At 39.4% G+C, this 144179-nt stretch overlaps 1 protein-coding gene and 1 long non-coding RNA gene across 4 annotated transcripts; both read left to right on the plus strand.

Moving 5' to 3' along the window:
• Nucleotides 1-1171: 1171 nt before the first annotated feature.
• On the plus strand, nt 1172-87685 carry SUCLG2 (succinate-CoA ligase GDP-forming beta subunit). 2 transcript variants are annotated; one of them, XM_026052515.1, is made up of 11 exons: nt 1172-1228; nt 17450-17591; nt 38867-38966; nt 39088-39178; nt 43282-43434; nt 44112-44201; nt 45651-45747; nt 48243-48404; nt 49225-49367; nt 78533-78653; nt 85772-87685. In XM_026052515.1, the coding sequence occupies exons 2-11, from the start codon at nt 17510-17512 to the stop codon at nt 85885-85887; spliced, it is 1155 nt and encodes a 384-aa protein (XP_025908300.1). In that variant the 5' UTR covers nt 1172-1228; nt 17450-17509; the 3' UTR covers nt 85888-87685. The 2 variants fall into 2 exon arrangements, with proteins under 2 accessions (XP_025908300.1, XP_025908301.1); XM_026052516.1 differs by lacking the exons at nt 1172-1228; nt 17450-17591 and adding an exon at nt 38504-38552.
• A 41914-nt stretch (nt 87686-129599) lies between these two features.
• LOC112958677 lies at nt 129600-133187 on the plus strand. 2 transcript variants are annotated; one of them, XR_003251473.1, is made up of 3 exons: nt 129600-129650; nt 129771-129871; nt 130735-133187. It is a non-coding gene; the product is annotated as an uncharacterized LOC112958677 (long non-coding RNA). The 2 variants fall into 2 exon arrangements; XR_003251472.1 differs by lacking the exon at nt 129600-129650 and having other exon boundaries at nt 129742-129871.
• The last annotated feature ends 10992 nt before the right edge of the window (nt 133188-144179 follow it).

Genomic DNA, 144179 nt, shown 5'->3' on the forward strand with positions numbered 1-144179 from the left:
ACCCTGACCAGAAAAGGGCGATTTAAGCGTTTTGTTCCTCCTACTAATTAATCACAACACATCACATAATGAATGCTCTGCACAGCTCACACATGCATGCAGATAGCTAAACCTTTGCATGGTTACATGCCTACATATAGGTAAACTTAACAGAAACTCTTGTAAAACTGCAAGAGTACTTGTACTCTTGCTCAGTTTTTAGTGGTTATTTCAGGTTTTTCACTTTCAAACATGTTTTTTAATTGCCAAATTGTGTGAAATATTTAATTTGCACAGAGTGCCCTGGCCCACAGCTGCTCACGGATGGATTTTYGGGGCTGAACATTAACCTTGAGGAGACACAGAGCCTCATCCAGCTCTGCTGGGATGGTGTTTACTCAGCCCGGCCATTTGGCTCGCCCGCTGGCTTCAGGCTCCAGACACTATCCCAGGGCCCAGGCCAACCTGTAGTTTTTCCCACAYGGATGGCATGAGGGATTTTTATAGGTTTGGCTTTCAGGGCTGACTTCCATGAAAACACAGTTCAGCCAGGGAACTTTCCAAAGAGTATATTTTAAAGCCTTGTTGTGAGTCAGTAGCTATCAGCCCTCTGCTTTTAAGTGCTGCCCTGAAAGGCCAGAATCCACTAGCACAATTTTCATGCAGAAAAACTAGTTTTTCTGTTTTTTGTATCTCTGGTTTTGTTAATTTGTGGATGCAAAACAAGCTGAGACACTTGATGGAGTTCACATGTGGATTAAAGTCCCTGACCGGGGCCAGCTGGATCTCATCGTGGCTTATTGGCTGAGTTTACTAGATCGTAAATGAGAAACCAAAACGAAACGAAACCGCACCTTCCGGTCATAAGTAAAAAAAAATAAATAAATAAAAAAAAAATAAAAAAAAAATAATAAAAAAAAAACCAGGGAGTCCATATAAGTGATCCGGGGTGGGTCGCAGCTCCCATCACATGCAGCCCCCCGCGCGCCCGTCCTCGCGTTAAAATGGCCGTATCCTCCCCAGCCGTCCCGAGCTCCCACGCGGTCAAGGCCGCCCCGGGCCCGGCGTGGGCGCCCGGGGGCCGCGTTTCCGCACGGGGCAGGGCGGAGACGGCGGCAGGGAGGGCGGCCGGGAGAGCGAGCGAGGGGGCGGGCGGGCCGGCGGCGCGCGGAAGATGGCGGCTCCGCGGGTTGGGGCCGCGCTGCGGGAGCTGGCGCTGCGATCMGCCCGCCTGCGCGGCGCCTTCGCGGTGAGTGAGGCCGGCGCCGCGGCCGGGGCGCTGCGGGGGGGTCGGCACCGGCACCCGGCCCCGCCGCCTCGCCCCCGTCCTTCCCGCAGCCGGCGGTGCTTCCCCTCTCCTGTGTTTGTTTGTTTATTCCTTTGCTTTCCTGCATGGCTAGGCCTTGCAAACCTCGGCGGGTGTGTTAAACCAACAGGAGTATTTCAGCTTAGCTGTGGGAATATTAGTTAAATAATAAGACTTGAAATAATTTAACAAGTAATTTAAAATTATTTAAAACAGATGTAGGAAATGCTTGCTCTCTCACATCTGGCAGACTCCTCTGCCCTGGGCTCTGCTCCTCCTTGGGGCAGGTGAACCGGGGCTGAGACATGTGGGGTTTTTCTTCACCTCTACTTTTCTGTTTTTTGGAATCATAAAGGTATGGAGGGATAGAACGATTTGGCTCATAAAACCTTGATTTGGAAGCTCTTGCAGGTGCGACAGGAACTTCTAATCCAGCTTGACTGGGGAATAGGGTCCAACGTTAGAAAGTTAGAGGTTAAAATGAGATGTGTACATTTTAGATCTGGTGTCTTTGGCCTCATGCTCCTTTATTTTGACCTTTTTGTCTGTTTTGCAGCAGTACAGGGGGCTGCTTTGGTCCCTGCTTCCAAACATGAGTATTCTCCCAGAAGCAAAAGTTATGGAGGGAAAGAAACTCCTTCCCAGCCCGTTCTGGTGCCGGGACCTGGTACCTTTCGCAATTCAATGCAATTGATCGAATGTTCTAGTTTCATCTGTTTCACATACGTGTATGTCAGTGCGTATCCACACAGGTGTATGCACACCTTTGGATCAGTAATCCAGGCTGTCCCGACGGTGTGTTATAAAGTTGAAGTATTGTTCCTGCCATGTGAATTTGTGTGACCATAATTCCATGATAAGAACTTGAGAAAACCTTCCTGGTTTTGTGTGCTTGTTTATAGCCATTTGTACTCATAGGGTGTCTAATTTGTGTGTTTGAGTAGAGCTCGGAGTCTAGATTGAGCTATCTCAAAGGTGTGCAAGTTGCTTCCATTGATCTGTTTCCTCCGTCCTTAGGTATACCCTGTGGTGGCTCTTCATGGATAGAGGTGGAGGTTGAGCTGTCCGTGCCCTATCATGGGTGCAAGGACATGTGGAGCTACCCGCTAAGTTGCCCTGTTGAAAGCAGTGGGTATCAGCTCAGATTCTCAGGAGTATTCTTGAGATTTTAAGATAGTTTAGTTTTGTCTCTTGTGCTCTTTATGAGCTAGATATTGGATTTGTATTTTAAATCACACTTTATTATTATGTCTTATATCATATTTTATTGTTTTTTTCTGAATGCTGACAGATATTGAGAATACCTCCCAAGATTTATGCTTTCCAAATAACCTCTCTTCAAGATGATGTCAATACTACATATCAACAAATCAAGTTCTTAATTTCAAAGTATATAATTTCTATTTAAATCATCTTCTCATCTTCCACCATCTCAGACTGAACTGCAAGCCATACTGAAAGTGTACAAATGACTTTATCAGCCAGAGAGCTTGGATTTTTGTGTTATAGAGTAAGGCATCTGAGCAAGAGATTTCTTCCATTAAAGGAATTGTTCTCATTATATCAATTGCTGTGTTAATTCAGAGCATAAATTGCATTGATAAAATGGAGTGGGCTTTTCCTGTTGATGTGGTTTGCTTTTCTTTCCATAAACAGTATCTTGAAGACTCTGTGTACAAAGTCTTACCAGCTGTCTGGTGCAGCRAAAGCTGCTCTAAAAGCCTCTGTGCTCTTTCCATGTTGATCAGGGTCTTCCATACATAAAAAGTATTATCAAGAAATAAACTTTCAAGAGTATTCTGTGATTTTTATCATCTTTTCATGTGTTTGCTCCATGTGTTTGCAAACCTCCAGTCTTGTAACCAATAGCGTATTTGTTAAGCTTAGCAGTGAGTAATTCTGTTAGTTTTTTGGTACCAGGAGACAACCTTAAATTCTTTTTATATTTTTTTTTGAGGATCATAGAATATAGACTTTGATCCTAAAACAGAACCCTCTGTTTTGGTAACACTGCATGAGATTTAAAACCTTTCTTTGACTTATTAGGGAACTGATGTTTGTATCTGCCGCGAGACTTTTTAACCAGGTCATGCTGTTCACTACTGTACTGGAACAAAAATATTTTTGAGCCTAAAGTCACTATTAACCTAGAAGAACACCCATTCTTCAGTGTAACTTTAATGGTGTAACAAATGCCACTTGATCTTATCACATGAAACATTTTTATCCTCCTGCTTTTCCTTTGGCTCCCTACCTTTTGGAAATGGTTATTTTTTTAAATTTTATTCTTGATAGTTTTGTGTTGTTTTTGTTGTTTATTATTTGATGCTGTTGCAGTTTAAATCTGACTGTTTCGGGAAGGTAAAATATTTTGGTTATCCGTAGTGCACATGGACAAGCACATTGAGCCCCTCTTACTGGAGCAATGATAGTGGAGAGCTGTGACGGGTGCTCGGCTCCAGGAGCACTGTGCAGCAGAGCTCGATCTTGTTGGAGGGCAAATAGGCTCCATTAAAGGCTGTTTATTTGAATAGAAGTTGACCTGGGCTCTTTGGGAGAGTGCTGCGTTTTCAAAATGACCTCAGATACAATGGATTGCAGCAATGAATAAGGAATAATTAAAACAGAATCATAGCAAAATGCTTAGGATATATCTTGAGATTTCTAATTCAATGGGCTGGTATGGCTAGCCTGTTGTTTGTCCCTATCCTCGCCTTCAAAACTGTCCTTATTCCTGCTGCAGCACTACCACATTTCATGCATACTCAAAATATACCAAAAAGATGGGATGTGGCACAATCTCTGTTTAAAAAATCTGTTGATTGCCTGTATAGGTTTGAAATAGAGAACTATGCAAGGTTACCCACAGCACATAGAAATAAACTTTCATATCAGGTCACCAAAGCTGTGTTTTAGTGCCAGACTTTCCCATTCCCTTCTCCCCTTGCCCCTTTGCCTTTATGTTAGTATAGTAAAAGTTTTTTGAAGGGTCAGGCTATTTTCCACTTTGGCTTTTCCTAGTTGATAATTTTGCGGTAATTTTAAGGTTTTACGCTTTGGGGCGGGCAGTGCAAGGGCTTAGTAGTTTTCACAAACAGCTTCTTTAGAGGCTTCCAAACCAAATAACTGTCAAGCCCTCTCAAACTGCAGACTCCTCTAAATGTCAGAGTGGAGCAGATGTTTGGCTTGCTCCTTCTTGGCAGGTGCATTAGACATATTGTTAGCAGATCCGTCTGGGGGATGGGAGAAAGAAATCACCTAATTTTAATTTTTGTTGCTTTTAAATGGTAGTTTTGTACTAGTGGACCTAGTGCCTGGAGAGCAGGGTATTTCTAGGATATATATATATATATTCCCAGCTTTATGTATGAGTAATATTGTACTTTTATGCATTCATTCACAACCTGTTGAAGCATTGTGTGGGTTTATTTGGATATAGGCAAGGAAATCCAACCTTCATGAATATGATGTCAGATGGAGGATTACCTGGGACACCTAAGTAATTAMACCTGGCTGTGGATACGTAAACTCTCATGATCTTAAGTTCCATATGGTTTACGTCAAGATGTTTCTTATCTTGCTTGGACTTATTTAGGTATTTAGGATGAAGGAGTATTAGTTAAAAATGAGGATAGACACACAACATACTTTTTTTTTAGGGATATTTGGGCAGTTTTCTTTTTTCTTCCGTTTTCCTTTCTGTTCTTTTTTCTGGCATGTTTTTTGTGTTTCTGGCTTTATTAAACTTTTTTATTCTTGTTGATGGACTGACAWGAAGGACACCATGAGGACTGTGATAACATGTTGAGATTGTTCTGGGAATACAAAAAGATGAGTATTTACCGTCTATTGGAGTTTGAATATTTCTTAGAGGCAGATGTTTTTTTCCACTATATGTTTTCTTTGGAAGGTTCATGTTCAGCTTAAGTTAGTAGTTTATTTACTTTATTTTATAGCGTTTAGAGATGTCCTATCTATTTTTCATGACCTGGAGACTCTCATATATGCCTGTTTGGGATTGCTTAGGCCCTGCTTAGGTTTGTTTGTTTGTTTGGGTGTTTTCTTTTTGCTGTTGACCATCCCTTCAATAAGTATCTCAACTCGTTATTACTTCTAGCAGTCTGATTTTTCTGTGTAGCTTTGAGACTATATTCTGCGGCTTTGAGCATATTCTCGAAGGACTGACTCCAGAAAATTCTTTCTTTTTTAAATTTTAAATATTCTTCACAGAAGAAGCGAGTTTCCAGCCATCTGTGAATCCATTAGCTGTGTATTCATTTCCCTTTTCCTCCTTTCCTTGTAGCATTTTAATAACATCCTTTCTATGTCTACACACTTTATCTGTGTAGCTGATTATGACAGTAACTCTGGAACTGGTAATTAAACATTGATCCATAATTAATCACTAACTGTTGATCCTATTTTAACTAGATAAGACAGTAGGAGTAGGCATGAAGTTAAGCAGRGAAGTTAATGTTGAGTATTGTGAAAAATTCCTTGGTAGTGGACACGTGATGTACTGTCGAAGTCTCCATTGCTCTCATGGTATTTACAATGGATTCTTCTAGAGAGTAAACTGTAAGCCAAAGCCAAGCCAAAGCCATGCTTTAATGTCATAAAGCTAGTGGTGTTTTTGTGTGTGTGTGTGACTTTTATATATTATTTTTAATTTGTGACATGATGCTGGTGTTGACTTTTTTATGAATGAAAGAAATTGACAAGTTATTTACACTTATTTGCTAGAACAACTTTTAAAATTCTCAGTTTAAAGGTTTAAATAAAGGTTTGACTATCACCTTTATAAGGTGATGGTTTTGGGAGAAAATCTGCCCAAATATTTTTCTCTTGCTGGTCTCATAGGTATCCTACACTACAAGAATCTGTATCCTGATGTTAAACTACTTTTTGCTGTATTTCTGTGATTCCTGATATGACATAAGCATCAAAACTCGGATCTACCATTGTGAATTGTACCTGGAGCTTTACATGTGGATTGGGCTGTTTCACTTAATGCTTCACTGAAGCAAAGCACCTATTTAATATGTTGAGCTTCATTATTCTTCCTGTGAGTTCATTTACCTTGTACATTAATAGTGCTTGGTGACGGGACAATTTCAGTCCATCCTGTTGTTCTTTAATTTGTGCATCCTGCTTTATTGATTGGCCCTAGAGAGCAGAGTAGTGTAAATGTGTCTCTATCATTTCTGTCTTCATATAATTAATGGTTTGCATTTTGTTTTATTCATAGTAAAAAGGTATAGATTCCTGTTTGCAAGGGAAGGACCAAAGGTTATATGCAAGTCCTTATCAGCTAAATTAGTTTGTAGAAGAGACATTATAAATGTTGCAACTTTGCAGTGCAGCTTTCTGCTTTTGTAGTGTAAATATGTGACTTTTTATAAAATGGTTGGGCACTTTAATAAATCTGGGGATGTGTCCTAGGGAATGTGGAGCAGACAAAATGCTGACCTTTGGTATGCAATGGACATGAATTCAGTTTTGAAAAAATTAGATATTTACTTTTTTTTGTGCTTAAACTGTAAATGGAAGAGTTTTATTTGAGAATGGGTTCATGTTTTGAGAGTATCAGTAGCAGCAACTTTAAAACACCCATTTGTATGGTGTGCATTTAGAATTCTTCTGGGGCAATAAGCAAGCTCATGGGAACAGGAACTGGAAAGAAGAAAAATGACAAGGTATTCCAGGAGAAGATTGACTCTGAGGAGTATGAGCAATGAGCAGTAGTCTCAATTTGTGTCAGTAGGAGAGAGAACTGACTACCTGCTTGACCTCTGGTGTCTTAACTCTTGTTCACCTGAATTCTGTGGGAGACATGAAAGACTTGTATGAGTTGTCAGGAAAGGAGGATTAAGGGAGATCTTTGATCCTGTTTGGTAGGTTTGTTTACTTGCCTGGGACTTTCTGGTTGGGAAGCATGAAGCAGCGAATTAAAAAATAAGCACATTTTTTGGACGCTGCTTTGCTTTTTCTGCATGTTCCTCTGAGGGAAGCATGGGCAAAAGAATAGCCTAATTTGACATCTGCTAATTTAGTAGCAGCCAAGGAAGCAAGTTACTGCTTAGCACAAAGCCATTCATACATAATATGGGTATGAAAATATGTGGGAAACTTTAGTTATGGAAAGAATTGCCTATGCAAGTTGTAATAAAAGCTATAGATAAGAGGGGAAAAAGGTACATATCTATGAAAATTGTCAAAATGAAATTAAAAGGAGCAGAACCTTTTATTGTACAGACTCTGCGCTTAACACTTTTAAGTTCTGAAGATGTCATCAGAAATTAATTTTATTTCGCCTTAAATTTGCTGGGTGCTTCAAGTGTGCCACCCCGAAMACGTTGAGGATGGTGAATCTAATTGAATTCTTTCATGCAGCGTCTCAGTCTAGATTTGTTTTTCAGTTAAATGGCTCAGATTAAAATTGTCTGAAGTGAAGTTAGAAATGGAGTGGAGGAGCTGAYGTGCAATGCTTGCTTTAAACATGATACAAAAAGTTATGTGAGAGCAGCTGGAGGAGATGGAGCTCTAGAAAGCTGCCTTGCAGGAAGAGACCAGGAGGTCCCATTTGTTTTCCTTTCTGCTCCACTGTCCCTTTGTCTCCTGTCATAGGATTGCAATAAGGTCAGAGGTCTTTCAGGTCAGAGCCTTTGATGAGCAGATAATGCTGTTCCTAGTGTTCTAGGCAAGCGTAACTTGGGTTGGAGGATGGCAGCAGAGTGAATTTCCAGTTTGAGTAATGGAGAATTAGAAAAGTCACCCACAAAGGAAGGAAAGATCTTCTTAACCTTTGGTTTCCTATTGAAGACACTTTCTTCCATCATTCTGTGTCAGGTTCTGACTTCCCTGGGTCTCTGCCTGGGAGGTCATAAAGCTGCCGTCCTTTCTCGTGTGTGTTGCTTTGAGTTTGCTTCATCTTGATCTGAATCAACTGGTCTAATTAAAAACAAGACTTACTAACAGGAGGGAAAGCAGCTTTGATAAATAGAATCACTTGGATGGGCAATTTGGAAGCATTTCYGACTGGTCAAGATTGGCATTTCAAAAAAAAATCAGGAGGTTTAGTTAGTATGAAGCATGCAGAAAATTCATACCGGGCATACTCTGGGTACCATACACATCATGTCTCTTAGTTGATGGTAAAATAATTTAAGATCTTCTTTCTGGCTTATTTTATGTGTAAAGCATTTGTTCACAGCTTGCATAAAAGTGTAATTAATCTTCTAACGAAATCAGAATTAAACATTTTATAAGATGAGAGCAAAAAATATTAATTTTCTCTTCAAGATGTCTAAAATAAAAGAACATTTCTCATTTATGTGGTGAAGATGGCTCATTTTAATTTTTTGACTAAATAATGTGCGTCACCAGCAATCTTCCGTTGTTTGCAAAGGAAGAAAATGTATTAAAGAATCTTCTGCAACTGATTATCCGTTTGTATGTGGCAATGAATTTATTTTCATCAGATACTTCAAAGCTCTCAGGTTTTTTAGGTCAGGAAAGTATGCTTTTCTTAAAGCTTTGAAGTTTTAAATAAGCAAAATAGACATAATTTGACTAAAATTAATTGCTAATACAAAAAATTGCTATTGACAGCTAGCCCATTGACAAAAGAAGTTGAGTCTGAATTCAAGCTTTTGTTACTTTTTAACCAAGCAAAGGCTTATTTAGAACCTGGGAAAAACTGATTCTTGGAGTGTAGAGCTCTGAGCATCACTGCTTCTTGGGTGTAGGTGAATGCACAATGAATCACCCTTTTAAGTAGTATTAGTCTTAAATAGTAAATAGAATTTTGGGTGAAGAATATGAGAGAAACTGGTTTGCAAATGCTTTTCTGAAGTACGCAGATCACACATTCCTTAACCAAGCAGTCTTGTAGAATTGGTTGCCCCTTTGAATGGACTAGTGGCTTTGGTTTGGGGCAAGTTACTTTGACATCCTATTTGTTACATGGTCTTGGGAATGCTATTCAAACCAGGTAGCTCTCCTCGTTTTAGGCTTGGTTTTCAAAGGTGTTAATGATTGACTGCTTATGTGAACTTTGGGTTTTTGAGTATATCCAGCACTGCTTAGTTAGCCTTTAAAGTCCGAGCAGACTCATCGGAGAACTGCCTCTTACCTTGCATCCTTACATGTGTGCTGTTCCTCTTGTTTGTAGATAAACTGAAGTCTTGCTACCTTCCTGTCTTCTCACTGTAGTTGTCAAAAACATATCCATGGACACCGAGACATATTGGCCAGGTGGTAACGGCTCGAATCTGCCTAACAGGATGGCTTGGAAGTAGGCAGCAATTCTGCTTTTCTGAGATGATAAGGATGACAGAAGGAGATCACGTCTGACCCTGGGCATGTTGCTGGTAGTTTACAATGAAGGTTAGTGGGTGGGTGAGTGTATTTACAGAATAGCTGTCAAAGTCCCTGTGTGTAAGCAAGCTGTGTGCAAGTTTCAAAAGTATTATCATTACCAAAGATTTAAAATCACTGCTTTAGGTGACTTATTTCAACTTCATTTTTGGTCTTTGTGTGAGAAGTTGTGCAATTTTTCTTGAGCTAATGACCTCAATGAACCCTGTAGTGTGGGAACACCAAACTACACTTCCCTGTGTCCAGGGGAATGCAAAGGTGAAGCCTGGGATCAATCAGTTTGCAATCAGACTGATTATAGGAGAGGAAGGAGTGCAAGGTAAAATCAAAATAACATGGTAGGATGGAARGGTACTAAGAAAAATGTGCAGGTTTCTTTGAAATAAAAAATTTTCTTGTATCAGAGAGCTAGCGGGAACATTAAGGAGAGCTATTAGGGGAGACACTTTAGTTTTGTTAAAATAACAATTGAGGTTTTTCAGTTGCTGAGTACATACACTTAGAGACTGGCAGTGCCTAAATCTTGTCATTTTTGCCTGCAGTATTGTGAAATAGTCTAGACATAATTGAAATACTTCTCTAATTGAAATACTTCTCTAACTTTTGGGAAAGTTCCTGTTTCTCATGTGTGTATTGCTGTGACTTGGGGTTAAAGGGACAGTTTCCTCAGTAGATATTGTTCCCATTTGAATCKGATCTTTATAGCTTGGTAAATGAAACTTTCCCAACTGTGAGTAATATGCAAACTACTGAGTCATCTTATGTTTCTGTTGCACTTGATGCAGTGCAAGAGAAGGAGGAAAGAGAAATAAAATGGTAAGAGCCTCATGAGGCCCGGACCACTCTAGAGCTGATGGATGTTCTGATGTTGCCCCTTCCCAGCTGAGGATGCCAGCGTTGAGAGAGGGAAGAAAGTGCTGAAGCAAAAATCAAGAGTGTGTTGAAGTAACGTTACGTGTTTCTGAACAAAGAATGTGTTTATTACAGTTAAATATATTTTTACAAGATTTGTAATGCACTGACTCTGTATGTCAGAGCGCCCTGCTCCTGCACCATGTTCACAAGGATCAGAACTGGTGTGTGCAGGTGTTAAGTCTTCTGCTGCAACCATAAGTTTTTTAGGTTGATACAGATCTGAAAAGTTGTTCCTCTTCAGAGGACCAGACTTGAAAACTGTTCAGGCCCATGCTTTTAGTATTCCTTTAAATAGTGTACAACATATTCTATTTTAATTTGTTTGAAAACAAAGCAGTTACTTCATGATATTTTATGGTACTCATCAATACTGTCTATTTATCTGTCTAATGAAAGTTCAATAAATTAACATAATTGTTTAACAAATTCTCATTCTCCTGGTAATTGGTGACTGCCTGTTTCTCAAAAGCCCACTGATATCATGCTGTCTACAGGTTGTTAATCTGCTGTTTATACCCTTGATTTATTATGTTGCAGTAAAATGATCACTACTGTTTTGTGATTGGGGGGAACAAAGAAAGTGTTTTCCCTTGTATTTAGTCATCTTATCCTTTTAAATTACCTTCCCTAGCCCATCCATTAAAACATCTTCCTTTCCGAGAATTGACATGTTACTGGTTGAGGAAAGCACTTTTCCTTTATTTCTTTGATGTCTGTCACCATCTTGATGTTTCCTGCTGTGATGTGCTGTAATTCCTGCCTTCCTATCTCTGTTTTGCAGYGACTCCTACGGAAAAAAAACCCTTGCAACATGACAGGAGAAATTGGCTTTTCCTTGAACTCTGTGAAAGTCGTTGGGCGAAGATTTAACTAAGCTCTTGTTTTGTTTGTGTGAGCTAGCATTAAAATGGTGATACAAACACCAAATGTAATAATAATAAAACACTTAAAACGTTTTAAATTATAGATTTCAGAGCTGCAGCTATTCTGAAGTGTTGTTCTCCATAATGATTTCTGTAGTGAATCCGAGTAATTGATTTAGAAATCATTTGGCTTCTCTTTCAAGCAACACRAAGCGCTCTGCTGTTACAGAGGCTGTATAACATGGTGAGGATATTGCACCCAAAATGGGAGAATCCTGGCGAGGTTTCCAAACTTGCATCCGGTGCAAAGTCTCCAGCTCAGCACAACTCGTCAGCAGTTTTCCTGGATTTCAGGAATGTGCTGGGAGCGATGGCTCCATCCCTTGTGTGCTCTATCCAAAGGTCGCTGAACTACCTATGGATTGAGTTAGTTAAGCTTTTCCTCCTGTGCAAGCAGGACTTAAGGATGGATTCCTGCTCTTGAAGGCTGCAGGATACTCAGCCTTGGACAAGCTTATTGTGTCACTGAAAATCTTAAGGCAGCACTTGGTGAAGATTTTCCAAAAGTAGGATTTAATGTTAGACTTCACTAGCAGGATTTGTTCACTCCAAGTAATCCTTGGGAATAGTGACTTTAAGCAGAAGCAGTTGTCYGTTTCACTCTTTCAAAACTTTTCCAATTTGTTAAATTGAAACGTAGGCTTTTGAAACTCTTGGCTGTCCTCTAAACTGTGGGTAAMTTTTATAACAATTTTGGAACAGACTATCCTAGCAGTAATACTTTTAACTGTATTTGTGCTTCTTTGGTAATGAAACCTATAGCTTATTGTGTATTGAAAGAGAATAGCTTGAAAAAGATATGTATGTTAAATAGGTAAAGAGGCATATAGTTTGCTAATAATTACCCACATGAACAGCTGTCTGTAGCTTTATTTAAATAGCAATGTGATGCCTTTATTTTCTTTCCTACTCCCTTTTTTTTCTTTTTATTATTTGGAAGTTGAGTAACAAACTTTAACAATTGCAGCAGCAGATCTTACTCTGAAAAGTGAGTATAYGGTTCAGTAGCATAAAACAGTAAATTGCCCTTACAGTTTATTGATCAAAATGTTGTAGCTTTTAAAGAACTTTGAACTGCAATCTTCTTTTTTTCTCTCTCCTTTCTTATGAGACACACTGCATTTTATTGCACAAGATATCGTGTGCAGTATTTTAAGTAGTAAATTTGGAACCAAAGGGCCTGTAACTGTTAACTGGAGTCTTTTGTGTGTTGTCTTTGTTTTAATCCAGTTAAAATGAATTACTGATTATAGGAAAAAATAACACAACTCTTTTTAAGACTTCTTCCAAACTGCATGGAGAAGTCAGTTGTGTGGTGATTTCTGGCTGGTGTCTGTGCAGAAGTAGTGATAGAATTCAAGAGGGGAATAACCTGGGAATAGGAGATYAGAGTCAATAATAACCAGAAATTCTTTAAAAGTAGCTGCTACTTTAATTTCTCTTTTACTGGCTAATGAAATAATAAATAAAACAAATATAACAAATGTGTTTAGAGGGTTGAGAACTTCATTCAGCAAGAATTTTTCCAAATTCTTATACTTAATTGATTCTTTTTATTGCTGTCTCTCTTCTGTTTTTGTTTCTCTTTGGCTGGCTGCTTTTGAGTCTCACATATATATGTGAGTTCTGGGAATCGTCTGTTTGTTTGCATTTCTATCACCTTGTGGTCACTTTTGTATTTTTTGTTCTGTGACCCAAAATGTATATGCTTACAACTTGTTATTTTGTTTGTTTTTTTCATTTTCAAGATGATCTTAAAAGAGTAGTTGTCTTTGTGGATTCAAAGCTTGTGCTTTATTTCATCTCTTTTGTTACTGCTGTATTTTGCTGTCTCTCCTAGACATATGGTAGCTAGTCTTCAGGTGCTTTAAAGCAAGCTTTTCATGTTCTTTCTCTTCAGAGCTTTTAATATGAACTTTATCTCTGTTCATTTCTTCAGTGTATTAGATTCTGTGTGCTCTGGTAGGCTGTACCAATTCATTCTGCCGAGTTGTTTATTCACAATCAGGAGTTTGTATTTTGTGAAAAGTTGTGATTGAAAGTTTAAGTTGGTGTTCAGTGAGATTCTCTCTTAGAATCATATGATACGGAAAAGGAAAAAAATACATGCTTACCAGTGTTCCATTTGTAGTCTTTTCTGTGCCAGCATTTTTTGGCCACATCTATTTTGTCTCCCTTAGGATGACTCTGCCAGTTCTTTCAAATGAATTGTTSTCTCAAATCTGTGTTCCTCAAACCTGTCTCTTTCATGAATTGTAGAAAGAAGAATCTCATATTTTCTTAATACTGTTTTTCTAATACTTAGAGCAGCCCCCTATGTCTGTGTGTGTAGATAKATATACTGAGATGTTTGAATTATATAACCTATACATGCAGTAATGATTTTGGAATATTCTTGGGGAAGGTTTGGAGTAGTATCTGTCATACAACTGGAGAACACGTACCAAAAGCATGCAGGAGTATGGCTGTGGATGGGGTTTATTCCAGTTCTGTTTGAGCCATTATCTGGCTTTGTCTGAGAGCTGAGTGAGACCAGAAGTGGATGGTGGTCCCTGGAGGAGAAGGGACCACGTTCTCCAAGGAACAAGCAGAGCTGCTTCTGTTCTGCATGTCCCCTCCCCATGGCCATCATGTCYTGGGAGCTCAGGAGGTGGCTGCCCTTGGTGGCTGCTCTTCACGGCCCATCTTGTGTAAGAGTCTTCCAAAGGTTTTATCACTTGAGCATTGTTGGTTTGAACTCACACTGCGGACATCAGTCCACAAGACTTGTGCTGCACTGCAGGTCCTGTAGCTACTTAATCCTTCCCCAAACAAAAACTGGAAAACAAGTCACGCTGAAAGATTCTTTTGTTGTCGAGCAACAGAAGTCTGGCACTACTCCTGGCATTAAGAATGAGTTTGCTTGAATATTTTCCTTTTAGAATATTTGGTTTAGGTGAACTTGTTAACAAGTACATGCAAAACTGAGAATTATTGTTTGGAATGATTGGTAAAAGTCAAATTAACTAGTTTTCAAAACCTTGGTCACTGTGTTCGCTATTAGCTGATGTAGTGAATTGTAGATGCTTCTATATGAACTATTTGATTTTATATAAAAATGCATAAGAATTATGAGGTTTAACTGAGCTTTTTAATACAGCAATTTTTTTCTATGCAAAAGCAGCTTGACATGTGACTCAAATCAAGTGGTTTCCAGTAGATATAAAAGATTGCCTACTATAAAAATTAAAAATCAGAATCTATAATGTTTATGGATATTTGACAGATGGGCTAAGAATGCTACCAATCTTGGTGTAGACTTTTGATTCAAACCTGCTTTTTTGTTAACTAACAATTGAGAATTAACCTTTTTATTGAAGACAAAACAGGGCATTTGAGTACAATTGATTATTTAAATCAAGATTACTTACTTTCTGATTTGAACTATAATTGTTGATTTTGTTCATTTTGATCTAAGTCAAGCAAATTTGACTAAAGATCCAAGCTTATTTTTTTAACCTCAGTCAGATTTGTGAATTTCCTGTTGATAGAGAGAAATGGAAGGAGACACAGGCCTTACCAGGCAGATGARTATCTTGGATGTAGCTTTTAGCTAGAGCAGAATGGCTCCAAGTCAGCTAGTCTCATCAAGGTGTGCATTACTTTTTATTCCTTCCCCCTTTCCTTTTCCACAGTTGCTATTTTATAGTTGCTTTAGGCTTGTTCTTTTATCTGCTGCTCCTTGAAGCTGGAAGGTGGGCCTCTGAAAGTGGGTTTTAATCTTATAGCCGAGATAAAACAGCACGTTGGTAGACTGGGCTGTCTGCTCAGATCTATGAAGTGACAGTGTGTGCTCACTAGTGGCGCTTCTCTGCGGGATGCATGTGTGAGTTAATTGCATGGGCATTAAATGTTGTGAAATATAGCACTGCTACTTGTATATGCATGTGTCAGGGATGATATATTCAAAAGCCTTCATAATAATGTTAAGGTTTATGAGAGAGACTTTGGATAAGTGGTGAARGACAAGTGTTTATGAATGTAAAACTAATTTTTTCTCCAGTCATGATAAAAGCTGCTTTGTAGCTTGCTAGCCAAAAGCTCAGCCTACAGACCCAGTTTCCAAGTTCCCTGTCCYTGCTTTTCATCTGTGGTTTGCACTGGCCTTCAGGGTCCCTCCAGGTGYTAGTTCCCTTTGTGGGAATGACCATGAAGTAACAGTTTTTATAGTCTACCTGAGGTCTTATAATAAGAAAACAAATTAAATTCAGAGATTCAAAAATATGTTAGATTGTGATCCTAAATCTGAAGGCATTGCATAAAATGAATAATGTATTGCCTCTGAATACCTTTGAGAAATAAAAACATACTATGGAGCTGCAGTAGGAATGTCACGTACAATTGGAGGTGGTGTAATGTCAGGATGCCCTGTGGGTATTCTGTTCTTCGAGCGTGTTTTACCAGGTTACATTTAAAGGAATTTAAGATGCATCATGGTGAGCTTGTCACTGTTTTGTGGAGTTGCTTCATTAAGAAAATATGTGGCTCTATGCTGTACAGGAGGGTTTGTGTTGCTGTGACGCGTCCATCTTCTATGTTCTGTTTCAAAGCAAGTAGCAACAGGTAGAGCTTTCCTTTGGTATAATGGAAAATTGAAAACTAATATTGAGATTTGTGTTACTGAAAGCCTTTAGCTTGGAGGCTTTATGCTTTCAGTATAAAGCTGCCTTAGAATTCTTTTTTAATCATGCTGTTAGTAGTAGTCGAAGCAATATTATAGTAAATCCTCTTTCTCTGATGTTTTTACTTGTTTGGTGCTGGCTTGCATAYAGTATGTCTTCATGAGAAATCAATTTATTTTGGCTTCCTGCCAGTAGGATAGCAATTCATCTCTACATATGAGAATAATCTTTTGCCGGTGTAAGTTGTAACTGCCAGGAATCAGCAATACTTTCCAGAGTAATTTTTCAGTTTCTTGATTTCTGTGAGTGACTGTGTTCAGTCCTGAGTTGTTAGCACAGATACTACCCAATCTGAAAAGATGAGTAAAATGTGAACTAATTTATGTGTTAGGTCTATGCAAGCATAAACTTTTTGTCATAGAATACATAGCAATAGTATTTTCAGAGATTTGTGTTTGGCACTTTCAGAAAAAAGTGTCAAACAAAAAGTATTTTTTAAACARAATATTTATTTAAAATGAGTGGAAATGTCTTTGCAGAGCTGGTCCTAACATCTCTCCTGCAGTTTTTATTAATGTAAAAGCACCAATGCATTATGAAAGTTTGCATAATAACAACAGGGTGTTAACTTAGCAGCTACTTWATTTGTGCTTCTGTTGGTGTGGAGAGTGTGTCCTTCCTTTAAATTATTCAGTAATGAACTCATCCCTTCTGCAGYGCCAGTATGCAATATGTTTGCCTCCAAGACAGGTACATGCTGCACTTTTGTGTGTAAGGTTTCCCTATCTCTGTATCGATGAAATAAACATTGGCACCTGCAGGCATCTGACCTGGCTTGTTGGGAGAGGGACACAAGTTCTTCTCCAGCGGTGGCTGGGCTTGCGTGGCTGAAGGGGCTGTGTGGGATTCTCCAGCAAATATACCTAGAACTGCAGCCAGCTAAGCATAGGTAACGTTGCACTGAAATAATGCACACATTAGTATATAGTGTTTCTTAAAAGATGACACCAGTTCCATTTGAGTTGTTTTTCTTTTCAAATATGGAGAAATAAATGTAATATCCGTCTAAATTTTATGGGAGGAATAATGTAAAGTTTAGTGTAAATAAGGAACATTCAGTGTGAAAAATGCAGTTATATTTAAAAGAAGTAAATGGATATTTTACCTTTTCCTTGGAACAGTTATTTCTAACTGCTAATTTGAGATAACAATAAGGATGAAGAGCTCTGCTGACTGTTTTATAGACTGTTCATAATGAGTATTGTGTTTTTCCCCCTCTCTTTTAGGCTGTGCAATTAACCCCTAGACGATGGCTGAACCTGCAGGAGTACCAGAGTAAAAAACTAATGGCAGACCATGGGGTTACAGTTCAGAGGTTCTTTGTGGCTGATTCTGCAAATGATGCCCTCCAGGCTGCTCAGAGACTGAGTAAGTTGACTGATGATGGGAGGAAACTGCTTCACTAGATAGCAGTCTGGAAAAAAAAACACATTGCTTTCTAATAAATTGATGCTTATTGTCAAGGTTTGAGATATTGTCCAAACCACAAATACTTTTTTCATTTCRTATGTGAAGAACAGTTGATAACAACAATATTTTTCAGAGCTTTGTTTCTAAAATGTCTTGTAAAGCACCATGTAGCATGTCTTTATAGTCTTTAATTAACRTTATTTATGTCACTTTGGATGCTTCAGAGATGAGCGTTAAACTACAAATGGTTTCTTAGAAGATTTTTGTAGTGTTCTATATGCGATTATAATTTAAGATGAACTTGCCTGGAAAGATATTTTCAAATAAAGACTAGCTCTTTTAAAAGGCAAAGGAAGAGGAAGGTTGCAGAGTTTCCATCCTTGGAGGTATTAAAAAATAAAATAGAACAATAGATGTGGTCCTGGCTGCTGTAGCTGACCCCGCTTTGTGCGGGAGAGGATGGACTAGATAGTCTCCAGAGATCCCTTCCAACCTCAACAATTCTGTGAATCTAAGAAAGAATAAAATGTGTGAGGAAAACCAATTATGTATGCAGTGTGTTTATCCATATGGAGAGAGAGAGAGAGAGAGAGAGAGAGAGAAGGTGAGTTATTTACCATTACAAAAGGATTTGATAATGTGATTGGGAGGCAAGACCATGCTTCTGGAAGTTCTTGTAGGCTCTCTGATAGCTTGTTCCTTTTAGTCTGGTGTATATGTAAGATGAGAATTTGGACAGAAATTAATTTATGTAATACCTATTTTCCCAAAAGTTAACCACTTGTTTCTGACCATAAGCAGGGGGGAAGTTATCTTTTTAATTTATTAGTAGTATTTTGTTCAATTTCCTCCTTTCATCAAACTTTGTTACAGAAGTCAGAGGACAAATACCACTGTAATGTAATTGTGTAATAACAGTAAGGTTTTTTGGTTATGTCTTACATAATGCAGAAGTGACTTGGTTAAATGTGAGTAGCTGAATAGGATTAGCTTAATACCTTGTTACATCTCTGTAACTTCCGTAAGGTGATATGCTTTTCAATAATCAAAATGTTTTTATGTCARCTAGACTATTTGAGAAGATATTTCAAATAACGAAAACATAATTGCTATGCTTAACAAATGACCCTAATAGTAAACTGAAATATGCTGGCAAAAAGTGAAGTCATAAAACGAAGAAATGTGAATAAATGGTGATTTTTATATCCAGGTATGAAGAAACCCTGCAAAGATCTCAAGAAAAGCTGACTTAGGCTGTGACAGGTTTTTCACAAATTTTGCAGCACTTAAGCCCACTTGTTCATAACTGAACTTATAAATGGATTGGTTTGTCCAGTAGCTATTCTGGATCCCTATAGCTATTGCAGAAATAAATTATTCTGTAAAAGTCAGTGAATTTGTTGTCGTGTGATGCCAAACTTATTTTAAAATAACTCTGTACCTTGCTCATTTTGCACATCACAAAAATACTGGTATATAGTAAAACTGTTAAAAATGAGGAAAAAAATCAAGTAAAATACAAATTTTTGTAATGTTGGACTGACTTGTTTATACTTGGAAGCAAAAAAAAGTCTGGAGTAACTTGATTCATTGTGTATTGCTGCATTTGAGCATGGAGCATTACTGGGCGTTAAGGAATTATGCTTTGCAATGTGAAAGTGGTTTTGTGTTGAAATGATTGATGTACTCTGATACACAAAGTAATTAACATCATGCCTCTAACAAATGTTGTGCTGTCATTGTGCTCTGAAGGCTCAGCATCARGAACACAAGCTTTTTGATACTGTGGTCATTGTTTTTCAAAGAATTTTTTGGATGTATTCTCTTTATGATCCTGCAGGCTGCTAGGAGCGCTGTCCCTCAGTTTTCTGTGCAATATGCCATGTCTTTGGAATCAGAGAGGACCAAACTGCRAAGTAAAAAGCTGAGCAAGACAGAAGGATTTAAGCTACAGGAGACACAATATATTCCAAAAYAAAGTAACTAAAAAGACATCTTTGGGATGCTCTTGCTAAACAAGTCTTACTGGATAAGAGATGGTAAAAGAGTGGGTCAATGACTCTTGCTAAGTCTTATTCAAAAATAAGRTATTTTAGCTACTTTTGTGACACTRCAGCTCTTAACTTTCACTTGTGTAAATGAAAAAGATCTTTGCTGGTATATTTTTAAGGTAAAAATGGAAGATAGTCATCACAATTTGAAATTGAGATGGGTTCAGCATTTTTGTTGTGACAAGAAGTTCTTTAGGTAGATGTAGCAACCTGAATTCAGGAAAAGCAATATTTACTGAGGCAGTTTTACAGCATTATCRTGGACAAGAATCTGTATATGATAAAGGGGGACAGATGAAGGGATAGAATCTGCCTGGATATTGAAATCTGCACAAAGAGTTCACAGAATTCACATGATTTTGTACAGTCTCACCAAATGCTGCAGGCTGGAAAGAGCCCTGTGTCATACTGCAGTGCCTGGAGTCAGCAGTATTTCTGATGCTGGGTTTGCTGTGGATGAAGGGGAAAGAGGTGGCAATTCCTCCTGCTGGGTCGTAGATGCCAGGAGATTGGTATTGCATGTGATTTTGAAAAGGTTTACCTCTATCTGATATTTGTTTTTTGTTTTATTTGTTATTTCCACTACTGCTCTGTATTTAAGAGTACATAAATTGAATACACTGAATATTAATTTTCTCTGAAATATGCTTCAGAACTTATCAACGGTACAAAAGGCAGTCTAGGAGGAATTGTAAACTGAGCTAAAGGATTTTTTTTCTCCTTTAAGATAAGGCTGGCAGATGTTAAGAAAATTAAAATGACATCATGAGTATTGAATTCAAAAGAAATTGTGCATGGTAAGGAATACAGAATTAGGCCCCAAGGAATTCATAGCTTTTTACGTGCTAAGCAATTTTGAGGTGCAACTCTTGTAGAGAAGGCAATATTTATARAATACCAAGAAATTCAGTTACAAATGCTTTCAAGTTTCCTGTTAAAATTGGTAAATTTTTCAAAAGCAGAAGGATATTGTGCTGTTTTGCTACAACAGTCTGGTGTTGCTTGATCTGCCTTCAAAAGCAACACCCCTTGTAAACAAGCTCTTGCAGGTGTAGTTCTGTTCTTTAACAAAGAGTAAAGTGAAGTATCTGGTAGCGGTGAGAGATGATCTGTTTGTTCCTGTATGAATGCATGAATATTTCAGTCTGATTCTCACTTAATGTTGTGGTCCATCTGGTYCTGAGTTATCCAGAGAAGACACTTTTATTTTTCTTTCTTTTCTACATATTGYAGCACTAAAATAGCAGAAAAAGATATGCATAAACATACCTCTGCTGTTAGATGTGGACACTTTCATTGGTGATACTGGACATACGCAGGGTGCATCATTCCCTTGTATATTAGTCTTTGTGTGATATAGAAGTTATGGGATCCAACATTTTAAACCATATCAAGCAGGTGAACAAAGCTAAGAGGAGCTGCATTTATGCTTGTTCTCTGCTGTGATAGAAAACTAGRGAAGGTTAAAAATGCTCTATATTCTGAATGAATGTCAGGAGCTTCACGTGTGCTGCTTCCTCTGCTCTTTCACAGGAAGAGTAAAGAGCTGTCCATTGCTACTTAGGGTTTCATTACATTTAGGCAGTCATTCAGATGCAGTGTTCACACTCTATCAGAGAAATGCAATTGAATTGCTTSCAAGGCTTTTATTCACTCTTCTTTAAAAAATGTATAAGATATAGTCTCTGCATATCCTATTTCGATTGCCTTATGCATGACAGATCTCATGAAACTGCTCCCAACTAAAGGCATGTGTTTTCTATCACTCTGAAGAAGTTGACATGTATTTCATAAAGAACAAGAGGTTTATTTTAACTTCTTTCTATGAGGRCATTTACCTGTCACCTATTACTCATCTCTTTTTGTTTTTATTTTTTGTTAGTTTGAAACATTCTCAGGTGATCACTAGTCTCCCTCCTACTTCTCAGCATGCTGTGTTTTCTTTTTTTTTTTGCGTTGACTATGCTTGTTCTTGTATGGAAGAATGTTTTAGATCCCTTATATCAGAGATTAATTTTGAGATAAGTTAGAAAAATCATTTGAAAGCAGCATGTGTGTAGGAGAGATCAGAAGTTAGACTTTATCTTGGTAGTGTCCTTTTTTTGAGGAAATGCCRGTGGTAAAGTTCTCACTTTAATCTCATTTTTAATCTCATTTAATCTAATCTTTCATGTTAGGAAAAGTGAAAAAGATCCTTGAATTTGACATTTCTAAGGAAATTAGAGAAGTAAAATTAGGTTCTCTTTTATAATATCAGGAAGGGCTTTCCTGGGAAGGAATATCCTGTAAAAAGACCAGCCTTGTGTTGTTATCTCTAAGTAACTTATTCTATTTAAYRTTGAATTTTTGACCTTATTAGCTGCWTAGCTGATCTTTCTTACTGTTGTCATGTGCTTTACCTACATTATTCAATTTCTTTTCTTTCTCTGTAAGGATAGGTAGGAGGTGAATTGTCTCATTCTACCTCTGGACCTGGTAGAATTTTTTTCTTTGCTATTTAAGGTGTTGATGTCCCCACATGCCCCCAAATACAGTTTGTGTCTCTGTAGTCTCTGTGCATATTGAAGGTGCATGCAGTCCCGTATTCCCTTTGCCAGTCCCTCCAATAGGAATTTGTTTGTAGCAGGAGTTTGAACTTGGCTTCACCTACGCTGTGAAAGAGTGGAGGACAAAGTCCCAAGACTAGAGGGAACTCGCATTTTCATGTGACTTAAACTCCGCTTTCATTATGCATTTCAAAGCTCTACAAAACTCACCACTGTCACTAGTTTTAATCTCGTCGTAGTTTGTCCGTTTTCCAGTTTCCTATTCTTTGTTAGTCCTTTCCTCACTGTACCCATTTTGTGTTCTATCTCTTCCCAAAGACATCTTCCATCCTGTACTTTGTGATCGAGTCTTTTGTGCTAAACAGGCTGTTATTTCTTACCCTGCTTGCAGCTAATTACTGCAGGATTTTTATTCTGCTAAAACCCACTATATATATGCAGGCTCACACTCTTAGGCATTYTTTCCCTCTCAAGTGCTTTGCTTAGACCATCAGTTACTTGATCTAGAATCTTTAATTTCTTACTACTGTGTTTGCATCAGAAAATGGATAAGGATTGTTATCCCTTTTAATAACCTTTTTCTCTGCTGTATCTGCTTTGCAACTGTTTATTTTTAAAAAATCTTTCCAGTTATTTTTTTTGTTCGTAGTGTTAAATCTTCTGTCTGAAAATGGTGCAAAAAAAAATCAACTTGAGAGAATTATTAAAGGTAACACTCTGCATCTTACTGTTATTTATTTTTGAGAGCTTTCATAATATGTCACTAATCTGGCTTATATATGGCATCTGCTGGATGAAAAAAAGCAGTCGTGTAGACTTGGGGTTGGGGAAGGTGTTTGAGAGTGATTTTCACTGAACTCTGCTTTACTAAGAATTTTGTTCGAAAGCCATGGGGAATTTACTGTGATATAGCTAAAGTGCAAAGCTGGAGTATAGTAATTACTTTATACTAGGGCTTCTTGTGAATGTTCATTTGCTATAAGATGGCTTTTAGATGCTTTAGCCTAATCTGCTTTGGAAGCTAACCCACACAAAGGCAGGCACTATGGAGAGTTCAGGTTTCCAGGACCTTGGATATGTCTTAAAATACTTATTTCTTGTCTTCCTTTTTAATCCTGTAGTTCTTGCTTGTTCCTCTTCCTCTTCTCTCCTGTATCTTATACTAAAGTTTTRTTTCACAGAAGTAGATATTGCTGAGAAGTGGTGAAATTTTAAGCAGAGCAGCATTTAAGAAATGTGATATCTTTGGTAAACTCAGTATGGGGTCTCTCACATAGCTTTATGACATGCCAGATTCCTCCTCTTCAAGTAAGTAATGATTTTCCACATAAACCCTTGGCATATGTGAAAGATGGGCAGCTGATCTAACTGCACATGCATGTGTGGGTAATGGCCACATGTGTTGTGCCCCACATGCCAGAAAATTTGGAGAAAATGCTTGCAGTTTGCATAACTATGGTCTTGAGGTTTTATTTTTTTAGAAACAAAGTTAATAAAAGTTATTTTTTTCAAGGCTTATTGCTAGCTATTGTTTTGTTTCACATCCAAACTTTTAGTTTTCCAGTTAGGTTACGATTTTTTTGTTTTAGGAATTTTACATATGAAAAGTCTTTGAAGGAACCTGTGCCTCCTGAGGACTCGCAGAAATAATTTTAAATGCATGGTTAAGAAAAGCAAATCTGTTTTTGTTTTTCTCATCTGTTCTTTTTGCTGGAAAATTACAATGCTGAGTGTGAGTCAGTAGGTGTAAGCTACAGGCTGCTTGCAATAGTTGGGTATTTTATAACCATTCCTTGTCACCAGATGTCTTCATATTCAATAGATTTATAGTAATATGAGTAATGGCTGGGGGGCTAACAAATCAAAATCTCATTTCAGATGTTTGACACTAATGTTGTGCTGACTTATTGTTCTCTGTGTTGAATTTCTGATCAAATTACCAAAATAGCTACTTAGAAGTAACAACACAAAGGGAAAAAAATACTCCAGACATGAAGTACTGAATTTTATATCTTGTGTGCTACAGAGAGGGGTAATTTACCAATTTTTAGCTTTGTTAAGTGTATTAGTGGATTTTTTATAAAAGAAAGATATGGCAGAAGCTGTAGATTGATATGGGAATTCAAAAATTTATTAAARATGCAGCATATCACAAGGAGGATACAAAGTGACTGCATTTATTCCAGACTTATGATGCTGTATTTTGTATATCTTCAAGATAGTTTTGCAGCTGCAGAACAGTAACCAGATGCATAACTGAGAAGCAGCTGCATGAAACTTTCATTTTTTTTATGCCTAAAATCACAGTCATTAGGCACTTTATGTATAAGATAGGGAAAACTAAATAACACTTTCTCTGCAATCCTAGCAGCTGTGTAAAAGAGAAACATACTTTCTGTATTATTTAGATGGTTATGTGCTTTAAAATATTTGGGGGCTACTCATTGAAATAAAATGCATATTTTTGTCTGCTACTTTGGTTTGCTTAGGAAAGTGTGTGATAAAACGTTTTTAATTTGTAAAAAAAAATTAGTAAATTAGTTAAAACGTGATGCCAAATAATAATTTTTCAAATAATCTGTGTTTTGTCCTTAAAGTTCTGCCACCACTGACTGCACTGGTTTCAAGGTAGAACTGATATATATATTTTTCTTTCAATCTGCTGAGAGCTACAGCACTACAGGCAGAAATGCTAGCTAGTTTTTTGTCACCTGTTTATTTTAACAAACTGTATAGACAAAACAACGGTCATTGTCCAGAAGCCATGTGTAACTTTTGCTGTCGATGTCCTTTATTTATTTCCTATGAAACCTTTTTATTTATGAATTTTAATATAGAATTTCTCCCCAAGTTCAGATGCATGTTTTCAGTAGCCCGTGTTGTAGTTGAAGGCTGTATTGATGATAGTGAATATCAGTAGTGTTTGTCTTGGATGGTTTWGTCTGTATCAAACCTTTCTGGTTGCTCAAGTTCTCAAGTATGGAGTTGCTTCTGTGTAAGAAAGCCTGGTGTTTTACAAGGTTTGGTAGGACTTGCAGGAGCTTATTTTCTCTTTAAAGATGGGAGAAACTTGACAAGCTGGTACTCTGAAAACATCAGCAGTTGAAAAGTGTGATCATAAGAGACTGTATTTTTCTCCCCTTCTACTCCCCAATAATCTCTACCTAAGATGCAGAGCACTTTTTGAAGTTGAGGATGTTCTGACATTTTGTTAATCTGCTACTTCATATTTGAGAAAGTGCTGTGAATTTAAAATATGTTTATCTAYGTTACTTCAAATATTTGCAGTTTAAGAAAAGTAAAACATTTCAACACACTTATGAATGTGAAATGTGTCTTTATAACTCTGCTGGATTCAATTGGGAGATATTATCTAACTGCCTGTATCACTATATTTTAAATGAGTTTTTAACCCTCAAGTATGTCCTCAGCCAAAAACACTTACTGAGAACTATGTTCAGATTGGTTGCACAAGTTAGGTATGCTTTTATATAGGTTTTATTTGTGATGTTATTAAAGGTGTGACATTTGCCATATTACATATATGGGGTCTGTACCCTGTCCTATAATTGAAGTTGGCTGTTCTTTCTTGAGGTGTTGTGAAAGAAGGTGTTTTTCCAGCACCACCATTGGGCTGAGCTGAACATCTCACCTGCCTAAGACTGCGTAACGTCAGACTTTCAGGTCTAAATATTAGATATATTTGCTGTTCTGAATGCTTAAGAACAGTCCTAGAATTTTAGACAAAGTAACAGTCATGAAGAGTTTACAGAATAAATTGTAAAATGTGGAAATAGATGTAACGAAGAAGAGAGAGGAGGAGGGAGAGATGATGGACAGGAGGAAGGAGGAACTATGATTTGCATGCAAAGTTATTCTTCCAGAGAGAATCTCATTTTTTGGCTTGAAAAGAAAAACCTAMTTTGATTTGAGAAAGGTTCTGGATGTTTCAACAGAGCAGATTTTGGGTAGGAAAATAAACAAGCTCTCTCATGGTGGAAATATAGTTCAATAGCATCTTGGTTTTGACTAATCCTTTACGTACAGGAATGAGCTGTTTAAACTCTTTTGTGTCATAGTGAATGTGATGTTTCTGCTATTTGACTCTATACTCTTTTAAAGTACCTCTAGATTTTTAGGGAGTGAAGATACTGCAATTCACTCTGATTCTTTATCCATGATTTGTCCRTGAAGCTTCACCTGGAGGCCTGCCCTGGGCTTCCTTCCACTCCCTGCCAAGACTTATTCTTTCATACCTCCAGCTCGTTATCTGTGTATTTTTATTAATATCTTTCCTAATCTCATTATGTGCAAAGTGTGTGAGCATTGTGGTGCCCTGGAGAGAAGTGTCATAATAATCCTGGCACTGTGGCTGCATGTCCAACATTCCCTGTTGTTCTTGTAACTACAGATCAAAAATTTTACACAGGTTTTTATTTTAACTCGTTAAAGCTCCATTGTGGTTGGCTTTGTTCTGTTCTGTTTTTGCTGGAGGCCTTCCACAATTTACCTTCAGTATAGTGCAGCGTTTGTTTCGTATATGTTGGGATAACAGTGGAACAAGAGAGACTGGTAGTTAAATGTGTAGTAATCTTAGGAAAAATCTTTATTATAAAATCTTTTAACCAATAATTATAGGTTTGTCTTATGCCTTAGAGTAAGTTGTACTTGAAATATGGTAATTAAATTAATTTTTAAGAGCTGGACTCAAATATAATTTAACTGGAGTTATGTATCACCAAGTTGACAGTGTCAGGTGTAATCACACAGTTTTGCAGAAAGGACAATAATTAGTGTAGTGAACAGCAGGTAAAGTTTATCTTGTATATTCTTGTCTCTGTTAATTGTTTTAGCTATTTAGATGCATATTCTTTTGCATCTCCTTGGGTAACTTAYACTTGGTGCCAAATGTGACTATTATTTACACATATAATTTATATCACCCAAGATACAAATTCTTGATTTGTGAGAAGATTGAAGTGGAACTGTATGAACAAAACATCATGCAGAAACTTTGCCTCACAGAGAAAAAGGGACCTATTCGATACCTGACACTTCAGTGAAGTCTAATGCTCTTCTCAGCACTGTAGAGAAAACTAATAATACCCTGTAGCCTTTTTTCTGCAGTTACCTCTTCCAATTTGTAAATGAAGGAGATGCAATTAAGTGACTTCACATGAGCTGAAAAGTAGTTTTTTGCCAGTGTAGTAAAGCAACTTGCTGACCTTAGTTAAAATAATAACCAGTTTTTAGTAGTTGTTGAGATGTCAGGGAGAGCATCTGTTCTTGAGGATTCATAGCAGATGCCTTTGGGGTGATGCTTAGGTCACATTTGTCACTTAAACAGCAAAATAGCTAAACTTAGAAACTCTTATTTGGACTGTGGTCAGCTGCCCTACAGATGTGATAGTCTGGAACTGACAGGTTTGACACAGATTTGGTTCTGTGCACAAGAAGCTGAGCTGCCTGGTGCATGGAGAGCATGGACAGATGAGATCTACCTGCTCAGCAGGTATGTCAGATCCTCTGTGGGTTCAACACAGGTTCAAAACGCTTAAATCAGCTGCACATGCTTTATGCAAAAAAGTGTACTTGTTTAAGATCTTGATCTACAAATCTACAAAATTTTCTTTAATGCATAATTAATTGAGACTGTTACGAATTCCATGGACCTGAATTTGCTCACTCATTGGGATGTGTAGACTGTGGTTTTATTAAAAACCTATAAAATATAGGTTCCAAGCAAGGTCCCCATAGAGCTCATCTTGCAGTTAAACTTTAATGAAACTGAGCTTTGCTGATGTCAGCATCATATTGAGATGCATSTTTATCTGTAAATGCTGACTGCCAAGCCAAAAGCCAACACCGCTGTATTTCTTTTGCATTTGTTGTGTGTTAGATCAGTGCTATGAAACATAAAAAAAAAACTAGATCTGATTTAACATACGTATCTGCCACTGAGGTAGGGATTGAAGCTTGTGGTGTAAATGCTAAATAGTTAAAAGTGCTGAACAGGACAACTGAGTTCCTGCAGAGCATGGGAAGGGCCTGTGCAGGATGAGATATTGTATAAAAAGGTTGTATAGTCTTATAAATAACCACTTTAGCACTACTAGTTTTTGAGGGTTATAAATGTGCCTACTGTATGTAGAGCTATGTATTTTAAACAATTAAAACATGCTTTTTTAGATGCCTGAATTTAACTGTGTTATATGTTCTATTTGCAATGTATAGGAAGGTAATCTTGTATGTTAAGGAGAGTCGCAGTTTGGTTGTTTTGAGTTCATTTTCTGAATGTTCAGTTTACTCTGAAACTGTAAATGTTACTTGCAAGCAAGGTTTATGCGAACATGTAGCAAGGTATGACTGCTGCTACCTTGAAACTCCTTTTCTTCGACTCTGGAAGTTTTGGGAGGGATATGGTGTGTGTATGTGTGCTGCTCTGCAGGAGGTCTATAGTTGAGGCTTTCATCTCCCTCCAAGCCGCCTTTTTTTCTAATTTTGTTTTGAAATCGCTGTCAGGTTCAGTCATCGAGAGCATTCCCCACTTGAAAATATCTTTTTCACACGAACAAAAAGACAGTTTCTTTTGTATATAAATAAAGAAATAGGCTTGTGTGAGAGAATGAATGATCTTATATAAAACATTGTCCTTTTTCTACTTCAGTTCAACTGGGAAAATCAATTTTTGGTTCTTCAACTGCAAAGAAAGATCAAAAGGAAAAACTGACAACCTAAACAAAGGGCAAGGTGATCGGGTTGCTTGCTCCCCTCTTCCCTGGGGAGCTTCAAACAGGCACTTTTCCAAGCCGAATACAGTTGCAGAGGAATTGAGCTTTTTTATTTTTATTTTTCTATGAATCAACAATGTTGGGAATAAAACAGAACTAAATGTAAAATTGAAAAAGTTGCATTAATTTTGTGAAGTTCTTGGGTGCTGATATAGGCGACTGTTCTTAGATGTGTTAGACCCTTTTTTGCAGAATGTTTATCTTTTAAAGAATTGCCCTTGATTTGAATTTTCTAGGAGTAGTCAAAGTAGTTTCTTGAGCCCATTTTGTAAAGCAAGAAGATGAACATTACCATGTAAAGTTAAGAATTTGCTATTCTTTCTCAAGTGCTTTGCAGGCTGTATATTTGAATCAGCTTAGAAAATATTTTAGGCTCTGTGAAGGAAAAGTTTGTGGATTTTTTGTTTGCGTTGTATTTTGCCTTTAATGCAAGTTTTTGTTTAATGCGTGTTCAACAACAGCCCAAAAAGGAAAAAACAGCAGTTATGATCTTTATCAACTGTATTCATTCTATGTTGCATAAATGTAGAAAACAAACAAAAAAGARGAGTGAGGAGTAGGTTAGTAAACTTTCTTTTTACTCAACATAGAAGTTTTAAAAATGATTTTTATGTACTGCAAAATGCTTTTGTACATCCTTTGAATATATTTTGCATGTAAATGGGTCTGATGGTATAATTGGGCCCTCTGACTTTAGGACCTTGATTATGGAGACACTTTTGTAAACACCCTGTGCTAGCTTGTAGGTTATTWAAAATAAGCAGCCTGCTTCTGACTTTAGGTACATCTTTGTCAGAAATGCTATTTCTGCATGTTTGGATCTTTTGATGCACAACCATAATGTCTGTACATTTGGGCCTCTGTACTTTGGTGTGTCTTGGCATAGTGAAGATGCAAACAGCTATCTACAGGATGCTCATTTCAAATACGGATGGTCTAGATTTTTCAAAAACGGTTAGCAATTTTAGCTGGCAGCTCTGGGATATTTTAGAGTCTGATGTTCTTCAGGGGAGGGCACTTTGCCCTGTAACTTTTGCAAAATCAATCTTATGCAAAATGTTTCCAGCATGCTGGTAACTTTAAAAGTTTAGGCCTATGATTTCTGATCCAGACTTCTTAAGTGTTGACAAGTTCCTTATTCTTCTTATCAAGTCAAATGTGACCTTTGATAGCAAGTTAATTCATTTTTGGACCTTAAATCAATTTGCTACAGACTTAAATCTTAATTTCTGATCCCAGGCAGTATTCTAAATTAGGTGAATGGTAAGAAACCACTTAAAATGATGATTTTTTTTAGTAATTAAATGCACTAACCACTTGCAAGATTTTTCTTTGTTTGCTGTCTTGATTGTGAAACAGGGTAGTTGTCTGGAGATGTCTTCAGAAATCTGTCAACTCCATGTGYTCAGGTTGCAATGTCAACGAAGTGAGGAAGTGACATTGTGATACTTTCTTGCTTTGCCTCTCAGAAGAGTAGAACTTGCTGTGAGAGTATCACACTCTTAATTTCCTGCTTTGTTTGTTGCGTTATTTCTTCTTTCATTAGCCCAGAACAGGTGAGTGCTCTATGAAATGTTCTTTGTATGTAGCACACATCACTAGTGTTGGTGGCCAAGGTCAGAGCCTCTTGTATCTTGTTCTATCAACACCTTTTCTCCGTTCCTGCCTAAACCTTTTCTCTAGAGCCCCGCTATGCAGAGCTATGAAACCTCTTGCTCCTGGGGGAAATTACTTCATTTCACAAGGTGGTTCAGGTTCATCACGCTGACGCTCCTCTCCTGCCACCTCTGTGGTCCCTCTGCAGTTTTCCCAGGCTGCAGGCACGGAGCGCTTTGCTCGCGGGACAGGGCACCTCTGGCCTGGTCTGAATTAGCCTGTTAAGGTTTGATACAGCCCACCCTGCACAGCACAGCATTTTGTTTTACCTGAGACTTTGTGTGGCACCCTGAACAGGGCTTCTACTCATTTTCTAGTGATGTGTCCTACGCTTTAAAGCACAAATTTGGTGATATTCCAGCTTTGTCACAGGCTGCAAGCAGGACTCACCCTCACTCTGGTTGCTGCTGCTTGGGTTTCTCTGAGAGCTGCAGAACTTATGCAGGAGACAGCTGGGCTAAAATTAGAGGAAAAAAAATATTTAGTATTAGTCAATTGAAAGAGAAGATGTGTGGTTGTAGATGTTCAGGTTCAGATCAGTAGTAATAAAGTAAAGCAGAACTGCTGTGGGTGTTATCTGATTTAATTTCGCATGAATGTGTTATGATAGGCTTAAAACCCCAGTCCAGAGGCTGTGTATCCGATTTGCTTTGAAGAAGCATCTATAGATATCAAAATAGCTGTGTTTGTGATAAAATTGAAAAGTAGATCTGCCGAGGGAAGCAATAGGAATTTGGGTATAAAAAGGAGACAAAGAAAAGAAAATGCCGAGAAAGAAAATAAGAAAAAAGTTTAGACTTTTGAGGGGGTTTTTAGGACACATACTGGAACTACATTTCTTGGGAAAATTTTGAAAAAATTGATACGATCAATAATTACTTTTCAGACCTGRAATCAATGATTACTCTTTAAAATGCCACTTTTGGATAAGTGACTGTACACCAAGCCATACAATTTTAGTAGTAGAGTTTTGCCACTAATGTAGCAGATCTACTGTTTTTTCAGGAGTAGCAGTGGGAGCTGGAATACTGATGTTTCTAATATGTCATTGATATACAACAAATAATTTATCCTCGGGCACCTTTTAGTAAATATCTGTCTATTTTTAAAGTAGAACCATTTTTGTTTTCATTGTGAAATAGTTAAAATCAGCTACAAGAYTGTATTACTCTTTATGGCTGAGGTCTTATAATAAACTAAAAGCATGTACTGATTTAGACTCAATGCTGTAAGCTGTCAGTACAGAACATGATTTCCCATTTCCTCTCTGTCCTCAGTCAGTTAACTCATTAGTGTGGGCACTGTTGCTTCTTTATATTTCTCTATTTAGCTAATTAGATATGGGCATCCTTAATGATCTTCAGGAGAGATTTGAAGCCATCCCGTTGGTTGCTGACAATGTCTTATTGTGTGGGATAACTTAGATGTCTGAAATGTGATGTTTTAGTTTAAAGCCTTGGAGAACTTTTAAAATGAATTCTGAAAAGAAAAATGAACAAAGAGTCATAGAYTTTATGTTTAGGGATTAGCTCCTGCTGAATGGTTATAGCTGCTTTTTTATATATATATTTTTTTTGCACTGTTGTGTCCTAACTTGAATGGTATCAGTGAGGCTGTGCTGCAGGTGGTTGAAAATGTAAATCAAATGCAAGAATGGCACAAACATCTAGCTGAATACCGAGGAAATAAAGCGTGGGCAGTGGACCATGTAAATGGACTCACTGCCGCATACTGAGGTACAATTCGGACCTGTCAGCTGCTCTGTGTTTCTCTCCAAGGAAAAAAAAATCTTTTTTTCAGGGTTACTTTTCTACATCTACAATAATGTAKGTGCCTGCAAGAGCAGAAGTCTATRGCTTGTATTAGTGTTTTGCTCCAGATTGTTGTAAATACAGAATTTCAGACAAAAATAAAGTTATACATCACTCTTAATTAGAGGAACACTCCATTTCTTTCRCTGCTTTAGTGCTGACCAGATATATCTATGAGGTTGTGCCTGGACAATTAGATACAGCATTTACTGGATGCGCTTCGCTGCTGAAATCCGTCCCCAGGTAAGGAAGACAAGTGTTTGGAACTATCAGAGTGTTTCTTGGAGTTTTATTTAGACTCTTGTTCTTTTTCTAAATGCTCACAGTGAGAAACTGTTCCCTGATATATAGACCATGGAATGGGGCACGAAGGACACTAGCTTTTTCCATGAAGCAAAGTTTGCYACCTCAAAGTAAACAGCAGTTGGATATAGCTCACACGTGGTAGGTGTTTTGCTCAATGCAAGTTTGATGAGATAGATTTAACCTATTAATCTGTAATATTTTGCGGAAGTGCAGTTTTTGTGAAAAAGATCATTATAATGGCAAGCAATATTCTTGAGCATTCCTTTGTCCTTTAATAGCTGAATTAATGTTGTTTGTAGTRTATATTTATAGTCAGCCTTCTGAAGTTCTTGAGAAGGTTTTTCTCTTGCCAAGTACATTTCTRTTAGCATTTACTGAGGTTACAAGCCTAATATAGTTAATATTTTTGTATTTATACAARCCAGTTAAACTGAGCTTATTTTTTAGTAAAATAGACAAAAGAGCAATTTCTTTTATGTTCACTTTTCATCCCTTTGCTCACCATAACTTTTATGCTGAATACTTCACAAGCTTAAAATGGACTGCTCATGCTTGGTATTAATGAAATTCATATGTTGGTTTATATTATGTATGTATGTGTATATATGAACATATATTTAAAAGTATTTTGGTAAGGAAAAAAGAAGAGTTTGAAAGTGATTGGATTTTCTTCTCTTCAACTTATCTTGAGTGTAGCCTCAAAGTATCTTCTTGTAAAAGATGAATTTGACAAAATAGCACTCTTGAGAATTGACAGCAATCATAGTATACTGTATTTTTTGAATGCAGGAATTTAGCAGATTTTAAAAYAAGAATATTTAGAAAGGTGTCCATATAGACATTTAGAATAGTGTCCATGACTGTAAAATAATCCATTGATGTAGAGGCTTATAGTATGTTTTCCTTCCGCTGCTTTTTGGTTAACAAAATCTCTTCTTTGTATGATCCCTGAGAGTTTCTGGAATGATTCATTTATATTATGAGTGAAAGTTTTCATGTCTGACAGTGCTAGTGGTGGAGATACTGCTTTGTAAGCAGCCAGTGCCTGTTTGCACATCATCTTATCACCTACATAAGAGAATAAAGTGTCTCTGTACATTAGTTTGACTTCTCATAATCACAGTAGTAAAGGCCAGTTATCCAGGATGTGAATAAGGAAGATGTATTTGTTCCTGCTTTATGTATGTTTATACCCAACAAGTCCAAAAAGGCAGGCAGCACTGTTTTTTATTTTTTTTTCTCTCAGTACTCTGTCAATTGGAGTTGCACACCTATGTTGGATAGTGTGAATTTTCACTCTAGTAGAATAACAAGGTCCTATAACAGCTTTGCAAGCTCCCASGTGCAGTGAGTTCTGGGACAGCTTCACTAACTTGAGTAAGTTTGCTAGCAAATTGATGCAGTAGGCTAAATTAAAGAGTGTCAAAGTCTTGACACGAGTTGTTTTACATAGATCTTCCTCTAAGTTGAACTGCATGACTGTGAAACTCTGACTTCAGTAGAACAATCTTAATTATGATCTTTGGGGCACATGCTGTGTTTAATCATAAAACAAGGGATAACATGARCTGGAAATGTATAAACAGGAGAGAGTGTGCGGAGCTTCCTGGTCGTCTGCAGTCATTTCCGAGCTTCATTTTCTTCACATCATTGAAACCGTATGTATTTTTATGGGGCTTTTTCAGCACATAAAGATTAGAAAATAACTTTTAATTGTTACTTATGAGACACCATATGGCTCTCTGTAATTCTGGCTTTGCTAGGAATGTGGGAATTGAAATTAATTGGAAATCACACTCAAAAATCTATTATTAAGTTAATAGAGTTAACAGCTTGCCCAGTATCCTCATACAGAGCATGGTGTAACTGTGTATAATAAAAAGAAACTCTTTATAAATCCATAAAGAAAATTAAAGGAGGCCGACAGTGGCCGAGTAGATTGGTAGGGTGCATGATCATGTATATTGGTTTAGCTGATGGCCAGAATTAAGGACATTCGTGCCTTTTTTTCTCAACTGCTTTACTGTGCCCTACATCAGCAATATTTTCTTTCCTATGTTATACTAACCAGGTAGAAACTTGCTTGGTGTATATAGTTGTTGGAAGCTACTGGTGCTGATGCTGTGGCTTAGCTACAAAGAGTGGTGGAGGGAGGATTTAAACCTTGAAGTTTTTTCCCTTCACTCTTCCTAATATGTAGTGACTTTTCTGAGCTGAATGTGTAGAGTTTGRATTATCTTGTTTCCAGCAAGCAAATGTAAACTGAAGAGCTTTAATATTATTTTAAAAAGAAATCACCAAGATGAAAAGGAAATTTTCACCATTCATACTGTGGCARTTTTTTGTTTATCTGATATATTCCCTAAGTTGGCTGTGTATAGCCAAGTAGCCTCAGATGTTTTTCTCCATTCTTTGAAAGAAGAAGAAAGGCAACAGTAATTTTAAATGTCTTTATGCATGTTTTGACATGGGAAAATGTATTTAATATGGTTTACAGATTATTTAGTTTCAGAAAGCTGAAAACAGCAAAGACTGAAAGATCTGAAGGAAATTTCTTAGATGTTTAATATAGACAGCTATTGGGAATGCATTTTGGTTAGTTTTGTGTTGAATCTCTTACTATATACCCATGAAGGAACTGTATAGATTGGTTAACTTTATGGAGCTGTAGAGAGGACGTGGTTCCGATAATAAACTTTGACATTTGATCTTCTAAACAATATTTTAGGCATAGAATGTAAAGTCACCAGTGTAGTCTGTTAAACAGTGTATGATCACTAAGATGTCCCTTTTATGAGACTATTGAGTCTGAAATATTGAATTAAATATTAATGCGTTCATAGTTTTGTTCTCCTTTTAGCCTTTTTCCAATATTGGATTATTTTGGTCATTGATTCTGATTCACATATGTGAGGAGTAAATGAAAACAAGAGGTTGATGATAGAACATCCTTTCCCATGATAGTGTTAATAACTTTTTCRTTGGTATAAGTTGTGCTTCTCACAAAGGTAGCATCATCTCCTTACAGTAGCTAATATTTACCAATCAACAGAGCAGGCAGGTATCTTTTTGAAGCATTTCAAGCTTGAGGATTTTTTTCCTTCCTCTTCTCTGTAGATTTGAGGTTTTAGAACATCTGGGAAGTGATTTTTGTCCTGCCCCAGCATTGGGAAAAGTGTCAAAAACCTCTACAGAGATGGGAGCTGAAGCTGTCCCACCCTCAGAGCTCCTGCTCAGCAGTGGCCTGTTTCTCRTCCTGGCCCAGGCTGTGGGTTTGTGCACAGCTGCTGTTGCGTGACACCACCTACATTTGCTTTAACTCCTTTTTAATGCTTATARTTTAAGGATCTTGCAGGGCAGAGCTGCCCTGTACGTAATGACTGTGCTTGGGAAAGGACTAAGGACTCTSGTGTTGAATTGGTTGGCTTGCCATAGGTGTTAAACTATGAATTTCTTACAGCTTAGATAATGGTGGTAATGTCACTCTTGACTTTCTTCTCTTGCATACTGCTTTTCTTTTTTTCTTTACTGTGTGTAATGCCTGGTTTTTTTTTTGAATTCTTGTAGTTTCTGCTCCATACCTGAAAAAGACTTTATACTATGACAACTTTCTTGTCTTTACAAGCAAATTATGAAAAAACTAATACTGGTTCCCCAATTCTTAAATCCCCTGCACTAAATTCAGATTTCTCAGAACCCTCCTGCAATAAGTAATGCCTAAAAGATTCAGAATATGTCTTAAAAGACTTTTTTTTTGTAGCTTGAGTGCCTCACATCATCACAAAGAGTGAAATTCTGGAAGCGTTTCAGGAAAACAGGTGTGTGGATTGTTGCTGCTCTGGGCGCGGGTGGCGATTGTGCCTAATGACTGCTTGACTTCAGCACTACAGATTGCATGAAACCTGTTCCCTGAATTGCATCAAAACAAATGCTGGTGTGGTGTTCAGTCAAGAATTTAGGGCTTGGTTGAACTGCCTGAGTCTGCTTACTTTAAAATACATTTCATATTGAGGGGGAGAAGAATATTTGCAGGATATTTTGGCAGGGAAATCTTGCAAATCTTAAGCTTTAATAGGTAGAACTGCCAAGAAGGCTGGCAAATATATACATCTCTCTAACTTTTTTTATAGTTTAGGGAAAGGGATGAGAGGAATGACTTTCTAAAAACCTGATCAAATGTCTCTTTCCCCCCATTCCCCACCCAGTGTTTAARGAAGCAGGTTTTTTGATGTATCTGTGTATTATTAGGTATATAATAATTATTAGATATATAGCTAAATTCCAAGTTTGTACCTGGTGAGTAAGCCAGGTTATCCAAAGGTTTTATAATCACTGGAGATACCTGATCTGAATCCTTACTATTTTGCATATGTAAATTTCTAATGGATCTAATGCATTGTCCATAGTAAGAGGTTAGTCTGTGACACTTTTTTGAGCTTTTTAATTTAGTATAACCTTAATGTGTACATGTCTTTTCATGTGTTAGATTGGTACTGCTGGTTCTACTGAGTCTCCATTCACTTTTTGAGTAATTTATCAGGTTTAAGTTAAATGTTGGGAGCGTGAATACTTGAGTCCTTTGAGCAGGTTTAAGAGCGCAATATTAAGAGCGAGCTTTACCTTAGTTGATTTTATCTAGCTTTAAAACTTTTATTACCRATGAAGTGTGTGGTAATGGTTATGAAAGCAATTAATAACAGCAGTGGCAGAATCAAGAGATTAACTAATTTATCATTATAGATTTTAATGAGGCTTATAATCAAGTAATAAATATACTGTACATTCAAAAGGATGGAGTCATAAAAAGGATGATTTATTAAACTYTAATTCTAAACTAGTCTGAAAACTGCACGTTTGTAGGCAGGGCAAGAAAATTCTTTTTGGTGCTCTGAAGCAGAAGAATATAAATAACAAAGAGGAGGGGAATTTAAGTTAGAGGGAATAACAAACACAAATCAATTGTTGAGCTTAGTTCTGTAGACCTTTCATCATACCTGCCATGTTGGAGGTGTGGGAGGTGCCAGTATGAACAGTTTTGTTTGCCATCCCAATATGCTGCCTTGGCAGAGCCCAGGAAAACTGTGCTCCTGCATCCCTGGGATGCTCGGAAGATGGGCTTCTTCCCTGGGAAGAGCTGTCTCGCATTGCAGATTATGTGAAATGCAAGATTATTTCTTTGAGTCCTGTATATGAAATGTTAGTGGGCAACTTTAATAGTGTGTGTTCAATTTGGAAATTACATTTTACTACTGTTTTTTACCCTACTATTGTTTTTACACCCTACTGTGTGTGGGGGAAAAAGAGAAGGCAGGAGGAGAAGTTTCAAGTCTGAGATATTCATGTATTCAAGTTGGAATTAGTTAAGATGACAYACTGTTAACAGGGGGGGAAAAAGTCATAACCTGCATGGAGCAATTTGGAACTAGTTATTGCTAAWTAAGTGACAATCTGCACATGCTTAAGGAGATTGATTGTTTTAAGTATTTTCTTCTCTAGCACTGGTTGAGGATCTGATATGTGCAAGTTCATTTTACTGCTCTGGCATGAATCCGGCATGGAAGATACCAAAAAAGCCATTAGGTTTTTAAAAAAACTTTCTAGAGTATATTAACAGCCACCAAAAAGAGGGCTATTGGGTTAATTGTATATTAYTGCTTCTTATGATCTTTAGGACCTGTATTATCTTGCAAGTGAACGTGATGCAGAGCAAAACATTGGGCTGTCTCCCAGGATCAGGATATCTTTGCTTCAAAAGAAGGTCAGGGGAGCTGATGTGAGGTTGTTAGTCCTCTCTGTATGGGATACAGTGTGTGACCTTTTCTGCCACTGCAAGCTAAAGATCTCAGGAGCCCTGAGTGGTGTTTCTTGCATTGCTTATTTGCTGTATTTAATAGAAAAGGATTGGAATTTGCCTGGCTTTTCCTTTATTCTACCTGGTCAGTGGAGGGAAGAGGCAGATGTTAACGATGAAGATCTCCTATGTACTCACAAGTCTTTAAATTCCACTGCCTTCTTTCTATCTAATGGATATTTTTTACCTTTTATCCTTTTAACTTTTTTTTTCTTTTACAGAGGCAAAGGAGATTGTTCTGAAGGCTCAGATTCTAGCTGGAGGACGAGGAAAAGGTGTTTTCAATAGTGGATTGAAAGGAGGAGTTCATTTAACAAAAGAGTAAGGCTTTTAAGAAAAGAAGCAACMTAAATTCATTTTGTTGTAGTTGAAGCTATTTACAGTTATTGGTGACTGTTTCTTTTAATATCTGTTATCACACCACTCTTTCCTTTGCTTGTAGTCCTAAGGTTGTGGAACAACTTGCCAAGCAGATGATTGGGTACAACYTGTCAACAAAGCAAACTCCAAAGGACGGCGTGACGGTTAAAAAGGTAAGATTTGGGCTCTTTAGTTCATTGCAGTGTTCACTGCAATTCTGCATTACTGTGCTAGAGTGTATGCCATAGATTTTTCTGCTCCTTTTCCAGTGTCTGACTGATGCATCTGATTGAGGGAAGTAATGTTGGGTTTTTTGTATATATCTGTTTTTGCCTATCAGTAAAGATTGTGTCACAGAGGAATAAATTCCATCCTGTTACCTGTGATGAAGTGAGTCCTTTATCATAGCTTCATCCTTTGTCAAATACTAAATGCTAGGATAAGTATATTATTACTTCATGCTTTATTGATGGTCTGTTTAGAAAAGAGAATRTGTATTATGCACTAACTCCACACTGTTATGTTTCATTCACCACCAACTTTGAGCAACTGTTATTAATAAGAACAGATGACTTGAGAATGACCTCAACTTCAAACATCTTCTGACCATTTTTAACTTGTTGCAGATGCAGAGTGAAAAATAGTCTTGGTGGTGGTTCATCAGATTTATTTTTATACACACACACATATGTATATATGTGTATCTTAGGTCATTTGCCTATGATTGTYCATACTGTAATTATGTGAAAGGTTCACTTTAAACCATTTTTATGCAGTGGCCTAAGTAAGAGAAACAGTCTTCCCTTCCACAAGGTACTCTTAAACATTAAGTAAAGCTCTGCTAGCATTCAAGAAATCCTACTATTCATCTACCTGCTATATGCATCTTATTTCTTGCTTTGTGGGCCTTAGGAAGTATCTTCAGTCAGGTGTGTAGACAAGAGCCATGTGATGTATTTGATGCCAGGAGATAATTTGGCATGAGCTGGAAAGAAATGCAGTTTACTTTTTAATTTGTTGTGAACAGCTTGGCATTAGCATAGGAGGGGAGCACCTGTCTGGAAGGATGCTGCCTAACGAGGGCTGGCAGAAGGGGATGGGGTGGTGGTTCTGYGGGAGAGCAAGGAGGGCAGGTTTTCCTTGTTCCGAAGAGCTGTTGTTCAAAAGAAATACTAAATTTTTAAAAGAAGAAAGTATTGTCATTAAGGCCTGCCCGTCAGAGAGGGTGATAATGCTAAGGATATTAAAAAAAAAAATGGATACTTATTCCAGATTGTAATTTTCTGTTTTGAGAAACGTGTGTTGTAAAAGTGACTTTCTTTTAGAAATTACATGCTCAGGTCTGATTTTTTTATATATTGATAGAAGTGAAAAATAYGGATTTTTCTTTTAATGGTTTAAGTGTTTTTTATGTTCACATCTCTCTTGTACTGTATTTAGGGTAGCTATAGAAGGTATAACGTATTTTATTTATTTTGCTGCTATAGGAAGATATATATAGCCTTAATAGAATATGTACATTTTTCCTTTGTTATTGAGATACTTTGAGGAAGTGTTGTCCAGAAAAAGTAAGATTTTCTTTTCTGAAGTTAGCTCATGCTAGGGTCTTTAAAGTAGTAAGTTATGGGGTTGAATTTTTCAGATCTGCAGTATCAACACTATGATGCTAAACACTGAAATTTTATTTGAAAGGGACATCTACAAAAAAGAAGGAAAACTGTTTTTTGTTCTATTTCCAGGTATATGATCTCTATGTGTATGTAAGATTTATCTTTTACTGATACTTAAAGGAAATGACAGTACACTAGGAAAATAAAGAGCATATTTTTAGGTGTGTTTAATTTGTTAGTGGTGTTTTAATTTGTGCTATTCTGGAAAGTTTGAGTGAATTTTGTATTTTAAAAAATTTAGGTRTTTATCATTTTCTTCAGAAAGAAAATAACTATTACTTTGTAGAAGGTGAACAAGTTTTAGTGTTAAGTTAGGGAGTGGAACTCATGCGTGTCACTTCTACTCATAAGGAAGTCATAAAAGATAGACATTTTCCATAATTATTCTGGTTGCAGGGCAGAAAACGGAGTCTTCAATTTTGTTTCACCATTAGCACTTTCTAAAGCATTTAAAACATGTTTCCAGTCATTCAGAGTGATGTTTCTTAAGTAAGTTGCCTCGGTTCCRTCATAACTTGGAAGCTGTTTTGTGAGTTTGCTTAGAATCCTCTCATGGCACTTTGCAATTTAGAGAGTCTGGTTATCTGAGAAGACAGGCTTCTCTTGTGACACCCTGAGAATTTGCTACCTGTGTTTTCTCTCCAAGCAGGAAGAGAATTAAGATTTTGAATATTTAATTCRTTATGCAAGAGCTCTTACAGGATATCCTCATGAAATTAGACATAGCTTAAACCTTTAGGTAAAGATTTGTGTTTAAGATGGAAAACCTGAAGTTATTAGGAAGTTTTGAAGAAAAGTCTGTTTTTCCCCCAGGACGTCTTAAATACAAAGCTGATGTGATAAACAGGATAATGAGAGTCATAAAACAGACAAAATGATAGTCTAGTCMAGAGTACAGAAAAGTCAATTGCACTAGTCTTAAGTGTTTATTGATGGGTTTTTGTTATTTTGTTATTGTGTAAATGATAGGTAGATCCTAGAAAAAAATACTTGGAAGTCCCTGAATGCCAATTTATCTATTCATGCTTTGCATCAGTCAGGTAAGATGGTGAAAGAAAGTTGGTTCTCTTTGAGAAAAATGAGAGACGTTACAGAAGACTACAGTTTTTACTGTACAACAAGCTTGCCTACTGCAAAGTAAATGGAATTGCAATAATTTTGGGGAGTAAGAGTTGAATTTGGCAATATTAACAATCGTGAGGACAATTTTTCAAATTTGAAATAAAGATGCCTGGTGTAAGATCCACCTGCAGTGTTTGCACATATATTGTTCAAGACTAGGTGAGGTGATTCTCTGTCTGAAATCTGGCCCTGATCCTGAGCGTGCTGGGAACGGTCTGAACAACTCAGACAAGTTCCAGTAAGACCAGGTGGTTTTCTTTGACCCATGTCTAAAGCAATTGACTCMCATTTTTCAGATACACTGAKGAGAGCACAATGTGTGAGATGGTGAAAGCATGTCTTCAGGTAAAAAAACCTAATTGTAACAAGCCAAGGATGCTTTCTGCACCTTTGCTTGTTAATTTAACATATAGTGGTAGGTAGCTGAGCTGTGTTTCTGAAGCTGGCTTTTATAGCATTCCTTTTAAGCTAGCCTTAAATTGAGAAATTCTCTTAAGATGTACAGTAGTTTTCCAGATTGTTAGTTAGCTRTTTCCTTTCCCCTAGTTTTCTTCAGTTTGCTTTTTGACAGTTGCTTATTTAAGCTATTTCTTTATATCACCCTRTGTCTTTTGAGGAAAGCAGAAGAAAGCAAAATTATGGTAAAAAGAAATTTCTTCCCAGGCAATTAACCATAAATAAATAGCATCCTTCCATTCTAATGAGGGGTTTTTATTTAATTCCTTATCTTTCCTCATTCTTGTGCTCTGTGAAGACATACGGCTTGACATAAGGTAAGTACATTCCTTCTCATACACTCAATAGCAGAGTGTCAAAAAGCAACTTGGATGAAAGTATGGTGCACATTGCCTGTTTCTAGTCCTGGAACTGTGAAAACACATCATTGCTTCTTTGAGGAACGCATCTTGCCAGGTGGGCAGAGATTTTAAAGCTACAGATGTGTATTTGGCTCTCCAGTCTAAGTTTAAACTTAGACTTTGTTTCAACACATAGTATGTATTTGACCTAATGTTTCATGCAGAGTTACAACTTTTGCCTACAATTATCATTTATAGCACACATTAGAAGGGCATTGTCAATTATTCCTTTTTAAATATACTGATTTTAGAGAAATGATTTTCTTGGTTTCTTCTGCTTTCACTGAAAGGTAAGTAGTAATAACCCTGCTAAGGAAGAACGTAGTTGGCCACTGGATCATACTGTCTTGCAGAAGCAATGAAGCCAAAGGTACTGTTCAGGAGAATGGGTATCACACTGCTGCTTTTTAAGGCAGTGAAGAAAATGTGAACCACAGTGTTGTCTGGTCACAGCAGAGGGAAATTCTGTCCTTGCTTCTGTTAATTCATAATTACATTTTATCTTGCAAAAGATTTTAGGACCTTGACTACTCTGACACAGCAGGAAAGAAATGCTGTGTTAGACTAACTATCCCCAGCTGGATGGTCCAGTCAGTGTTGCTCTTTCTTCCCCGTGTTCATTTTCAGGTGATGGTTGCAGAAGCACTGAATATTTCCAGGGAAACATACTTTGCAATTCTGATGGACAGAGCCTGTAATGGACCTGTTATGGTCGGGAGCCCACGTGGTGGTGTTGACATTGAAGAAGTGGCTGTTACTAACCCAGAGCTTATATTTAAGGTATTGAAATAGTAACCTTTTATGTTCAAGATCTTCTGTATCTGTTTAACCCTTTTCTAATTTTTTTTGCTTTCCAGTTGATAACGTTATTGTTTATTTTTTTAGTAACCTGTATCTCAAATATTGACTGTTGTGATTTTTGACAATTATTGCCTTCTTTATGCTAACTGTTACATTTAAGTTTTTTTAATGCTACTGTGGTATGATAATGAGTAGACAGGCTATTCACCTGGTAAAATAATTGATACAAACAAGTATAATTATGCAAAAAAATGGAAAATATTTAATGTGCATTTTAAAATTATATAAACCTCATAGTGTTACTGGGCAGTGACACTGTTGCTTTGAAAATATTCCAGAAGATGTCATAAAAATTAACAAACTAAATATTCGTCAACGCCATCTGTACAGTAATTAAAAGTGAAAACTGGTGTCAGATTGTCTTGTCAGCATGCCACCCTGAAGAATTATGTATTTTTTGGAAGGACTGTTTCATAGATGGTGTGGTAATTATAACATACCCTATAGGCAGCTGCTATAGCCTCACTCCTAGGGAACTTTGGCAAACAGCCATACTTTAATTACTAATTTGCAAATATATACGAAGTGTTTTTCTCTTGAAGTTATGAATCTCAATTTAAATTGAATATTTATATTTATGCATGTTATTGTTACAGGAGGAAATAGATATTTTTGAAGGCATAAAGGATCATCAAGCACTGCGCATGGCAGAAAATTTGGGTTTCAGAGGAACTTTGCAGCAGCAGGTAACTGAGTTTTGATTGAAGATGTTCTAGCTCAGCTACATCCGAAGTGCTTCCCAGATAGATACGAGAGGGTAAATGTCCACTAGATCAGACACATTCTGATGTTTTAAATACTACATTGTACCCATAAAATTGTGAATTGATCTTACTACTGATCTGAATAGTATCCTTATTACTCCAGGAATGAAAGTCCCTGGTCTTTGGACCAATCCATGAGAAGGTTCTGTTAATGYCAAATTTCCTTGGGATTCTGTTGGAGCGTGGTGAATGACAAGGGTAAATCCTTTCTGGAGACACTTTTCCTTGTTACAAGGACAAGTTAACATTGTATCTTTTTCTGTCTAATTGCAGTGTTTTTTGTTCTTGCTTCAGCTTAAAACTTGAAGTCTGCCAATTTGTTGCCTTTTCAATATCTCATTTCTTTTTTTATTGGATTCCATGTTGTACACAAATGTTGAAGTTATTTTGTCTTTATGAATCATTTTATGGATAAGAAAAGGCTTATTTAGGTTAACATTAATAGCTGAAATGACAAATRCAGTATTAAGCTACTTGCCTTTTTTAGCATAGTACCAAACTGTCATTTTTATAGAACTCTTTTATTTTTAATTCAGCAGTTTCAATTATTTTCTGTCCTGACTGTGCAATTAACAAATGCATAATCATTAAGTTGATTAACACACATTTGAAGATTTAGCAGTGTATTTAATRAGGATGAATGATTACGTAGAACCTTTCAACCCTTGAGGAGTTCTGGTACTTAATAATTAACACTCATACACACACTTTTTCAACAATACATTTGAATAATGCTGCAGTGTGTGTATTTTTCCCTTGTGCTATCAGCTCCTGCCTGGAATTCACTGAAGCACAAGGACATCATTTTTACTCAGACCAATCTATACTGTTGCTGACAACCAGTCAGAGCAGGATAGATTGCAAGGAGCAATGAGGAGCAAGCAAAAGTACCTTCTAAGAAGTAAGCAAGCATGTCTAAGTCATAATTTCTTCAAGAAAGCAGAGTGATGTAGGAAGAAGTGTACRGTTTTACCGAAGTCACTCATGTGCACTTACTGCTCTATAGGTTTTGAATTTTGACTGATCAACATCACTATAATTTAGATCTCGACACACTGAGGAATGTGTCATTATGAACTGCTAAGCCATTTTCCAATTAAGCTCATATTAATAATTTTTATACGTTATAGGAAATCTCCAATTCATGTGGTCTTTAAATGGAAGCTTCATGAAGATTATGCAGTGTCATAAATGTAGCTTTTTTAGMTGGTATATGACTATGACTGAAAAAGGGAGATAAAAGCAGTAATCATCCAGAGCTAATGTGCGATTCAATACTTTTAAAATAATCAAAAATRTTTTACATTTTGCTTTGTAGAAAGTAACTTGTATTTTTCTCTATGGTAATTATAAATCTCTTGATCAATTTAGGCAGCAGATCAAATTAAGAAGCTGTATAATCTTTTCTTGAAAATTGATGCCACTCAGGTTGAAGTGAATCCCTTTGGTGAAACTCCAGAAGGGCAAGGTGAGAAATTAAAGGAAACAAATGAATTCATTATAATTCTTTATTTATGCAAACTATAAATTAAATTGCATGGAAGATGGTAGCAGCAGCTTTGCATTAATTTTATTCTGTAATGTAATTTTAAGCAGTATTCGTAAGTGTTCCCATGGCAGATTTTACATTTCAATACCTTTTGTTATTTTGYCCAAATACTGGGAGAGTATCCGTTTTTATAGATTATGCTTGTTGAGAAAGAGCAACATACTCCTCTTTATGTACAAAAGAGGCATTTTGTTTTGCTAATGCTGTCRGAATTAACAGGATTGTGGAAGAGACTTATTATCTTGGTTGCTTAAGTATATAGATAAGTTATGATCTTAAGTATGTGACTCTGCAGCCTGTTAGATCACAAGAAAAATCCAACTGGAATTGTCCCCGACCATATACTTGGGGAAAGGAAAGGGTGATTGATTTGCTTTCACCAGGCATATAGGTGTAAGAAAGTTTAGGGTAAGAAAAAAAGGAAAAAGCTGATTTATCTTGTTATCTTCTATCCTTCTGGTAGTTGGATTTTCAACTGACACCCTCCCAATTGTCATTCCTGTCCAATTCACTTGTGTGAGATGGAAAGATCTCTAATCCCTTGTTCAGTGATTGTTATTCTTACTCCTGGCATCCTCTGTCCAGAGAACTAGAGTTTACATTTGCAAACAATTTCTGCTGCATGCTAACTATTTTTTAACTTTTGATTTGCTTTATGCAAAAGCTTAACTTTTTTTTTAACTTTTAGCGTAATGCAGAAGCTTAATCATTATTCTAATGATAAAACATAGCTCTACATATGAATACCCATATTTCTGTTGAAGTAATGGCTAGGATGGATTTATTTCTTGCTGTATTTTTTCACTTCTGTGAATTTCCATTAGAAAATGAATTGTTTTATGTATTTGTTTTGTTTAATTTTGTAGCAAATTCTTTTTGTTAACACTCCTGGCTCAAGGCCCTGAGAGACAGACAATATTTCTTTGGATTTTTTTGTTTAGTTTTATTTGTTCTCAGTGTAAGCTGTTGAATTGGCAGATGAGAAAAASTGTACATGGCTAACAAAAACAATAGGAATACTCTGAATATAAGTATTAGAGCTTTCTTTGATATTTGTTTAGAAAGAAAATTCATTTGTATAATCTATCATGCATGTAATAATATGCTTTTGATGGTGAAAATTGTTTGATAAATATTAATAAGTGTTTTTCCCCTTCCTTATACAGCCTGGCCCTTGTAAAAGATGAATGTTTTATAGAAATGAGGYTTTACTGATGTGACATTGAAGTTATTCATGTCTAAGGAAAACCTAGAGCTCCAAAGCTGCCCTTTTACTTTAGCTCCAAGTTGTGTTTGCAATTGAAATAATGGAAAACTTGTAAAGGAAAAATGATCCAGGACTTAGTTCATGAGTAACAAAAAATAAAATAGTTATTAAAGCAGCAGTATTACAGCAAGTACTTCTCCTTTTGGCAGATTCTCAGCTGATCTCTTACAGAGTAAGATCAGGGAAATCTACTATGTATGAACACTTATGAATATTTTTCTAAATATTGAAACTGGATTTGGTGCTGTCTTCCTGTCTGTTATTCTTTGATATCAGAGACAAGTGCAATGCTYAGTAGATGTGCATATAGATATATTCCAATGACAATATGAATSCAAACTGTTTTAAGAACAGTCATAAACAGTATTAGATTTTTGGGGGCTCTGGTATTTATATCTGACATGCTTGCTTTGAGAGATGAATTATACTTTATTCTGTCATTATCTCCTCAAAATTATATACCGATGTTACTTAAGATTATCAATATATAGTCTTCTGTGTACTTATAACATTTTAATCTAATGAAGTGCTTGCCTGTGCAAATCCATAAAAATGGTGAGTTAGTAAATAGGCAAATAATCAGTTTTCACTATATGCATTTTTATTACCACTTATTTTTATCTGAATATTATGTCTACTAGCTAGTCTCTGACTATTATTTATTATCAGCTATAGATACTTTTAAATTTGTTTTAATAACCATGGGGGATGTTGATGTTGAAGAAAGCTTTTGTATTTACTCTTTCCTTTTTTTCTATTTTAAAAAATATGCATTGATCATTCTTAATATATAAAGGCTTAAAGATGTTTTAATTCATATTGCCAGGGAAAGAATGTGTGTGTACAGTTAAATACTTTAAAATTAAACTGTAGCTCAGGGAAGTGTTGTGTAGTGTTCAGCTATAAATAAGAGAGGATGTTACCAAGCACTGTTTTGGGTCACTGGCTTGCTATAATATTTTTGAATGCCTTCCTGAATGCTGAAATTTGACACAAAGTTTTGAAAGTACAGTCCAAATCACCTGCCCCYATGACTTAAGGGCACTTTATTTAAAGTAAATGCAGAAGATAAACTGTTTTGTTACCTCCTATTGTGTGGCAAATGACTGTGTAKTGTGGAATGTCCCCATGTTGTTTTTTTCTTTAGTTGTTTGCTTTGATGCCAAGATAAACTTTGATGATAATGCAGAATTCAGGCAAAAAGAAATATTTGCCATGGATGACAAGTCTGAAAATGAGCCTATAGAAAACGAAGCTGCCAAATATGACCTGAAGTATATAGGACTGGATGGAAATATTGCTTGCTTTGGTAAGAAAAAATAAATCCAAAAGACATCTTGAAGATGAATTCATATGGGTTCACTGTGTAGACTTTGCTTACATTTTGGCATTCAGTGCCCCTCTGACAATATTTCAGTTGATTTTGCTGAGGTTGTCTGTCGTTCCTCAAGTTCTTGCAGGACTGAACTTCCTCTGCTGAAGCTTCAGTAGAGCAGCCAGCAGAGTCAGGTCGCATGTGGTGCCAGAGAGACGGCAGAYTAACATGGGCAGTCTGCTTTTTTGTGATTATTTTGTTTGTTCTGAATTCTTAAGCTRATACAATTGATTTTTCCAGTAATTTAAACAAGACAGACATGTAAATTTGATCACTAATTTTCAGAAATTAGACTGTTGAAAAGGTGCTGCTACAGCGTATGTGTAAAATCTTTCCCCAAAATTAAGTATCTGGTTTACCATGATGACATAGTATCATTTAATGCTRTGAGAATGATGGTAGGAGAACCCAAGGAGGTAGTGTGTCCTCACAGAAAATTATCTGTTCTGTATGTTTGCTTTAGCACCATAAGTATTAGCATGTACATTATYTCACACATATGTAATGGAAGGTGCACAAGTCCTGGAAACTGATACTGTTGTAAAAAATGTAAACGTGGGTTTGTATACACCTCATTTTGAATATTTTCTTTTATTGGACATCCTTGAATAGATTCTGACCTATTTAAAAATAAGCATTTCTGTGAAGCTTCGGGGCTTGTTTTCATGGTTGTATCGAYATGCTGTCTTGAACCTTTATCGCAAATCTTCCATTGCCTATGGGAAATATAAGCACTTAACATTTGCAATTACAGTGAATGGAGCTGGCCTGGCAATGGCAACTTGTGATATAATATCCCTGAATGGGGGGAGACCAGCCAACTTCCTGGACCTTGGTGGAGGGGTCAAAGAAGCCCAGGTCTACCAAGCCTTCAAGCTGCTGACTGCTGACCCAAAGGTAAAAATCCCTGCACTGTTTTCTGGCAGAAAGCTTTCCAGCTCAACGAGACAATGCTACTCTAGATGTCATCCAAGCATAGTGCTCAATATATAGGTAATGAGCTAGTAATGGAGTGCCACGAAGATGACTTTGCTGTGAACCACTGGAGTGACTTTTCTGGTACTTTTTTGGCTCCTTAAGTGTAATTTGTGAGGAGATTTTGATACTTGCAKTGTTATTCCTGCCTGTTAATTTAGTTCCACAGTTGAGCGAGAAGGAAGATGCAAGCTAAGCAAATAGCAAGTTCTCAAGGCTGATTTGTGTCCTCTTCACCTCTGGGTTTCTAAAATACCTGATTCTGCACTGCAGGATACAGCCTGTGTTTAGTTAACATATCCTGCCTGGTATCCTATCCCAATAGGCTCCAACTCCTCCTTATGCAGGTGGAGGTGCAGTTCTCCTCTGGAGCAACAAGAAAAGCCGAAACAGGAACAGCCTCTACTTAAGGGATATTGACAGGGCACAGACACGGAACCAGTGCCAGCTGACGAGCCCCAACATCTCTTGCTTTTGCTTTTGTGTGTAGCTGGAACGTTAGTTGCCTATGGATTTTACTAATGAAAATCAGATACATGTCTAAGGGCTCTGATTGTCTGAGGTGCCTCCTAGACCTTAGCATCTCCCCTGCAGTCCCAATTCCAGTATTTTACTACTACTGTCAAACTGACTTCATCTTCTTTCTCTGCCTTAGCCTCTTTTTTTTGGAATCTAAGGTAGCAGTCCACCTAAATACCATCTTCCTGTGGAAAAAAATGCATCACTAATTATATATAATATATGTATTTATCTTGCACAGCAGTAAGCAAGAAATCATGATTTTTTYCAATAGATGAAGATACTGTGTGCAGCAGTTTCAAAGCAAAAAAAAAACGAACTATGGTGTGCCAAGTAGGTATCTATAGCATTTATATTGGAAGCTGTTTGTCATTGTAATTCTTGCATGTTTTCAAGCCTTGATCGCTATGCTAGACTATGGGAGGGCCTTCTGCATGACTTAAAACAGTTTTTCTGTTTTTTTCTTTTGTTTTCTYATGGTTTGCATAGTACTGATCTTTCATTTGTAGAGGTCGAAATGTATGTTCTGTCCAAGGCCCTAAGGAAGGTGGGAGTTTGTCTCATTCTGGTTACTGATCTTACAGGCTTTGAGTTGTTAACATGCCTTGAAGAACACAGAGCTGGTGAGTTAGAGAAGCAAGATGTCTTGCCTGGGGCAAATAGAGGCAGGATGGAGCCTGAGATTCCTGTTAGAAAATCTGATAGTTTCCTTCATAGTCTCATATTAGTAGATAGTTATGCGTATTTTCATTTTCGTGAATTTTAGCTTTTCTCAGAGCTTTACACTAAGATTCATTTGTGTTTATTGTTCTACAGTGTGTGCTTAGTATGGTTGGACTGAGACATAATTTAGTTCTTAAAACCTGTATTAGATACAGTAATGAAGAAGCAGGTGCAATAAAGCCTTAGATACACAACTTAGTTGATGATTATTACTATGCTAAATAGGTTTTTTCTCTGCTGCAACACAAACAGCAGGTATTAATTTCAGTGATGAAATATATTGAGTTGAAACAATTTTAAAACAAAGGCATTTCAGTAGCTTCCCAGCTATATAATAGCTGCAGAGCCAACATCTAATTTGGAAATTCATCCCCCTTCTCTTCCAGGTACTGCTTAACACCAGCTGCCTTCTCTGTGCTTAACGAAGCTAGGTGAGACAACGAGGCAAAAGAAGAAAAGGTGGCATGAAAGGGGGTGCAAATAGTCACTTGTGCCTTCATCACTGCAGCTCTGCCGTGATGGCTTTAGCCTAAACGCAGCATAGCTGATTCTGTGTTCATTCGCATTAGGATTAGTGCAGTTATGCCAATATGTAGGAGACTAACTGCCCGAGCTGGTACAAACTAGCCTAGCATCAAACACTTGAGGTTTTGGTGTCAATGCACTTTTATTATAAATACTTCATGTTTTATCTTCTGTTCAGAACATGTAGTGAATGTGTATCTATTACTTCCTCTCCCCATGTTAAATGTCCGTTAGTGTAGTGATGAGCAGAAAGTTAATTGAATGAGTCCTTTCTTAGCTAATATTGAGGTTTTTAATCCCAAGAGTCACTGTGGCTAGTACAGCTTGCACGCTTTGCAGCTGGTCAATAATTACTCTGCAACCTTTAACCTGATTCCCACTTCATTTGGGAAGATAAAAATTTGCTCCTGGGAGCTCCGAGGCCAATTAATACTTGTTAATGTCCCCAAACAACACGGGGCTCCGAGGAATGGATGAACTGCGAAAATGTCTGCAATGCTCTAATACAGAGTAGTACTGACATTTAGGTTTGAAGTATGGCCCTAGAAGCATTAAGGATATTACAGGAGCTCTTGCAGGAGGAAATGTTCATTTGTACTTTGAAGTAGATCTCTTTCTCTACTTGTCTTTAAAGTATCCATTTCTGTATTAAAGCAAAAAAAAAGAAATACAGGTGTGCTCTGATTTGATTTAGTGAAGCTGGGCTCCATCTTGATTCTGGTTTAATCTGTCTGTTGTCAGTGTCTATATATTTTTTACATTTTTTGTTTATTGCAGAAGGTTGCTGCCTGGCTCTGGAATGGAAATGCTGCCCGGGGGTCAGTGACCCTTTTACTCGCTGCCGGCCGTGTTTGCAGGCTGCCGTATCCAATACGTCCTGGGTCAGGCAGGTCACTGCCATGGCTCTGCATTCCTTACTTTCCATAATCTAAATTCCAGTGTCTCTATTGTTTGTTGCCTGTCTTGTTTCTCTGAAATTGTGTGGTACATCTGTTTTGGCAAAAAGGGAAAAACTCTGTTTGCAAGTAGCAACTCAAGATGGGAAGACYGCTTGGATGTCGGTGGTGGGACTGGCTCTAGTCCTGGGCCTAGCAATTGTTTCCAATTACAGAGTAACACTAAAATCAGGGATTTGTGGCAGATTTGTCTGTTGTTTGTGGGTGGGTTATTTTTTTCTCTCCTTCCCCAGAGCTCCTTGGACAGCTTTTTTTTTTAAGCCTGTCAGTGATGACAGCAAAGATTAATCAAATCAGTTGATGTTAACGAGTGTTTGCTTGTCATATATGCATTAAATTGTATTGACAGATTGACAAATGTCTCCCCTGAAAAAATATTCTATATTGACATCTGTTAACTTATAGACAAAGAATAATTTATGTCAAACAAGGAATGCTTAACTTGTGTGTGTGTGTGTTTTTCTTTAGCCATCCAGGCAGTTCAGGCACAGATTTTTTTGTTATGAATGTGGTATAAGCATTCATATTCCTGTCACTTTGTTGCGCCTGTTTGTGTATGTCAGATGCATCTCTGTCCACCGCAGTGATAGGAAAAATAATGGCACTGATGTGTCTTTCCATTAAGTTGTGTGTGAAGCAGAGGTCTTGGGGTTTTTCATTTTCCAGACATCCAAAAGAATGAACAGAATCCCCAAAGAAAGTATCATTAAATCATAATTTTGCATTTCACTTATTTTCCAGCTGTGCCTGTTGTAATAGTTTATCCTTTCTTGTTTCATAAGACAGTCTTATCACCTGTTGATCCTTTTTGAGGGATTTTACTTACTTAACCTTGCAGTCCATACACAGCAATGGAAGGTAGAATCAAGAAACAGGCTTTGTGATATTCATTCCTGAGTTTTCAGGAACAAAAATAAATGCTGGCAGTTTATTTGGTCTTTATTTCAGGACAGCCAGTTAGTTCAGGTAAGCCAGTTGARGAATGCTGCGAGTGTTCAGGCAGCTGGGAATGCCGTGACTGCATCCGTGTATTTCTGGACTCTTCCCTCTTACTCTGTGCTCAGAACAAAAACCTGCACCTGTTCCTAAGGGAAGGGCTCTTTATAAGCTCCTTGTCTAACTGCGCTTGACTACAATGCTTAAGACTCTTTTCTCCCCTCTGGAAGTGGTACAAAAATCTGGCATGTTCAGCAACTCCTGTGTCTTGTGTTTGACTGTTGTATTAGAAACCATTTGGCTGTCTGGGAAGACAGCTAGACTGGGAAGTCTGGCCTTGTGTAAGATATCCAGTGTTTTACCAGGACGGCTGTGTTTACAGAGGCATCTGAGTTATGTTTATATTTAGTTTATATAGTTTATTTGGTTATATTTAAATGCCTGATAACAGGTACACAAGTGTTTGTATTTTTTACCATAACGCCATACAGTAATATCACTCATGACACTCAAAATCAGGTACTGCAGTAAAAGGCAATGGTTGCAAAAAGTAAGATAGCAGGAATACCTKGCACTAGCAAAGGTACTGGAAAATACCTTGCCTATTTTTGTGCTTGGAGTAACTGTGGTAGAAGGTCATTCTGGTGAACAACTATAAACTACTAGAGATCCATATGAAATACACTTATTTTAACTGTCTGTTTTGGAAGCACTGGATTTGTATGGCAGTTGATATCTGTAACACTGGCAGAAACTTTTAATCTGCATCTTGTAAACCACGCATCACCCTTCCTAATGGCTGATGTCATATCCAGCATGYTCRGTATAATRTCTAGTTCTGTTCGTGTGCGTTAATATTGCTTATTTAAAGGAATTGTCATTAATAAAGGATTAGCACACTTGTGGTCTATTGTCCTTCACCAGCTGCTTAGATAAGTAGTATGTTTATAAAGTTTTAATTTCCCTATTTAAAATACTGTAAAGGGAATATCACTTTTTTAAGTTATTTGAGTAGTTATAGTTGTCTAGGAAATTATTTGTTCGTTCCATCAAAATGAAGAAATTTAATTGTCTCCATCTGCTCTTGATAGAAATAGGTCTGARTGATGAACTATATATCTTAAATAGGTGCTTTCAGCCCTTCATACTGGCTAGGACATGCTATTTGTGTGACAGGAAAATGAAAATAGTCTGTTTTTCCTTATAATTTCAGAAGCGACCTTGATGGATGGAGCCCAGGTGGATATAGCATAGATTAGTTGGCGATCAACTGATGATACGTGATAAAATTAACCACCTTGTCCATCATAAAATGATCTGTAACAGACCAAAGAATAGAGGGCCTGATCTTGCCAAGGCTTTTAGTGTAAAGATATGTCAATACTTCAAAATAAGGGTGAGAGAACAGAGACAGAAGGCTATGATTTTTATAAGATTTTTATCTCTGAGCTGAAAAAGTGACCTAATGTCGTTATATCAGCTTCAGTGGCATGATTATGAGCAAGGAGGGGAAAATTAATGAGTACAAGTAGTGCACTTGTCTTCTCTTTGTCTTATACCAAGCTGGTGCTCTGCTCTGCATCCTGCTCTTGGAAATGGGTGCTGAGAACCAGGCTTGTTTGGACCAATTACTGTTCATTCTAGGGGCTCTCTGAAATAAAGCTGGCACCGTTTTGACTTTGAGAGAAATGGGAACTTAATTAAGAATAATGTTGCGTGGGGCTGGCAAGTAGGTGGCTTTCAAACTCATTGCTGTCTTTTTMAGTAAAAGATCTGGTAAAACATCCACCCATTTCTATGGAAATGGGGCTCTGAGATGCAGTGTATCTTCTGGTATTTTCTATATTCCACTATATATGCTTTTTTTTTACTTGATACTGTTGATTTAGGGAATGTATTCTTGAGATGTGTGAACTTTGGTTTTAGAGCAGGCCCTACTCCATCTTTCTAATCAAAAGAACGTATTTAATTTATGTTTGACTAAGAAAAATATTTCTTGGCTTATTCATCCATTTATTTGCATAACTGAGCACAGAATGGTGAAAAGGCCGTGGAAGAGATGAAAATGATTTGAAATGTGACTTAATGAAGGAGCGAAATTATTTCCTTCACTTGAATATCTGTTTTGTTTCAGGTAAGACTGAATTATTTCAGTTTCATTATTCATGCTCCAATTCAACAAGATATTCAAACCTGTTTCAAGTTTTAATATTTTATTACCTACTATTTGGAGAGGATGTGTGTAAAACTGTAATAAATGAGACTATTCACATTTAAGCTTGTCACAGGCAAAAGTACAAGGCAAATCATGTCCCCATCTACTACACACATGGAGTTCTTAATCTTGTTCCTAGATACAAAATAAAAAGCTGCCCTGTTATGGGAAGATGCAAATCAGTCCTGTTTGTCAAAATGTATCCTCTGTGGTGTACCCTTAAATATTTTACTGTCCTAGGCAGTCCCTGAAATAGATTGTTGAGTTTTAAATAGTGAGAAGAGGGGAGAGCTCATCTCTCTTAGTGCTCATACTTGACTTTTGAAAGCAATTTGCAGAAAACTTATTTCATCTCCCCCAAGCAATTCCTTATGTATGTGGTTTGTGGGAGTGGGAGAATAGGGAGGGAATATTGCTACCCTGTTTTGTGGGCATCTAGCCATGGTACTTTGACCTGCATGCAGGTCTGACTGATCTAAATGGCTCCAGTATGCCAGTTGTTAACCAGGAGAGAGGAATAGTCTCCATTTGCAAGAGGATGTTATTTCTGTGACTTATGTGTTCCACAAAATCCAGCCTTTTAAAACAGTGCCTTCTGAAACATTGRAAGAACAGGTAAATTTCTGTATTGAATACTGGAGAGAGAATAATGTRCCTTAAGGTATCTGTGTGGATTCATTTATAAATGTAGACACAAAATCCAGTGAAAAATAAGTAATTCAGCCATGTTCTGTCAATGGGCTTTGATTAATTCCTACAAATCTGTAAGCAAAAGGATCTTCWATTTTTTTTKTTTTTKKTTTTTTTCTGGTCCAGAACACTAGGAAGCACCAGTGGGCAATTTGCAGTCATGTAGACAAAGATAGGCTTTCCATTTCAAAGGTGTTTGCCTCAGTTAAAGACAGGTGGGTAATATCTGACCAAATAGGTTTTGCTAAGATTTCCATCCAGAATAATCTAGATGTGCTTGGCAGGAAAAAAAAAAAAAACAAATATAAAGACCATTTTAGAGCAAAGGAAGTAGAAGAGGTTCTTAAGAAGCTAAGCTTACTTGCTGCAATTTAGTTAGATTATTTACTTCTGTTTAGCAGAGTACAGCATGCATAAAATCCGTAAATCAATGAAAAAATACTTTTTACTATCATATTTACATAGTAGGTTCTCTTAYGGTGTAATAAATTTTCTTTTTTTCATCTACGTACTTGTTTTACTCAGACAAGGGGAGGGAGGACTAGCTTTTATTCTGCTTAATTTCATATTTCTAATCTGCCCAGTGAAATGCAGATGGTAGCGGGTGTGTGCAAGCCTCTGAATATGCATGTACAGTTTATGCAAATGCAGTGTACATTTTCCTGACCTTTTCTGTATGTAATATGGAGTGTTGCTGTACTTTAGAAACCATTTTAATTCTCTAACAATAAGCCCSAGCAAACAAAAGAGCTGCAGATGGCCAGATGTGCGCTCCCGGGAGCACTGCKATTAAGTTGCACGTCCCGTGCAAGGCAGCGTTGGCTTTAGCAGAGATGGGAGTGAAAATGCAGTTATGCAGAGTCCTGCCCTATGGAACTGTATTTACACATGGACTCCAGCTGAGAATGTCATGGAGGAAAGAGTTAAAGCTCTGTCTTCTTTCAGGATCCTGCCAACTTTGTGATTAAAGCCTTCAAATAAGCTATAAAGGGCTATTGTGGACAGTAGATATGGAATTAGTGTATAAGGGAGGAGGGAAGTAAGAGCATCTCATTTAGGAATTAGATGAAATACATGCTTAGGTGGCATCGACAAGATTAAAATTGAAAAAGCTGATATTTTTTCTTAACTAAATCTTGATTTAGTCACCCTTCTAAAATACTGTTACAAGGTTGTAACTGGCAAGCATTAAAAATAAGGRGAAAAAATCAATTATTGGGTAGAAATGAATGGATGTGCAGAGTCAATATTTTATAGTAGGTGATGAAAGCTGAATGCCTGATGCCCAGCAAATCATTTGATTTAAAGGCTTGGGACTGCAATGCATGACTTCTCATTGAAGAAATATAAAAGAGCAAATTACTATTTGCTGAAAAGTCACAGAAACCTTATCAGAATTGTTTAGTTCCTGCTGCTCCCTGGAGGTTTTCCTCTTCAGCCACTGATGGAATGTGTGCTCTCTGAATTGTGAAGGATTTGCCTTTAATCAAAATTTTCATGGGGCACTGTACAGTTTTTTGGATTTGTGTGTGTATGTTACTTAGAGAATCTCAAATATATTTTTATTTTTATATAGTATTGCAAAATATGAAAGTAATTGAACTGAAGAGAGAAAGTAATTTGACCAGTGACAGTGCCTACATTTCAGCACCATAAGCTTATCTCTGTTAAAAAAAATCTATTTTATCTTTCTAAGAAAAGCAGGTAAGTTCAACTTCTGACCCAGCCAGAACAGATTTTTCCCTTACTATATAGTTATTTATTAATATAATTGTAGTTATTAGACACACACTTGCTTTCAGTCAGTGTGTATGCCTCTGTAGCRCCCATGTTCAAGGGCACCAAAGTTACTTTATCCATAGTTTAGCTTTTAAAAATGGAGGAGGAGCTTTAAATAAAGCTCAAATTGGATCCCAGCGGAAACTGGCATTAGTGGCTGTGCTGATATAGTGCTGCTGTTGAGCACTGTGMGGTGTCATCGTTGGGTCTCCACGACTGCGCTGAGCAGTAGCAACCTGAGATCATCCCAGTGAGCAAACGAGCAACTCTGCCACTGAATTCTCCAAGGCAGAATCGGGGCTTAAAAATCAAGTCTTGTCCAAGTGCAGGGCAAACTTTAAATAATCAAAACCTCCAGCACTAGGTAGAGCATGAAGTACTTTTGTGTTAGTGAGAATCGTGATTGTGACTACTAAATAGCCTGTATTATTCCCTGACCTGGGTGCAGGGCTAATTGTTTATCACTGACAAAATCCCCCGTTTTCCCACTTTGTACAGTCAATAGCCCAATGCTACAAAAGAAGTTGCAGTGCCATGAGTTTGGCAGAGGAAGATGCTGTTAATCAGGAATAAGGGGCACTCAGAATCAAGCTGAAAGTGYTCTCAAAGTAGTTTTTTTTCTCTCAAGATAAGAAAGACTTAATGATTGCATTATCTCACTTCTTCCTATGTTTCTGGTGTACTCTTATCAGCTGATTTTTCTCCCAAACAAAATGTCTGAAATAAAATACTATAATGAGGGACAGAAAACCTCTTTTCTTTAGTTCTTCTGTTTGTAGCTGCATGATAGGCACTTGAGTAATGCTTGGTTACCTTGGGCACCAGCATGTCTGAAAAATGGGGAGTTGTTTTGGAAGTCAAATGCCATCCTCCCTGTGATCCCTATGGGGAAGGCTCGTTTGGGGGCTTTAAAAGCGTTTGTCAGGAGAGAGCAGCTCCAGAGGCTTTGAGCCAAGCCCTGATTGCCCTGTCAGTCAGGGTGCCGAGGAACCCGGATCTGCAGAGATTGATGCTTGACAGAATAATTAGAAAACTGTCACTGAAGTAGCCCCGCTGGTGTTCCCTAAAGCAATGTGCCCATACCCAATGCGTGCTGTCCAAATCTAGAGGTTAAATGTTCACTAAGACAAAATACAGTGTCATCAACAGAAATTACTTTAAGCGTGCTGTGGAAGGGATGCTCCTCAAGCCCCTAAAYGGAGGCTGCATTTGTTGAACTTCCCTGCTTTGATCCTGCTCAGGAACTCRGAGGTTTTCAACCTGTTGGTTTAAACTTAGCAATGTGATCTCTGGTTCACATTGGATCTGGATCTCCCTTCCAACCTCAACCTCTGTGACTCTGTGATTATTAAACATTTTGGTTACGTAGGGTAACTCTTGAAGAGTTAGAGTTTCTTGGTRTTTCTGTTTGCTTTGCAGCATGGAGTTTATTTAAAGATAGTGGTGTTCTCAGTCAGTGTTCTAACTGGTTTTGGATTCTCTATGTAGTAAAGGCAAAGAGTAATTAAAGACTTGTGTGGGGCACCTGGGTTTGTGGAGACACAGGTTGCATTTTTACAACTGGTAGTTTTGAAACTGCTGGGACTGTTTGCATTGGATCTGTCAATCAAAAGTGGAATTCACTCCACTTCTTCCCTCTTTCTCTCTCCTTTTTTTGATCCTTGTAGGTATTGAAGGTCAGTGCTTTGATGGGTTTAACTAACAATAATTTTCAATTTTTTCCCAGAGTTAGAGATGAAATTTCAAAACTGTCATAAAAAGAGAAGATTTATTTCCRTGAGCAGTCAGGATCTAATTCTCATCTTAGTGGAAAAGTTGTATTAGTTATAAAATCTTCTGCTCCTAGAGTGTTAGTGCTGTCTTGCATTAATCTAACTAAGATTAGGTACTAAGATTAGATACTTAATACTCACCCAAGTCTGTCTTGTGCAGACTGAACTAAAGTGTTCTGTGATAGCCTAGTTTAAAAGACTTCTGGGATTTTATTTTCARCCTCTAGTATGATATGTGTTTTACCAAGCTCAGAAGCAGTGTGTACAAGTAATACATGTGTGCAGTTATGTGCATACATACATGGAGTCTTATAACAGCATTCACATAACTGTGTGAACCATGAAGCCAAATATTGCATGTTGGCACTGTGACAGTTAAGGAGTCTGTGGAATATGTTTTCATAAACTCCAGATTCCCGTGCAGTCTTATTTTCCAAACAGTATTTGGGACTGTAATTTTCAGTTTTTACAGCTTCAGCTTTCCAGAATGAAACAGACTGTGGCAGGGAAGATGAATCAGGGCCACCAGGAAACTGCCACAGTGGAAGACCAGAAGTGCAGCTTCCCCACTGACACAACTGGGCTCCTGTGGTCACTGGGGACAGTGTGGCAGCTCTYCAGGGCCAATCCTATCAGGAGAGCAAGGGGAGCTGTCTCCCTCCTTTCAAGAACGAGTAATTTCCTATCAGAAAAGTCAGCTCAAAGAGATGAGGCAGAAGGGACAGGGCAGATCTGGCTCTTAGAATTTCTACTAGAAATCTAGAGGTCACAACCACTGATCGGATGAGATGATGAAGCAAGGCCAAAGGCTTGTTGATCTGTCTGCARTGTTATCTGTGTGCTTCATGAGCAAATGAATTTCTGGAATTATTTTCTGTAAAGGCTGTAGTCTTTGCTTTGCTTGTCCCGCAAGAGTACCAATAGTGAATAAAATGAGAATGTTTACAACAAGAATCTGAAGGGAACCTGGGACTTGGCACTGAGGATGGCTGGCTTGCTGGGCACAGGATCTTCTCTTGCGTGAGGTGGGTGCTAGGACAGAATCCTTCCCTCAGGAGGGTATCCAAGAGGGCCAACCTCTGCTCACCCAACGTCACATCATGGAGGTGCCGTGTTTGAGGTGCTGTCCTTCCTCAGTAGCTGCCTGCATGCAGGGTGAAGGTATGCGTTAAGTTTGTGCAGCCTCAGAGAGAACAGACCTTTCAGTACAGTTGTGTTTTTTTCCCCCCAAACAGCCCTTTAGATTTCAAAAGAGTATGTAAACTGACTTTGCACTGACTTGTAGATGCTACATCAGTGACAGAATTGTTTCTATAGAAACTGGCTTCCTCAAAAGGTTCACATCAAGAAGCCTGAACCAAAGAAATAGTATGAAATAAAATATTTAATGGTATGGAGGCTATATCTTTATGAYTATTGCTGCTCCTGGGGAGAATCCACGTAGTACATGCGTATCTCTGGTGCCTCAGAGATGATGTCGCTCCAAACTCACGGCAATAAAATCTTTATAGCCTCTCRCATCACCTCATGTTAATCTGTATTCTGTTTTTTTCTGTAATACATGCCAGCTTTCTGAGCATGTTCCGTACACATTTTTATCGTAACGCTTTTTAGGTAAAGTTTTTTTATCTTAGTGTTATTCTCTAGTCCGGAGTTTCTCAGTCTCTGTYATACCTTGCCTACCCTCAGGTACAGTAAAAGCATTTGCTCTTTTTTCTCTTGTTAACATATATTTAACTGTTGTGAATTTTGATTGTATTTGGTAAATACATGAAAACACAAATATGGTAGAACTTATTTCCTGKCTGTTAAAGTCACTTCCATGTAGGTTTGGATAAATGGGAAAAAAAAACTGTGCCTGAAGAAGTCAGAGACCATCAAACACAGTTGAGGCAGGAAGGGAAAGGGTTGCAGGAAGTATTAAAACTCTCTGAAAATGCAGTAAGGAAACTGGAATGGTTTCATTCATCTAAGGCCCAGATTTGCGTGGATTTTAATTGACRGCTTTGGTCTTCTGTTGTGGTGTCTTCAGACTTGTTAAACCTCTGAAGATCCTTTAGGAGTCCATTTTAGAGCTAGTATTTTTAATTAATCTCTTMATTTGTCACTTTTATTGCAGGAAGAAAAGGACTTTTTTGGGGGGGGTAGTATCTGCAGACACTAACCCCTTTAAAGATTTTTTTCTGTTTATCTTGAACTTCAGAAAATGACTCCTTTTTAAAAAAAAAATTGTGAATGCTTTATAAAACAACCAGACTATGACAATAAGGAAAGAATGTGAAATTAGATGTCCATTTAAAATAAACAAAATGAAGGGCCACCCTTTCAGTGTTTGAGCAGCTGGGGTTGGGTGCAGCTGAGTGGAAATCACTTGTATAACTGACCTTCTGAATGAATATAAATGAGAGTTGATTGACCTATTACAATTTGAATAGAGACACTTATTTTTTTGCTGTTCTGTTACAATAGCACCTAAAAACCCTGGTTGAAATATGAATTGCCTATGCCTGAGGTAAAGAACTCTTCTTCCCCTGAAGCARCTTGGTCTGAACAGGCAAAGCAGGAAAAGAGAAGACTGGAAGAGCAAGAGCTTCCCGAGATTGCAGAGTGTTCAGTGACAGAGTATAGTGGTGGTTTTACCAAGAAACTAAAAAAAATGTTCTTTATTTTGAGTTGTGTGGGTGTTTTTGTTGGCATGTTTTTTTTCCTGTGGACATGCTGGATCAAGGAGGYTTGATCTGGCTTTTCTGTCAGGAAATTTGCAGAATTTACAGGAGATTTTATTTATTAGCTTCCAAAATCAATAAATGTATATCAAGCACAAATGCATACTACTCTGTCTTGCAAAGCTCAAGAGAATCCCAGTAAAATGAGGTCACTTTGATTTCATCTCAGCTCTCTGCCTTGTTGAAGTAGAGGCCTTCCAAGAGAAAAAGGTTCCTTCTGGAGATTTAATGCCCTGCAGATTTACAAGCTAGATGCTTAAGCAGTAACAAGTGAGGCACTAAGGCATTTCTTGGGGATTAATGACTGGCTGGGAGGAGTTGATGGCTCGAAGAATAACTGAGAACCATTAACCTCCATTGGTCATTAATCTTCAAAGAGTGCTTTGTGCTGAGGTCATTAAGGGTATTAGAAAATAAATATTGGGGGAGGTGAGGGCAGAGGGAGGGTTATAGAGGCTTCTTAAATACATGGTTTGAATGGTTGGGTAGCTCCCCAGGGTCCATCCTAAGTCAAGTAAGGTAAGCGGTCATGGCTGTTGATGGTCTATAAAGGGTTAGTAATAGTTTCCCTGAGGTGGCCAGGGACACTGCTTTCCTTCAGCATTGAACTGTGGTGGCCCCTATGCTTCTTTGCACAATGGTAAGGTGTTGGATTCTGTTTCCTAGCAGTCAGACTTGCTTTGTGTATGGATYGTCTTGAAAGTGGCCTTCTGAGTTGTGAAGACCTCTGGTCTGCAGGCGGAAGACTGGTGTCACCTGGAAGAGTGGATGCACACGGGTAGCTGGAGACAGATGTTTCTAGCAGTCTGCAAAAGGCATTTCATTTGCTTTTTGCCTATATGACATGCAGCTGCTTTTAATCTTTAGAATCACATTCTGTCACTCTTTTAGTACTTGAAATTACTTGCCACTTTGTGAATACTAATTTTTGCCAAGGGTAATCCTGAYAATGTGTGTTTCCTTTTTTCTAGATGGCACCTGGAGATCAGTGTCTCCAGCCTTCTCGCACAGGGTCAGCAAAGGAACTGGGAGGCATGTCTTTGGGTTTTGTGCTTAGATATCCTCGCTGCAAAGTGCGATACCCTTTGCTTACTTAAGTCTASAGAAATTTTTATTTTGGGAAGATCAAGCAGATGAGGTCTTGGAGTGACAGGAGTTACCAGTGCATTTTTCACATTGTCTCAGCCAAGGAAACACTTGATATCTGAGAGTCAGGACTTATTTACCTTCCAGCTGYGTTTAAGGAAATAAGATGCAGGATGCTTGAGGCATGTATGGAATGCTCACTGAATTTTAACTTTSAGGGTGTTATCTTTCATCTGTGCTTTGCAGAAGAGTCCGCCTAAATAGGCACATCCACATTTCCAGGGATTACAAATACTTGAGGAATTTGTCTTTTTTAAAAAWATATTACAATACCAATTTAAGAAGCTTGAATTGAAATTTTTTTCCCCTGCTGATTTTGTCCTTTTCTATTTGGCAGACTCTAATTTCTTTCCCACCCTCTGTTTCTAATGAACCTTGAAATTACCCCAGCCTTTTCAGTTTCCTTCTTGATGCACTGTCGTCATCAGTATTACAGTAACTGTCCTAATTGCCTCTGTTTCCATGCCTTTAAATGTATATCCAGAGACCTGCTATCTCTGCTTTGATACTTGCTTGAGCATCCCTTTCAGTTATTTTTGTTATTAAGTGTATATTATTCTTGTACCATGTCAAGTGTCTGCCATTCCTGTTTAATTTTCTGCACTCAGCTTTCTTGCATACCTACAGTGCTTTAATGGCAGAGATTTGTTTAAAAAACTATGGGTTCAGCTGGGACGGCTCTACCAAAGCAAATGCAGGTGAGTTCATTCTATACCTTTTATATTCTGTACTTGAAGAAAAGCTGAGTGCTGCCTACTTTTTACTATAGCAATTTTAGCAACTTTATATCTGTAATATGCTTGATATTAAGATGCATAGAAGCTATGCAAAACCAGTGCTGTATTTCTTCCTTGAGACACAGGCTTTATGATTAGTTAGACAAGGCCTTTAAAATCCTCCATGACTTCCTGCCTACTATTGACTAGTAATTGCTGCCTTGTTCCAAGTCCTGTGATTAAGTTAGCATCTATTTTTTTAAGAAAAGTTTTTCCATCTTGATATACATAGTTGGTTAGATTAGGAAGATGCTGCTTACAGCTTTAAGCTTTTCCATAGTTTATCTGCTTTTACACTTGAGATTCTATTTTTCACCTTGGAATTTTCAGAGTTTCCACTCCCAATTGCAGAATGCTGTCCCCTTATCAAGTATTAGATACATTCACTCTGCAGAGGCAAAAGTTATTCTGTGATCTTCCACTTGGTAATGTAATAGATTTAATTTAAGTGATTTTTTGAGGTCTGATTACCTTTTATGGTTCTTTTCTCCATCTCCATTTTCTTGCCAAAATTTTTGAGAATGCAAAATTTAAATGCGGGCATTAAAAGACTCTTAAGAGGAGAAATGGCTGAGACAGCCCTTGCTTTGTGCTCCAYGTATATTGCACAGGAAAGAATGTGAAACAGAAATTTACGGGGMTGAAACGAGAGTGGGGAAAGATAACAAGAGCCAAATTTAAGTTAGAGATTTCTTTAACAGCYGTGCATAATGTGGCGCTCTGGAGTGTGAAAAAGAGGCTGAAAGTCCTTTTTTGGTTCAGTCTGTAAAACTTGCCTCGTCTTACTAAAACATTTTAAATGGAAGACTTTACCACAAGTGAAAGATGAATTAATCAATTCAAGCCTAAGGCAAGACAAGGTATATGTCAAGTTATAAGTTTTTGGTGAAAAGCTGTCTGCTACTGTGGTTGATGTGTGCAAGTTGCATAGCAAGCTATGCAATGAAATTGGAAACTTAGGAATAAATACGTGTCTGGTGTTGAAAAGTGAAYGAAACAGACCTGTGCTGCCACTGAGTGCTCCCAGAAAAGATTTTAGCTTGTAGAAAATGAAAAATTAATGAGAAACAAGCGACAACTTCAGCATCTTGTTATACTGAAGGAAACCACTACCTTTAGCTTTTTCATAATTGGAAAACTAAAAGCTATCCAGAAATCAATAAAATAGTACTTGCTTCTTTGAGGGCTTGCATGCAAGTCTCAACGCTCCCAGCTGTGTGCCACGTTTAATTGCACCCATGTTTATTTTTTGCTGTATGGATGGAGGACCACGGTTTTAGGAGAATGCTCATAAACACACACTGTGCAAGTGCAGGGCTGAAGATTCCCAGGATCAGGGCACCGAGTGATGCTTGTTCTGATATGTGCTAAAACCAGAGGCTATTTCAGGGCTAACAGGAATGGTTGAGAGGGTTCAGGGTTGAGAGGAATAACCCAAGCAGCCTGGTGATATCCATAGTAAGCAATACATAAGGCAAACCATTGCAGACTTCCAAAGCTGCCAAGAAAGTTTCTCCTGCTACAGCCATGGAGTTAAGCTGTATCTTGGCTGAGGTAGTTGTCTGATTTTTGTGGGTTGATGAGAAGGAGCTTCTTAGTTGTTCAGCTGTAAAATACTTGGGAGATTTCCACTGACCTGTTCATGTGAGTTGTTTCTAACTGATGGCACTCAGAGCTCTCCAGATTAGGTGGATTTGTGGAATTTGCTTGTCAAATAATAAACTTGGAACAGAAAGGAGGGCTGCAATTCCCCAGTATTGTGTATGGTAAGAGTTCAGACAGCTACAAATAAGACTTGTAGGGACTTACTGGATTTAGCTTGAAAGCTTTGAAGAGTAAAAGATGATTCCAGAAGTAGTTTTATAACTTTTATGTGACTTCTGTTCAATAGAAAAAGTAGAAGGTACTCAGTGTAGAACTACTTTGGCGTTTTCTGTCAGTTCCAGTGTTCTCTAGAAGTCATTAAGCTGCAGCCATCAGAGCAAATCAGTGATTTTGGATTTGTTGGTAATCAAAACCTAGCAGGTAATCATAGATGCAGGCTCCAGTGGTGATTAGCAGGACCACAGTTGTTTTTCAGGAAGGGAGGTTTCATGGAAGCTTGAGGTCCAGGCCTAAAAACTGAGCTGAGGGCCTTGAGTGGGAACTCCTTCCAATAAGCCCTAGCAACTGGGGCTATTTCAGAGTTYATTTCAGAGCTGTTCATTCTAAGAACCCAAATGTCCTGTTGGTACTGGCGTGTCACATTGGCATTGCTGTCTTGCATTGRCAATTTACTGTAAAGGACTGTGGTGAATTAGCTTTCTTTTGAAACACCAATATCRTGAGTTTTTGGGAACCAAAGTAGCCTGTCCTTGGAGGAAGGAGAAGAATGTAGGATCAATAAATACAGCCATGAGCAGAAGGTTTGCCAGTCTGGAGCCCAACTGTCATCTTCCCTAGTTATTTTATCTTTGCCAGTGACCTTGGCTAGATGGCTAATTGCAATAGAAAGGTTAAAGAAGCCCTGTATGAGGCAGTTAGGAAACAAACTCATGCAGAAGTTCAATTTCATGCAAGTTTTTTTAATTAAAACTTTGTATTGACTATTCAGCAATAAAACTGTTCATGTGCTTGCCATGGGTAGATGTATTTGTAAAGGTCATTCCTGTTCAATAGGAATAACTAAATTGGCTTGCGTGTTCACTGTACCTCAGACTAGTAAAAATAAAAGAAGGCTCTGTGCGTGTGAACAAGCACATGATTTGTTTTTAAAATTTGTTGTGTTTTTAATGTCTAATATGAATGTGCTGTTCCATATTGTGCGTTATTGTTCTCTTCTGTTGTTGTCTCACCTCAGTTATTTGCTTTATTTGGACCTTTGGCTGTGTCACAGCTCATGTTGCTAGCGCACGTGTATGGATCTCAAATGAAATCTTGAGGCTTTCCCAGCAAGGTGCCTGCCAAAATGAATAGTGATCCTTTCATTTCCTTGGCTTTTGGAATCCTGTCTGTCTTGTTTCTGATCCATGGCAATACTTTTCCCTTCCACAACAAGTTACTACTTTGATCTGTTGCAAAGAAACCTTTACAAATGCTTCTGTATAACTGCTGACGCAGTCTTTAATTCTGAATTCTAACGCTGCTTGGGTTATTGTTAATCAAATGTGTATTTTTTGTTATATGGGCATTTGAAATGTCGAGAAATGGTGGCAGATGTGAACGTTATGTATTGGAGTATTTATGAAGGGATTTTCCTAGGYTCACAAAGGATCTATCACACTTTTCCAGCACTTCTCACTTGTGATTTGCATCAGTTTTGATTGCGGCAGTGTGTTGCCTGGAGCTGAGATTGGTAATCATTTCATTTCTGAGATAGCTTTGGTTGTGTTGTTCTGGAGCGTTTTATGAAGAATCTATCCAAGTTCATATGACCAGAATAATCCCAAAGGAAAGGAGTGAGATAGTAATGACTGTGCCATGTACCTTGACTGCTTTCATGTAATTTGTTGAATTTTGTTCTAGAACATAAATTTAGGACATAAATGAAAGGCCCATCCTGCCTGACCAACCYGATCTCCTCATAATTATTCTGTGATTCTGTTTTTCCCATATAAGTGGCGAATAAACATACACATATTGCAACCATAGCCAAAACTATATCCAAGCAATGGATTAGATTTTTGTTCCTGTTTTTTTGTTTATTTTTGTTTTATTTGGGGAGGAGTGGGGAGGTTGGAATAATACAACATTCCTACAAGGAATTCAGTCTTTTTACATGAGCAATATAATTTGCGCTGTGTTCAAATTGACTCCGGATTGCAGTATTTGAAAATCAAAATGAAAACAGCATTTTACSAGACATATAATCATACAGACTTCCAGGTCTAAACATGTTGATATGAAAAAAAGCTATTCTCGTAAATTATTTAAGCCTATGAAATTAATTTTCTTCTGATTCATTTTTTCCATATTAAAAGCTTGCCCTCTGTGTCTTCAAAATACGACAGGATTTCAAGCAGCTGATGCCAGTGACAACTTYCCACAGCTTAAGAGTTACCTTATTTTTACACAATTAGTCTTAACCCCTGGCCTTTCCCATTTTTCCCCACTCACGCAGGCACTTTTCAATTAATAAGAGGGCTGGCATCTTAGCAGTGCAGAGAGATAGGCAAGCCTGCAATTAATAGATAACCTGGAACAATAATTTTAATAGCCCGTGATTGAGCTTATTTAATATGGAAGGAGATTTCCTCCCTTAAAACAAAGAGGAAGGGGATGTGTGCAAGATTGCCAACATGCAGCAGGGCTTTGCCATTGTGTGCAATGAAAAGAGCTGCACATCTGTAGATAGTTGATAATTCAGATAATTATTCATCTGTGTGTAACTGACTGTTTCACAATAAGAGCGGGGTACAAGTTTGGGTTTTTGTTTTGTCTGAATTAGATGGGGAAATGATTAATTACAGAGCTACATTTTGTGTCAAGTTGTGAATAAATATGTTTAGCATTAGCGTGGTTGTTTACAAACAAGAAGTCCACATTGCTTGCCAGCAGTTTGATTAAAAAATACATTCAATTCATCACAAATTCTCTGTAGAAAAGATCTTTACATTTGTGTAGTTTGACATATTGTAATTAAATTCTTTTTAAAACATTTTAATTAGCCTGAAGCAAACTAGAATCCTTTGGTTTGCTCTTTGTGAGCACTCCAAGGTGTCACCAAGGTAAGAGCTATTCAGAATGCTGCAGGGTGTTTTGGCACTGTGGGGGTTTGAGGATTTGTTTGGTTTTGTTTTGTTTTTAACACAATTTTGACCGTGTTTTGGAAAAATCCTCAGCGCTAATATGCACCCATGTCTGAGAGATGGACTTTTCAAATTACTTTAAAAAAAATATATATAAATTCAGAAAACAGCCCTTCAACTCTAGGCTGGTACCCAAAAGTCCCACAGCAAGTACTTTGGTCTGATGTCCCACAATGGGAAGTTTTCAGCCCAAGAGAGGAGAGTCTTCTGGAACGGGGTCTTGTTGCAAAGATGTTTAGTTTGTTCATCTTATTCTGTGTATGAACCCTGGAGAAGCAGTGACCTCCGTGCCTTTCACAGGACATTAGATGAGGTCTTTAGAGCAAACCTGCATGTGTTATCTTCTTGCTTCCCAGAACAATCACCTTCATTTAGGTATTGCCCCTCTTTAGGTTGTGCATCACCGTGGTGCTGGCTGTTAGCATCTACTGTAAGAATTCGAGCACTAAAAAAGCAACTGAAATGAATTTACAGACTGTAGCCCAAAGTGCGGCTTTTAGTTCCCACTTGAACTACTGTCATTTTTCAGCTCCTTGATTAGCTTAATTGCTGTTACAGTACAGTGCCATTACTATTGTTGTTATTGCTGTTATTGCCCTTTCTTATTGGCTTTTGATGGACCAGGACTTCATTGTACTAGACAGTACATCAAGCAAGAGGAAAAACAGCCACTAATTTAAGGACCTCTTAGGATATGGTTTTGCTTCACAGCTAAATCATGCAAGGGGAAAAGGAGAGGTTGTGTTTCCCTCTCATGCTATTAATTGGATTTAAGCCATCATAAGAACTAACTGCTCCAGTAAGGCCCATAATGAAAAGCAGAGATGAGTCTTCAGTTTTGGGGTCTTGAGTTGCCCTAAGTATGGGGTCTAAATAGGCTGCTTGGGAGATTCTTAATGAAAAGTGTCTGCTTGTGAAACCACCCCCCTTGGGAACACTTTTGGGTAATCTCTCTTTTGGAGTCTCCCTAGCTCCTCCTGTGCTTCAAAATTAACAGAACCTGCCTATGATACAGTCATTAAACTGCTTCTGCCTGTGATAATTTCCTTGCTTGTTCTAAACTGTTTAGAGTAAAATACCACCTGTATTTTGGCTTTTACACTACCAGTTTGTGAAGGACTTCATCTGCTTGGGATGTACTTGTTGCTCATCTGTTTAGCATTTAATATTGCAGTTACTTTTGCAGTGTATTAAGGTTCTTAAACAGTTTTGGTTTAGTGTTTTTTTTCTCTTTGGATTTCTAAATGAAGAAATTACTATTGTGTTTATATGCTTAATTTGCTGATATAATGCAATATTGATCACTGCAGAAAATCTGAATTCAGGAAAAGTCTGTTGCTAAAGGCAAGCAACAGCTTTTGGCTGTGATGGATGGTCAGTTTTATAACTGAATAGTTGCTGGCTTTTTGCTAGTTTTCCTGCTTCTGGTATGGAAGATCTGGTTGTACTCAATTCCAGGGTTTCACTTGTGTAACCTGAGTCCCGTGCTGATAGTTTTGGGGATTAAATGCAAGACTTTCAAATCCTCCTATGGTTTTGATTTCTAACTGTCACTATAAGGTGTCCAAACATTTAGGTAGGTTTAGAAAACGCAGAAGGTGGCTCTCCTAGTGACAGTTTTCTTGACCATACTGCAAAATCATTTGTCAAAGAGGAGAATATGGTCAGTGAGACATCCATGAACCCGTGTGTTACTCTACAGACCTGCTATGAGATGCAGGGAGCAGCTTGTGATTTATGTGCATCTCCTGGTCATTTTAATGTATATGACCCCACCATGGGGGCCTTGAAAGCACATCCTTGATTTACTCTCATATTAAGTTCTCTTTTGCTAGATTAGATGTGATTGTTTCCCACTTGCTCCATCTGTTTCTTAATGTATCTCTGCGACCTCTCGCAGTTCAGATTGGTTGATTGTTTCACTTAGAGGTTGTGCTTAAAATGTTCCCCTCTGTCTTTATTGTGAGATGCTTTGATAAATTCCTGAGATTCAGCCAGTAGGTCATTCATGAATAGTTACTTGTCTGAAAGGTAAGTGATTCCCCTCTCTAATGGAGAGAATAGGTGGAAAAAAAAATTTATGGAAAATTAAAGTGATGGATCAGATTTTTCAGAGGAGTAAAGGGCCAGCACTGACTTGTGGAAGAGTCAGGCTGTTTTTTCCTCTTTTTCCTGAAGAAAACATGTTGAGTTGCATTTCATGATTTCACAAATAGCAGGACAACCCAGGAGATGCCCTTCTGTCAGCCCAATTCAAAATAATACAGTTCGTAGCTGAGCATCCTATTTGTGGGGATTTTATTACTGATCATTAATTTTTAAACTGTCCAAGATCATCCATCTTTCAAAAGTCAGCTTCTCCAATGACTGTGTTGAATATATATGGTCAGATATGGGTCTTCCAGAGAGAGCTATTTCTGAGACAAAAAGTCTAACCTGAGACAAAAAGGTCTAATTCTAAAGTCTAATCTAAAAAGTCTAATCTTTTGTCTCTTCTGAGACAAAAAGTCTAATCTAGGTCCTATTTTTATAGGAGTATACAGAACTTGTTCTATATCTTTGTCACCTTTTGTGCTATCTCAGTCTTACTATTTTTGTTTTGATTTACTAATGTGTTAATACTTAGCTGATTTYTGTGGGTAGCAATTCAGAGCCTAATGAGCTCAGTAGTTCAGGTTTTTGATGACTATGATGTTACTATAAAAGAACAGTTCTAATTATTTGGAGGTTTTAGATGTGTATATGCAATTCTGTACCCATGACAATGCATTTTTTGCACTTTAATTAAGCTCTTGAAATACAGAATTCTTTTTTCTTTTTTTAATAAAAAAAAGTTTTCCATCGTTTCAGTAAGAAAAATAGTGTGACCTAGATTGGAGTTTCTGTAATACTTCATTCTTTTCTGCATGGGGAATACATGTCAAAGATGTTTCTCCAGTGACAAAATAGGAAGAACCCAAGTGTCCCTAGAGCTGAAAAATAACTATTCTTCATCTGTTTTCTCCCTTGTGATAGGGAGATATAGTATTATTATACTGTAGGTAAATATAGTATTTATGTCCCTAAGGATATTTTTAAAGGGAGACTGAAGATGGATTTTGATCAGTGTTGGTTTCAGGAAATGAGTCCCTTGCCATGATGGTTTGAAAAGTGGTAGTTGGACCTGTCGCTTACCCAGAGGAGGCTGCAGGCCTGAAAACATGATGATGAGAAAAGTAAATGCCAGTGGTGTCATCAAGTCTGGCAGTGTGAATCTTTCAGTATGCGAAGCCTCTTGTACGACTACAGCTCCTGGGTTCCAGAGGTGGCTTAAACATAATACTACATGTCCAGGTAAAGTGGGTTTCTTACCTTTGATATATAGAGAAAACCAAGGCCTGTTTTAAACACTAAGATTTCTTTTTTTCTTGTCTTCCTTAATAGGAATGCAAACCCATGATGATTTGTCTGTTTTTTGTGTGATTTTTTTAAAAGATTTTTATTTTATTTCTTGGAATTGGTGATATTCATCGTACTGTTTGGAGACTAGCTTTGGATGTGCGTCATTTCCTAGGACCTTTCTCTGTGTGTGATGCTGCTGGTGCAAGTCACCTCCCAGGTCAGCCTAGGGAGTGTTGGAAAACTGGACAGGAACCAACCCCACTGATGCTTTTTCAATTAAAAAAGCCCATAGCCAAGTGCCTTGAAGAAGGATGTGGTAATGTTGTCATAGATAAATATGATTTCTCTGACTTGCAGGAGAATTTCTTTTACTGTTTCCAGCTAGCAGATGACAGATGTTTGAGAGCAAGCATGAGACTTCTGCTGCCTGGTTGACCTGTGGTTATTCTCATCAACCATAAACGTGCCTTTTTCCTCAGAGCCAGTGGTGTTCACACAAATCTTGCTCTCTTCCCCAGCTCACTTTGTTTATATATTCTCTTTTGATAGCATCAAATGGGCCTTTTGAAGACTACTTAAGTATCAGATATGGAGGGACTCTAAAAATAAAAGTAAATAATTTTAACATGATGCTTTGAAATACTGTGATTTGTTTAGGAGCTTGAGTAGCGTTCCTGGGCTTGTTTAACAGACCTTTGATATAAACCTAAAGACTTGAAGCAATCAGAATAGGTCACTAGTTCTGTTTAAATCAAGTCTCGTCATGGATATTTGTAGTTGTATTGCTTGACAAGTTACCAGAGATGATACAGGTAAGTTTTTGTAATTCTTTTAAGTTCTGTAACACACCAGAGTTCACTTAAATACTCTTAACCTGTTATTAAAAATAATAAACTAACAGCCTCTATGGATGTATACTTCACTAATTTCATTTTTATCATCCATATTTTCTAAGTCCTGTCTTTTTAGAGGAATATTGCCCTTTTTTTGAGTTGGAACAATTTAACATTATTGGCCTATTGCCCTTTAACATGCACAGCTGAACCCCAGGTCATAACGTATTGCTGAAACAGCAGGAGCATATGCTACCTGTTGTGTCATGTTGCTTAAATGCATTTTTGAAATGAGATTATTTTAATAATTGATTATTGTTTATCAGAAACCTAACTTGAACTTAAGATATTTTAAGAAGATTAAAAATAGCCAGGAGCTCAGTTGCTCTGAGAAACTGAGATGAAAAGCAGAGGCAAAATTCCAGCAAATATTAGATCAATCTTTCCAGTGTTGTGCTGTGGTGTGTTATCTGCCAGTCCTCATTTTATCTCATTCCATTAATGAAATAAGCTCTGAACCCTTTAAATTTTGGGGTTTTTATGCTATGGCCACAGTGGAATGAGACCAAGACCAGGCATGAAAGTCTCCATAGCGGTTTATCTGCTCTGCTGCAGAGTGCCTCCTTCCTGATTTTTTTCTCATCTCATTAAAAGTTGACCACCACAGTCTGGTCCCCCACAGTGTGACCTCTGCATTTGCAAACCAGCAAAAGCCGATAAAATTGGGCCCTTTCTAGACTGAATCTARAGATCAGTGAATGAGCCATTTTGCTCATCAGAAGCTGAAGTTGCTGCAGAGTTTGTTTTGCAGAAACRTGGTGCTCAGGACTCTACATGGTTCTATTTAGTAACAGAAGTACTTGGGTTCCTAAAAGGACTTGCCCCACTGCGGTGCGGGGGCTTCTCACCAGGCACCAAGGAAAGGGCTTAACCTGCYGACAGGTGAGACCTCAATTTTTGAGATGTTGATTTACCCCTTAAATACAGGCCAAAAAATAGCATTTGGGAAAACATTTAATCCACTTTTTCTACCTGTCAGCCACGTCCCTCTGGCCAGAAATCTGATTTTTCTTTTTTCTGGGATTTCATCAAGAGCTCCTCTGCTGCTCCTGGCATAATGCTGCATTACTAATGAATTTTAAGCCTTGACCCATTTTAAAATAGTCAAAAACATTCAGAATTGCCTTATATTGATATTTCTTTGCCTGACTGCAATCTTTCTTGCTTCCCTTTTAGATGACTCACTCTGCTTATATTTATCACCTTCAGACTTTGAAAGTTCCATCCCATAGAGGCAAAATAATATTCTGCCTCGTTTTTGTAAAGTAAAATGAGATAGTTTGGCTTTAAGTAGAAAAAATAACCCTGCTCTTCTCTCAAAAGAGGGTTTTTTTCTGTTCCCCTTCCACATTGCATCGCACTGTCCTCTAGTGGATAGTCCAGGCAATTATTTCTGTTCTCTGAGTTTTTGGTGCTTCTCTGATACARTGATGTTCGAGCTTTGTTTGCAGGAAGCCATAAACAGTAGCTACTATAAAAAGCTAGTGGATTTGAGTCAGATTTTCAAGACTGGATCAGAAAAGCCAGGTTTAACCTGCAGTCCAGGTTATCCTTATGTAAAGCCATTCAAAACTATTTGTATCTGACTCACCAACTGGAGCAGAAGGATGTAGAGTGAGGATGCTTAAGKGCATGGGAGCAGTTGTATTACATGGTGTTGAGTTTCCTTGGCTCATTCTGAAACGTCTCTCTTTCCCTGTCTCCAAAACACATCCCAGAGTAGAAAACTGGACAAATGCCGCTTGCTTCATATTCCATGAGTACATCTTTAGGTGATGAAAGAGTTAGGAGTGATCAATAAATGCATTTAGTCAGCTTGGGATGTAGAGGTGTTTTTCAGATTTCAATCAAAGCAAACAGTAAGCAGGTCTTGCCTAGTGCAGCTCTTTAATTTGCTGCAGGTGTAATTCTACTCATGGTGCCGAAGAGCTTGTTTTCAGCTAAAATAAATAGGCTGAGCTTCAGAGGAACGCTTTACAGCAAGGTCAGAGATAATATAGGTAATTTTATAATATTTACAGCACACGGTGTGAGCGTTCATGTGTCTGGGAGGGAAGCGGCACGCGCAGTCGGGCACTGAAAACAGAGGGAAAACGGCCGYGAGGGTGTCCTGCTGCCATCAGATGAGTTAGTGATCTTGGGAAAGTTCTCCCAAGACCCACTGGCAGGATTTCAATGCAGGGGGCCTCAGTGTTAGAATAAATGAGGTTGAGTTTTCTGTACATTGTACATACTGAAACATTTTGCTAGGAGATAAATGTTTTGTTAAATGCTTAGATGCTGGAGCGCGTTGCCAATAGTATTTAAAAAGGCCTTTGCTTTCAACTCGGGCCTTGGTGATGGCTTTTCCCTGCCAGTTTCCAGGCGTTTTTCCATGCCGGTGCCGGCGGGGTCAGCGGGATGCGGAGCCGGTTTGTCCTCTGAGGAGCCCTCGGAGTGGCGCCAGGCCGGGCGGCCGAGGCGGCTGCCTGTGCGGGAAGCTCCGGAGATCACGGAGCTTCAGTCCGAGCTCCTTTSGTGTCGGCCCTGGCTGTAGGTGAGGTGCTGTGCGCCCCTACCTGAATTCGTGGGATCAAATTCTCTGTGGTAGGGACGAAGAAGGTAAAGGGAAGAGAAATAGCAACTTGCAAGCGTCGGGTTTCTGTCCTCTCTATTTTTGTGTGCAGAATTTGTATTGTTAGGGCAGAAATTGGAGGATATTCGGTAGACGAGACTGTAGTYGCTGCAGACATCGAGACGTCCTACGTATGGATTTATAAATGGGCATTAAGAAGGGTGAAATGCTTTAGAGATGCTGCCTGTATTTATCCTGGAGTGTGTCATGATCAGATGTCATTGTGTGTTTTCTTAGGCTAAGAACACTATAGAGGGAGGAAAAAAAAGAGAAAAATTATTAAAGTTGTAGATGTTGTATCTAATTTTTAGGCCATGAGCAAGTGCACTAAAACTGTCCTTTCCCTGTACCTGCAGTGTTCGTAGTTGTTTGGAGCTTTTCGGATTATGTCAGTGATCCAATACACCTCTAGCACTAATCTCTGAGCACAACTACTTCTATTAATAGGGTAGCGCTTTTGGGTGTTGGGGGGCTTTTGTTTTCTTTTTGTTTTGTTTTCTTGATGCCAGATACTCAGAGGGTTGTGGGCACTGTCACCTAAGGCATGCAGCTGGGCAGAAATGGTGATTATAATACGAGCAGGGAAGCTTCTGAAGATATTTTGCCTTCTTAATATTTATTCAGCATGTTCTCTGTGTGTTAGATGCTGAGTATGTTGATATGTGCTGATCCTGATAACGCAATAAGAGGTTAATTTTTTTGGAAACTGTACACGTGGAGATTGTGCATTCTCCTTGCACATGAAATAGTGAAATCTCTTTCATCCATCTGCTGGGTCTGAATGTTAAGATCTTTTCAGGTTAGAAAGGCAAGATCTGCCCGAGCTGCAGAAGCAAATGTAAGCAATGCTCACAAATTTCAGCAGAGCTGAAGAGAATCTCTGCATCATCGGGTGTGATCCGTTGGCTTAGTTGTAAGATTACAATAAAACTCAAGATTGAATTCTCTACCTGAATCAGTTTCTTACTGATTGAATCCTTTTAGACTTCTCTCTAATTTAACAGAGTATTTTTTATTAAAGTCAAGGATACAAACATCAATTACCCAAGCTGCATCTAATTTCCTCCAACATTTTTTTTTCCTTTAGCTGCCAATGGATTAGAAGCCCTGATTAGAATGCAGCTTGGAAGTGGAAAGCAGATCCTTATATGAGAATGTCTGTGTCAGGAATTAAAATATCTGTACAGGGCACAAAATCCTCCTCCTCATCGCTGTTAATGCGAACGTGCTTGCTTAAGTTGGCCGGCCACGTGCCTGGTGCCAYGTCCCTAAATTAGGCACGTGTATTAGAAGGGACACAGCGGTGTCTGAGGCTTGTTCTGCTGCTCGACTGCTCCGTGGGCTGCTCCACTGCACGTGGTTTAATATCAGCRCCCTTTGCCTGGGTGTCCCCCTGCCACAGGGGTTTATGTCCTGAAGGACTGAAAAACTCTGTTTTATCTCTTCTGTTTTACCTCCTAACACTGCACTCTGTAGTTGTTGTATCATGGCACCTAATTGCAGAGGGAGAAATACGGATAGGGAGATGTTTAAGGGAACGTATTACTAATTATTGCCTGATACTTGATACCGTCTTTATCTCGTCGTCTTGCAAGTCAGTGCTATTCTGGAARGCTTTTTTTGTGACACTCAGTGAAGCTTATTGATGAGTGTCCAAAAACGTGGTGGATGCTCCCCAGTATAGAAGCAGCAACAGAATAACTTGGTAATCTCTGCATGGTGTCCGTTTGGTTCCTCGCTTTAACCAGGCTTCCCTCTACRGCTTGTTATTAACTTGGGTCCAGTGTTTGGGTTCAGTTGGGTTCAATTATGTTGATAAGGTGCATTGTGCTCTGTCCACCTTAGGACAAAAGTAACTTTATTTAGCTCTGACTGCGTTTTAGCAGTTAGTATTGTATTGAATTTCAGGAGTCAGGGGGCATCCTTGTTCCTGTTGAGCTGCGGACCCTGCAGACGTCTTGTRTGTCGTGATGGATGATTCAATTGTGAATTGGATGCAAGAATCCCAGTTTCTCGAAACTGAAAAAGCAGGAGGGGGTTAGGTTGTAATCAATTAATCTGCTGTAATTAATTCTCTTTGTTACATGTCTTGTTAATTAGAAACGATTTTACTTGCTTTATCAAGTCAGGGCGAGTATTTTACCTTCTCCTCTGTGCTGCTTATAGTGAAGGGTTCGTGCAAAGTGTTTTATGAAGTMTCCATGTGTCTACTTCATTTTTAAGAGGTTTCAGATGAATTGCAGATTGTAGGGTTGGCCTTAGGCTTTACMTATAGACACGTGTGTTTTCGCAGTGTGCTTGCACTCATGCTCACGTGCTGTTTTCTGAGCTCATCTCTGATAACTGTTCAAGTGCTTAGAGAAAAAAAATAAATTCAGACTAACAATTGATAAATCTGTGATTAAAAACAAAAATCCTCTTCTGTGCAATAATTATTTATGACATAAATTGCCTTACCACTTTAGACCAAGGCCATTAATCCAGGCTACCCCAGAAGTAGTCTCAGGATCAAGTTCTGTGGATTMTACTGTCACAACTTGTAGACCTCTTGGGGAGAGAGCCAGCCTAACGGAGGAGAATTTGTTACCCACTTTTGGATTTTATACCTCTATTTATAAAACCTTATGTTCTGCTGTTTCTTTCCTACAGGTCGAAGCGATTCTTGTGAACATTTTTGGTGGGATTGTGAACTGTGCCATTATAGCCAATGGCATTACCAAAGCCTGCCGAGAGCTGGAGCTGAAGGTGCCCTTGGTGGTCAGACTGGAAGGTGAGTGCTCGTGGTCTTCCCTTGGGAGCACTGGAAACCCTTCCGGCTGTCTTTGATCTCTGGGCGTGACTTAGTTGAACACTATAAGAGTATGTCCAATTCTGCATGCCAAGGATGACTTGAAATCACTAAACTCTCTCTCCTCACATATTTCTGTGTTCCTGGCCCCAGGTGGTAATGGAAGCAATAACATTTTGCAAAGAAAGCATAATGGTTTTGCTTGTAACATTTGTAATTCAAATAGAAACTTGCATCAAAATCATTTCTATTTACGGGATAGCTTGATTTTTTTTCCCAAACCATTTTTATTGAATGCAGTTCCACTATTGCCAAACCTCCAGCAGCACATGATTTTCTTAAACCTACTGCAGTAGCATAATTAAAAGATGCTAGAAACAGTATTCTTAGGAGAGAGGTTTCTGTAATGAGTTGTCCTGCTCAAATCCAATTCAGCTGAAAAAAAAATCCGGTAGAAAACTGTGTCTTTGGTAGTGTATAGGGAATAGTTTTGGGGATGCATCCAGCATTGCTTAGTTTGGGAAAGAAGGGTGCTCAGGCAGAGCAGCCCTTGGCCATTAGTAGCTTTTCTTTAGTGTAATAGCAGGGGAGTCCTTATTTCTAAAAAGTATCCTGAAGGAAGGAAGGAGGAAGGTGGTTCTGTCACTGAATGAAAAAGTGCTTTGCCTTTGTGCTGTGAAATCAGCCCAGCATTGCTATACTGAGAACTAAAGTGTATATAAATAGAGTCTTTTCATTTGTTTGAAGTTAAAATGACTTTAGAAAAAAMTCCTCTGTAGCCTTTTGCTGTAGTTAGGAGAGAGAATAAACTGCCTTGGATTTTAAAAACRAATAACAAATATTTTCACTGGATTTTCACCACTAAGCATCTTGTAAGGCTAACCAGATAGTTTAATGTGTGTAGAAGACTGAAGGATATTGGTTACAGGGAAGAACGATTTCGAATATGAAATCTCATTGCTTATCACTTTTATGCAATGTTGCTTTAGCTTCTTGTCATGGCAGAAAAACTTCCCTTATCTATCATGGCTTTCAGAGACTTTATCTATATCATAGCTATAAATGTCTTTTGCATTGCAAAAGGCTTCCTGTTCATCATAGCTGTTACTTAGTAAGTGCAGATAGTGGAAAAAAACTTTCCCTTTCCCTCTAAACAAGGGAGCTGCAAGTTGCTTCTAGAAACCAATATAAGAGAATCAGGGAAAATCATCATTTTCAAGTAGAGCCTGCTAGGTCTGCCATAAGGTTTTCTTGCCATTTCTCGAGTGCTTTTAATTAATATGCTCCACAGTAGCACACATGTAAGTGTGAAACTTTATTTCATGGCTTCGGAGGGATTGCAAAAGCCAAGCAGTCCCTGGGCTGAGTTAGGATAAGGGCAGCTCTCCGGGTTGGGATTTGCATAGTGCTGAGCACGCAGCTCCTGGCACTGCCTGCGCAGTGTCTGGCACTGCAGTCAGCTGCTSCTCTCCCCAGGCAGGCCTTGGGAGTGTTTAATTCTCTGTATGCGACCAGAATGTTTTATTCTTTGTACGCTACTGGACTGGCACGTATGGAAAAGGAAGAGAACAGGAGCCATTGCACCCTTATGAGAGTCATGTGCTGCTTAATGTAGAGCRATCAAAGCTGAATCTTCACATGGTTAAAAACAGATATTAATGCAAGTATCCTTGGTAATCTTCTTCCTACAATTACTCACTTTTGACTAGGTCTAGAATTAGGATTTTTCTCTTCCAGTCGGTGACTCTGGAGTTAGCAGGTTTTCTTTAGGAGTCCCTGTCCCAGTGTAATACATTGAACTGTCACTTTTGTACAGTATTTATCCCCAAAAGCTTTCTAATTCCTTGTATTATTCCTAGTGTTACCCATYAGTTTATCCTAAATGAAGACCTCTGATGTTCACAGCCTTCAGATGTTGTATTTAAAAACCATTACCTTGTAACTCTTGCTTTCTTTGCCTCCTTAATCACCCAACCAAGCAATATATATATTTAGTTCTTTTAATCTTTCCTCAGAAGTCAATCCCTCTGGATTCTTAATCATCTTCATTGTTCTTCTTTGAACTGTTACTGGGTTATCMAAACATATAATGATTTTGAATTAATAGTGACTATTGTGGAAGTAATAAGGCTGCCCAAGACATTTTAAAACATTATTGGTAATATTTTACATTTCAGAAGAGGAAAAAGAAAYATCCATTTTGTTGGGGGGATTTCAATTTCAAACATTTTTTTCCAACAGAAGGTTCATGATTATTCCCATAAATCTGAGTTGTGACCTGCACTTTAAAGATTCTTTGCCACATGCACAGTATTACAGATGTCTTGGTGACTAGAGTTTTAATCAGTCAAATCTGTCTTGATTTAGCAGGATTTTGTGGACAAATCTTTGTTCTCAGTTGTATAATAATTACAAGCTGTTTTACCAGTGGATAAACARAAGATTACTCTTCTCTTTGAAATTAGTAGCTTTATAATTACGTGTATTTACTTGCCTTACCAGTATAGAACTCACCAGCTGAGACGCAGGATTATTGTTGTTTGTATGTGACTCATGAACAAATGGAGAAATTACATATTCTGCATTTACAGAGGCATAAAACTCGCTTCTGCAATTGTTATGCAGGGTTTTTGGTTTTTTCTTTAATGCAATGTATTTCAATTAAGTTCTGTGGAAACCAGCTAGGACTGCTGAATGTAAGCCAAAATTTCTCATTTATGAAGCTTGAAGTTAGATGAAAAGGTAGCAGCAAAAAGGAGCTGTGAATTATAACTTCCTCTTCTCTTCCTGTGTTGGAATTTTTACATTCTCTGTCTTTCAACAAATGAATTCTCTTCTTCTCTGGTCATAGGGCAAGAAGAATTAGAGCAACTGAATATGTTCAAGTGCAGCTAGAAGCAAATTGGCTTCTATTCAAAAGCCTGAATCCCAAATTTCCTATTATGTTTTAGCTGTGTGTTTTGTGACCTTTTGTATTCTTCAGAATGAAATGGGGTTTTTATACATTCAGAAATGTTTTACACACAAGTGAAATAGCAGTGCAGTTTGTGTATCTTGCTACTGTTTGCCTGTGAGCACAAATATGGTTGAGTGTGTATGTCTGTGACTGTTAGCATCCCAAATTGCCTATCAAGAGAAAACAAATATCRGAAAGTCACATTTAGAGCTTCTTTCACATCAGCCACTGCTCGGCATCCTGGTTTTGATCTTCGACGCAAGGTTAAATGTCTTATCAAGTGTTTCCCAAATAGGATGTAAGCAAGGGGCAGAGGAAAAGATAAAATACTCCTTGGGGAAACATTTAAGATAAAGAATAGAAAGACATGGACAGAATGAAAAGATTTGAGTTGTCTCTTGTAAGAATGCAGTGAAATTTGGTCTATTCTTGGCTCCAGAGTCAACAGCTACCAAATGCTAAAGCCACTGAAGCTTCTGAGAGTCAGTGACTGAAGATCATCACTGTTAGCTCCTCACTACCCAAATCTCAAATCAGATGCTGACTTGAAGGTCAGCTAGTGATGAACTTACAAAAACTCTTTTGTTTATTGCACAGCATCCAAGTTTTTGAAACCTTTGGGTTTCCAGTTTGCATCTTGTGGTCTACAAAAATGACATAACCTGAATCTGCCCCAGAAAAAAAGCTTAACTGGCTCTTACTGTGCTCACCAATGTAATGTATTGAATCTGAACCCTTGCTASTGATAGTGGAACATGGTCACAGTGTTGACATCAAAAATTTTCTGCAAACTGCATATTATAAAACATTGTCAGAGTAGATTTTTTTTTGTTCATCATCTGTTTTAGGACATATGTTGCTATATGTACCTCTGTTTTCTGCCCTTAAGGCTTATATCACAGAAAACCTAGAAGAAATGTGGCAGAATCCTGCACGTCATCCTACTTTCAGCCCTATACAGTGGCCACTTAACCTGCTTTTAGTGTTTTTATGATAGTGCAAATTAATGAATATTTCCAAAAATCTTCTTGGTGCAGAGAATGTTTTCTTTGGTTCATTCAACCTATGTGTGCCTATTGCTTGATTTATGACAGCATATATGCCTGTTTACTCCCACAATATGTAGAAACATGCTTAAATGGAGCATTGATTGTTGGGRCTTTTAGATAGCGGAATAAATAGCTTTGCTTTGATAATGGTGGCAGAGATTCTGAGCCAGCAGAAGTATAAAAGTGACACATGACACGAACATAAACACGAGCTTGTTTGGGATCCCAGGTTTCAGGAGGAGGAGGCTTAGAATAGAAAGCCTCAAAGTATATGCTGATAAAATTGCATCTTGCCTGTTTTTCCATGGAGCAGCACTGACAGTAGTAAATGACAAAAATATCTGTTTTCTCATGAAAAAGGTATTCTCCAAATAGTTGGATTTAAAACAAATAAGCAAATAGACCTGTAGCCTTCAGTCTGGTTTATTTTCCCTTTTTTTTTCCAGTTAGTTACAGGRCAGGTGAAGGGCAGGTTATTCTGCTAGCCTGTGCATGGGATTCTGTTTACAGTTCTCTGACACCATCCAGTGGCAGGAGGTTAATGTTAGAGGAGTGGGATTATTTATTTGTTTATTTCAGCATCTACTGTGATAAACAGGTACCTTTTGTAGTGTTTTTTAATGTTTCCAAGTTTTTTTACATTTAATTTTAAAAATGTTATCTCTGTTTTCGGGGAGCTCTCACTGTAGTTTCTGTTGTGTCCAACTATCTAAAATATTGTTGTTATCAGATTAAAAACCCCAATTCTGCAGTTAAAAAAATGATTTACAGCAAAAGAACTGCATGCTGGAAATACATTTCGTTGTATGATCTACCTTTTTAGACAGTATTTAATAAATGTAATATGTAACCTTAGGCTTTCAACAGCTATAAAATACTTTTTCAGCTTTCATATTTCCATTTCTCTGCATAAACTCTCCATCCTTCATAGTGGACTGTGGTTTGCATCGATTTTCTAATGCATGTTAGACAAGTAGTGTGTAGTGCAATCAATGCAGTGCAAAATAGATCTAATGTATTGTTCCTGTTCTGACCTGTTAGTAAATTAACTTTAGCCACTTAGTGAAGAACAAAAATTAGTTTTAAATATGTTGCTATCTCAAAAGGCACAATATTTTTCTTTGTGGGAAGATTGCCAGGAAAGGTTCTCCCTGTCTCCATTCTTTTTCCACATAATGCTCTCTGTATCTTGTAAAATCTTATCTATTTTAAGCGTTTATCACACTTTTATCTAAATAATAGATAAAACCTTCAGACTTGATGGGAATTGCTATAAAAGTGCTAGGAACCTAGCAAAGAAGTGTTTGTAGGGCCTTCAATAGAGGGCAAAAGAGTATACAGCAGCTCTGTTCCGGCAATTGCCGGCTGCATGTAGAGTTTTATGGCTAAAACACCTCAAATCCGAGCACTCTTCTTGSAAGCTCCATAGCAAGATACCCCGTGCTGCTCCATCATGCAGGATACCACACAACCCCGTCCGCTCGTGTCGGGGTTTCAGACGTCTGTGACCCTCCCACATACACTGCGGTGTCCGCACACGAGCCTCCCCTCTGGAGCCCCCCTGCTCTGGACCCCTCTGGGGCGCGGATGCCTCTCGGGGCAGGGGTGGGAGTCTAAACGTGGGCCCGAGGCTGAAACGGGCCGCTCTGCTCTGCGATTTCAGRTATTTGGTAAAGCCTGACATGTTGTTTTTGGAAAAAAGGCAAGTTCACCCTTAAAAATGAGCTTTCTCGACAGCTGCACAGTGCAGAGTGTGTTCATTGCATGGTTAATAATTAAGGGTGTAATTAGTGTATAGCTCCACATATAATTAAAATTCATTTTGCTAGGTCTAGGAATTACAAAGTAATTAAGCATTTTGACATGGCAAATGAACAAGGAGCTTGGTGTGGTCGAAGGGATAGAAGTGCTGCTAAAGAGAATCGGTTCAGGGTCTTGTACTTGTGATTAATGATGTGATCCCAGGGTGTGTATTCCAGTTATTCAGTAAGATATCACTCAAAGTTCTTCCCTGATGCATAAAGGTGTCTGTGATCAAAACAGCCACTTGGTTTTGCTGAAGAAATGTTTGGAAAATCCAGTTTCCTCCTGCAGCTTTGTTTTCCCCAAGGAATGAGCAGGAATTAGGGGAAGGTCTCACGCACTGCAGTAGCTGTGGAAAGGTCAGAAGCTTCATCCATCCTAATTCACGTGACAGGGTGCCAGAAGGGAATTGAGACCTAGAACTAGTACTTTAAAAGTATTGGGGGGAAAAAAGGGCATTTTGAAAACGTACCACATCTTGCAAGTATATTAGTCTAAAGTAATTTGGAATTAAAAATCCAGAGTATTCCTCCTCTTTGTTATCTCTTTCCTTGTCACACYTCCAAGACAGCCTGATTGTAGCTTATCTTCATGTCCCCCAGCAGCATCATGGCACGTTCATGAGCAGTGAGAAGTAGCCTTTGAAAAGGCAAGTGTCCTTYGAGTTCTTCAGATTGAGAACTGGTGCAAGGGTTGAGGCAGCACAGATTATTAAATACTGAGATAATATTAATAATCTTCTAATGACAAAGAGGAAGGAAAATCAAAGCTGTTTGCATTTTGTAGGGTTCATTTGTTCCATATTAAGAATAGCTCACTAAGAATGAGAAAAAAAAAAGTTTAAAAAGCAGGCAAGAGTTTGTATACTAAAGAATTTGTATTYAGCAAGTAGAGCTTGTTATTTTTTATTGACTAAATAAGTACAGTAAAGCCCRGATCTCAGGATGTTTTCAAGATTAGCCAAATCTTTGTCTCCATTATAGCCAGTTTTGCGTCTTTCAGTTAACTTGATACTTGGTTCATTATCCATTGCACTTATTGGAAATCTTCAGTGACTATGGTGGATGTTGCATTGCTGCTCTGGTGGATACAAATACTCAGATTTCTATCTTTCAAAACCGCCATCAAAAGGCTGGAGTTCCTTCTCAGCTCAGTCTAAACTCCTTGTTGAATCTGTTGAACTGAAATGCTGTCTTGTTTGAAGCATTAAACACTCCTCTAGATATTGCACAGGATTTGCTCATCTATTAGTCGATATTTGTTACTAACTGGAGTTAATGCTGTCTTTTTAGGAACAAATGTTCATGAAGCCCAACGTATTCTCAGTGAAAGTGGACTTCCCATCACATCTGCAAATGACCTTGAGGATGCAGCAAAGAAGGCAGTGGCCAGTGTTGCCAAGAAATAACTCCTTGCGGATATCACTGTGCAGAGTTTCAGAAGGCATCATTCCTGTTGTCATTTTGAAAAGAATTAATGGAGTTTTTCTAAGTAGTCATTGTTGATGGACTTATTTTGTGATGCATAATAGATGAAGGCCMTATTTTTCAGAAAATTTGCAACTACTGTCTTTAAAATTAGTGTATCTTCACCTTTTAGTTTTCATCTTTAATATTGCATTATGTAATATTTCRTTTCACCCTGGGCTCCTTTTTTGCTTTTTTCAAAAATTCTCACTGATAACATAAGATACAATAATGAATAATTGATTTCTATCAACAGGACTGTTCTTTAATCAAACACATGTAGTTCGTGTATCTTTTAAGCAATTCTTTTTTATATTGTAAAGAGATGGCAAACTAATAATAGGTTAATGTATTTTTATGAACTTCTCCAATAATGTACAAATCTGTGTGCTTACAATATCTATTTTTATTCAAATGAATGATGTTTATGTTCTTTTTTAGAATTGACACACTTTGCCTTAAGGTGATATCTTTTTTTAAGATGCAAAAGGATACCTCACAGTAGGAAGAGAGGTTGAATAGTTGATGGTAAAAGGACCTTCCATTCTTATACTGTACCGATATGCAGGTGAAATGTGATCCAGGGTTACAGTTTTTGAAGTGAGGTCCAGTGTTTCTAGGTATAATGCTGTTTTACAGAAAATATTAKTAGAATGTGTATGTCAGTGGAAAAAAAGGCTGCTAACTTCTCAAAATWAACTCCTCCATACGTATGTTACTGCTGTGAGGATTTAAAAGATGAGAATGTGAAACAGTTTTCTATCAGTAGCACAGGCTATTCTTCAAATAATTTAACATTCAARTAATTTAACAAAGAGGAATCTTATATTTTGGGGAATAAAATGCAAATTAACATTTCAATTTTTAAAGTATTTGACTTTTTAGGMATCAGTACAAGTATATACATGAAAAAAAAAATGAGTTTCAGTACTTAGGTATYGACTGAGATTTGATTATATATTCCTTTGTAACAGTCAAAATTCAGGCTGTTAGTTACAGAAATCATTTATTCAGGGAACAGAAGACAAGGCCAAATGGTTTGTGTAACTTAGGAACTCAATACAAATCTCAGGCCAGGAATTACATGCTGAAATCCATCAATAAATTTGAGCGGTGAAGAAATGAGATAATACTGTGATGCGAAGGCTGTAGACTGGCAGAGAGGTAAAATTTACCTAGTAAATTCTTAATTGTTATTTTTGTGAAGCCCTCATCAATACCACCCATAATATAGAAAATGTWAATAATTTTTTGTTAAAACTGCTAGGTTCAAAATACATTATTTGCACTAATTTCTGCCTCTTTATGAAAATTATACGGATAGGTTTACTCTYAACAGCCACTCATGTTTTTAGTCATTTTCTGTTGCTTAAGGCAAAAATATCTGACCGTTGTAACAGCAATAAATATGCCACTAAGTTTGTACTGACTCGCTGAAAGAGAAGGATATTGTTGACAGTTCTAGTGAAGGTGCGTATTAGTGCACTTATCTAAAAGAAGAAATGTTTACCTCACCACAATAAGTAGAAAAAAAATCACTCTGTGTATTTTAATACTGGAAAATAAAGGCATTCTGTGGAAGAACTGTTGATACAATATGGTTACACGGACTGTATAACTTTTGGTCTCAAGAYCATTATGTCTGAACGTAATTATTATTCTACAAAGATGAATACTGGCTGCACTGTTAGTCAAATGTCAAAATGAACCCAATTAATGACTTTGTACTATAAAACAGAAGATTGTTTAATTTGTCTGTTGTGTTCTGTGTTCTTCAATTGAGCATTTTGTCATGGATGGGTGCARTGAAATGCATGAGTTTCTTTTCAACTGGATAATATTCTTGCACATGCTTCTTATCTAAAAATATCTTTTTATCTCTGTGTCTCTGTATATCTCCAATACTCGGAKTAGTGACAGTTGCATTTCCACTAAGCCATATGCAGAATAGAACATTGTCTTTTTTAATTTGCAGATGGTATATGGAAAACTTCATGCGCTTCAGATGCGTATTTTTAACCCAGCACGTTTGACTCGTGCCAAGGCCCTYTGTGCATTTTGCTTGTTTGCAGCGATGTTTTGGTCTGGATTGTGTCTGTTTGCAGAGGTCACTTCTGCATGTATGGAAATCTGTGTAAGGTTAGTCTTATTCTCCCTTGCAAAGAGTTTTAGTTATCAGTCCTGTACTTCTAGCTGTCATAAATAATTTTGTGTAAACACAGTACTGGGAAGCAGTGCATTTGTCTTTGCTCTGGCACATGGAGGCACAACCTGGCAAGGAGCAGGTTTCCCGTCCTCAGCAGCTGTCTGCCTGATTGCTGCCTTCTCCCTGTGCTGGTTGAATGCAAGACTGCTCCAGCTAGCCCATTCCAGCTTAAACCCAAAGGAGAAGTATGGCAAAATTACCCCTCCTGCACAGAGCAAACAGCAGCGTAAGCAGCAAGTAAGTTCCACTTAATCCCCTTTGTGAACGTTTAAGTGGTATTTTGTTAGTCTCTAAATCTTTAAATTTCAGCCAATATTAATAAACCTCTGTTTGACTGGGCATTTAGAAAGGAAAACAAGAGGAAACTGTTAATGCTGACATTGTATTATCTCTTAACAAGATACCTTTAAATTCTCCTAAGGAAAGTGTAACAGCTGGGATTTCTGGAGTTAATGGCCTTAACGTTCATTTACCATCCTATTTGTCAGGCCTTTTCTTCCCTGCATCAGTAAAAGCAGCTGGTATCAGGCAAAATTGCTGTGACTGAAACAGCATGTCAGTGCAAATCAGGCACTAGATGAGATCCCAGGCAGGCCCTTCTTGCAGCAGAACCTGTTTTCCCAGACCGGAGGGCAGCTCCGTGCTTGCCTCRCCTCCCCGGGGTTGTTGCGCCCCAGCTTGGCGCCCGTCACAGCCTCACGCTGGGTGCTCAGGAGGGGAACGTGCCCAYAGTTAGTGCAGGCTGCAGGTTTCAGGGCCTTTACTAGGTGCCCTGGGAAACACCAGCGCTGCAGCCTGGGAACTGACTGCAAAAGGTTGTGCCTGATTTTCCTTTTTTGACTTTCAGAAAGCTCATGTTTCTCTTGAAGTCAAGGSCAGCTTGAGCAAGAGGCAGTCAGAGGTAAGCAGTTCACTGAATATATCATCAACCCAGTCTTTGCCCTTCCTCAGTAGGATTTTGTTTCCCTTTCCCCCACCTTTCCATCCTCACAGCAGCCTCCCTAGTGCTCCCTAGGATAGCAGAGACACCGCAACGCTGGGTATGTACGAACAGAATCCTGCCTGTCCAAACCGGGGTGCATGGAAGACATGGAGATGTTAAAGCAGGAAAGATGGGATAGATGGTGACATGACTGAAAAGGCTGTTTCGGGAAGAGAGAAGAAGAAAAATGCTTCTTCAAGGAGAAACAGTCGTCTTTATATCCGTCGTGGACAAGGCAAGCAGCGAGGAGCTTTGGTTGTGGTAAGGGACATTTAGGTCAAACGTCGTCATGAGGGAAGCTGAGGAATACGCTGTGAAATCATGAATGGTTGTTTTATTTTAGTCAGATGAGCATCTGTCAGGTGTGGTTTAAGAAGAGCTGATTCTTGCCTTAGGCAGAGGAATGGATGAGGTGACCTTCCAGCCTGAATTGATAGGATTTCATGCTCATTGGTAGAGTTTTGTTTTTCCATTTTCTTAGTTTGTAGAGCGTAGGGAAGAGAAAAGACAGATCAGGTGGATTCTTGAAAGAAACTTTTTAATTTAGTTGCCAAGAATCGTCAACTGCTAGGAAAGTAGTAAACAGATTATGCAAACTKGAGTCCTTTCCAACATAATAGGAGCAGTGTTTCTGCGATGCATAAAAGGCCGAGCAGAGAATTAGAGGTACCTATCAGATTTATTGTGTTTAATTTAAAAGGCAACAGGTTGCACCAGCAATTCTTTTTCTACTTAATGAGGCCCATTCATAAGCAGACAAACAGGATTTGCATGTCACCCAGAGGAAATCACGGCATGGGTATTTGTACTTTGGTGCAAAACTTGTGTTGATTGCAGTGATTTAAAACTTCTCCCAGCCCAGCTGGAAAAGTCAGTTTGATGTCAGGATCCTTTCATCCACAGGCAGATGCATCCTTGCTAGAGTCTGTGTCTTTGTTCGGCCTCACAAAGTAGCAGATAAAGATTAAAAATAAAAGTATACATGGATTATTGCATGTTATTCCTCAGGGATAACCACTACGATATAAGGAATACTGACTTAGCCAAGACCTGCTTGCCCTTCCTGGAGATGAAAGARGAATCTTTAGTACATGTGTATATTTGCCTTACCTACAACAGTGGGTGTTGTAGATACAGTAATAGAACAGCACTGCGTGGTGTACRGCGCTCTCCATCTCTTTAGGCTGCTACTTTTCTATAGGACTTGCAGCATTGAACAGGGAGCAGTTTTTTTATGCATCTTGAATCAAAATGGAGCCTGAGAACTTGCTTCTACTGTGGTGCACACAGGTGTGTGTGCTGTCTTTGGTGAGCTGCTCTTCCACTTGCTCTTTGTGTAAGTGCTGGTTGGGCTTGATGTGCTGAGAGAGGTCAAAAAAATGGGGRCAACAAACAGGTCTGGATGGGGAAGGAGGTGGTTTGTTTCCTCACTGGATCTCAGAGCTAAGTCCCTGTTCCACATGTTTCTTCTGCAGCTTGCCCTAATTGCAAGGAAGCAACTTGATGGAGCAGTGATGGTTTCTCACCTTAGACCTCTGCATATCCCTGGAGTGCTCCCAGGGCATCAAAAGAAAAGCAATGTCACAATGACAGGACATTGGGACAGGAGATGCTTCCTGGACCTCTTTCTACCAGGAGAGATTGAGTAATAGGCTGGCACTCGACTCCCAATTAAATCCAGGTTAACTTGTTATGAAATCTAATAGGGACAGCCAAGTCTGGAGAGAGGGAAGCACCTGACAGAAGGAGGTTACTCTGTGAATTAAGTGCTGGTGGGATGTGCAGCATGACGGGGTTTAGAAACAGAGTGCTTTGCATTTGCCAGAACACCTCTCTTGAATGCACACAGGCATGCACCAGGCCAGGTGACAGTGACAAAGTATCGGTAAGTGAATCTGGGAAAGGAGGGCGCAGAGAGATCAAGTATAAGAGTTTTTGCATTTCTCCAGATACTGAGATGGGAAAAWGAGAAATCTGATCTTTCTATTATAATCGACATAAGGAATTGCGGGGCAGCAAAAGGCCACACAGCTAAACAAAGCTGTTCCCTTTAAGTTTATTTCAAATGTCTCACTGCTTTGGCATTGCGTCCTTCAAGACTTTCTCTCTGTAATTGCATGTGGCAACCTCTTTACAGCCAGATGCCGACTGCTGCTCACAGCCCACTCAGAAGCAGACATAGAAAATAACACGTAAAGAAAGGGTATTGCAGGAAGAATTGGAGAGAAGTTCCTCTCTCGTTTCACAAATGGGTCAGCAGAGGGGTTTAAAAAACRCCATTTTGTGGATGCTGCTCTTTTTGGCCGCATGACCTATCRGGAACCACACTCAGCAGCTCAGTCCCTGGCAGTAACAACCCTCCTTTTTTTGCCCTGTCAGGCAATACAGCTCAAGGTTTTTGGTTTTTGGTGCCTCACTTTACCTGGTTGCTTTCTTAGCAAACYTGACCCATTCCCCCCAGTAGGAGAAGAAGCTTTGCTCAGAGGACACAGCAGTTATGTGGTGTCATCTCCTTTGGCTGTAATCTCCTGGACTGTCAGGGAAGTCAGGCCTCTGAAAACCTGCAGATTTCAAAGGATTTATGCTGCATTTCGATCAGAAAGCAGCAGCATCACTGTGGAACATCAGAGTGCTCATCTTCCCTCTCCCCTCTGCCAGCAAGCAAGGAGTGAGATGAAGGCTGCAAAACGAACACAGATGAACCCAGGTCCTGCCCTTTTCTACCTCTCTCAGGTGCAGGGAAGCTCAAAATTTGGGATGCGTGTGTAGATCCTCATCTCTCTCTACTAGTAGATGATTTCAAGTCTAAAATTCTGCGCTCCTGTCTAGGTCCCTGCGATGTCKTTGACTCTCCTCTGAACAGAGTGGAGGACTTGGGCTGCTGGGGAACAGGCTGCTGCTGGGAGGTGCTGGCCGCTCGGCGCAGTGAGATCCCACAGCCGGAATGCGCAGAACGGAGACAGATTCACATATTCTTTTGGGATCTTCTTAACTGGGCTCTTAGCTAAATTTTAGCTTTGTTGATTAGCACTGCTCAGCCTAAACCCCAGCTACTTGGGGATACTGGAAAGCTCTTAGTCCCTGTTGCTGCTTCTAGTACTCCCTACGTGCTTTTCCCAGCAGTAGGAATAACACTTCAGTTGTGATGTAATTCCCTGTGAGTTGCGCTCTCAACAAGCAGATACAAAACATGGAGAAAATGAGGCAATAAATTATTTTGCATCTAATTTTCCAAAACTACTGTCCTCTAGCCTTGGTGAGACATTTGACGTAACAGGCCTTCACAGCTTGTCCACTGTACATCTGGCAATCAGTCCATAAATCTGTTTCATTGAATACTCAGAATAGAAAAGGAACTTTCTCAGACATGCAGGATGGCACTTGTGAAAGAATGAATCATTTTTTCATTAATGTTATTACCATGAAGGGTACAGGATACCACTGCTTTCGCACTGATGTCCAGAATGCCAAATGATTCCTCATCAAGATGACGCTTTGAGGACAAGAGCAGATTAGTGTCACTGTCAATTCTGCATGCATACAATTCAGTCTTAAAGCTTCAGCCCTATTGATTTCTTTAACATTATCCATCTATTGATTTTTCCACTATCCTCTGGATTATACCCATTTGGAAATTGCTATTTGCAACCCTAAAGAATTCTTGCTGTCACACTCCATCTGCTGAAGTTGGCCTGTTCTTGCATGCYAACTGCATTGGCTTTTCTAGTTGGGAGATTCCCATATCCATCCTCATGAGGCTGCCCTTTGAAAGCAGCTTGTTTTCAACAGACATTGAATTGTGCCTCCTAATGACTGATCTCCAGGTTTCATCATTAAGCTTGAGCTTTTTCAGATTATAGCTGGAGTTCTGCTCCAGTTGTTTCCGCACCTGCAAAGATCTGAAAACACCGAAGCAAAGCCCTTGTTTGCAGCCTGTACATGAAGACTTTCATGTGGTCCCGTTCGTTGTACTTTTTGTTGCTGGTGTAACAGAACCACTCAATTGGACCCCTCCTAAGATGCAACTCAAGGGCAGGTGCTACTTCAACAGTTTGCGTCTTCTCTTCTCCTGAGCATGGCACCACCACTTTTCCTCCAAGAAGAGGTGTCCAAAGCCTRTCACATCTGAAAATGTTTTCTATTTCAGTGAAGTTGCTCTGTCTCTAAACTTTAAGTGTTTTCTCTGGGTCTTCCTTTCTGATTTTTCCAGGGTATGTGATGAAGTTGCTTAAAAGGTGCCTTTTTGAACATGTTCTTTGAACATGTATCAGGGCTGTAGAAACCAATGTTAAAATTACCATGCATTATTGAATGGCTGTAACRGGCCGTTAAGCTGTATAGGCCAACAGGCAGAGTTTACTCTCTATTCACTGCAAATAYATTAAAGCTATTTTGGGTAAATGGCAGTTCTGATATGTTTGTAGCATTCCATCACGGATAGCAATAGAGTTATTGGAAGTGCTGCAATAATTTTGAGATCTCCTCCAGCCAAGTGAAAAACAATTTAGTGTATTTGCTCCTGATTTTTTTGAGGAGCTTTGCTTCATAGTAAAAACAAAATTATAAAGTATGAAAATCTGGCCAACTCAATTGTCTGAACTGAGGGATTTGGGGAGCCCAAAGATCTTGGAAAGATTCCTGCTTTTCCTTTGAATTCTTCATTGAGTATGGGCACAAAGACACACATAACTGGGCATTTTTACCAAATTTGAAGTGAGGTTCTGCAAGGCAAAAAGTCTTGTCCTACCCACAATGAAAAGCCAGGCAGACCCCATGCTCAGGATCGGCGGCGTGGGGTAGCGCCTGCGCTCGCAGCTGCAGCAGGCCGGGCTTTTCTCCATTCGCTCGCCTGCCTCTCCAGACTGGCTGGGCTCCAGCAATTAGAAACTAATYGAGAAGCTTTAAAAATGCATCTCTTCCCTGTTCCTTCTGCTCTGTTTAATCCTCTAACAATCCCCTGCAGACTTCAGCACTAGGGATTTTGCCCCGCTTCACTGTTGCCCTGTGTCTGGRGTTAAAGCAGGTTTCCCAGCAGACCAGGGCTGGCTGAAGACCCAGCAGGTGACTCAGTTTTCTTCCTCTCATCTCTAATGCCCTCTTCTTCTTGTCACTTCCCATTTTGTGGAAAACAGAATGCCACCCGATTGCACAAAACATCCAGGTCGCAGAGTTGTCACAATTACTGTTAAGTCAGTGTGATGCCTGAATGTGTTTGGTGGCATGGAGGTCAGGACACTGGAATGCATGAGGTAGTAGGTAGCACGGGCAGACACTTCTGTGCTTTCCCCATACCTCACTTTAAAATATATATATAYATTTTACATAATATATAAATACRTATTTATATATATATTCTTTTTCAGAGTATCAACAGTGATATAAATATATCAACATATCCTGAAAATTTCCAGAAGCAAGAAAGCAGCTTCACCCTCTTCACTGATTCGTGGCCGTTTCTGGATGTGTTACAAGATGTAGTCAGTACTGGTTGTACTGGTTGGCATCTAGGATTCCAGATCAATGACCAGAGACCTGGCATTATACAAACATGGAACACAGGACTCGCCTAGTACCTTGGAAAGCCAGCAATCCTCCTCTGGCTTATGCATCCTCCCATGACTTGTAAGCTATCTCTTCTYCTCCTTAGTCACTGAAGTTTATTTCCTGCACATAGAGGGTAGTGAGGACAAGTTTCATCCCCCTTCCTACAGCTTCTCCCTTGTACTGTACACTGGCTTCCTTCCTGCCCCCTCTGTCTCCTGGCCTGCTGCAGCTCTTTGTCGTTAAGTCATCAGATAACCCATAMGAACAGTGGTGGGTCCTGAAGACATAAGAACTTCATGTTCCTCCTTGGGTTGTGCTGGCTGCATTGCAGGTCCTTGGTTCAACAGAACATGGMTTGGGTCCCATTTTAAGGTGGCCACAACTCTTGTTGCTTTTCTGGAAGTTTTTCCTGAGGAAGGACTTTAAGCACAAGTCCTTAAAACACACAGTAAGTAGAAAATAACAAGCTGCTGTGCTATCTTCCCAAACTTTTCCCTAGGAGAAGGATGGTATTTGGAGCGTATCTTGGATGAACACAGTAAGYGTGGCCGCCGCCACCCTTCCTTCTCTCGCCTAGCGTGGCTGCACAGAAGTAGCTGGGGTAGTGAAGGAGTAGGAGTCTATTTCACTTTGTATTTTTTTTCTCTATGTTCCAGTTCCCCAGCCTATTTGCCCTTGGAGGACCTGSTTCCATTGGGTTAGGGCCCACATCTGATAAAGCCCATCAACAAATTTATGAAAATAATGTATTAAGATTATGCTCTGTCAAATGTCAATAGGCAGAACAAAGAGCTCTGCCTTGTAGTAATGAAAATCCAGCAATTAAAGCATTTGATGAAAGTATTTTATTGGAGTATATATTACCATTTCCTCCAATTATTCTGCCATTAAACATTAAGAATAATTGAACCAAATGGTGCCCAATAGAAGGAATACATCTGCTCTGATGAATTCCTGCCAAAAGGCATTGGGAGTCTTAGTACAAGCATTTTGACAACCAAGATAAGAGCATTTTTCTCTCCAGCTGATAAAGCAGGGCTTTTGAACCTTATTTATGACGTATAAATTGCCCAATTTGTTACTAATATCAAACAGCCCATAAGAATCAGGCAGCATAATAGCTAGCAAAATACTGTCAGCTTCATCACTTGCTGACTGCATGGAATACAATATATGCTCGATTAATACAGAGTGCAATTATCACAGAAACTGGGAACAAGAACTAATTATCCAAAAGCCAATCAAAAGCAGCCCAAAGCAAGGATGTGTTTCAATAAACTTGAAAATGAAATACTTTCCCTTCCCCCAGTGCTTGTCTTCCAAGAGAGCAAAGCTGGATGTGGCATCACAGAAAGAACAGGGCAGTCGAGAGCTTGGGCACAATGTTACAGGTAACAGGTCCTGCCTGAACCCGTGTCYGAGTTTCTGTATGAAATAGGAAATTGCAATGTTTTTCTGTATGAACACATTGCAATTACAGCATACCTGGGGTTTACCAACACCCAACTACAGCGAGGCCTTCCCTAAGGTATAAGCGAGATTTGCAGAGAGTGCCAGAAAGGAACACTTCTTAGAGGAAATTTCAAGAGGCATTAGCATCTGCATACGTGTTCTGGAAAAATGGTGCACTCAAAAAGAATCTTTTAAACCACTAAGAAGGGCAAATTATAATTTTAGGATAAACACAGCATTGGTTTCCTAAATGCTTGAGGGTCTCTTAAATACTCAATAGCTGCTAAGATGAAGAGTTTTGATTTTTTTTTCTCTAGAAGAACAATAATCTTAATTTGAAATGTTGTGGCTAAAGTTTTGCTTTTGTACTTGAAGGCAAATAGTCCTTTGGAATGGGTCTTTCTCACTGAAAGTTAGGAACTGATGGTCTACACTGAAACTAAAATAATGTTTTACCTTTTGATTGATTCCCAATGACCAAATTTTTCCCATGGTCTTCTGTTCTCTTCCCATCTTCTATTTTTTCCTGGTTGTTTTCTGATTTTGATAAGACTTTGGAAGCAAAATTGCTCTTGCAACAYGTTTTTTGAAAGCTGTTCCTTGTGTGTTATTGGAAAAGGAGCTGCCTGTCTTGGGAATGTTAGAGGGATGGGGAGTTCAAATTTTTCACTTCAGGCCAGAGAGATTCTCTGAGATTATGGTCTGGCTGCAAAACCTGTTATTCCATGGCTTGCATTTTTGCATGTTTGGTGAAAAACAGGCTTGTTTACTACTGGAAATGATCAATAGCTCCAATAGGTCTCAGTTTCTGCTGCAGGAAACGACTTAAGCATGTGCTTTACTGCAAGCAAAGATAAAAGACACAGGTGGTGTTCCCTGACAAAGGATGGATGGATCCTGATGGTTTTGTTCGTTCCTTTTGTCTTCTGATGACTTGATTAGACCTTCACCTATTTCTAGCTGTTTTGTATCTCTTCAGAAGAGAGCAGCCCTTGCATCAGGGTCTCAGTGCTGTCACCTACCATCACTGCTTTAAGATCGGACACTGGGAATACGTTTGCTGCAGAGCTGATGTTGATAACCTGCATCTGTGGTCAATACTTGGTGGTGTGACCTGCTGGGCAGTCTCCCTCGCTTTGAGGAGGCCTCTTCTGGCCTCCTCCTAAGCACATCCCCCGGACATCATGCCTCAGCCAAAGACATTGGCTTACCATGTAAGATACAGGGCTAAAGAGTGATTACTACTATTTATTGCTGTATAAAATGCATTATTACCTTATTCATTCTTACATGTCCATGATTTTAGAATTATTCTGTGTCTATTTTCTCCAGAACGTGAGTTACAAAGCCTGTTCAATTTTTCTGACAGCTATATAAATCCTTTTTTTTTATTTTTGCTTTTTTCCTTTTCTTTCCTCTCCTCTCTTCCTCTCTTCCCCTAGTTTCTGGCATACATTTCTAATGTAGAGAAATAGCTATGTGACACTATATTTTTACACTTCCAAGGTTTTTTTTTTTTTCCTCCCACCCAGGCAACTGAAAGCACTCCTTGGGACTCCAGTGTGTGTTTTCATCTGTCCATTTCTGACTAATCACGTTAATCTTTTTCTCTGGGTCTGATACTGATAATACAGCACACCTGTGCTCTTCAGGAGATGCACTCTTGGGGCACTTTAATAGAGCAGCGGAGAATGTAACATATCCTAATGTTTCCGAGTCCTGTGCTCTACCTCTGCCAACAGAAATCCCAGTGTTGCTATCTGTTGCATACGGATAGTGAGGATTGCAGGGATGAGGGAACTGGACACTGTAATTTAACCTTCAGCAAAATGGAGCTTTTCACAACCTCTTCTAACTTTGCGTGCTGCCTGGACACCTGTCCATGCCGCATGCAGGAGGTTCCCAGGGCTGGCCCAAGGCTTCTCTGCAGACGAGACTGGAGGAGGAGGGAGGCCAAGACGAGGCTGCTTGTGCTGTAGGATGGGCAGAAATGCAGAGAGGAGGAACTGCAGTCAGGGAGGAGAGGACAACGCGTGCTGGGGGTAGGGAAGGGTATTTGTTCTTGTATCCCCACAGCGGCTCTAAGCTGTTTTCCACACAGTGGTTCACCCCTCTGAATTTGCAGACTAGGCGCTCCGTTTTCCTGACTTGAAAGTAATACTTCACTGGCATGTGTGTCAGCTGCTTGTCCTGCCACGTGGGAGCAGCCAGTCAAGGCACTTCCCTCCCCAAGCCCCTGTTCATTTATCTACCTGCACGGGTGCTGCCCTTGCAGTCAGGGAGCTTCTTCATGCTCGCTACAAACAGGTGTTAATGCTCTACTGGGTCACGGCTAATGTAGCTCCATATAAGTGCTTTCCGTCAAAAAGGGGATATAATCATTCAGTCCAGACGCTCGTTAGCACTTCCACCATTTGTCAAGGAGATCTTGCACTTCCCTCAGTTTCAGGATATGCTCTGTGCATAGTTGATATTCGTGGTAACACACATGCATCTGCTGTTTATTCTGCACACGAGCCTCTCGCAGGGCTGAGAGCCTTAGTTGTGGGCAGCTCAGTTTCTTGGGTTCTCTCTYCCTAATGGGATACGAAGATATACGCTTGATCTACGCAAGTACTAATCGAGGCTTGAATGCCTCTCGCTATCACTCCTGCTCATTTTGGATTGGGAATATATCAACAGCAGAGCAAAACGGTGTTTCTCAGCAATGTGTCATAATGATTGGTTATAGCCGTGTCAGAATTCTGCAAGAAATACAGTAAGTTCAATTCTGTTGTCAGGAGTGCCGGCTCACAGGGAGGCATTTGTAACTAAAACTGTTGTTCATTTGCAGAATCTGTAAGAAGAATGAGCCCTTGACTGGAAATATGCTGAAAAGCTGCCCTAATAAATTTGACATAATATGCTAGACGTGGATGGATGGGTCATTGTTCGCTAGGCCTGGCAAATAAAACTGGTGCTGGGGACCCAGAATTACAGGGAGAGAGAAACATTGTTCTACAAGGCCTGCTTCAGATAGGAACCAAATGTGAAACAGCTATGTATTTTAGTTGTGCTTAAATTGAATAATAAAGAAGGCTTGCTCAGAAAACTTAGTTGAAAAATACATTGATTTTTGTTCTTGTGAACTTCTAAGAAAGTTTCTCGGTCATAAAATGGAAGCACCTGCATACTTTTGRTTTTTAACATTATTAAAAGATATTTAAGAAGCATCTGTGAGAAACTCAGCAAAACAAGCAGAGAAACAGATGTGAAGTGCTATAGCAGGCACAGTTTTATGACTAGCATGTTAATTTTCACTTGGGAGACCTTACTGTATTGCTTGGTGCTCCCACGGATATCTTGTTTGTCTTTGGCCAAGTTGCTCCTTCTCTGGCCAATGTTTTCAAAAGTGATTTCCAGGTCAGAATTCCCAGCTGGGTGGCTGCTGCAGGATGTATCTGAAGTATATAAACGATACGCAATAGYTCTACTCTGCAGTTTTATATCCTCCCATTTATCTGTCTGCATTTTTAAAACTAGGATTATGTCTTATTATGTGTATGTACAATTCCTAGCCCAAAGGGAGTCTGAACAGTTAGATGATATACAGTATCTAGAAGCATATAAGCTCTCAATAAAATAATGTAATAACTGGTGAAAGGCATGAATTTGAATAGGTGAGAACGGCAGCCTGACAAAAGAGGCTAGAAAAAGATAAATAGAACTTAGAATTTTATGCTAGGAAATAACAGTTTTCTGTTCTGATGTTTTACTTGGTTAGATAGGCAGTTGGAGTTTAGTTAGTTTTGGTCAAACTGTTAACTACRGGTCAGCAATGTGCCCTGGTAGCCAAGAAGGTCAATGGGATCCTGGCTGCATCAGCAGCGTTGCCAGCAGGTCGAACGAGGGGACACTACCCCTCTGCTCAGCTCTGGTGAGACRGCACCTGGAGTACTGGGTGCAGTTCTGGGCTCCCCAGGACGAGAGAGATGTGGACCTTCTAGAGAAGGACCGCACAGAACAAAGATGATGAAGAGACTGGAGCATCTATCTTATGAAAAGTTCACCTATGAATTTTAAGTTAACATCTGAGTCAGATGAACTTCACTGGTGAGAAAAGCACAGGACATGGAACCACTGAGAGGTCTTTTTAAGGCTTCATCCAGGCTTGGTGTCACTAAGCTGGTCCAGGCAGTTAGCTCTCTTGGAGGTTGCACAAGGAGCAGAGAAAGATAAGGTCTTGTGGGCACTTGCCATGCAGAAAAGGGCAATATGATGGGGTGATCTGCAACAGTGGCTTACAAACTTGTTGCCAGTCCCCATCCACAAAGGAGGTCCTGCCTTTTCCTGGAAGTCATGGTTTGACAGGTGCTGTTCAACAGCAAAATGCTAGGTTATGAAGCTTTGATAAGTACCAGGGAAATGTGCTTCTTGAAGTCATCTTTCCATAGGGCACTGCCCAGCCCCTGGGCCCAAAGACAGGGAACAACTCAACAGGCTTGAGCATCTTCTGGAAAACTGCTGTTGATCCAGTGGGTCCATCCTAGGTGAGTCTGGCCTCTGTCAGTGACTTAGAGCTATGAGCTTCCTGTTAATTTCTACATTATGGAGCTCAGTGTGAAAAGCAATTTTGTGGGTTTTTTTCTTTTCTTGTATATTATGGCTATTTATGTATCTGAGCCAAACTGCTCAAGTTTCTCTTGAGTGAAGCCTCTCCTATCATGCCTTTGCCTTTTTCTGTTTTTCATTTTTTTTTCCCTCTATAGATAATAATTTTCTGAAGACCCAATGTCCAAGCGACAAATATGTTCTTGTCTTCCCCCCCCYCCTTTATAATATAAATATTTTCATAAACCCCAATGGCCAGCATGTATTACCTCAAGGGAGGCCCCCTCTACCACTCTTTTCTCCTAACACAAGTCCCAGAGCTCCAACTGCCACCAGCAAGGAGCTTAGAGAGCATATTCAGTGCTCAGGGAATATTCAGAAATAGTTTTCCTTTTTTTTTTTTTTTTTTTTTTTGTATAGATATTGCTTTTTCTAAGCCTAAGTGGCCAGCATGTATTAACTCAAAGGAAGCCCCCTCCACTATCCCTCACCCTTGATGATAGCACTCATTTTTTTTCTATTGCCACGTGCTTCACTGCTTAGACTGTCACCAGCAAAGCTTTTGCAGATGGTGGTGTTCATATATATATATCTAGATAATAAGCGTTTTGTTTTGTTTTCTTTTTCTTTTGCATTTTTTTTCTGTTTTTGTTGTGGTCGCTTTTCCCCCCTACTCCCTCTATGATATACTAATTCTCCTGAGCCCCAACAGCCAGCATGTATTAGCTCAAGGAAGGTCCCCTCCACCATCCCTCACCCTCACTGCCTGCAGTAACCTCCTTTGTCCTGCCACAGGTTCCAGGGCTCAGACTGCCACCAACACGAGCTTGAGAAGGATATTTCTCTTTGCCATCTCCAGACAGCACCACGTTGCTTCAGAAGATGCCCAAGCATCAAGCCCCTGGGCAGAGAAAGGCACATGGCAACTGAGGGCTCTGAAGGAAAATAATATGGYAGTCTGTCACTGGGAGAGGGAAATAGCACATGCTGCATTTGCCGGAGAACATGTCAATGGCCCAGGTCTGCCTCCTCGCTGGCAGGGAGCTCCCATTTCCCTCAGGCTCCCCTAAAGGCTTCCTGCCCCACTGGACATAGAGACAAAATGGCGGCTGTTACAGAGACATAATAGCGCTGCACACAAAGACAAAATGGTGGCAGGTCCAGACCCAAGAGATTAGCCATTGAAATGTCCAGACAACAAGTCAATTTGGTTTTGTTCTTTTTTCTTCTTTTTTCCTCTTTTGTCTTTTTTTTCTGGTTTTCCTCTCTCTATTTATTTTCCTAAGCCCAAGTGGCCAGTGTGTATTATCTCAAGGGAGGCTCCCTCCACCAGTCCTCACCCTCACTGCTCATTTCATTTGTCACGTGTTTCAGTGCTCAGACTGCCAACAGCAAAGCTCCTGCAGAGGGTGATCAGYGCTCATAGATATATCCAAAAAACAAGGACTTTTTTTCTTGGTCTTTTTTCCCCCTCTATAATACAGATATTAGTTTTCCTTAGCCCCAATGGCCAGCATGTGTTAGCTCAAAGGAGGCCTCCTCCAGCATCCCTCACCCTCACTGCCTGCAGTAATCTCCTTTCTCCTGCCACAGGTTCCAGAGCTCAGACTGCCACCAACACAGAGCTTGGGGAGGGTGTTTTGTTTTGCCATCTCCAAGCATCACCGTGTTGATTCAGGAGAGGCMCAAGCATCAAGGCACCAGGCAGAGAAAGGAACATGGCAGCATAGGTCTCTGAAGGAAAATAGTATGGCAGTCTGTCACAGGAAAAGGAAAACAGCAAGTGCTGTGTTAGACAGGGAACATGCCAATGGCCCAGGTCTCCCTGCTTGGTGGCAGGGAGCTCCCAATTGCCTCAGCCTCCCTGAGGGCTTCCTGCTTCACAGGCTACAGAGCCAAAATGGCACTGGATACAAAGGTGGCCAGCCCGATGTCTGCTGAAATATCCACACAAAAAGTTTTGGGGAGCTTTTCTTTCTTTTACTTTTTTTTTTTTTTTTGGTATCTTCTTTTGTTCCTTAAATAATATTGATATTTATTTTCCTAAGCCCAAGGTGGCCATCATGTATTACCTCAAGGGAGGCCTCCCCAACCATCCCTCACCCTCAACACTAGCAGTGGTCTTGTTTCTATTGCCACATTTCAGTGCTCAGACTCCTTCCAGCACAGCTCTTGTGAAGGGTGTTCAATGTCCATAGATATGTCCAGACAAAAAGGGCTTTTTCTTTTTTTTTTCCTTTTTTTGTCTTTTTTTTTTCTCCTCTATAATATAGATATTAATTTTCCTAAGCCCCAATGGCCAGCATGTATTAGCTCAATGACCCASTGGGTATAGAGACAAAATGGCAGCTGTTTTGAGAGACAAAATAGTGCTGGATATAAAGGCAAAATGRTGGCTGGTCCTGACCCRAGATATTGGCCAGCTCGATGTTTGTTGAAATGTCCAGACAATATGTTTTTTTTGTTTTCATTTTTCTTTTTTCTTTACTTTTCTCTTTTCTTCTCTTTTCTTTCTTTTTCTCTTTTCTCTTTTCTTTTTTCTTTTCCTCTTTTTCTTCTTTTCTCTTTTTTCTTTTCCTGTTTTCCTTTTCTCTTTTCTCTTTTCTTTTCTTTTCTCTTTATTTTTTCTTTTTCTTTTTGCCTTTTTTTGTCATTTTGATTTTTACCTATATATTTTTTTCCAAAGCCAAAGTGCCTAGAGTGTATTACCTTGTGGTAGGCCCCACCCCCACCCCTCACCCTCATTGCTAACACTCATCTTGTTTCTAATGCCTGCTGTTTAACTGCTCAGACGGAAAGCAGCAAAGCTCTTACAGAAAGTGTTAAATGTTCATACATATGTCCAGACAAGGGTTTTTTTGTCATTTTTTCCCCTCTATTATATAGATATTAATTTTTCAAAGCCCCAATGGCCAGCATGTATTAGCTCAAGGGAAACCCCTTCCGCTATCCCTCACCCTGTCTGCAGTAACCTCCTTTCTTCTGCCACAGGTTCCAGAGCTCAGATTGCCACCAACACAGAGCTTGGGGAGCGTGTTTTCATTTTGTCATCTCCAGGCAGCACCGATTGATTCAGGAGGCCCAAGCACTGAGGGACTGTGCAGACAAAGGAACGTGGCCGCTGAGGGCTCTGAAACAAAATAATATGGCAGTGTGTGGCAGACAAAAAATAGCAAGCGCCACATTTGACAGGGTACACGCCAATGGCCCAGGTCTGCTGCCTTGGTGGCAGGGAGCTCCCATTTTCCTCAGGCTCCCTGAGGGCTTCCTGCCCCACAGATCACAGAGCCAAAATGGTGGCTGTTAGAGACAAAATGGCACTGGACACAAAGGCAAAATGGTGGCAGGCCTTGACTTGATATATTGGCCAGCCCAATGCCTGCAGAAATGTCCAGATTACAATTTTTCCTTTTTTTTTTTTCTTTTTTTTTCCTTTTTTCCCCCCTACGTAAGTTTTTTTTTCCAAAGCCCAAGGCGCCATCAAGGGAGGCCCCCTCCATCATCCCTCACCCTAACTGCTATCAGTAATCTTGTATCTACTGTCATGTTTCAGGTTACAGACTGCTGCCAGCACAGCTCTTGGGAGAYGGCGTTCACAGTTCACAGCTATGTCCAGACAACAAGGTGTTTCTTTTTCCTTTTTTTCTTTTTCTTTTTTTTTAATTCTTTTTTTTTTCTGTTTTTGTTGCTTTTATTTTTTTCCTCTGTTATATAGATATTTGTTTTTCTAAGCCCCAATGGCCAGCATGTATTAGCTCAAGGAAAGCCCCCTCTGCCATCCCTCACCCTCACTGCCTGCAGTAATCTCTTTTCTTCTGCCACAGGTTCCAGAGCTGGGATTGCCACCAACACAGAACTTGGGGAGGGTGTTTTGTTTTGCCATCTCCAAGCAGCATCACATTGCTTCAGGAGAGGCCCAAGCATCAAGGGACTGGGTAGACAAAGGAACATGGCAGCTGAGGGCTCTGAAGGAAAATAATATGGCAGTCTGTGTCTAAGAGGGAAAGAGCAAGTGCTGCACTTGCCACGCCAATGGCCCAGGTCTGCCTCTCTGCTGGCAGGGAGCTCCCCATTTCCCTCATGTTCCCTGAGGGCTTCCTCACCCACTGGGTATAGAGACAAAATGGTGGCTGTTACAGAGAGAAAATGGTGCTGGATACAAAGGCAAAATAGTGGCTGGTCCAGACACGAGATACTGGCCAGCTCGACGTCTGTTAAAATGTCCAGACTACGAGGGTTTTTTTTTTTCTTTTATTTTCTTTTTCTTGTCTTTCTGTTTTTTCTCTATATACTTTTCTTCCTTAGAGCAAGTGGCCTGCGTGTATTACTTCAAGGGGAGCCCTCTACGCCATCCCTCACTCTCCTTGCTAGCAGTCATCTCGTTTTTACTGCCACATATTTTCAGTGCTTAAGACTGCCACCAGCCACAGCTCTTGTGTTTGTAAGCATGTCCAGACAACATGGTGGTTTTTCTTTTTTTTTTCTTTTTCTCTCTTCTCTTCTCTTCTCTTCTCTTCTCTTCTCTTCTCTTCTCTTCTCTTCTCTTCTCTTCTTTTTCTTTTTTCTTTTTCTTTCTTTTTTTTCTTTTTTCTTTTTTTTCTTTTTACTTTTTTCTTGTTTTTTTTTCTCTTTTCTCTTTTCTCTTTTCTCTTTTCTCTTTTCTCTTTTCTCTTTTCTTTTTTCTCTTTTCTCTTTTCTTTTTTCTTTTTTTTTCTTTTTTCTTTTCTTTTTTCTTTTTTTCTTTCCATTTTTCCTTTCTTTTTTCTTTCCTTTTTTTTTCTTTTGTCTTTTTTTTTTCCCTCTATGATATTGATTTTCTTTAGCCCCAATGGCCAGCATATATTAACTCAAGGGAAACCCCGTCCACCATCCCTCACCCTCACTGCCTGCAGTGCCTCCTTTCTCCTGCCACAGGTTCCAGAGCTCAGACTGCCACCAACRCAGAGCTTGGGGAGGGTGTTTTCATTTTGCCATCTCCAGGAAGCACCACGTTGATTCAGGAGAGGCCCAAGCATCAAGGGACTGGGCAGACAAAGGAAGATGACAGCTTAGGGCTCTGAAGGAAAACAATATGGCAGTCTGTGTCTAGGAGAGGGAAAAAGCAACTGCTGCGTTTGACAGGGAACAWGCCAATGGCCCAGGTCTCCCTTCTTGGTGGCAGGGAGCTCCCGTTTCCCTCAGGCTCCCTGAGGGCTTCCTGCTTCACAGGCTACAGAGCCAAAATGGTGCTGGTATACAGACAAAATGGTGGCAGGCCCTCAGTCGAGATATTGGCCTGTGTGGTCTTCATAGAAATGTCCAGGAATGTCCTGTTGTCCAGACAACATTTTTTATCTTTTTTTTGTTGTTGTTGTTGTTCTGGTTATTTTTTCTTTTGGGTTTCTTTTTTTCTCTTTTATGTTTTTCCTTTCTCTAATATAAATAATTTTCTTGAACCTCAATGGCCAGCATAGATTACCTTGAAAAAGGGCCCCTCCACCATTCCTCWTTTGATTGCTATTCACCATTTTTCTCCTTCCACAGCTTTCAGTGCTCAGACTGGCACCAGCAAGGAGCTTACAGAGAGTTTTATTGTTAATGGAATGTCCAGATAACCAGGTGGCTTTTTTTCTTCTTTTTTTTTTTTTTTTTCTGATTTTTTTCATCTATATTATATAGGTGTTGATTTTCTGAAGTCCCTATGGCCAGCATGTATTACTTCAAGAGAGGCCCCATCTATCAACAATCAGTCTCATTACTAGCAGTAAACTCCTTTTTCCTGCCATGGCATCCAGAACTCAAGAGCTTGTGGAGTGATCAGCATTCATGGAAATGTCCAGTCAGCAAGTTTTTTTTCTGTTCTGCTGTTTTTCTTCTGTAGTATGGTATCAGCTTTCCTGAGTCTAGCTTGGCAGCCTGTATTACCTCAAGGGAGGTCTCCTCCACCATCTCTCACCCTCATTYCTAGCAGTCATCTTTTTTCTTCTGCCACAGGCTTCAGAGTGCTGATCGCCACCAACGAAGAGCTTGTGGAGGAGGTTTAGTTTTGCCATCTTCGAGCAGCACCTTGGCAGCAAATTCCATTCAACTCAGGCTCCCTGAGAGTTTCATGCCCCACAGGGTGTAGAGCCAAAATGGTGGTGGACACTGAGCCAACATGGTGGTAGATAAAAAGGCAAAACAGGTACCGAGCTGAGACAGTGGCCAGGCCCATGGTTGCCCCAATGACAGTAGGGCCTGATGTGGCTGCCCCTGGTGCTGCTGACTGGCGGCCAGAGCCTTGAGGATGGTGAGAGCTGAGAGGCTTCTCTCTTCCCAGCTCGTGSTGACAACCCCAGCGGAGCTCCAGCTCCCTCAGCTTTCCCGCTCTGTGTGGTCCCTCCCCTTCAGGCACCGCTCTGCCACCTGCTGCTCCGCAGGGTAGCGAAGGGACTGCAGTGCCTCAGCCTGGCCGTGGAACGCGGCAGCCTTGAACGTAAACGCTGTTATTTAGCTTTGTGTAGTTGTCTGGAGGAAGAACCCAGCTTCCAGGCACCTTAAAATAGAGGYTGTTCAACAAGGTGGTGCCAATTGTTTCCATATTATTTATGTCCTGCCTCGCCTCTAATTTAATGATAATCAATTAATGGCTCAGCCCAGTGCTTGCTTCTTCATAGTAAATCACAGGACTTTGAAGGAGGGATGCAATTGCAAGAGGTTGAAGATGTACAGCCTCAACAGCCACCACACCTGAGTCCTCTAGGCTGCTTTGTTTGGTGGCTACCACCTCACTGGTCTACTACCTAACCTGTATGCATAGCAGGCATAGGGTCAATGGGCTATTTTCTCATCTGTCTCTTACATGCCTGTATAAACTGGAGAGATAGAGACAGTTTTGCACAGTTACCAGCAAGCTGCCTGTCTGGGGAGGAAGGTCACCTTGCCCCAACTCAGAGCAATTATCTGAAGGAGGTTAGCTCTCTGTCCTCTTCCTTTATATTATTCTCATAAGCTGCATTTTTGGCATCACTTAGAAGCCARGAACATATCAAACCTGCATATGTCAAATGCTATTGACATCAAATACCTTTCATTGAGCCCCAAGCCTCTTGGCGTCTTTTGAGCTCTGCACCCAGGAAAGTGGCTTGTCACAGATGATTTTTCCAAGTGAGGAAGCGTGCAGCATAATGAGACAACATAGCTTCAGCATGCACCTTCCAACCAGCTTCCCTCCTGCCCAGAAACCAAACATGAGCCTGCATAGTAATTAGCCCATAAAGCGAGCTGTGGATACAAAGCATGTACGAACAGTATTAGTAAACCCTTTATGTCCCTTATTACCATTCCGTAAATGTATTTCTGTCTCATTTCTTGCTTTCAGCAGGCAAGATCATCTGTAAAAACAAAACAAAAACCCAAGTGTGTCAAGTGGCACAAGCATAATCAAGGCATGAAATTACAGTGCCCAGATGTGTCAGGTGCTGTACAGATGTGCTCAGAACGCAGCTTTCCATCTGACAGCACTCCTTAGTTGCTGGATTTCATAGCAACCAGAGTGTGTTTTGCTCCCCCAAAGCTGTCACCCATCACAGGCTGGTGCACACATACTGCTGTCAAAGGGAAATGCCCATGAGTTTCAATGCAACCCAGATCTGGTCCTAAAAATTCATTTTTCGTGTTTCTGCTCTAGAGCAGCAGAGGCTGAACACTGACCTGGGAAGCTACTGCCACCAGAGGCTGATTTCTCACCTTTCTTTCATGGTCATTTTCTGTTGTTCCTTTACTTTGGGCAGGAGCATCTTATTTAAGCCATGACCCAATCCTGAGAAAAGGAAAAATGCATTTCAGGACTTTTCTTCTTTTCCTGTTCTCATCTGTGTGATCCCATGTTTTTGCATAAGGTACCAATTGTACTATTTCTTCCACAGACCTAGAGTTTTCTTTTCAAAACCAAAAAAAAAAAAAAATGTTTGCAGAAATTATTGAGAATGGTGGAGGGGAAAGTTGGGAAAGAGCATGAAAATTTACCAATTTTTATTGTAATTATTTTAACAGTTGTTCCTAAGGACATTCCTTCATTGAAGAATCCAGAAGAAGTTGGGCTGGGGAGGGTCTTTTGGTAAGTGACAAATATAATCATTAAAGTTTTCATTTAAAGGAATGGCACAAAAAATTATAGGAAAACAACCCTGATAAGTGTGATTCAGCACTGGCTGCTTGCAGTTTGTATAGACCTCGCACCAGAATTTTGAAGTGACATAACCTTTGCTTGGTGGTGGGGGTGAATGTAGCTTGGTCTCGCCACAAACCTGCTCGGAGTTTTTATAAATCTTTTTGAAAGAGTTTTTTTTCTCTGGGAAGCTGGCCTTGTGTGTGGCCATGAGTGTGGTGGTCTGCTGGACGTGCTCATGATATTCGTCCTTACAGAATACATAGGGCCCAGAGCAGCGTGGAAGGCTGGGAGGGGAAGAGCAGTGGATGARTAAGTGTCGAAGGGTTGCTGGAGAGGATGGTGCACGGTGTGAGGACCAAGGGTTTATAAGGACATCTCAGTCCTGAGAAAACAGAGACACAGAACCCTTAAGTTCAAATCAAGAGGCAGGTGAATCTTTGCTAGCAGGAAAACATACCCTTCAGCAAATCCATCTGCTCCCAGATCCTACACCAGAAGCAGTGTAATGGTTCCAAGATGGAAGGAAGGAATGAAGGAAGGAAGACTCCTCTAGTCTCATCTTACAAGCTGTCTGCCCACCAGTCCTTTTTCCTGGAAAGCTCTAACAAGCATTAATCAGAAATAGGTTTTTTTTATGGACTCCAATGCTTTCTAAAAGTAGAGCATTTGTAGATGAGGAAGCAGAAGTGGAAGGGGTGCCTATCACTCTCTCCTACCCCCCTTTCTGTTACTGTAGCATCTGTCACCTCTGTGAGCACCTCTCTGAGTTGTTACTGATATTACTTAGTGTCTACTATTCACGTTTTTGCAAGAGGGACACTGTTGTATGCCAGATTTAAGCATCTTGCCTCATATTTTGCAGGAGACCATGGCAAAGCAAAGATGGAAGTGGGCAGTTAGCACAGATATTTGCAAGCAGATTGCCTTTCAAACTGCCCAAGCCTTAGGCAAAGTCCAGGATGTCCCTGACTTCCTCCTACACACTTCTCATCAGAGCACCCCTGCAGTTGCTCACAAAAACACTCTTTTCATCAGTTAGAACAGAAATCTCCCTCTCCCGCCTCTGCTGTGATCCATTCATCCATCACACTACGAGAAGACACTTTGCCCTTGCTTTTCTCCAGCTATCAAAGGTCCTTTCTTCTCCAATCTCCTCAAAGCCTAAAACTATAAAGAAAGGATATATTCTTCCTAATTAATGTGGTCATTTTTTACAGAAATAATTTATGGCTCCATGTCCTCCACTGCTGTGAAGCTTCTGTGCTCATTACATTAGTAAGAAGTTGAAGGTAAAACCTTCTCCACCTGAAGGAGTTTGACCACTGATTCCAGTGGTGGTCAGTCCTCCCCTGAGGTGGCAAAGTGCTGTTAACCAGAATGGTAGGACACTGGGGCAGTGGGGTGAGTAATTGAGCAATCTGGCACAGTGGGGCTTTGAATTACTTGGGGAATTACAGYGGGACTTCTGAATTGGCAGTATTTATTTAACTGTCATCTTTCACATAGCAGCAACTTACCTCTATGACTCTGTCTTCAAAATAAGAACGAATAATAACATGTAGAAATAATTAGTTTAATAATCTAGCACATTAGAAATAATATCATCTGTACTTCCTGTTATAAATGATCAAGGAAGGCATGAAGGTGCGGGTCTATTTACAGTTTGTKTTGTACAACCTTTACCCAGAAATACAAGGTTTGTACCCTGGCCTGATACAAATGCTTCACCCACAGCTGCCATTCATCTCCTGTATAAATCATTAAATGAAAACACTAATTTAAAAGCAACTTGTACTCTGAAATCCTCCTTTAAGGACCTGCTGAATCAGTTGTTATTAAAATTGTAGGACGATAATTGTCTGTAATAGACTTGTACTGGGAGAGCAAGTTACGCTCCTTAATGTATTCATAGAAAGCTACACTTGGAGGTTTCTCTTTTCTACAGGTCAAGCAGGGGGAATCACTGCTGAATCGATGTATCTAACTCCTTGAGCATCCAAATTTACAAAGAATACACTCTTGCTATGATTCATATCTGCTCTTTTTGATTGTGTCTCATCAAAGCAAATTCACGTAAGGTGAGCTTTTAAAGGAGTGATTTTCTGCTCCTCTTGGCTACATGATACATTCAAAAATTAATGAAAAAAGCGATACCCGTCTGGCTTCCAGGGCATCACATTTATTTCTGCATAAATTCTCCCAGGTCAGCTCAAAAACAGTTCAGGGTCAAAATCTCATCTAGTCACCTAGATTAGAAAATAATTTCTCTAAAGTACATTCTATATTGGAGCCTTTTCATGCAAATAAATAGCCAAGGGCCTCATTCTCTCCTCCTCTATTAGTTGTGCATGTCCTGAATTTGAACAGAACATTTTGTCGTGTACTCTAATTACGTGCATTATAAAGAAAAATCTATTCCTTGCATACATATTATTAGGAGCGGTTCTGAAGCTCCATTCCATCAGGGCAGCCGTCATGGTGGCTCATCCTTGTATTGACAGTTTAATCTTTTTGTTTCATATGAGATTAAAAAGCATAGGATGGCCGTTTCTCTATGGAGCAGACGGCAAAGCCAATTGGAGTCAATCCRTGTCTAAGTACCATTTCTGCTCTGAAAATGGACTTGTAGTTTACAAAATATATTAGGTAATTATCATTGGTTATGGAAGAATGATAAAAAAAATACTGGGTTGATGACAGTAAATAGGGCTACTGTTTCAAAGAAGCCTTTTTTTAATCACAGCTGTGTTGCAGTACATACACATAAGAACTTTCTTAGCTGCTCTCTAATATATTTTTCTGCGTGAACATTAGCAGTTTCAATTTCCTTTGCTTTATTCTCACTGGAGGGAGAGCAACAGAAACACCATATGGAAAGCTACACCTAAAAGGTAACTATAGTTAAATATATATAGTTAAAAAGGTAAMTATAGTTACCTTTTACCAAAAGGAAAAGTAATCTCCTTGAAACGATGCTATGAGTTTCAATAATCRGAACTAAATGCTAGCCTTTAGGATGCTAGTATCTAGCATCCTAAAAAGAGAGCAGGGTATATTGAGTGTGAGCCTCAGGTAAATATAGCTCTGGAAAGAATAGAAATCACTCTGTGTCTGTGTCTACAATATGTAATGTGGGAGTGGCTACCAGTATGCATTTATTTATCTGTCCAGATGAGTGATGATTCAACTTAATTTTAGTTTTGAAAAGTACAAGAATATGGCTACTGTCTTTTGTCTTACAGCATTTAAGAGGCTTGCATTATGATAATCATCCTGCATCTTCCAATGATGTCCTTAAAGTTTAGCCAGATCAATGACTGTCCATCAGAAGGTTTGAAATATGACTCAGTTGAGTGGTTTCCCTTGGATGGAGCATCTTGAAAAGCATAAGCTAATGTCTTCTAACTGCCTCGTTATTGTGAGAGTGCTGTGTTTGAGATCATAGCTAAAAAAAGCAATAATTGATAAAATGTCTTGTCTCCTGCAGTTTTTCCTCTTGGGGAGGATAAAACAGAATTGTTTTTATCTTAAATCCCTTTTGGTGCTGTGCCAGACAGGAACAGTTTGGCTCGAAAAGGAGATCCAGTATTATTGAGGATTTTTGCTGTGCAGGTATATTGGCTTTCATTTTGTGCAATGTAAAGGTATGCACGGTGCAAGGAAACTAATGGCCCTGCATTTCAGGGCTTTACGTGTCTTTGAAGCTGYGTTGAGTAAGGATCTGGCACAATGGATTAACAGTAGCCAGGGAGAAGCTTTTACTACATACTGAACATCTTCCCACCAGAAGAAATAATCTGGCTGCAGTTACGCAGCATTAACCTTTCACTTGGCTAAACCAGCTAGAATTCACTGTGTGCTGTCAATGTTTGCACACAGGAGYAGCTGGAATTAGGAAAGAAGRATCATTCCTACTTTCTAGCAGAGTGCAGTCCTTGAGTAAATGAATTTTGATTGGGAGGTGATTGGATGGTGGAGATGTTTCTAACCTTTTTGACATTATTTTCAAACTAACAGGACATATCCTTGGAGTACAAATATTGCTCTCTTTTGCAAATGGAAAGACTTATTACTTAGTGCTCTGTTAGAAGAGGGACCTGCCATTGAGATAATAGCAACTGAGTATGATATTGTGAATSTTTCCACACAGGTTCTCTGATGCTTATCATAACAATTGCATAGACAACCCATTGCTCATTTCCAGGCTAACTAGATTACAAGTGACAGCAATATAAAGCAAAATATTTAATTGCCTCTATGAATGTGATTTCCTTGAGCATATAGGATATACTGTCAGGCTGCAGAGGTTCTGCCGTTCTGAGGGTCTACATTTCTGTGTTCCTAGTCTGAATCACTTGAAAGGAGTCTTGACCTTCAAAGAATATCTTTACTGAAACACCTGTAAAATGGCTTGAAAATGAAGCTGCTGCAGTACCTCAGCTTAGGTCATGGCACTGCTGAGAAGTTTTTGGGTGCTACTGTCAGTTCCCATCTACTAGAGCTGTCTAGAAGCAGTGTAACCTTGACAGATCTTAGGAAAGGGAAAAAGGAAGCATCTTCCAAACAAATGAGTTCTATCATTTTTGTGAGAAGTCTTCTCCCCCTCTACATATACATGTGTAATCATGTGAAGACCTCTCAGGGCAGGCTACAAGCACGCTCTTAAGAGCGCTCTTAAGAGCGTGCTTGTTTTTCATCTGAAAATGAAAAGGGAAAAAATCTTACTCCTTGGTGTTGTCTTAACAACAAGCCTCAGCCTATCAGTGGCCATTAAATTGGTACCAGAAAAAGTCTCCTTCTTGTAAAGACAGGGCAAACACCACACTTGGTTGTGTAGGAGAGATGGGAGTCTGTTTTACTGGAAGTTTTCAAGAGCAAACTAGACAAACATCTGCCAGAAGGCACATTAGCTGAACTAGGGATGAGGTGGGATAGTTCCCTTCCCAGAGTTATTAATGTGGATTGTAGGAAAGATCATGCTCTTTAGAGGCCCCTTTAAGGATTCCTTTCTGTCTAACAGCATTTCCAAATAGCTAAGGTATTCAAAAGTTGGTAGAAGTATATTCAGAAATTTGCTGAAATCCTTTTAAATCTGAAGGCGTGGTGTTATCTCTGAGAATAATGATGTATCTGCCCAAAATATCTGCTCTCTRTGGAGCTGTGTTTATGGGAAACCCATTCTAGGTCTCTAGTTATTACCATTTCTAGYGATGAAGCTTCTACTTCCATATTATGCCCACTCATTTCCAGACTCTGTGGTAATAATGTACTTTTTTTATGGGAAAGATCAATGATTAAGAAGATGGAGGACATCTTCCTCAGTCTGTGACTGGATTTAAACAGTATTTTTCTCTTTTTCTCWCTCTCTCTCCCAAACTCTCCAATCATATCTTAAGATTCATGGCATGGTTGCCAAATGCCAAATCTCTTTTATAAATGCCCCTGTAAGTCAATAAATCAGACATATCTCTTATTCATCCCAGACCCTTTAAGTCCTTCTGCTAGGAGAAATTCTATATACTTGGGGTCTAAAGCATAATAAACCTTTCAACTATTTTTTTTATGAATCAGAAATTACTGGAGCTATAACTTCTAAGAGGGAACTGAAATTCAAACTGATGTCCTAAATTATTTAAAATCATATAAAGTGTAGTACCAGTAATTATTATGAAATAAAAAATGGCACTTTTAAAGAAAGTTTTGATGGTGTCTTATGTTCTAGCTGTATATGACATAGGTAATTCTCTGCTGTTCTGAACAGTACTGGAACATTTAACCCGTTTCTGTATGCATATGTGCATGTCTGTATATGTAAATACATACATATCTTAATTAGACAAAGTTACTACCAATTTATCTGCTAAGATGTTGTTAAATGTGGATACACAGTAGCCCTTTTAGAATGTGGATATAAAAGTCAATTTTATTTTAAGAGCAAAGAGTTCTGCAAATGTCCTCTAAGATCTATCTGCCCTCAATGCTGAATTAGCTTTTGATTAGTTTCTAGAATTCCTGAATTAAAGATGGTTTAAGCTGATAACCCCTGCTTGCCCAAACACTTGGAGATTATGAGATCCTATTAGACACAGAGGTAAAACACAAATAAATTTGAAGTATTTTGCTTTTTGTTTACAAATTTCTGCATGGGAGGGGATTTGACATTCTCTGCTGCACATTTCCTTGTTTCAGAGAGAACAATTTATTTCTAAGAAAATTGCTATAGCCCTTTTGTTTATATTACTAGTATGAAATCCAATCTTGGAACAGGTTAAGTGTCCACCACTTGTCATTCTAGTTGTGCAGTTTATCAGTGGATTAGAATAATAGTGGGTGATGCTAGGATTCCATTACGTTATTTTGTCATGAAAATGGGGCATCAAAGATTTAATGTGTCTCATACAATGTTCTGGTGTTAATGGTGCCTTGCAGTTTTGTGGCTTCTTTCAGTATTTTATGGTTTGTCTGTCTACTGTGCTCTATTCTTCGTGTGTAGAAACAGAAAAGGTTAGAAAGTAAATGGAAGTGGCAAGGAAGGCAGAAAGAGGCAGGACTGGATGTAGATGACTGATTTGTTGGATTCCTTTGGTCTAATCAAAGTTAAACTTATCTGCTGAGTCTCTGGCTGAAATCTAGCACTCCATCACAAAGAATGACAGATTTTAGAAAAGGAAGAAGAGAAAAACAATAGCCATTTCTGTGAACAACAATRTGCTTTGCTTCATTTGCTAGTTCTGCAGCTGTGGTTAACAAACAGTATTCCCAGAACTATAGTAACCGCATTTGATAGAGCTGGTACACAAACAAAGATGTCTTGGCAGAATAAGGTGCTATATAAGTTGTTACAGAAGAACAGTCTTGTCAATTTTAGATCCAAGGAAAGCAAAAGGGAAAAGCTTTGCATTTGCCATATGGAGAAACAAACAAGCCAAAAACATTTTACCCACGTTTCTGAAACTGTAAAGCAAATAACATAGAGTAATAATAAGAATGTGCTGGAGGCTATGGAGAGCTGACTTCTGCTTTAAAAACTAAATACTTGTGTGCAATGTTTTTCTTTTCCCTCTGTGTTTCCAATGATTCTATCAGATATGAGGGGGAGAAAAGACCCCACTGAAACATTTTGGCAAATTTGTCTATTTCAAAATCCTAGATCTGTCACTGCTCTGGATGGAAGAAGGTTTGTGCAGGGGCATTCTGTGATCTGCCTGGAAATATATCTGCCTGCAGTCCCTTCCTAATCTGTGGTCACGGCATTAAAGGAACGCTCAGCATGGCGAAGCCTGCGTCCAAGAGCCTTGCTGCATCTCCTGGTGCAGACAAATGCAGAGGTGACTGAAAACAAGACTGCAAAAGATGAGTCCCCAGCTATGGTGCTTCTGTCCATGTCAACAATTCCAAGCAAGTGGAATCAGAGTTATCCCCTCCCACAGGCTATTGCAGCGTTTGCAAGCAACAGAAACCACTGAAATTCAGAGTATCTCTTCCACTTTCTCAGCTGTGGATGTAGACCTGCAGGTGGGAGGTTCCAATTACTGTTTTTGTGCATGGATTGAAGTGGTCAGCTTTAAAAGGGAATTACTCTACATTGTTATCACAGAGTGGTGCCTGGAGCATCACTGAGATTTTCTTCTTGTAGGCTCTGGCAGGTGCTGTTACACCAGAATAACTATGAGTGATGCTGGCAGCAYTGGCTCCAAACCAACACAAGGCTTTCATAGTTGCTCTTCCAAATGGAAGGGAAAATGCTTCTCGTAGAAAACTGCTCCGTATAATGTTGAGATGTTTTGCAGTCTTGGCAATARGAAAACATGGGGATCTAAGTTTATTGGCCCTTGCATTTGTCCTGGAACCAAAAACGGTAGAGAAAATCTATTACTGAGATAGCAAAGATTTTAGTAGTTAGTTCTGGGAGAAATGATTATTACCACCATCAGAAACTGAAGTAGTTGTACTGCTATAGCTGCATATTGAGACTTTTATAAAGATTTCCTTAAGTATCYTAGGAATTGTTCCAGTAAGGGGTCTTTACCGCTTTTACTGCATTGCTGTAAGCATGTRTAGGAGAGAGAGAAATGAAAGAGAAAGGACCAAATGAAGTAGACAAAACAAGGTTGCAGCATAGTGTTAGTCGTAGTGTATAGGTATAGGCTTTTCTTCCTACTTTTCATACAGGCCTTTTACGATAAGTCAGTGACTTCCATAAGTGCCCATGGAGACTTGGAGTAACTTTTCTTCCTTCTCATTAGGATCATGGTGCCCGTGATCTCCCCCTCCTGTACTTACTGCTGTTGTTACCATTGGCAATAGCAGCTTTGAGGGCGTTCGTGCCTCWCCCTATCCCTGCTCCAATTCTCCAGGGCAACATTGCATCCAAAGTACTCCGGGTCCTTCCCTCCTGAATGGTTCATTAAGCCCCTAGCCCTCAGCCGTGTACACCTGATTTTCTTTGCCTTTATGAATAACTTCATTCGGCTCAGTGAGCCAAGACATGCTTAGGATCGGGGCCTCAGCGCCCATGCTCTCTCTAGGGGGTAATGTGTGCAATGAGTTCCTCATGGAACAGCACCCTGCCTGAGGCTTGCAGCGAGCATGTATGTCATGGGGGGAGACAGGGCCTTAACAAACACAGATGATATTTAAATCCTGTAATCAGGAGGCAGCTGTGGAGAGTTGTGTATATAGAACATATAGGCACACTGAAACTTTGTATATATATATGTGTGTGTATAAGTGTGTGTATATACCTGCACAGCATATGCCTATACCTACCACCTTTTAAATTTAAATTGCAAGGGAACCACAGGAGGACCCAGGTCCCTTGCAGTTGTATGTTCACACACCAAAATGGAAAGGCAGAGARAAGGAGCATGGCCTTTTCTTCATATGAATTTCTCTTATTGGATCTCTCAAAAGTAGAAATACTGCTCCTCCAATGCAATAAAACCTCCTCCAGGGAAGAGGGCACGTTTCGGTCCTTGTATATCTGCCTAGCCCCTTTACAGCCATACACCCTATTGCACCAATTGCTGCTGCATGGGATCTGGCCCCGTGTTTGTAAACAGTGCAGTGATACAGCTAATCTGGAGGAATACACAAATGAACTGTATTCTGTATAGCCAGGAGCTTGCTAATAACTTTCTAAAATTGCTCTCCGGCATTAATTGAAATCATAAATCCCAATCACATTCAAAGCATAACTACTGTATGCCAGTGGCTCACTTCCGTTCTTAATCACAGCCTTCTGGGGAATTTTCTTGCTGCTTCTTCCTTCCCTCAGGAGCAGCCATATTTATTATTGCAGTTCAAATACCTGGAGATATTTCAGTTGCAAAGCCATATAACATCTCTCTAAGCATGTCAATACGTGTTCAGCTTAATATGAAGGTCTGTGCCATTCCCACTGGAGAAAAGTGAAAAATGTCAAGAAAATATATTTAACTTGTTTCTGCACAGCTGCCTGCAGATATCTTGTATCTGAAGAATATTTAAATTCTGTTTTGTTAAGACAGGATACTTATATTATACAATGGAGCAGCCAGGAGGTTATAGTCTCCACTAGACAATTTGCCAGACAAGAAAGATGGCTAAGTAGCAATGCTGACAGCTTTATTCTTGTGGCTTTGGCAGAAAAATAGGCAAAAAGATTGCAGAGGCGGCAGGATAGAATATAACATGAAAGTTCAAAAAAATATTAACTGGTTGTAAAATGAGTGGGTGGATGCACTAAAGGAGATGGCATTTCAGTTATATAACAACACTTATTGCAACATTTTTATGGCCAAATTATGCTCTTTTTCTGTGCTGTATTTTTGCATCTGCTGCCCAGCTCCAACAGTGAGGGAAGAAATGTTTATTTGGCAGGAGAAAAAGGCAATAGCTATTCATCATTTTTAGCTGAGTCATCCCATTGATCCCAGTGAAGATTCCTCTGAGAATTTCATTGCACTTTTAATATATTATACATCGTAACTTCACAGATCTGCTTTTATTTTCTAACCCAGACACGTGCAGAAGACCCCCCCACACACCTGATTTGAAAGCAAGTTGTGAAGCTGTACTATGCATGTTGAATCTAGCATGCACACAGCAAGGAAACATGCGTTTTGATGTGGTCTCCCTGCAAAGAAGCCCCTCATCTTTTGCCCTCATCATCTTTCTACCAGAGGAAGACCAGGCAACCTGGTGGGTGTCTGCAGTGCTACCCTTGGGCCATCCAGAGAGATGTKCTCCTGAGCAGCACTGATCTATTTCCTTCCATATAAGCTGGTTTGCCACAGCAGATTCAAAGGTGCTTCCAGCGATGTGTAGTGACACTTACAATGAAGGTCATTTGGATTCTWATTTTATACGTAACTCTAGAAGAATTTTTATTAGCAATCACTACATACCCTATGGGCAGATAATATGGGGCATAATTGGCAGTGCAATCTCTATCTAATAGAGCAGTAGGCAGGAAAAAGGCGAGAGGAATTAAATGCAATTACTCACACTTCATGAATGGGGAAGTAAGACAGTGAGGCAAACTTTTTTCCCAAGTGTATGGAGTTCGACTTGGTGGGAAGTTAGAATATATGATCTCRAAAGGTCCCTTCCAACCTCAGCCATTCTGTGATTCTCTGAGTTTTTCCACTGAGGTCACTCAGGAAAATTGGAAAAAGATTTTGAGGAAGATCAGTTCATCTGAGTTTTGGGCTGGGACCTCCAGGGGAAAGCTTTGTTTGTTGGATAGCCAGAGGAAGAAGTTGAAGGCCTGTGTAGCCCAGTTAGTTGAACCATGCAGTAAATGGAAGAAAATCTCTGCAGCCTGGGAGGTAGTTGAAGTTGCTACGGTGCTTTCAGGATTTCTAGAGCTACAGGTTCTAGACAAGCTGCCCAAATTATGAAGAAAAGAGGTATTTAATTTCCATGCTGTAGAACTACCTGAAATAACTAGAGGAAATGGACTCTATCCTTGCAGGGGATTTTTGTGCATGCAGTGATGTGATACATCAGTGGAAAGGTTCCAGTTCTTTAGGAGGTTCCGTTTCTTTTCCATGACGCTGTGGTGTTTTCAAAGCCTAGACATGATTACAGGAACCCGCCAGTTCAGCCCCTTGTAAAGAAACCTGTGTTTTATGTGTACCTGCTCCACAGTAAGTGGTGTGGTCGGAAGTTCTCTGGGTTTAATGCTCTGTCTCCTGCTTCTTCCTGCTCTCCCCTCATGTTGTCGAACACTTCTGGCTGGGATAGTACTAGCTAGGTAGAGGAGCACCGGACAAAGAGTATTATGGAAAAAAAATTAGAAAGTAGTTCAAGAGAGCAAAAGGGGAAAGAAGAAATTTTCAGTGCAATGCCATTTTTCTAAGCATTGTTCACCTGGAATCCTAAGCAACTTTTGTATTGTTTATTGTATTTGTTTTAAAGGCAAAAGAGATATTTGTCCAGTGAGGATGACAACACTGGGAATACCTGGACTTTGGTTGCCCCGCTGTTTGTGATCTCAGCTCACAACTCAGGGGATGTCTTTTTGCTTCACTGACCTTTAAGTTGCCTTTAGTTTATTGATTGGCTAATAAGGAAAATTGATTTTTAACTAACTCACTGGTTTTGAGACCTGAACACAATTGGTACTTCTAATAACTGTACTTTTACTGAATCATATAGCTTGTCTGACTCAGCAGTTCATCCTGGATGCTGCAAAAGATAAAGATGTGACAAAAGATCTAGCAAGGAGTCCAGACACACAACAGGGCAGCCATAGGTAAAATATATTTAGTTATTATATTCATCCGAAATACTCACTTTAGTCTGCAATGTATTTTATTTGCAGACTGTTTCATTAAAATAATTACATTTGATTTTATATGAGAAAAACGTCTTTTCAGAATGGAAAAAGAAGTTCCAGTTAGAAATGGCAAATTGGAACATGAGACCGACAATTTGAAATCACCAGTAAGCAAAATGTTGGAAAGCTGATTTCAAAAATTTCATAAACATGCTTTGTTTGAGGYTGAGATTGAAAATACTTGTCTGCATCCTAACTTATATATGTGAATTATATTTTGCAATCTATAGATTACTTGTACTATGCAATTCTACCACCAGAAGCAAGAATGGAAATACTGGGTAAACTCTGCAAGTGTTTCCTTAAATTGAACAGTAAAATATTTGTGGATGCAACAGAGCCAAGAATGAAAAAGTGAGCACTGATTTTGGGTATATGTATCGTGAAAGTTTAATGTCTGTGATGTGACACACCATGAAATTCATGTTCCCAAAAAATACTAGGCCCTCCATCTTGGTTTAAATATTGTTGCTCTAAGTAGGGATGTTTCTTGACAGACATGTAAGAACAGATTGTTTCCTCAGTAGATCTGAGTTGCATTTCCTCATGTGACAGACTGCAGACTGATAAAAGCCAGTCTGATGCAGTGCAACCTGGTGCTACAGATGAAAAGTAACAGATGAAAACATCTGAATCTGATGAAAATCCTTCAGCAGGATAACTAGGTACGTTGCTCCCATCCCRCTGGGAAAGCTGCAATGTTTATTCTTGGTTCACAGTGGCAAAACCAGAGGGTCACAAAGATCGTGGTAAAGAGAAAGGGTCACAAGACCTCTTCACTTATGTATTGGCACATACTGAAATTTTCATTCTGATGTTCTTTGCCTGTTGCTTGGTTTGTTGGCTACATGGAATTCAAATTTAAACATCTTTTTGAGCTCCCAGCTGGAATCTGTGGAACATGTTACTGCTCTTTGAGAAAAGGAAAAGAGAGTAAGTTACAAAGATCTGAAATACTTTCCTGGCTTTGGACCATATCTTAGACTATAATTTATGAACTTGGGTTCTGGTAAACAGTGTAAAATTATACATCAAATGTCTGCAGGCAGGACATTTACTAATAGCTATTCTAAAATGCACATGCTGATCTTGGTCATATAAAGTAGGTAGCTAAATGCAGCTGGCAGCATGGCAAATTTTAAAGGATACTCCTAATTGAATGCTGCACATTTTGATTGTGTATCATAAGTTTTTCTGTTGTTATGTACTTCGTGGTATTCTCTGGAGAGTGAGTAGGACTGTAAATGTGTTACAGGAACATTAAAAAATAATGGCTTTAAATTTTGTCACACAAAGGAAACCTCAAACACATTTTTTTTTATTATTTTGAGGAAATGTTACCTCTGATATTGGACATAAATGCTTATGCACACATTGACTGGTACCTTACTCTGCAGTAATCCTACTAATTTCTATCGTGGCAATCCCTAGGTACAGAATCTGCTTTTTAACGGTAAAGAGAAATCTTGTCCTCATCCTTCCTAGACTATGGTATAGAGAGATCCTACGTTTACTAGAAAAGGAGAAGCAAACATCCAACCCCAAATGTTTCCCTTTAATCTGTTATCTGCATTTCTTTCTTGCTTTCATTTTGCTGATGTTTATCGGTATTTTAGGCTCTTTATGTCTGTGCTGAAATGCTACCCTCTGTCAGAAGCAATCAGACATGTAATAGACTGGACAGCTTAGCTTAGGCTACAGAAGCTCATTTTTCAAGTCTCCAAAAGKCATCAAAAGCCTTTTCTTAAAGGACATGCTGTTTACATGCTGTTTTAGTTTGTTCTCAATAATTTATTACCCATTAATGTCTTTTTTCAGTGTTATTCTCGATGGAGGCAGTTGAATTTTATGTTAAGGCGTGCTTATTGTGARGATGTGGAGTAAAGAAACCTTAATGGCTTGTCCATTAAGGCCTTGAGTTTCACAGAKCAGGGATTTCAGTTTTTTCTTCTGTTGATTTGAGTTGTTGAATAGACTATGCCTATTCAATCTATTTCAGTGGGCAAATGTGGAAATACCAGATTTTTAGAAACATTTTGAAATTTTAGACAAATACACCTGAGCACATTCTGCATGTTCMTTACCTTTTTCTTTTGAACTTGCATTTGCAACTTCATTTACCAGTATTAGAACAGGTTATTCTGTCTGAGGCAATRCGCATGGTGCTACTGTTGGAGGGATTGTGGCTATTTATTATATAACATTAAGTGAAAATAGTTAAGAATTCCATCGTACAAAAATCCTAAGTAAGATCCCTGATTATCCAATCTGTTCTTCTCAGTCTTCACTAGTAATGACCTGAGGCTTATAGTTTTTTACCCCACTAGATCACTTTGCACATGGCAAACAGAGTTATAACTCATTCACCTAATTAGTACTGTTTATATTACAGTAGCACATAGATGTCCTAACGAAGACTGCTTTCCAGACCATTTAATCATGTAGTGAGAGCCCTCCCTTTCTCTGCAATCCCATCTTGGCCGTAATGTGTCAGAGACAGAGCACTCCAGCCTTTTAGGTCGTTTTGGTCTCGTCATCATCATACATACTGCAATGCCTACCACACGGCGTAGCTCAGTTAATGGCAGCAGCTGTCCTCATATTCAGACTTCCCTGCTTGACAGTTGGTTATTGCATATGTGTGTGTTTTTGTGGCTGTATGCTTACACACACAAATATATATATTTTTTATATACATGTATATATATATTTTTTCTATGCTTGTGATTTATGCTTTGCGGTTCCCTTCTTTTTTTTTTTTTTTTGTTATTTGTACAGCCATGAATTTGTTCTGAGGGTCATTGGCTGAGCTTGTGTTTTGAGGTCTTTTGAACACTTTTTCTTATTATGCAGCTGTTTGTCCACATACTGCGTGGCTCCTAATTCTTAATTTTTGTACTCAATGTTCTGAATTCAGATGCACAGAAAAATGCCTCAGTGTTGGCTGTGATTTTTGGATTCCTGCTTTGTACTGCTGGCATGTTTCCGATGACACCCAGAGCAATGGCTGCAGTMGCTGGCACTGCCCAGGTGTGAATCCCTAATCTTTCCCTTTGTTGTCTCCTTCTTCCCTTYGCATTTTGATCAAACCAGCTTATGCATCTTGAAGCCAGAGAAATCCCTTATGGAAACACTTCAATTCAGCGCTCAGTAATACGTATTGATAAAACCCTCTCCTTCCCTCTCTAAGGAGTCAAAAAGCCCCTGTCATTAGCCTGGCAGCATCGGTGTCCCCACTCTCCACCCCGCTCTGGTGAGAGGGATGGGAGGCCTCGTGCATAATGCAGCCGTCGGGCGCGCTGGGGCTCTCGGCGCTCTGTTGTGTGGGCASAGACCGTGGAGAGCAGCCCCGCGAACCTACTAGGCAGCTGTTTTGGGTTCTCATTTTGGAAATGTTTTCAGAAGGTGTAATAACTTGAAATGAAACCTGTGCATTGCTGCTCACTGTGTTCTGGTTCCCCAAGAAATTCTGAATACAAAATCCAAACAAGTCCAAGCTGCAGGAATCTCATTTCCCTGGGGTACAGACTCCTCATGCTCTCTGTAGAAGTTGTGGTCTAAGTTTTACTGTTGCTGCATCAGCAGACTACCCCACTGGGTTTCAGCTCTTCCAGGTAGTTATTCGAGTATTTTCTGCAGATTAATTACACAGGAAATATCACAGATTCTCCTTTAAACCCACTGTATATTCCTTATACTAAAGTGAACCCATAATATGCCTGTGGTGGGGCTTTCTGTATGTGTTCATGCTTCCTGTCTGGAAAGACTTTAATGGATATACTTGCTATTTATCTGGTTAGTGAAAATTTTTCGTTTTAGCAAAATACTTTTAGACTTTCAGGTCTGAATTCTTTGTTGGTCTAAGCAGAGCRTGCATTAACAATGACATCAAAGCCATTTACACCAGAGGAGAAATTGTTGAACTTCCAGCTGGAGAATAAAGCGCATCGGGAAGAAGTTTCAGTCTGATGTATCAAAAGGCAATACCTTCCTCTTTTCTTTTTTGACAAATAGGGATGTGAACCCAAGAGACAGAAGATTAGCTCTGCTGATAGCAGTGTTTCTCATTAGGAGTGTCTAAAGCTGAATTAAACCACAGTCCAACAAAGACTCGAGCCGTAAAGAGAAACATCTGCTAGAACTGAAGACCTGTTCCCCACAACCGTTAGTGTGTCTGCAATATCCTCTTCCCTCTGATCTCTGCTTTACTACTGTGCAGCTGCTCATGTCCCTCCAGAATAAGTTTCTGCTCATGTAAAGGCTGGCAATTTCTTTGGCTATTTAAAATAGTGGGACTGAACTCGCGAGAGCCCATTTCCACRTCCTCTACCAGTGCCCTGGCAAACCCCTGCCCTGGTGCAAAGTGCTATTGATTTTGGTTTGATTTAGCAGAGACTTAAGGGGCTGCCAGAACAGATCCGACAACAGCATCAGGGCTGTAATGGCTTCATAATTAAGTAAATCCCAGCTGCGTGCCAGTTTTGGCTAAATCTGCTTATCCCCTTACTGAGTCTCTATTATCAACTGGAGTGTGTCTGGGGCTCACAACAGCACAGTCCTTAGGTCAAATGCTTTCAAATAGGATTTTTCGTAGCGTTTTTCTTGTAGCATACAAATGCAGCTTTTCATTAACTCAACAACTATACTGGTGGTGAGGGCAGTGATTTCCCTTTCCCTGACACCAAGTCTACATTGCTGAAATTCCAGCAGTGTAACTCAAGCTCTCCCCGATTTACCAATAATAAAAACAAATCTTGCCAGACAACCTCTAGATGGCTCTTGAGTCTTGCTTTGCCAATTAGCAAGCACCTGAAGTAAGTCCAAATCACCCTCTATCAAGGAATTTTTTCTATGACTGTTATTTCTTCATGTGAGAGATGAAATATATTGGAGTATTTTGCATGCATTGGGAAGACAGCCTTTGGTTTTTAAAAAGCACTGAGAATCTTTCAGCTGCAGAGAATAAAATGCTTCCTTATCTTATTTCTATCCAGGAAGTCTTGTTGGCAAATTCCACCTGTGTGTATTTTGCTACAGCTGCTATGTTTATTTAGTAATTCAAGATTTAGAAATTACCCTTCTTGACTGTAGCTTAAAAGGAAGAAAACACTACTGTCTATTTCCCTAAGAAGGAAGAGCTACCTGCAAGCCTCTCTTATGCTGTGAAATCCCAGGACTGGGAACATTCGGATTTTTTGCTCACAAAAGCCCAGCCCTTTTTAATTTCCAAAGGGCATCTGGGGCTTATTCCTGATTCACAAAGATGGGAGAAGCAGAAGGAGAAAGGAGGGGAAAAAAATATATTCATAGAACTAAGGTGAGTCGCATCCTATCAAACCATCTTTTATCCTAAATAAATCCGACAAATTATTTGTTGCTCAAACTATTATAGAGCAGATCGTATCAGGGATATTTCTAATAATCCAAAAGGACACAAATGAAACCAGGAATTAATGGAGCAAAATCTGTCAGGAACTTTAATCTCTGATAGACCGAAAAGCATCTGTACAGAAAAGTGCAATGCATCTCTGTGTTCCCAATAAAGAACTCAATGGCCTTCTGTAGTATTTACCCCAGCTCAGTGTCTAGATTCTCTGACAACTAAACCAAGCATTATGTGAGCTGGATATTTACTTCGCTACTGATGGGGAAGGATTTGCTTGAAAAATATTGGTTTTTTTGGATGAAATTTTCGTTATTGCTATTTTGTGGCAGATGAAATAATTTTTTCCTTGCTTAGCCAGATAAGTGGCCAAAATATGCAAAAGTAAAGAAAAGATGCTTACACAAGACTAACATTTAATTGGAAAACCTAGTAGTGCTTACAAACTTAAAAAAAAAAAAAAAAAGTTGCCTGCAGCAAAAACGTATGCATATATCTACTTCTTCCCTTGGACAGTAAGAAATTATAGACTCTACAATAGAACAGTGAGACCTCCACAATTAAAAATCAGCCAGCCAATTTAACATTAATGAAGTAACATGCAGCAAAAAAAGAACTCAATGCGTTCTTTGTTCAAAAGGTTAATGTCTTTGTGGATTGTACATTAAGAAAAGTTGTAAAATATTTATGCAATTAAGTACAATATAGAACTGGCCGTCGTGAACAGTTACAGTAACTTCACATACTTTTTTCAAAAAAAAAGCCATCTTTGTATTTCAAATGTTTCACATCAGTCATTTTAGTGAGGCAGAGTTTTGGGTGTCATCTCTCCAGTGTCGTAGGGATGTGTCTGCCTCCACATGGGGAGGATTTACTTTGTGCTTTCAATATGTTCACACACTGTCCTTGGCAGAGATGCCAAGCGCAGGACTCTTCGCTTTGGAGAAGTTTGGATGAGAGAGCCTACTCCTGAAAAGGATGCTGAATTTGACAGTGTGTCTATGCTTGGGCTTTAGTTCTCAGCTACCAACCTTCTTTTTTTATTGTTTACTACTGAACRTGCTGTTTTACAAGAGAATTAAGATCTGAATGCATCTTTTAAGATGAAACTGTTTTAGATTTTCTCCATGGAAGGGATATTCCCCAGACCAGTCTGGGACCAGCCAGCAATATTTAAAACTGAAATTCGCATTTACAACAATATGAAGTCTTCCTTTAAATAAATGATGGTACGCCCTGGGCCCAAGGATTTAATATAAAAAAAACAGATGAAGTGTCTGTTTTGACTTTATATAAAAATCACTGTSCCCTGCTAAGGCCTTAGCAAGTATTTCATTCTTAAGACAACATATAGATTTRCTCGGCAGACACTAACCAGGAGCAGAATTTCCTTTTTTTCAGACACTGAAAGAACTGTATGCATGAGACCAATTTAGAAAAATCCATTCCAATGTCACTTTTCTTTATATGCTATATAAATAGGTATGAAAAAAATAATCATGTAACCACAAAGTAATAACACGACCTGCAGATTACAAGGTAATTAAACTTGAAGCAACCAAGTACAGTGTTCCAGGAATAATTTACCTCGTGGTGCRGGAAGCTGAGATTTTCTGATGCTTCTCACTAATACAAAATGAATAAGCAATGGGAGCTCCAACCTGCCAGAGCTAGGGAATTAACGTGTTTCCTATCTGTATCTTTCACGTCTTAACACCTATGATGACAATCTAATTTGAAAAGCAGCAATAACCGTGTGGTAACTGTCTTTAAAAGGCACTTACCATGTAATTTTATGGTCAGTGTTCGAAAAGATAGTGTAGCTGCCTGAGAGCATTGGTTTGAAATACCCTGCTTTTATTAGCTGATGTTCACCTTGATAGAGAACAGAGCACATTTTGCTGCAGTACAGCTGGTTTGTGGCTTGACCCTGGTTCAAAGGATGCGTGAAGAGCTCTCTGATAAAGTTTTTAGGCAAGTTTTAGGTTGTGCTGTTAATTTTTAGGTAAGTAATCAGATCTCTTCCTCTCCTTGACACACACGTTTTGCCTTCGGAAAAAAAAGATGCCAGCAAAAAGCCTTTTGGATCGTGAAGGTGTGTTTGAAATCTTCCCGTTGTTAGAAACAATACCAGGGCTAAAATACAGCCTGAGATACCCTTTCATTCCACGTTTGGGTGAGACAGCCCTGATTCTTTGGGAGAGCTCCAATAACATAGGTACATGGCCTCATTTTGTAAAATAGGTGTTTTTTTTTTTCCTTCTTCTGACTTGTATCTATTCAGAGTCAGAATTCAGAGGTGAGTCCAGCTAAATGAAGACAAAGGTGATTACACTGATTTCCTATGATGTACGGTTAGGTTAAATAAATTTCATTGATTAACTGACAATTTAAATAAACATCAGTGTATGCAGAAGGTGTATAAATAGGAAGGGCTTTATTAAATTTCAAAATGGAGGGTCTTTTTTTCAGTTGTGAATTGCTGATGCAGTTTGTTTGCTCAGGCTGCAGTACCTGGTGTTGAAGTCATGGCTTTGTACCCCAGGAAATGCGGGTACAAGGTGTTGTCTTTTTCACCTTGATTCAAGAGAAGCTGCTAGACATATTTTTAACTCTCACCAAACTCAGTGAGAATTGAATGAGTTTTAAGTGCTGTGCTGGCTGCAGGTGTTTTCTGGATCTGGGGCACTGGGTATTTTTATCTTTTTTTGTTGTTTATCTCTTTATCAATGTGTCCCTGAAAACAGATGAGTGTTCAGTCCAGCACATCTCTCTATGCAATTCTAGGAACACATTTAAAGTAGCTCTCATGAACTTCTCCCCAGAGATGCATTGGGACCTGTGTACATTCTTCTTACTAACCTTCCACAGATGGATGAATTCTGCTCTTCTAGCCCTGCCCTAATTTTGAACTATCTACTAGCTGAGCTGATGGAAGCGAGTGCCTTTCTGTAAGCCTTACTGCTGTAAATGTCAGCACTATGGTCTGTAGCCACTGGACAATTCTTACGTTAAAACTCAAAATTATTTTGACAGGGAATTATCTTAAGGTCTTAATCCCCAAACCTGAATAAGATTATTTCTGTCAATTAAATGAGGTAGCTGCATTTGGAACATAATATTATGCTCTATTTTAACATTAACTCTTMCACTGTTGTCAGCTCAAGTGCAATGGTAGTGGACACAAGCATGCGAGAGTAGCTCTTTGCATAGCAGATAATATGGAGGACACAGCAGGATAGAGTTCAGCCTAATATGTATGTGTATGAAATACATAAACACTGAAGACCTGAAGATATTCTCAAAGTGTATTGCTGCACAGATGGGTCTCTGATAGTATCCTTCAACCTAGAGCAAAGTGAAGACTGCTACAAGGAATAAAAATTATTTCAAGAGGTTCTGTGCTCTTCCTCTGTGCCCATAGATATAAATTTGACACTTACTTGGATAAATTATGTATTTTTATAGTGTTGTTTGAAGTATAGAACATTATGCTTTGCAGCACTGCTAGAAGAAAACAGAAGCTGGCCAGCTGGCMCTTGTGAATGTGCTAAAGACCCCCATCTGTGGCAATTCAGAGCTGTGGGAGAAAGGTGAGCCCAGCATTGCATCCCGGTTCCTCTGATGACTTCTGTTTGAGGCCAGATAATGGAGGGGAAAATATACTGCTTTTCCTGAAGTGGAAAACCCTCTAGTTTGCTTCTATTTTGCAGTTTTTGCTCAGAGATGAACACTGACGCAAGCATCGTYATTAGGATCAAGCAGATGAGCCTGGAAAACTGTTACCTGAACTGAGATCAGATTCCGTAGCGGAGTAAGTAAAAGTGAATTTGGTTAACTGGGCAGTGAAAAGCAATGCAATGGCAAGGGAAGAAATAGTTATTTTCTTTCTTCCCCAGTAATAAGTGGTACCAACCTAGTGTCGGGTACATAGCAGCAAGCTTTGGCATGGGCAACAGCAGATTACAATGGGCCACAGCAGGAAACAAAGGTAAGAGGGAGGATCTTTCAGGCAGGGAGAAATTTAGCATTTCTATTTGTTGCAGGTCTGCTGAATTTTCCAATTCTATTTCCTATCCTCAAACACAGCTGCCAGGCACTGGCAGCCTGCCATCGGGCTGGCTCTTCTCTCACCAAGGTCACCAGAAAATGTTTCTCTAACCCAAGCAAGGTCAGCTGCTGTCTTCTAAATGTGGCCTTTTGGCCACCACTGGCTTTGCAGAGAGCTCCCTGCAGAGCAAGTCGCATGCCAGAGCCAACGGGCCTCGCAGAGGCATTGCTGCCATCGGCGCCTCCCTTCCCCCTCTTTTATTTTTGGAAAGATGACGATGAATGCACACAAAGCTCCAATTACAAAAGATTATGGGCCTCAATTTAGTGTGTGCTGTAAAGTTGTATTAAACGATCAAATGCTAATGAGGAGAGTGGCTCTTCTAGAGAAATAAGGAATTAGCATAAATTAATAGAGTTCCATATGTGCAAGTTTTACAGGGTAGCAAAGTATCTCATCTCAAAAGTATAAATATTTAATTTAATTCTTTCTGGGGCCAATATACAGCTTTACAGTGAGCACGGAAATATGAATTAAAGCACGTGAGGGAGCAAAGCACCACTTTAGTTCAGGTTCACAGAGCGGTCGCTGCAATGGCTCTGCCATTCATTTTCTCTGTTTTCCAGCTCACACAGCTGGAAACCAGGCCCAAATGGGACGTTCATGTACATGGCCTCATCTCCAGGCTGGGGACTCTTCCCATTGGCTTCATCCAGCGCAGCATCGAACCCCTGAGCTTTGCCTGGGACTACATTTGCTTGGTAGATCTTCCCTCTCTTTTGGCAAAGAGAAAAAGCTGCAGAAGCATTTTGGTGGTGTTTTTATAGTGCTTGCCTTACCCACGTGAAAAATGATCTACTGCAGGTGCAAATTGACTTGAACTTGTAACTCATATTCATTCTTACASTGTATTTCCTATTAATGATGTGAATGAGTGGCTATAATTAAGATTAATTTTTACTAGAGTATAAAACAGGCTGAGTCGTCTGTGTGGCCTTCCTGAATAGCTATGGCTCCAGTTCTTGTGATACACTCCAAATAAGTGCTCTTCACACAGAAATTAGTTGTTGTACCTCTGTAATGAACATATGGGACTCATGAGTGAGCTTTTTCTCTTGCTGCCCATTTTGTAGGACTGAGGATGAGAGGGTACGAATGCATGCATGTTTGATTATCATGTCATTCATTTTGAAAAAAATGTGCAGCAAATTGTTTAACTAAATCCATGACCACAGTGGAATGTGGCATCTTCTGAGTCAATACATATATTTATTTTGTTAATAAGCTTTCTAGCAGTTCCTGTATGCCAGGCTTCAGGAAATAGAGTTTTTCACTCACAATTCCATTTTCAATTCAGCTTCTTCATTAGTGTCATAAACAGCTGCTTGAAAGTAAGGGAAAATCTTCTAATAACACAAGGAGAGAGCATACTGGCTAAAAAGTCCATCAGAAAGGAGTTGAAACCTCAGCATGTCTCTCTTGGCTAGACAAATCCTCTAAAGACTGCAGCTGTAGATCTTCTCAGTGCTCCCTGCTCTAGCTCACTCTTTCAAAATGGAATGGGGAAAAAGCCCCAGGTGGTACCACATGTTCTCTTACAATTTTCTTGCCTAAAACTCTCAGGTTTTTACTTGAAATAACATTGATAGCCAATGGTTACTATTCTTGAAAGGCTTAGGCACTATTTTACTCTAAGACTTGTATCAGGCAAAGGAAGATGAAGACAGGTCCAGTGGGGAAGAAGGAAGGTTATTTGCAGAGCACAGAGCTGCTGTTGTATACCTGGCAGTTATAGATCTAAAAACCATGCTCAAACCTGTCGCCTCTGGTGGATATTTCATAAAGAATAGTCAGTTTTGCACAATCTTAAAGAGCATACCTGATCGCTCTGGTAGTAGTATGCAGAGCTCAGCTTCTGTCTGAAGATACCATAATTGATTTGAGTTGCTCTCCTTGGCTTCGGAAGAGGAACACGTTTTAATTCAATAGAAGCAAACCCGGATCTGATATTAATGCCAGTTTGATGACATGCACCCAATGAGTACCTAAAAGTCCTGTGTTTTGGCTCCTCTGAAGAGCATTGTTTCCAAGAGCATCAGTGATAGCACGTTGATCTTGCCATGGCCTGCTCCTCTGTGAGTACACACAGCTTCAGAGAACACATCTGCCTTTTGCAGCCCATGCTGCTGACAGGCTCGGCATGCTTTGCATCCTGCTTTGCATCAAATGAGACTATTTCAGACTAGTCACTTCCGAGAATTGTTAAGTCAGGAGATCTGTCTTGACCAGAGAGCCTCTGTGGGCACAGAAAATGTCAGTCCTGTACAGAGCCTGCTCCTGATGCTTGGTGACTTTCTGCCAGGTTACATGTTTGACAGATGTTCTGCAGTGTGTGTTCCCAGCCACGGGTCTGACAACCAGCATTAAGCCAATTACAGTCACAGGCAATTAATGTTCCCCTCCTCAGCTTCTCRTGGAAATGATAGCAGAATGCAGCAGATCAGCATGAAATCAGTSACCTTTGGAAAAAGAAGCTTGAGACAGGAGCTGGGCTGGTGTCTACATCAGCTACGTCCCATTGAGCTCTTAAGGGTTGGGAAGGGAAATGGAAAATAGCATGTTTTATAAAACTGGCATTAGCATTATTTTCTTCTAATTTCTCAGCACAATAGCTTGTAGTGACCTGAAAATACCGATCCTGCCTCTTTTCCTCCCTGCATCATGGTTATTATCTGCTAGCAATAGATGTAATCTCATACAGATTTTCTGTATTGTATTGCACCCAGGCCTGAATTCATCGTCTCCCTTCTAATCTGAGCCATGCACAAACAGGCCTGTAGGGCCAGCTCCTTCAGGAACGTAAACCAAATTATATCCACTGAAATGAGAAGAGAGATTTTTGTCTGCATCCTTTGAGCACCTTCCTCAGCAGTTTCCTCAGTCTAAAAAGAGAAGAGAGGGTCCTTTTGAGGGTGACTTGGTCAATTAACACGTATACAACCCTCTCCGGATGCTTTTGCTAGTGGATKCTGTGGAGAGGGATTGCTGAGAAGCAGTGAGAAATTTCAGGTCAGTTACTGGGTGACAAAGTTTTGATTTTCCTTTTTGCTTGGTTGCACTGCTGCATTCCACACTGTTGTTCTAGCAGGAGCTGCAGTACAGATGCTTCTTTCCACAGTGGCCACAAGACCTCACAGTTTTGCTGCTTTGCCATTGCAGAAGTACATGAATGGCCCATTTTGGGGAACTACAGCCTGTCTGGGAGAGGGAGTAGTACCTATGTCCAGAGGTACTTGTCACAACATAACAAAAAGCCTGTTCAGAMACCAAAGAGCAGCTTGAGCAAATGTTTTGGAAATTAGGAAACTCATAGTAGAGATATTGTGTGAGAGCTACATCTAGAGTCCAGATGTTTCAACTGTTTTACTTCTGATCTGTTTTTAGAAAAGCAGGGTGTTTCCATGAAATATATTTTATTTTATAGGCCAGAGCACTTTCAAGATAACTCATCTAAATCATGTTGTCTGGCTAAAGCTGTCTGGAGCCTGAGCTGTCTAGTTGTTCTGGATTTGTTTGTCTGTTTTTTTTACACTGTATCTCACAATAAAATAACCAAACTTGGGAAATGGAATTCTCAATGTTTTTTTTAAAATCTCATAAGTTCAATGCAGTCTCATAATTCTTCAGAATCATTTTTGTATTACAGTTTTGTTTTAGTATTTTTTCATTGAAAGTTTTGGTCTATCTGTTCCTAAATTAACCTCCGGATTATCAGGATGTTGAGTCTCAGGCTAAAATCTGCAAATTAGATAATCCCGAATAGTTATTCTTTATGTTACTGTCTTCTCAGTGATAGTTTCAGAAAGGACAGGTTGGTATATTGTAAAGGAAGAACTGAGCTCTGAAAGTATCCATCATTCATTGGAAAGAACAGCTTTTTCCACACTAAAATTTAAAAATGCTTGTTTTACTCTTCCATGTTCAGCACAGAAACTGAAAATAAAGGTTCACCTTGGGAAACAAGATTGAAAACAGCAGACACTGGCTGGTGGAAAGCTGCTTGGCCACTTCCAGAGCTGCCCAAGCACTGAAATAAGTTTCCTCTTCATATTATAAGAAAGGGCTGTGCAAATGTCCATGCAATACAGAGACAAATTACATCGCTACATACTAATTATGTAAAGGCATTTCACAAATGGCTTTATCCATGCCTTTATCCATGCAGAAGGAACACTTCCAATATGTTTTGCACAGAGGTGAGGAGAAAACCCAGCATGACACTCTTCTACAAATTCCCGGTGGGGTAAAACATTTACCTTTAAGAGCAAGCATATCCAGATTTGGTAAGAAAAGTTTGTGTTGAGATATTTCAAGGACGGGAGGCGAATGTGGAGGAAGGGGTGGCAAAGGAAGGGAAAGRGGAAGTTTATTTCTGTGTGTATAATGTGTTGGTCAGTGAGGCTGCCGAGACTGGAGGAGGGGTATTCCGGCTGGAAGGATCCTGAYGGCTGCTTGGTGTCCTTGGGCCACAGATGTTTGGCCCTAGTGTTGATRTCCAATATGCCCAGCTATCGAGGCAGATGGCGAGCAGCAAAATATTTCTGAACTTGTGGAAATAGACCACCCTGGAGCCCAGCAAGGGGGATAGCTGAAATTGGAAAGTAATGTAATAGAATATTTTATATTCCACAAAAGGSGTTAAGGCTGGGAAGACTGCCATTTCTGGAAGGGCAGTTTGGCTGGCTTCCTTGTATTATGCTCGGTTTTATAATGACCCTCCATTTGTACCCCTTTCCTCTTTTAGCCTGACACAGAGATTTGCGTTTCATTTCACACATTCACACACAAGATCACGTGCACAAGACCACAGCAAGTCATAATGAAGGTAAATACTTTTGGATTCAAGAGAAAGAAGGCAGACTTTAGCTCAGTCTTTCTACAGCAGCTTATAGATATGGYTATTCTCATTGTGTGCGACTTACTGAAAACGTCTCACCTCTTTGAAGATGTGTCTATACAGCCATGTGTCTATCAGTCTTCTCTACAGCAGGAGAAGAGGARAGAAACAGAGTTTAGTATCAGGAAGGGCCTTGATTCAGCAAAAGACTTAACCCCTTAAATCTTTTGTCGACCAGGTGGAAATCAACAGATGGTTCACTTGCTGATATTTCTCTTGCTATCTGTAGGATACTAGTAGACTGAGTGGTTTTCAGGGGAAAACAAAATTTGCATTTTAGTGTATTTATTTACTTTGTAAGTGAAGGCTTTGTGGAAGGATTAAGCTTTTCTTTGTTTTTGTTTTTTTTTTTTCCTCACTTTTTTCCTCTGAAGGATGTAATTGCAGTGCTACTGGGAGAAATTGAATTGCTTGGGGGCTTTTCCATAGCAACAGCTTTTCAATTTTCAGTGTTAAAAACTCACTTCGGGACAAATTCTTTCCTGAAAGAGGAGACCAGGTCTTATCTTTTGAGCAGATAATGTTGAACAAATAGCTGTTTGGATGATTTCTACTTGTYTCAGACTCATGAAATTCTCTGCTTGGGCAGGGTGGAAAGGGAGCTCCAAGCAAAACAGTTACGATAAACAGACTCAATGGGCTTGGTGGGCTTGGCAGGGGTCTATGCTGAGCTTTGTCCAGGGATACTGCTAACAAGAGAGTGTAAGGATAAATAGCCCTAGCAAAATGACTAACTTCAGGGCAAAATGTACTTWTCAGTTCTGCTTCCAAGACAAATCATGAATTAAAGCAATCTAGATGATTTCTTGGGTTTATAGTATCTGAATTCACTTTTCATTCACTTTTGATATGGAGTTTGGAGTGAATTGAACAGGACAATATAATTAATCATGACAATGCAAAATTTCTGCTGTACAATGAATGGTAATACAATGTTGTTTGCAACAGAAAGATTTAAAACRAGGAAACAGGAAAATATATAATTTTACTGGAGTAGTTCAAGATGTGCAAAGACTATAAAACACTCTCCTCTGAACAGATGTTTAAATATTTTCTCTCCAGAATGTTAATTTGTTTATATTCTCTGCAGAATATGCTGATGTCTCTGAGGCTGAGCTCCATTGCTTGAGGGTGTAACATGGGCCACACAACAGTTCTCTGACTGGTGGTTTCTGAAGCAATAGGCTATAACAGAGAGAAGCAGCATTTATGGGCTTAAGGGCTGAATGAAATGAAAATCTTTGCAGTAACTGGACATAGGTGTTAAGCATATTTTTCCTATCAGTATTGCCAGCATGGCTGTAGTAACATGTTATGTATATTACTGAATTTCTGCTTCCAAGAATTCACTGCAGTATGGAAATAGCATCATTCCTTTTCTAAAAAATGACAAACTAAGTGTGGCCTATCTATTTCATGCCATGAAGAATTATTCTTGAAATACCCCGGTCGGTTTAGTAGAATTACCACGATTGCCTGCAGGGACGATGCTATGGATCTGTAGGTTCTTGGAGACTATATGGCCGCATTAGGACCGTGCTGGGCCCTGATAATTAGTTTTATTTCTCAGGAGGGCTATTTGGCAAAGGTTTTGGGGATTAGGCTGGGAATCCCTTTCAGTAGGTTATAGAGCTGCCCAGAAGGAATGAAGTCGGTGTCACACATTGTGTCCCACTGAGAGTTTGAATCTGTTCTTATAAAAAATACCACTTTGAAATACTTCGGATAGGGAGTTGCTGATGAGATGCTGAAGCTAGTGAGTGCTTCCTGAGGGCAAGTGCTTAGGATTTCTTTAGCTGGGGCTTCAGTGATTTTTCTCAAGTTTTACCTCTTAAAAAAATTATATGCATATATATATACATATATAGACTAAGTATAATAATGTGCATACTAAACATGTTAGTATACATGTGAACTGTGTTTATCCAGATCAGTGCTTTCTTTTTATGTTCTGAGCATGCAAATGTTGTCTGGGGCTCCCTGGGATGCACATGACTTCCCTGCCATTTGTATCTATGAAGGTATCTCTGGCATGAAAGGTGTTGTTTAAATAAAAGATATCGTTTATAGAGCTCCCACTTTATGTACAAGGTGCTAGCAGACCAAATCGATTTCCACTTTAACTGCAATGACTATTAGCTATTCATGCTACTTACTCRTGCTACTTATTGTAATGGACATAACACTTTGCACTAAAGAATGTTCTCTATGTCTAGGATGGAGGGATTTACATGTGTATGGAAAATTCCAATAACAGTTAATATGCAATTGTAGAAATCCCTGTGCACAGGAGTTATACTCTGAGCTTGCACCATCTGTTCTGTCCTCTAATGATGAATCCAATATTCACAATATTCATAATAAAATTCTTTAAAATAGAAGTCATTTAGATATGAGCCTACTTTCCTTTTTTTTTTTTTTTTTTAAGGAAAATTTCTCCTGCCTTGTTTACTCAGGAAAAAAATTCCTGTATGACAGTGAAAGCTGTTATTTTCCCTTGGTGCTTGGATCCCAGAAGGTGTGAGAACTGATGCCCAGGCCTGGCCACATTTCCAAATTTAAGCCTTTCATTCTTCAAAAGTAGAATATGAATCCTCACAGCACTGTGTGTTTAAGAGTGTTATGAGCAGGGCTGCAGTAATGATGTGTGGTTTTTTTTCTGATCCCGTCAGCCTCATTTTCTCATGAAATTATAAAAACTTCTCGGTTGTTTGTTATTCTGATGGTAATATAAATTTAATGGCAAATATGAGATGGGAAGAAAGAGAAGATTTGTTCAGCCTGTGAAACCTCAAAGCCTAATATTGCCACCTGACGCTGTACAAGAAGCAAGGAACTAAGCGGCATCATTAAAGTGCTTGCAAGTCTAACATATAGTGACAGAACTGCTGAAAAATGTATGCGTGTGACAGGGAACTCATTTCATTTTTGCCTCTCGCCCTGGTTTTCATCAAGGATGGCAAAATTGTCAGGAAGGAACAATAGTGAAAAATAGAGCTGAAGCAGACACACATGTTTGTACAGCTTTCCAAGAGCTATGGCCTTCTTTACTTCTCCGCAGTGAGCCCRCGCTGTGCTGATGTGTGATTGCTCAGAGTCAGAAGTATATTTTTAATGTGCTCGTGCTGGTCTGGAAGCTGTTATCTGTCATGCTGACAGAGATATAGTGGTCGACCAGAGCTGCAGTGAGCACCTTTCGAAGCCCATCAGTTCTGTCCTACRTATTGATGTGGCAGTTACTGTAAGTCTAACGCTGTTCCTCGCTTCCCGTACTAGGTTTAAGTAATTTGGAGATGAGAAATAGAAGTGAGAAATAGAAGTAAGGTGGCTCTGGGTTGCTCCAAGCTTCCCGTTTGCTTGGTGCCCAACGTGTCCCCACTGATCCTCACCGAAAGTGAGAGCAGACCTGTTGGGAGCATCCCTGGAGGTCACACCTTGAGGACTCAGGACCTGTGTGATGTGAGTAGTGYGGACGGACAACTAACATTACGGCAGACCACATGCTCACAAAATCACTGGAGAGGAGAAAAGGTAGAAGATGTATTACACAGTAGGAAGGTGCTGCTCTTCACCTGAATCCTCCCATCTTTCCTCTATCTATTCATCTTCACAACTAAGATGAAGCAAAATCATGCAGCCCTATCCCCTGTGGTCACCTACTAATGTGAATGCAGCTGCAGCCTTAAAAGTAAAAGCTGGTGAGGAGAGTTAGGAGCTCTGCACGTAGGTACCTTCCGTTGCTCTCCTTAGTCTCTACCATGTCATCCACTGGCCATGGAGAGGGCCCTGCCTGCTTGCMTAGCTTTAAAACTAATTATTCAAGSTAAGAATTTTCTGAGAATGCTAAGGGATTTAGATGCAACCTTTGCATTAATTTTAATGGATCATATGTCTGAATTACCTACTGTGCTTAGGAAAATGTCAGCCTCCGGTTTTATTTATTATTTATTGAACATTCCCTGAGTAAACTGAACTTATTAGCACAAAGATGATCTGGCAGGAAGGAAGATTTTAAAAGATACTGTATTGTTCTTGCAGTTATATGGCATCACTCTTTCTTTTTTATTGCTATTTGTATTACTGTAGCACCTTGAGACTCACAGCGGAGATGAAGGTCTCTCCATTTCAGCTTTTGCTTGAACGTGCTAGGAGCAAATCCCCATACTAAGGGCTCCAGATTTCAGTGGAAAAGACAAAACCATGAAAGAAGCAGCAACTTTGGAGRGAAAAGGTGTGTTTGCCCTTGTCATACAGTAGATCATCTGTAGTAGCAGTCCTAAAATTAAGGTATCTTGAATTCTTTGTCCATTTAGACCCTTCTGCTGCTCCTCTTCCTCAGAGCAGTGTGGCACATTGTGCTGCTAATTGCTACTCTCTGATGCTTATGTACTGGGTTGCATCAGTCCTAGTGAAATTATTCTCCTTTTCTCCTCAGCAAACTCATTTTCTGTTATCAGTTTCATTTTGAAAGCTCTAATGTTGCAGGGAAAATAATACATATTTGTTCACTGCACAAAATTCCTGTGTTACTGGATTTCTGTAACTGCACCCAAAGAAACACAGTGCAGCCGGATGCTTTTAGGAATTGTAAATTTTTAGCAACTTCTCAAAAAAAAAAAAAAAAAAAAGGAAGAAGGATTAAAGCCCAAAATATAGCATGGCTTACATGAAAATTACCTGCGCCTTGTATTGGTAGCTGAGTAATTGCTACGGCGTCGCTTCTAGTGCTGGTGCTGAGAGACTGGGTGTCACCTCTTCCTTCCTCATAAAGCCACAGTGGTTCATGTAGATCGTGGCCCTGTACAAAGAGTGTTGTTCTCAATCAGGCACCGAAACTCTAGGGTGAAGGACCATTAACTGAGGCAAGAGGAATTGTTGCCCACATTCTCTTATGGGGGCAGTCAGGAAAGAAAAATAGTCATTCCTGAGGCTCTTTGCCTACTGGTTCCTACCAAGAGAGTCTTAACCTCTTTATGGCTGTGTGGATATATGCTGTATGTCAAGGTTTACTGCCCCTGTGGTGCTCTGTGCAGAATATGTGCCCTGCCACRTTGTTGGCCTCTCTTGGCAAGTGGAGCCCTGCTGAGGATGGGGAGTCTGATCCCCTCTCGCCTCGTCTCCCGCAAGGCCAATGGACAGGGACCCTCATCCCTCTGCACGTAGCTGAGCGACAAGGCTGTAAGTCACAGCCCCAGCCACAAATGAGGTCACGGGCTGGGCACATCTACAACAGCAACTTGCATGCGGCAACTTGCAAAAAAACAGGCTCCTTGCATCTAGATGTAGAGAAACTTGATTTCTGCTTTGCTCATATTTATTCCTTCTTCTGAACTTAGCGGTGCAAATTTGTCCATACTCACAGAACAACCTGSTGCAGTAGGACAGTTATTTAATTATTGTGGTGTCAGCTGGGTGATGTTGCCACAGGGGCTGTGTCAGCCTTAAGACCCTCTCACATGAAGATGAGTCTTCAGTGCAAGACCCATGGATAGGGAGGGGCTGCACACAGGCAGGGTAGAGGTTGTTGCCCACTTGCTGAATAATGCAGTCCAGGGAAAAAATATATGATAAAGTAAGATCTAATCTAAGTCATTGTGTRGCATATACACTTACCCACACATCTACTGTTTAAATGTGCAGTTATAAGACAACCTTGCTCACTCTTGCTTTCATTTACTGCGATCATGTTATATCTCTGTATGTATTCAAAGGAGTGAAATGGTTGAGACACTGATGCAATTCTGCCTCATGTTAGGTAGCTGCCTAGGTAGGTAGCCATGTAGCAGAGCTGGAGGAGAAGGGAGAAGCAGTGGGAGGAAAAGGTAGCTTCAAGAGGCAAAGCCCTATTTCACCCTTCACCTGTGAGGAGCATAAGCACATTCACCCATCTCCATAGTCTCTTCTGTTTTTAGCAGAGGCCTGGGWGCATCAGGACTGGCCTCCAATGATCCTACCCTGCAAGAGACACAAGAGTGGAGGGGACCATTCCTTTACCCAAGGCTATTGGGAAATCTCAGTGCTGCACCACAGAAACTTAATAACATATTTTCCAAATATCAGTCACTGAGATCTCGTTAAAGTCATTATTTCCCAGGTCTCCACCCCATTTTCTATCCTCCAGTTATTCCTTAAATTGAACAATTAATAAGTAATGATCATATCTGTACTGATCTCATAAGACGCGGTAAACTTTTAAAGACTATTTCAATATACATTTCAGCAGGCCCGTTTGGAAGAAAGTTTGGCCCTGCACAGAGACAGTCTTTTGATTTGAGCTCAGTCTCAGCAGTAGGTGATTAAACCAGGTCACCAGTGGCAGGCAGAAAAAGAGCAGTGCCTGGAACAAGAATTGTTGGACCAAATCAGCTGGAGTTTGATGTGGGCCCTTCACAGAACAGTTGCAGGGTGAAATAGGACCTGACAGTGAGTTCTGTCCCTTTCAGACCCCATGAAAGTGTCAGAGCTATACATGCAGAGAAGAGAAATGTCAGTACCTGCTCCAGTCCACATCAGAGAAGAGACATGCAGAAACTGTTAAAAACAGATGTGAGTTACTGAGACAAGCAAAACTGTTATCCTTTCTTGTCCTAAAATGGTCCAGCATAGCAGGAGCAGGGATGAGCCCAAGACCACAAAGGCAGCCCTGAGCTCCCATTCTCATCTCCAGTTTGCTCTCCAGCCTCCGAAGCAGCCCGACTTCCTTCAGGCACAACCACCCCTGCTTGGAGACTGAGCAGCCCCCTTAGAGACTTCCAAGATTACTTAAATCAGTTATCCCACCTCTCCAGAGTGTAGTCCTCATTCCTGATGTTTTGAAGATGATGTTTTTTCATCACCCAGGACTGCAAGTGAATTCCCCCGCACCTGCTAGCAAAACCTATGCCCTTTCTGGGTCAGGAACAGGGACATGGATGAAGGAGTTGTGACCCAAAGCATCCTGTGTGCACCCACAGTCTTTTTCTGCTCAGATTCTCAGAGTAAGATGCCAAGTAATGCCATTAATAAACTTGCTCAGCTTCTTTCCTTTAGGAAAAGGTTGCAGTAAAGAAGAGGCATCAGCATGAGGAATGAACAGCTCTTGCCCCATTGTCACTTTTTTTGGCTGTCGACAGCCAATGTGCTCCTACAATAGGAGGTATTCTAGTGCCTCCATAAACAGGGATACTCTCTGTCCCTTGGTTAAAAAATACCATTTAGTATCATTTCTCTGGTTAGCCCCACAGGAAGCAAATGCAGGATTTGATTCAAATATGACTCAAATGACCCTTACAAAAGCAGAAACCATGCCAGCTTTCAGAGTAACAGAAGGATGGATAAAGTGCATATCAGTACACCAGCTCCATGTACTTCACCATTTCTCTCTGACATACAAATCACTCTTCACTGTGCTCTGGTATAGGGCAGAAATCACAGTGGGTTCATATAAGCTGCCAATTACAAAACCCTGCTGTACTCAAGGGAGRAAAATCCTTCTGCTTTTAAAGTAAGTGTGCTCAGAGTGCCCTGGGTGCATTCAGAGCAAAGCCCTGCTTCTCTGCACTGCTCTGTGGCATGCGGGAGGTGAAATATTCCTTTATTTGAAATGTTTATTTAGAGGGAGATGTGTAAAGGAGGATAATAATCCCAATATACTCTCTTTTTTTGAAATGRAAGTCTCCTGGTTTGTATGCTTGCTGTTTCTGCCCTTTAAATGGAAGTAAAAGGTGTCAGTGCTTCATCCAAATGTCATATCAAGCCTGACAGCAGGAGACGAGTTTCAGTGGTTAAGGAGCCAAAACAAATTGAGTGCTTGGGAGATTTGCAGGGGTTTGGGTGGGAAGAGGGAAAAGGCTCGCTGTTGGGGTGGCTGCCCACGCTATAAATAACAAAAGCAGTGCTCTTCCTTCAGCCTTGCACTAGATACTTCATCCCCTCAATTGTTTCTATTGTTGTTCTCTTTATATCTTGTTTTACCCTGTATTGCCCCCCCTTTTATTTATATAAAACCTTGCAATAGAAAAAGCAGCCACATTACAATAAGGGAAAACAACCTATGACAGCCCCACTCCAACACTGATCTCCCCAAAATAAATTAGGAAAAAAAAATCCCTCCCTTCTGTCACACAGCAACTTCCAAACTATTACTAACAGCAGACAAAGTCCATAAATCATTTCTAAATTGCCTATCAGGCCACAGCTGGGCTTTTATCTACAAAATAAAGTAGGGCAAACATATAAGGTCGATAAAGTTTAAGGATGCGCTATTTACCAGTGGTAATTAAAGCCCAAGCACTCTAGGCTAGGCACRTTGTTAGAAGAGCAGGCTCCAGGCTGATGTAAATGGGCCTGAYTCTGTTGGCCTCTATGAGGCAAATCTAAACTTAACTGAGGATTTGTTCCTTACACATCTTAATTTGCTACCGAAGGACCAGGTTTTCTTCCCTTATATTGAATAATCCCAAATTGATTGCACTGGGACTATTTGAGCAGCAAGGTACCACGCAGCTTGAGTCAGGATGGTTGTATGTGGCCCTTGGTGTGCAASATATAAAGCTGTTTGTTTAAAGCCTAGGAAAACTGGTTTTCTTTGTAATACTCTTCAAAAACTATAATGTAAGTCATTCATACCATTTATCTGTCTTTTTTAAATAGCAGTCATAAGAGATGAAAATAGTCTTAATCAGGGAATTAGTTGATGCAGTTGGATCTCTTGGGCGTTCATGGAAAGGAAGGGGTTAAGGTGGTGGAGTGATCCATGTCCCTGCCCTGGACACATAGCGTGATAATGTCAGATTTCTGAAGTCACACTCTTCTGTCAGCTCTCTGCCTATCAAGCAGGTGGCGAGTGCAAAGTTATTCAAGGATGGTGTTATGTACCCTTCATGAATTATGCATCTTAAACAAACTTACACGATCTGAGGCACTCGAGTGGAAGCCTTTTAGCTAGAAGCAGGCCACTGGAGAGCTTCGCTACAGATCTCCCATGATGGTTTAAAACAGCTCGCTGTGGATGTCTGCTCTCACTCCCCCTTTGACTCGGTGGCCTGTGCTCCRCTTCATTTGCTTGCGGTGGCTGCAATGGAGCTTCTGAAATCCCTGCAGGAAAGACCCATCTTATAGCACCTTCACTGGTGA

This window comes from Nothoprocta perdicaria, unplaced genomic scaffold, assembly GCF_003342845.1.
Source record: "Nothoprocta perdicaria isolate Ctin4 unplaced genomic scaffold, notPer1 scaffold_9, whole genome shotgun sequence".
NCBI classification, from domain to species: Eukaryota; Metazoa; Chordata; class Aves; order Tinamiformes; family Tinamidae; genus Nothoprocta; species Nothoprocta perdicaria.